Consider the following 142597-nt stretch of genomic DNA (forward strand, 5'->3'; position numbering starts at 1 on the left):
TGTGTGTGTGTGTGAAAATGCTCTGTAGACTGTACAAGGGTATGAAAACACTAGGAAATGTTATGGTTCTTAATTATTACCTTCTGGAATCTTCACGCCAGGAGGAGCAGCCCCTCGGATGCTGGGGCGAGCTCTCCGCATGTCATTCTGTTGGGGGTGCTGAAAGGGATAAGGGAAGAAAAAGGCTTTCCCTGAAAAGATGTTTTCCCTGGAGGGGGGCAGACTTCACGCCCACAGTGTGAGCTACTCATTACAAAGCCATAAAGGTATGGCCACAAAGGAGATATCTGAGATCACCACTTTAGCCAAATAGTTAAATATCCAGCACTCTCCACTAGCAGGCTGAGGCAGGAGGATTAAGAATTTAAAGCCAGCCTGGCCACATAGCAAGAAGCTTGTCAAGCAAACAGACAGAAAAGAACAAACAGGACACACACAGGCACGGCCACTGCAAGCGTGGGGGAAGATGACCTCATCAGAGCTCCGGACAGGGCCAATGGGAGAGCTTTTTGCCTCTGTATCACCTGGGCAGGTGTTTTGATTTTGTCTTTAATGACTTGTGGTTGTGTGGTTTTGCTGTCTTATTGCAGCCTTTGTTCTGGGTTGCTGTGGTGCAGGGGATGGAGACCAGGCCCTTTCCCATGCTGAGCAAGCACACAGTCCACCTCTGAGTACAGCCCACCCGTGTCATATTCTTGCCGCAAACATTTAGCTTGCATGTAATCATGAGAAAGCAGTGAACAGAATCCAAACGGTAGGACTTTTGAGGCAGCTGCTTGTCTCTTCAAATAATGACAGTGTCACTAATGCAGACAGGTAACTAAAAATATATCGGCTGCTCTCCTAGATTGAAGAAAGAAAACAAACAAACAAACAAAGAAACAAACCCTGGAGTATAACAGCCATATTGTCACGAGTAACACAAATGCTGTAATGCAGATTTTTAGATACTTGGAGGCTACATCAAAGAATGTTACTACGTTAATATTAAATTTATTTTTTAGAAGTATTCTTAGTCCATCCTGGAGAGGTGATTCCATGATCAAGCGTGCTCACTGCTCTTCTAGGGGAGCCAAGTTCACTTCCTGGCACTGAACGGAGATCTGGGAAATGAGTCCAGAAGATGAAACAGAGGTAGCCACAGCCTCACATGGCTGGGACAAGAGCTCAGTGACAGCCGGCTTCCCACAAGACAAAGGGCTCTTGCTGATGGCTGGGAGGGCAGGCTCACAACCTCCTGCAATGCTAGCTCCAGGGTATCCAGTATTCTTTCTGGCCTCTGGAACCTGAACACATGTGGCATACATATATACAAAACAATAAAAATAATTTTTTAACCCTGGAGGCAGAGTCTCACTATGTGGCCTTAGGTGGACTTGGGACTCTGTATGTAAACCTGGCTGTCCCCAGAATTCATAGAAATCCACCTGCTTCTGTCTCACGGAGTACTGAAAAGTGCATCTTAAAAAAAAAAAAAAAAAAGAAGTATCCTTACTCTTAGTAGTTCTATCGTGAAGTGCCATAATGTGTGTCTTTCTTTGAAATATTATAGCAAAAACCTCATGTATACATATGGCTACTTATGCACATGCACACATATGTATGTATTCAGGCCATATACACAGAGAGAAAAAAGGAAAGGACAGTGTGGTGGTTTGAATAAAAGTACACCCCACCCCCACCCCATGGGCCTACAGGGACTCTCACTATTAGAAGGCTAGGCCTTGTTAGAGTACCTGCGGCTTTGTTCGAGGAAGTGCGTCACTAAGGGGTGGGATTTGAGGTCTAAGAAGCTCAAGCCAGACCCAGTGGCTCACTGTCTTTTCCTGCTGCTCAAAGATCCAGATGCAGAACTCTCAGCTCCTTCTCCAGCCCTATGTCTGCCTGAACGCCACCATATTTCCCACCATGACAATAAAGGACTAAACCTCCAAAACTGTCAGCCAGCCCCAATTAAATGTTTCCCTTTATAAGAGTTGTGTGGCCGTGGTGTCTCTTCACAGAAAACCTCTTCATGGGAAACCCTAAGTCAGACAGTAAACAGGAAGGGAATGCGTAGTATCTGTCCAGTCCCCTTATGTTCTGAAGCTTTGAACTTTTTCATCCATAAGAATCTAGGAGGAGGACTGGAGAGATGGCTCCGAGGTTAAGAGCACTTGCTGCTCTTCCAAAGGTCCTAAGTTCAGTTCCCAGCAAGCACGTGATGGTTCACAACCATTTGATGCCCTCTTCTGATATGGATAAAGACAGTGTGCTCATATATATAAAATAAATAAATGAATCTTTAAAAAGAAGAGAAGAAGAAGAAGAAGAAGAAGAAGAAGAAGAAGAAGAAGAAGAAGAAGAAGAAGAAGAAGAAGTTGGGAGAGAGCTAGGCACAGTGGTGCACACTTGTAATCCCAGTACTCAGGAGGCAGAAACAGGTGAGTCTCTGTGAGTTCAAGGCCAGCCTGGTCTACAAAGCAAGGCCAGGACAGCTAAAGGTGTAAAAAGAAACCCTGTCTTGGAAAAAAACAAAACTAAACAACACAACAACGACAGAAGTTGGGAGAGACTTAACAGTGAATAAAAAAACACTAAGGTCGCTCGCTGGGCCACTATCAGACACATTTTGCCTGCTCTGATTCACTTGACCATCTGTGGCCAAACCACTGAAAGCACGCGATCTTGTCTGATTCATTCCAACTTTTTTTTTCTTAAGCATAACATTTTATTGGCAAATACAGTGATGGGTTTCATAAAGATGCCTTCATACACGTCTATTGATTTCCACTTTTCATGGCCACGTGACTACCTTCGGACTTTGGTGTTGGGTCAAGTGGAGAACCCGGGGAGATATATCACATGAATTTTTGAGGCTGCATAATCTTTTTAAAAGATTAAAAAAGGCTCCTATGTGATTGCTAGGTGTCTCCTTGCTTCCCTCTTCTCTTCTCCTTCCTCCTCCTCTCCCCCTCCCTACTGTCTAGTCTTCTTTCTTTCTTTCTTTTTTTTAGCCTCTGTCTTTCCAGCTCTGATTGCCAATGCTGAACTTTTTTTTAAAAATAGTTTATTCATTTTCATCTTATATGCATTGGTGTTTTGTCTGCATGTATGTCTGTGTGAGGGTATCAGATCTTGGAGTTACAGACAGTTGTGAGCTGCCATGTGGTTGCTGGGAATTGAACCCTGATCCTCAGGAAGAGTAGTCAGTGCTCTGCAGTCAGTGCTCTTAACCACTGAGCCATCTCTCCAGCCCTGCCAATGCTGAACTTTTAAATGACCTTGGATCCTGCTGTCCAGCTCCACGTACCCTAGATAACGCTTGCTCAGAGCAGAAGCTAGGAGAAACTGGTCTCATCGGCGACGTATTCACCACAAACAGACTCCTGAAGCCTGAGGAAAGGTTCAGACAAACTAACCTAAATCCTTAGTTTATCCAGTCCCAGGCCGCAGAGGGAACTGGCCTGGGAGGGAAGAAGGTTCTGGGTTGTGAAAGAACTGGTCTGGCCCTGCCTGATAAAATGTAGATCAGGCCTAGTCCAGAATGCCAGGCCATCTGGCAGTTTCTAGACAGCAGGTCCTTGCTGCTTCCAGTCCCCAGGGCCAGAAGTCAGCAGCCTGTCCCACCAGCCACTGGCAAGGAGCCCTTTGCCCTGTGGAGAAACTCGTGTCTCAGTCACGTGTGTCTGCAGATAACCCTGTGGCGTCTTGCAGATTTGATACTCAGCTTTTATCTACTGTTCCTCATCCCTTCCTTCTTTGTGGGCTACACAGGAGTTGGGATAAGATTCTACCACACAAAGCCTTTTGGGGATCCTGTCCATACTGCTGGCCAATACTTAAAATTTAGAACTATCAGGAGTGGCTTATATGATAGGCAGGGTCACAGACCCACACGTCAAGAACTTGGTGTCTGACGGTTATAGTCTCCCATAACACCAGTGGAGCCATAAGGTTTTTTTTTTTTATTAATTTTACCCACAGAGCCCTGCTCACTCCCTACCACAGGCACACTTCAAAACGAAGGACATAACCTGGGGATTGGTTCCATTCCCCCGACTCTCCCTCCCAAACCTGGGGTTTCTAGAACCTTAGCAGCAACAAAACATATAGAACCGAGAGCATGGTTTCAAACAACTTTGGTCCCAGAACTTTGGAGGCAAAGACAACCAGCCTGGTCTACTAGTAAATTCCAGGACAGCCAGAACTACAGAGTGAGGCCCTGTCTCAACAAACAAACGAAAAACCAATAAACCCACAAAAATATGGAGGATGGGTACTTGGAGCCCTCTGACGTCCTCTGACATGACTTTACTGAGTTTGTGACACCTCCTTAGCCTCTGTCCGACCACAGCAATCCTGTGCAGCTGAATTAAAGGAGCAGAGGGGGGTTGCTGTGGTGTGGCGAGCCCTTCCCAGAGCTTCATTTTTTTTTAAACTATTTCATTTGATTTTTAATTTATGTGCCTTGGTGTAGGGGTGTCAGATTTTGGTGTTACAGACAGTTGTGAGCTGCCATTGTCGGTACTGGGAATTGAAGCCGGGTCCTTTGGAAGAGCAAGCAGTGCTCTTAAGCACTGAGCCATCTCTCCATTTTAAAGGACAATTAAAGGACGGCCCTTTTTTCTGAAGTTCTGTCCTTAAAACATTTTGTTTCTCTTTTTGGCAGTGCTGAGCCGATATAAGCAATAGGAGATGCTGTTTTGGTGTAACCTCCTGCAGAAGGTCCCGACTGACCGGGGCTAAAAATAAAAATGAGTCACTTAAAATGAGGTTCCATGTCACCAAAGTGAGACTAAGCTGTTTATCTGACCTTGTCAGGAATCAGGAGACAGCCAATCTCCCCGACCCTGGCCAGGTTCAGGGAGCAGGATAATGAAGGCTACTGTGCCCTAATCCATTCATGCCTGCCACCCTTCCCCCCAACCCCCCAAAAGTACCCGAAGTTAAAGACCCTTGTTTTTCTATTGCTTTGTCTCTCATGCTGGCCTTACACAGCTAGGGCTTTGGAACAGCCAGTCTGCTTTTTTGTTCTTTGTTTCTGCTTTCTCCTGCCTTTTCTGTCTAGGAAACAGAGCTCATCCACTCAGCCCCTTGGAACACTTACTCTACTCTATGCAACAAAGGAGCTTGAATCACAAAGCAAACAGAGGGCTTTAGACTTGCTCCATTTTTTTTTTTTTTTTTTTTGACAATGTTAAGAGGCCTTTCCTTCTCTAAAACTGTGGCCCTAGCAGATGGCCATTTGAGTAGATGGTCCACAACATGGCAAAGTAGGTAACCCTGAGTTGGCACCGACCACCCCTCCTCCGACTCCATGCACAATGAATGATCCGTGCAATCCTGTTCTGAGAAACACTGGGTTACAGACTTCACGATGTTCTCTAATCCCAGCCCCTGGGCTCCCCAGACCCCTGAGTACAGCACTCCCCTTCTGGGGACTTCCCTAGTTTCTGTGGGAAACAGATTCTGGCCTCATGTGTACAAGCACTGTACTGCTGTGCCACCCCCTCAGCTCTTTTTTTTTTAAATTGAGACAGAGTCTCACTAAATTACCCAGGCTGCCTTTGAACTCGGGTTCACCCAGGCAGCCCCCGAATTTATATTCCATTTTCAGTGTAGATTATAGGCCTGCACCACCAGTCAGGGCTCTTCCATGATCTTCTAGAAGCCAGGTCTGCACCTCACTTCTTCCTTCTTTCCCTGTTTGGCACAGAGCCTGGCACACTGTAACTGCTCAATCAACCTCCGAGTGAATAGAGAAATATATTAATTCCCAGAAAAATTAAGGTAATGGATACAATCTCTTCAGCTTTTAGTGGGGTTTTTTTTTTCCTCGCTGCATTTTTATTAAATCTTTGGCATCTGTTATTGCTTGTCCACTGGCCAGATGACAAGGAGAATTAGCAAGTAGCAAATGAATATTAATGGGACCAGACACAACCCACGGTGCTCAGTTTGACAGATTGGTTATTTTTTTTTTCTCTAGATGGACAGGTGTTTGGGCTTATGGTTGTAGTTTCATATTGTCTGCTAGTGTCTGTAAATTTAATTAACTCTAACATTTAAAGCAATTTAAGCATAAAGGCGCTAAGTATATAATTTTGTGCTAATTTATAGGCTACAGTTTGACTTGAGTCTATCACTATTTCCCAGCCAGGCTCATGGCACGAAAACACTTGAGCAAGTTGGCCTGGGAGGCAGATTTTGGTTGGAATGGCATAACCACAGGGTCACATGGAGGAAAGTGCTGGAAGGGTTTGTCTGAGGTGAGGGTGAATTCTCAGGCCCTGCTGCTCCCTCCCATGCTTGGTCTAAAATGCAATTCAGTTGTGTTTATTCTTACTGAGGCTTTAGGTGTGTCTATCTTCCAGATCTGTGTTTTCAGAGGGCGTGGTTAATGTCTAAAACAATGAGTTTTTATTGGATAGGAAAGGAGTGCCCTCCCACCCCCTGCTCAAGCTGAGTTTCCCCACACTTAGTTCAGGGTACAGTCCTTCTCTACATTAATGGTGGTGGTGGTAGTAGTAGTAATAGTAATAATAATAATAATAATAATAATAATAATAATAATAATAATAACAACAACAACAACATCTCAGTAGGTCAGAGGCAGGAGGATCTCTGAGAGTTCAAGGCTAGCCTAGTCTATACAATGAGTTCTAGTCCAGCCTAAGATACATAGTGAGATCTTTTCTCAAAACCCAACAACAAAAATCTCTCACAGCCACTGTTTCCAAGCCAGGCCAAGCTTTGATTCCTTGGTGTGTGCTCTTTAAGGCCTCTCTGCCCCGTGAGCTGTGGCAGCTCTGTGGCACCTTTTCACCTAGGCCATTAGACTGCCAAACCAAAGGGACCTCTTGGCTTTCCAGAGCACCCAGAAATGTGACCCTGCATTTGCTGTTGCCATGTCCTTGTTTCTAGGGATCCCCTGCTTCCTTGATGAACACAGTACTCCGCTGCTTCTTTGACACCTCAAAACTCTTTCAAGGTACCTAACGTCTTCTGCTTTTTAGAGTGTCAGTTTCTCTACTCTGCTATCCCAACTCCATGCTACGGACTTTTTTTTTATATATATATATAATAAAATTATCATTGTAGGGGAGGCGTGCTCATCTGTGTCTAGACTGTGTCTGGCATGCTGCGCTTACTTTGTACCGAATTCAATTTGTGTCCTCAATGATGCTAGACCTGACTCTGTGTTTGTGTTGCCAATGTTCTGTGTCATGATTCTTGCACTTGCAAATCACACATCAGTCAACACAGAAGGATGTAGTCAGTGAGAAAAATATATGACAGTGCCTCACATACAAAGAGACCTGGAGGGAGCGAGGCTCCAGGCTGCCCCTGACATTCAGTGATATCTTCATTAGAGACTGCCAGCCCACTGGCCAACCTTAATCACAATGTAGTTGTTGCAAGTGCTGTTTCTGTTTGTACACAGCACCAAGAAGCAAAGAAACCAGTGCTTCTAGAACTATCTTTTTACTTTTACCAAGAAATGACCAAGAATATATCCCCATATATTATTGATCAGAATTGCGAGGCATTCATACCTAAAATGATTGCTGGCACAAGAGTCGGAATTCTTTTGATTGTCTGTCTCATGTTAGTCAAGATTAACAGCTTTGGTCAGGAAAAAAAAAAATTAGATTAGCCTAAGCACATGACCATCATACATCTGAACATCAGGCCTGTGGCGCTTTGAATGGGACTGACCGACCACAAGGCTCCTGGCTTTGAATACTTGGTCCCCAATTGGTGGGACTGCTTGGGAAGGGCTAGGAGGTGTGGCTTTGTTGGAGGAGGCGTGTCTTTGCTGGGGCAGGGAGGTTCACTGGGGGCGGGGAGTAGCCTTAAGGTTTCAAAAGCCCATGCTATTCTGTTAGCTCCACCTGCCTCCTGCTTGTGGATGAGACGTTGGCTCCCAGCTCCTCCTGCCTTCACACCATGCCTGCTGCCATGCTCCCTGCCCTGATGGCCACAGACTCTCACCCTCTGAAGCTGTGAGCCCCAGACTAAATGCTTACCTTTATCAGTTGCCTTGGTCTTGGTGTCTTCTCACAGCAATTGCAAAGTAACTAGGACAGCGTTAACTCCATTTTTAGAGTCTCTTAGTTACCAGCCTTCGTCTACCTCTAGCTCCCCACGTTGTGTTGTTCTTGTCCCCCATTCTTTCTATCCTGTGGCTTACATCTTTTGTGTTTATTGAGTTTAATGTAATGCTGCAGAGCTTCAGGGGAGAGTTAAAGCTGGTGCATCGAGGGACTTGCTGGCCTTTGCTGGCAGCCTTTGCCCTCTACAGGGAGGGATAAAATAGCAACGGATACTGTCCATTTCTAAGTAAGAAGTTTCTATCTCCATCCTCTCAGTCTTCTAAAATATCCTCATCCATTCTCTGCTCTGCCAAGAAATCCCACAATCTTGCACCTACAGCTACTCAGAAATTTAAAGACATGACTGACTATGCTGCCTCTCTCTCCCAGGATTCTGTGCGATACCCCCTTGCTTCCAGCTCAAGCCAGTGCCCCAGTCCAATCACCTGCCCAAGGGCATCATCCATTTGGTCGCCTTCCTGTCTCCTGCATCACCGATGTTTTCCTTCAGATTAGATCCTTCTGTTACCAAAGGTTTTAGGGTAAAAAAGCCAGGGCTCCAGCAGGTCTGATAAGCTACACTTGGCCACCTGTTGTATTATGACGATTAAAGAGAAAATTAACACTGAAAAGCAAAGATATTTATTCCATGTGACCATCTTGGAAAGAAATAATAAAAACAAAAAAAAACAACAAAAAAGGAGTCCAGTCCCCCCAAGTCTGTCTTTGGGGTGTGCTCCCATGATGTTTAGGCTTCAGTAGAGGAAGAGTTGGAAAAGGGGGCAGAGGTGTCATAATTAAGCAGTCCTGGTCCTGCCATCATTGTCTCAGTTTTGGTTTGGCAAGGTGATCCATTATCCTTGCCATAACTTGAGGGGTCCCTACAGGAGAGTCACTTCTGCTCTCTGACACACCCTCCCTTACATAAATGACTGCCCTCAATTGGAGATGGTCCATTCTGCCAAGGTTTGTTCCTCTTGGAACTGAAGATCCTTTCAAGTTTAAGGTGATGACTGATTCTATGCTTGCAGCCTTGAAGGGCTGGGACAGGCTTAGAACATATTGCTTGAGTGACCAACATACTCACCTGCAGAAGCGAGTGGGTGAGCCAAAGTAAAAGAGACAGTCGCCAAACAGAGGCGCCAAGTTTTCATCTGTGTTTAGTTAGCTAGCTGAGGACCCAAGCAAGGGTCTCAAGGTTTTTGTTTGTTGCTTTGGTTTGGTTTTGGAAAGGAGTTTCTAAATGCCTGTTTGGCTTCTGTCCATAGATGACATGGGCTCAGCCTTAAGCACTTGCTTAATCTCATGTCCTTCTATTGCTAGAAACCATTTCTCTTTTCCATTTGTAAAATGGAAATTTCTAGAATCTCTCAAAGGTGTTATCAGTCATCCTAACTCTAACTCTTCCCCTCCATTCTTTCTGTACCTTCTCCTCAGCAGGCTTCCACACAAAGAATTGGTCCACGGCAACCTTCAAAGCACCCAAGGCTTTGTCATGTCCAGTGCCCAATTCTTGGTCCCCACCTATTTCAGTTACTCTTCTCATTGATATGTCAAAAATGTCTGTCAACACAACTTAAGGGTGGATGTGGGCTTAAGGTTTGAAGGCACGCAGTCCTTGACAGTGGGGGAAAGCATGATGACAGGAGCTCGGATGCTCACGTTGTGTCTGCAGTCAAGAAGCAGACAGGGATGAGTGCTGGCGGTCCGCTGGCTTTCTCCTTTTTGTTCAGTCCAGGAACCCAGTCTATAAGGGGTGGAGCCACCCACGTGCAGGGTGCGCCTTCCCTCCTCAATAAAGCCTTTCGGGAAACGCCCTCGCAGACATGCCAGAAATGAGTTTCCACGGGGATTCTAACTCTAATGACGCTTAGTCATCAGGGCATCTTACGTAATGACGTATAGATCATCACACACAGTGAATCCTCCTCTCCCAGAGACAGGGTCTGACCTTAGTTCTCACCCATGTCCTGTGCTTTACCTATTGGCTGGTCCTTCCTATCACGCGTGCAGATTGCCTCTTCTTTCTCAGGCACTACCGTGAGCCAGGCCTCTGTCCTTGGGCTCCTTTAAATGTTCTCTCTTCCCTCCCTGGTGTTTTCATCACCCTTGTGGTTAAACTATTGTCCATATGCTCAGGATTCCCAATATGTCTTTTCAGCCTGGAGATCTCTCCTGGATTCTAAACTCAGCCAAGCAACTGCCTACATGACACCTTAATTTAAATGTCCACCTAACATCTCAAATGTCACATCATTGTACCAGTTACTTATGACTACAAGACAGTGTAATCTTGGTGGCAGATTGGGCTTGGCTTGGTTGTGTGATTCTGATCTCCCCTGGCTTTATTCATACAACTCAAGTCCCCTTGGAACATCACTGGGACTAGGTGGCTTATGAGGTCCATGGGTTAGACCTACTGGGAAGGGCACTTCTCTTTTCCTTCAGTGGTGTTCCAACAGACCAGCTAGAAGTTCTCATGTGACTAAGGCAGCGTTCTAAGTAAGGCAGGCACAGTGTGAAACTCCCAGGGGAGTATCCAGAGATACAAGGGAAGCTGGGAAACAATCTTTCACAGAGTCCAAGAGAAAACTCATAGCATCTGGCATCTTCTACTCCACCACTGCCTTCGGTAGGCTTGTATTGCCATGGAGAGACACCATGACCATGGCAACTCTTATAAAGGAAAGCATTTAACTGAGGGAAGCTCACAGCTTCAGAGGCTTAGTCCATTATCAGCATTGTGGGAAGCATGGCGGTGTGTATAAACTGTGCTGAAGAAGTAGATGCGAGTTCTACATCTTGATCCACAGGAAGCAGGAAGAGACTGAGACACACTGGCCTGGCTTGAGCTTCTGAGACCTCAAAGCCCGCCCCCAGTGACACACTTCCTCCAACAAGGCCACACCTACTCCAATAAGGCCACACCTAACAGTGCCACTTCCTCTGAGCCTATTTGGGACATTTTCTTTCAACCTACTACAACCACCAAGCCCAAATCTGCTTCACCTGGTATGGGCGGGGGGAGGGGGGAGTGATTCTTGTGTTCCCACTAAGAGGATTTCACTGGGACTCACAGATTCTGAGCAAGCAGAATGTATGAGAGGAACAGTATTGTTTGTTTCTTTGTGTTGACATTCTTTTACTTTTATATTTAATTTTGATTTGTTTGCATTGGTGTACGGATGTCAGATCTTGTGAGCTGCCATGTGAATACTTGGAATTGAACCCGGGTCCTTTGGAAGAGCAGGCAGTACTCTTAACCACTGAGCCATCTCTCCAGCCCTGACATTTATTTTTCAACACAAGTCCTCACTATGTAGTCCCTGTTGGCCTGTGACTTGCTTTGCAGACCATGCATGCTTCAAATGCAGAGACATCCACCTGCCTCTGCCTCCTGAGCCCTGGGATTAAAGGAGTGCATCTCCAAGACTGATCAGGCTATATGTGCTTACAATTCTTTCTGTGCTATTTTATCATATCACCTACCTTTCGTCTCTCTTTGCACTGGTGGCTTTAAAATGGGCTGTTTTGAAGTCTGTCTCCCCAGTGCATGTTCTCACTCACAGCCGGCTTGTGTCAAGTCTGCTCATGATTTTGTGACCAGATCATGAGGTTTTTAAATAGGTGTTGTTGTTTTGGTATTTTTGTTTGTTTGTTTTTGTTTTTTGTTTTGTTTTTATTGTTGTTCTTGTTTTGACAGGGTTTCTTTATGTAGTTCTGGAAGTGCGGGAATAGACTATTTAGATCAGGCTGGCCAATGCTCTTAACCACTGAGTCACTCTCCAGTCCCACAAATAAATATTTTTTAATCAAAATAGATAAATAAATAGATACATAGATAGATGGATACATAGATGGATAGATAGATGATAGATTGATAGGTGGATGAATGGGCAGATAGGTAGATAGATTGATGGACTGATTGATTGATTAATTGATAGATAAATCTGAATCCAGTCACTTGTCAGCACTGCTGGTCCATGCCACACCATTTTCCCCCTGGATTATTCACTGATCTTAAACTACTCCTCCTTCCTCCTTTATCCCCAGTCTCTTGTCCATAGGGTCTTGGCAGCCTGAGCAACCCGGTTAAAATGCTAAGCCAACCCCTCACTCCTCTTACTCCCTCCAAAGTTTTCAGTGGCAAGGCCCTCCACACTAGCACCCTCTGTTCCCTCACCCACCCACCCACCCCAGGGCACGCTTCCTTCTGAGCTCATTTCCTCCATCTGTCCTGACTCTCTCACAGGCCTCCTACCCAACCCTAGCTGAGCTCCACAGGCTCCTGTCAGGGCTGGCACACTCCTCATCCAGCCTCAGGACGTGCCCTCCTCGGATGAGGGCATGTTTGTCTCCCTCATCTCCCTCCTCCAGACCGTGTACAGAGGTCACAGTGACAGATGTCTGGCTGCCCCTCTTCTCTCTGCAGCTCTTTTTGATCTTCTTCTTCTTCTTCTTCTTCTTCTTCTTCTTCTTCTTCTTCTTCTTCTTCTTCTTCTTCTTCTTCTTCTTCTCTTTCTTCTTCTTCTCTTCTCTCTCTTCTTCCTCTTCTTCTTCTTCTTCTTTCTTCTTCCTCTTCTTCTCTCTTCTTCCTCTTTTCTTCTTCCTTCTTCTTCTCTCTTCTTCTTCTTCTTCTTCTTCTTCTTCTTCTTTTCTTCTCTTCTTCTCTTCTTCTTCTCTTCTTCCTTCTTCTTCTTCTTCTTTCTTCTTTCTTCTTCTTCTTTTTCTTCTCTTCTTCTTCTCTTCTTCTTTCTTCTTCTTCTTCTTCTTCTTCTTCTTCTTCTTCTTCTTCTTCTTCTTCTTCTTCTTCTTTGGAAGGCATTTTTAGAATAGGGCTTTTGCTATTGTTTGTTGGGTTTTTTGTTGTTGTTGTTGTTTTTGGTTTTTGGTTTTTTTTGTTTTTTGTTTTTAAGCAGGGTCTTATTCTATAGTTTATGCTGGCCTCAACCTCCCTGGTAACTCTCCTGTCCCAGCCCTTTGAGGGCTGGAATTAAAGGTGTGAGGCCTCCACACCAAGTGCTGCGGTGAGATTTCCTTTACCCTCTTGGCTTTTTTCAAATCATTTTTCATCATCTTATATGCTTTATATTTTAGTCCCCCCCCCCCCCCCTTTAATCTGTCATATGTTTCTCATATCTGTTGGTTGGTTTGTTCTTCTTGTGAAGTGTCTGTCCCATAAGGGTAGGGTTTTCCTTCTACCTCTTGTTCTTTGGGCTCCTGAGTGGAACACTGCATTTAGCAGGTACCCAGCCATATTTGTTAAGTGGCTGGATTCCCTGCATTTATGCTGTCTGCTGTTCCCCCTGCTGACTACAGCAGTTACTCTTCTCAACACTGGGACAATATACCCGCCAAAGGCAGTGTACTGGGGATGGTTATGGTCCTTTCGGCAGAAAGTGGTGGCCGCAGGAGTGGGCTATAACTGGTCACTGTGTTGGCTCTCAGGAAGCAGGGTGATGGGATCTGAGTGCTCAACTCACTTCTGTTCTCTTCAGTACAGTCCCCCAGCCCAGGGATCGGTGCCACTCCCATTCAGGGTGGGGTTACCTACCCCACTCCTCAGGAGACCCCCCTCAGAGTCCCTGATCTGGATATCCCTTGGGAGACTCCAAGTCAAATTGACAGTGAAGACAAACCAGGCCTCTAAGCCTCTGAGGAAGGCTCCTGATAAATCAGATGCCCTGGCTTCCACCCTGTGGATGAGGCAACAGGTGAACTGACTAAGATCATTCTCCCAGGGGCTGGAGCGATGGCTCTGTGGCTAAGAGTATTTGCGGATCCTCCAGAGGACAATCCACATTGGACAACTCTACCTCTTCTGGCTTCTTTAGCCGTGCACACAGACATGTTCAAATACATAAAACTAAAATAAATCTTTTTGTAAGTGGGGGAGGGGCTGGGGAAATGGCTCATCGGTTAAGAACATTTATTGTTGTTTTTTGTTTGTTTTGTTTTTGTTTTTTACAGAATTTGGGTTTTGTTAAAGCTCTAAATGGGCAGTGGTGATCCCACATTTGGACTAGCTAAAAGGGTTAGAATTTACCTCAGGATCAAGATCTCTCTGGCTTGTCTGTCCCCAGTTTTACACTGTGCAGGGAGGGACTTTCTCAGGAATTCCTTTGTATGCCTGGGGAAAGCTTTTCCCAGGAAAAAAAAAAAAGGTAATTAATTGTCTTCAGTCTGCTTCTGAGAATCTCGCTGAATAACTAGGAAAGCTTAAGCGGCTTTAGGAAGAGCAGGGAGTGTCCAGGCCCTAGAACTCTCAACTAGACCAGTGGCTGACAGTTCTTCCCCAAGACGGGAGGGGTCGCCCCAGAGGCTTTATCTGCATAATAAAATGACCTTTCTTGCCTCCCCAGTGGTCAGGCTCAGAAGTTCCTTAAGCCTTCACCATCTGGCTCTCGGGAGACTCAGAGTTTGTATGCACTGTGATTTCTTTCCACCTCCTCCTGTTCACTTTAATTTATATTCCTTCTCTTTCTGTCAATCTGCCTATTGTTGATTCATTTCAATGAACCTTTGAGGGGCAGGAGAAACCCCTTTTTTTTTTTTTTAACCCCTCCACCAGTGGAGAATGTCTCATTTGACTTTTTCTTCCAGGTTCTGTAACAAAATACCCTGACAAATGCAGCTTAAAGGAGAAAAGTCTCTTCTAGGTGCCAGTTCATGGTACTCCTGTGGAGAAGTCAGGACCCCAGGAGCTTAGAGCAGCTGGTCACACTGAAGCCACAGTCAAGTGACAGATGACATGCTTGTCAGCCCCTTTTTCCATTTTCCACACTTACAATGGGCTTTGCACAATCAGGATAACCCGAGCCAGGGAAGGTTGAAGGGGGTGAATTCTTTAATTCCAGCACTTAGGAGGGAGGAAAAGGCTGTGAGTTCAAGGCCAGCTTGATCTACATTTCAACTTCCAGGCTGGCCAGGACTTTGTTAGTGAGCCCATGTCTAAAAAAAGAAGGGGCTGGGGAGGCAGTGTGTGGAGAAGGAAGGCCCCTCAAAGGCACTGCTAGAGGCTTGCCTCTCAGTTTAAGAACCTGTCAAACTGACAATTAACAGAGGAAGTGTGTAGTTTGAGTTAACCGTTGAGCATAATGTCACCTGTCTTCATCTGTCCCTTCACATGCCTGCAGAAGGACTGCCAAATCTGTGGTCCTCTGATATAAGTGCATTTGTGTGGTGGGACATCTGACTACTTTATTCTGCTTCTGTTATTGTCAATCAGTAATTATGAAAGAAAAGGAAGAAGAAAGGGGCAAAGGGGGAGGGGTGAAACAGGCGTTGAAAGAGAATACATCAGAAAAGAAAAAGATGGAGGGGCTGGTGGAAGGGCTGATGTCTAGGGTCCCAGTGTACAGTTGAGAATGAACACACACATACATGCGCGCGCATGCGCACGCACACACACGGCAAACACCCCAGGGAAAAAGCCTTGGTCCCTGCTCCCCCAACCCAACACCGCGCCCGCTTTCCTCCCCCCCCCCCCCACCCCGCCCCAGTTGATTTCTCTGCTTACAGGGCTCCACATATGTCCTGGTTTTGTGTCCATCTCGTTTTCTCCTGGTGGCAAAGGCCAGACTCCCAGACAGCAAGCCTTCCTCAAGCAGCAGCTGCCAAACCTTTGGCACAAATTTCCCCGCACCCAGCCCTTCTCCAGGGCTGACTTTGCCCTCTCTCCACCCTCATAGCAGGCCTCAGGCAAGATCAGGCTTCATTCATATCTCGGGTGGAAGCCACAGATGTGTGTGAACCCCCTCACCATGAAGCTAAAATGGCTCTGTCGCGAGTGAAGAAGGCTGACTTGACTGCCTGACATCTGGTGGCCAGGAGTGCTCGGGGAGTTACTGCAGAGTCAGCCATTGTTGTAGTAAAGGGTACTTTGGCCCTGCTGTTGATAGCTGAAACACACACACACACACACACACACACACACACACACACACACACAGAGAGAGAGAGAGAGAGAGAGAGAGAGAGAGAGAGAGAGAGAGAGAGAGAAATGGGGGGGAGAGAAATGGGGGGGGGAGAGAAATGGGGGGGGGGGAGAGACTCATTCACATGTAAAGGAAAAAAATGGTTTTGAACAGCTCAGGACCAAGACAGATGGCTGTGGTTGATAGAGTCTAGAGAAAAATAGCATTTCCTGCATTTGGGTTATCATATGAGAGATCGCTAAGAAAATGCCTTTGTTCTGTACTGATTCTCTGGGCAATTAATTGTGGAAGATCTGCCGAGAGGTCCCTGCTGGGTTTGAAATACTTCAGACATATTTCACAGATATTCGTGTTTACTTCAAGCTTCTCTCCCTCCCTCCCTTCCTCCCTCCCTCCCTTCCTCCCTTTCTCTCTCTCTCTCTCTCTCTCTCTCTCTCTCTCTCTCTCCTTCTTTCCCTTCTGTTCTTCTGTATTTTCTGGTCCAATTCTCTTTGGTCTGCCCTTTCTTTCCCCAGCTCTTTTTTTTTTTTTTTTTTTTTTTTTTGTGGCTCCCTAGCCCTCATCCATAAATAGCAAATTATAAGTAAAGAGTAGGGGAAGATGAGGGGTCACTGAGTGCTGTAAAAATTACAAGTGACATTGGGGAAAGCTTGTTGGCATCCATATGGGGTAAATTGCACGGTGAGCCTGGTCCACGTGTGGGCTCCTAAGCACCAGTCAGCAAGCTCTGAAGTCTGGAAGAGGGTGCTGCTGCTGCTGATTGTGTCCTAAGGGCTCCTGGGACTAGCCTGGGATGGGATTTGGAGATCCCTGGCAGATGGTCCTTCCCAGCTCTTGAGGATGAACCAAAGAGACCGATCAGTAATTAAAGTTCTTTGTACAAGTCAAAGCAAAATGTTTGATCGCTGGCGTCAATGTGAATCCCCTCCTATGTGAATCAGATGCTGTGGCCAAGTCACCTAACTTGAAAACTTACAAGATGTTCCCACCCCAGCTACCACAGTGTCATGGAGCCCAGAGGCTAGAAGCCCACTCTATGCTGAAAGTAAGTTCAAGGGTGTTTGTTCATGAAACCAATGAATTCTCCAGAATCCATTCTGTAATGCTTCCATTGTGTGCCTGCACACTTACACAGTTACAGTGGGCAGTCTCTGGCCTCAAGAAACTTACTAGGAAAAACATGCATTAAACAAAGAGCCCAGTGGAAAGCATTGCCCTGGGCATCTCTAGCGAGCACAGAGCTGGTGAAGTCATGAACTCATTCCGGAAGAAGGGAAGAAGAGATGGCTTTCACTCACACAAAAGATGGGAGTTTGCCAAGCCAGGGGCAGCAGCAAAAGAAGAAAGTGCTCATCTCACGGAGCACCTGGCACACACACAGGCTTGGCTGGGAAGCCATATCTTACTGGTAAGTCCAGTTTGTAACAGGCAGAACTAGGAACATAGCGAAGATGGAAAGAAATCAAGGAGACTGCACAGATGCTTAGAGCCCTTTCACGGAAGTGTCAGTCTTACACAAGCATGTGGCAGCCTCAGAAGGGTAGCATCTGCACTTTAGAAACATGTAGCCCAGGCTAGCCTAAACTGGAATTTAGGATGCCTCAGCTGCCTGGAGTACTGGGATAATATGCATACTTTAGACTGGCAGATGAGAGAGAGAGTGATTAAAAGTTAAACTAAGCTGGGGCATGGTGGTACACGCCTTTAATTCCAGCACTAGAGAGACAGAAGCTGGCGGATCTCTATGAGTTCCAGGACAGCCAAGGCTACACAGAGAAACCAAAAGCAACAAACAAACAAAAACAAAACAAAACAAAACCAACATAAACTAAGCCTTCTCACTTTATATCTGAGGTATCTGATGATACCCTCATCCCATCCCCACACAGAATAAAAGCCAGGTTCCCACAAGGCCCACGTGAGCTGCCTTTGCTTCCCATTCTTTTGTTTGGTTGGTTGGTTTTGTTTTTCCGAGACAGGATGTCTCTGTGTAGCCTTGGCTGTCCTGGACTCACTTAGTAGACCAGTCTGGCCTCGAACTCACAGAGAGCCACCTGCCTTTACCTCCGGAGTGCTGGGACTACAGGCGTGTGCCACCACACCTGGCACCTGCCTTCTACTCTTATCTCCCTTCCTGTCTTGCTCATTCCCACCGCTCTAATAGGCCAAGCGTGCCCTTCCCAGCTGTCCTTGTAGCCTTGAAAGCGTTCCTTTCTATCCTAGTATAGTTTTGTGTTTCTTTGAACATTATTTGATCTTTCCTTCCCCCCCCCCCGCCCACCTCGGTTTTTCAAGACAGGGTTTCTCTGTGTAGCCTTAGCTGTCCTGTAACTCACTCTGTAGACCAGGTGGTCCTGAAACTCAAAGTGACCCACCCACCTCTGCTTCCTGAGTGCCGGGGCTAAAGGCATGTCCCACCACCACGTAGCTTTGGTCTTTTCTTTTTTAGAAGACACGGTCTCACTATGTAGCTCTGGATGGCCTGGAACTTGCTGTAGACCAGGCTGGCCTTGAACTCAGAGATGCACTTGCCCCTGCCTCCTGAGTGCCACCACATCCTGCTTTGGTAGCATTTCTCCTTGTTGACTTGTTCATCGTCTCTCTCTCTCCGGCTAGGTTTTACTTATTCATCCAACTAGTATTTACTGAGCATGTGCTGTGTCTTAGCCTTGTTTTTAAGTGCTGAGCACACCCTGGAGAACCAGGCAGAGCAGAACCAGCTACTCTGAGTTTCCATCCTCCTGGGGAGATATACAATAAACAGAGAAGCACACAGAACAGAGTCCTCTTCCCATAGGGACAGAAGAAAACAGGACTGCCTTCTTCTGGTTTTCATGAAGATTTATTTCTATTTATCTGTGTATGTGTCCCTGTGTGTCTGTATGCCGCATGTATGTGGGTACTGGGGGAAGCCAAAAGAAGGCATTGGATCCTTTAGAGCTGGAATCACAGGCAGCTGTGAACTGCCTGAAGAAGGTGCTGAGAATCAAACCTGGGTCCTCTGCAAGAGCAGCAAGTGCTGTTAACTGCCGAGCTGGCCTCTTCGATCTCTTCAGCCCTGAGGACTTCCTCCTTCAACAACACCCCAGGCCGTAGAACACCACTTTCAGTTAACTGAATATTTATTCTTTCTCTTTTTTCAAAGGACAAGTCTCGCATCCATGTTACTTTTCAGTATCCCTGAATACCTGATGTTTCAACCCCATTGTCGGCTCACTGTATTTCTCTTCTTTAACGGATCACATTTAGGCTTGTGAAGGGTTAAGCACACATGCACGTCATTCTGGAAATATAATCGGCATCTATCATATTACTGTTATGGGAAAATATGCTCTGAGTTCCAAATAATTAACTTGCAAGTGAACTTTGAAGCTGTCAGCCAAGCTCATGTATATTTGGGGGAGGTTTTTGCCAATGTCTTTGCACTCTTTTACGGGGAGAGGCAGCATGCCAGCCACATTAGCCCAGACAGCCCTGGCGATCGTGGGATAACAGATGTCTCAGAAAAATCACCCCACCCAGAAGGTTCTGCTAGCCTTTGAACTCAGTGTCACGATTCTTAGAATCTCAGACCTGTGCTGACACACCTCCCCTCCCCACCCCGTGTACAAGCACAGCCATTGTAATCCAACTTTATTTTTTTCTTCACCAGAGGGACCAAGACAAATTCTTTCGAGTTCTTCACCTGGACCGTGCCATGGCTGAAAATGGCAGCCAGCCTGGGCACTGGGCCCAGCAGCCCTGCAACGTGGAGCAGGAGAAAAATTGGGGGTCAGCCAATCTAACTCAGAGAAGTCACTCCAACATGACAAGCAGCATGGCATCCAGCCCACCCAGAGCCTCTGGGGCTTCTTGGTATTTTAGCAAAGGGAGGACGCTCACAGAGGAAAGAGCTGGGTCTGAGAAGGCCGTGATCTCAGCCTGTTAGGTTACCAAGAAAACAAAACGGGATTTGCTGAGACTGTGAGTCAGGAAGGGGGAGCATTTGGCTCAATGTTTCAGGCTGGAAGCAAGCGTGTTCTCTAGATGGTTCTTGGGATGAACACTGGCTTCTGGTTCTTTGACCCCAGGTGATGCTATGTAGCCAAGAGGGTCCTTAGTCAAGTCAGAGAGGATGCGATTGTTAATCTGGGCATAGCGTTTTTTAGTCTTTCCATTGCTATAACCTAACACCTATGACTGTGTGATAAACCAGGTTAACTGGCAAACATTGTTGATCCCATCACTTAGGAGGCAGAGCCAGGTGGACCTGTGTGTGAGTTTGAGGCCAGCCTGGTCTATATAGCTGGCCATACCCCAGCGGGGGGCAGGGGGTGGAAGCTGAGTGATTTATAAATGAAAGGTTAGTTTAGTTGCAGTTTTGGGGACCTAAGACTGTGGCATTGGCATGGACTTCTGGCAAGGGCCCTGTGACATACTGGTACATGTTGGCGAAGTGGAGGGGACACAGGTATATGCTGAAGAACCTGACTGAGCAAGAGAGCAAGTAGCGAGTTCTGTAGAGCCTGTTTACTTTCCTGTGGTGTGACCCCCTCACAGAGGTGGAGCACCATGCTTTCCTCTCCTCGTCATGGTCCCACTGCCTCTGAACACTGTGATGTTGGCAGCCAAGTTTCAAGAAACCACGTTGAAACCATAGCCAATACATCCTAACATTTTTGGCCATCTTCTGCAGCCAAGTTTCAAGCAGGTCTTGAGAAATAGACTCTTCTAGATGGGTCTGGGACTTATTTTAGTTTCAAGACAGGGTTTCTCTGGGTAGCCCTGACTGTTCGTGGACTCACTCTGTAGACCAGGCTGGCCTTGAACTTAGAGATCCTCCTGCCTCTGCCTCCTGATTACTCTCAGGGATTAAAGGGGTGTGCCCACCCACCCAGCAGTCGAATCTATACTTTTAAATATGTCTGCACCAATTCACGCATAGCTGGTTTAGGACCTTGTAACTAGTTTAATGGACCTCATTTTGCAGAAGTCGAGGTCCAGAAGGGTTCTTAGAGCATCATTTAAGCATCAAAGTCTGGCTGGGAAGCTGGGATTTCTGACGCCAGCCTTGTCACTCATTGGACATTGGGAAGTACACATTAGTACAGAGACTAGCTCAGGAGTACTGAGAACCAGGCATTTGGCTGGGGTCTCCCATTCATCACGCCACTAGCACGTACAACCTCACTTGAGGGTGGGTGCTACTGTAACCCACATTTATAAGTAGGAACCTCGGGCAAGAAAGGATAATTGGCTGAGCATGGAGGCTCACACCTCCAATCCTCTCACTTGGGACATAAGAACTGCTGAAAGTTCCAGGCTAACGTGGGCCACATAGTGAGTTCCAGGCCAGTCTGGGATACAGAGTGAGAACCTATCTCAAAAAACCAAAACAAAGAAAGTGTGATGTAGAGTTAGGTGTCAGTAAACACAGCCTGGGCACCAAACTCATGCATTAGCTTTTAGAGCCATTGTTCTTTATCAGGAATGAGAGAGGGGGGGAGGGGGAAAGGAGGGAAGGAGGGAGGGAGGGAGGGAGGGAGGGAGGGAGGGAGGGAGGGAGGGAGGGAGGGAGAAGCCTAGTTTTATGGAGAATGGAGACTGTTCTCTAAATAGATTTAGACTTTCCCCTCTGGGATAATCCAGGCATTGCAGCACCACGAGGCAAGCCTACTCACTTCTCTAACGCTAGGTGGCGCGTCTCGGGTTCTGAGCACCCACCTGTGGGAGAAGCCTTTGGGGACTACCCACTCTCCACCCTGGTCTCAAGATATACTAGTCTCTGTGTGTTTGAAGACAGATGGCAGCCCGTGTAAGCTATTCCTAGTCTCAGCTCCGGGGATCCTTGTCTGTGTAGGAGGGTAATCACCGAGGAAAGCTGGCTTTCAGGAGAACTGTTCTGCGCGCGCTTCGAGCCCTGCTTAGGCTGAGCTGTGAGCTGTGAGGTAGGAGGCCCTGCTCTTTTCACAGGACGAGTCCTGGAGCTTTGAAGAGCAGTCGGCACTGAGTGTGTGTGTGTGTGTGTGTGTGTGTGTGTGTGTGTGTGTGTGTGTACACGTGCGCGCGCGCATGCGCGTGCATGGGTGCTTCTGAGGGCTTCTTCTGTCCTGCTATCCTTCGACAACATGCTTTGCTCTCCAGCTTTCCTTCAGGCGATAGAGGAGAACTTTGGTGCACATCCTTTCGTATGTTTTTCCTTAAAACTTGAACTTGCTGCTTAGGTAAATCTCAAACTTCTAGAATCTCTTGGCCATACCTTATCTAAAAGTGACTTTTGTTCCCCCATGGCATTTAATTTAAACATTGGTCGGGCGGTGCAGGCCAGCCTGTAACCCCATACTGGATCAGACTGGGCACCTTAGTAACCCTGTCTCACAATAAGAAGAGGGCTTTGGACGTACTGGTAGAGTACTCGGCTAGCAGGTAGGCAGCCCTAAATTCACTCCTCAGGATTGCCAAAGCAACAATAAAGAGCACACTGATTTCCAGTTGATAAAATTAGGAATAAAAAATTCTGGCCGTAGCTGCGGTTTAGTGGGTAAATGGTCTCGCTTCCAAGCCTGATGACGTGAGTTTGGTACCCAGAATCCTAGTGATGGGAAAGAGAAATAGCTCCTGTAAGGTATGTTTTGATCTACACCCACGCACACAAAACAATCAACACCTCAAACATTAGAAATTAGGCAGAATTCTAGGAAAAGTCTAGGTCTCCTGGTTCTCTGGAAGTTGGAAACTCAGGTTACCAGGATCCTTCATGCCCAAGGGTAGTGCTTGGTCAGCATTCTTAAAGGCTGTGTTTCCAGTGTACCCAGCCTCAGCTCTCCTCGTTGCTGTTGCTCCATCTGGTTCCATCCGAGTTGAGCTCCCTGCTGGAGAAGATTAAGGGGGGAGGGGAGGGACATCTTCCAAGACTCACAAAACAACTCCCAGGCCAAATCCAGGGGAGGATTGGAAGTTGAATTGTGAAGTATTGTGAAGCAAGCTGCTAATGTGCAAGCACGTGCAGGACACACACACACACACACACACACACACACACACACACACACACACACACTCCTACCACCACCACAACAGATGATGATGATGATGATGACAATGACACGATGGCGACGGTGACAGCAGAGACGGTGATGATGTCTGCACAGGAGCGGGATGTGCTGACAGTCTTCTCTGCCTCCCTCTTGGTTGACACATTTGCTTCCTAAGGACCCATCTCAGCTCAGTTCTATGGCTGCCTCTGATCTCCTGAGGGGGGCCACCATCAAGGCTGCTTCCGGTTCACGTTTACTTCATCTCATCGTTTCTGTGTCTGAGAGGCAGAAACATTCTTTTATCGTACCTCGAGCAGTTGGCACAATCCTCTGCATACTGTAGATATTTCCTAAATGTGGAATTCAGGAAGAACCCGTGGCTGGGAACCTGCCATGGTGATGCAGGCCAAAGGTTGGAAGAGAAACTTGCCTGGCATCGGAGTGGTGGAGGAGGGGCAGGTTGAGAAGGAAAAAGCTGGGGGCAGAGGAAGGATTACTGGGTGTAGAGGCGTAAGGTTAGAGGACCCAGGAACCTGAGTTCTGAGAAGGAGTTGGGCAACTTGACGGGTCAGATAGGTCTCAAACAGGCTGAGGTAGGCCTTCAAGAAGGCTCCTTGGCTTCTCTTTCCCTGTACTCAGTTCTTTAGAGAGGGCCATGGAAAGGCTCCTGGACTCCAGACATTTGTCACAGCCTTCACGTTTATTCCTCTTGGCTGAGCTATGGTCCCCTCACCTGCAGGATGCCGGAGGCCCCTGCCCACAGTCTTCTCTCCCCTTCTATTCCCATTGCTCTTCTTTCTCAGCAGTCTATGATCCAAAGTGCTTCCCAGACTACAAGGTCCTCTGGTCTTTGATCTCTGTGGCTTCTCGGATCATTTCTTCTTTATGCAATGCTAAAAACATCACCTTAAAGCTCAGTGAGGTGCCACATGCCTGTAATCCCGGCATTCAGGAGGCAGATCTTTGTGAGTTCGAGGTCAGCCTGGTCTACAAAGTGAGCCCAGGACAGCCAAGGCTACACAGAGAAACCATGTTAGAAGAAGAAGAAGAAGAAGAAGAAGAAGAAGAAGAAGAAGAAGAAGAAGAAGAAGAAGAAGAAGAAGAAGCAGAAGAAGAAGAAGAAGAAGAAGAAAAGGAAAGAAAAGAAAAAGAAAAAGAAATACCTCTAATTATAGTAGGGACACTTCCTTCAGACATAGTCGTTTTCTCCTTCTCCCTGCCTCTAAACACACACACACACACACACACACACACACACACACACACACACACACACAATTTTGTCACCTCACTTTCTTTAGAACACATGCCATTGTGTTATATATTGATTTATTTCCTTGTCTGTGTTTCTCAGGAGAACGTACTAAGAGAACAGAGACATTTCCTCACACATGGGTGTTTAGGAAATAAACAAAGGAGTCTAGTAGGCAAGTGCTGAGAGAGACACCATGGCCCCCTCTGTCTTGGGGGAAGGAGGGAATATGTAATATATGAGTGATATTCAATGCAATACTTTAAACATGTGATAGATATTCAATTTGATATGATAAAAGTATTTATAGTTCAATTACGTATGCAGATCAAATGCCAAGAGTGGTTGGGGGGGGGGGAATGATAATTAGAGGGCCGACTGCCTTCAAGAAATGTACAGCCAAGGGGGTGGGGGAGGGCAGCTAAGGACTTTCCAGTTATCCAGGCATCGCCTAGGACAAGAGTGTCATTGTCTTGTACAATAGAAGTATTGAATTTTTGGGGGGGGGGGAGGGTGAGTGAATTATCAGTAAACTCGTTATGTTTGTAGCTATGTATCCATATATACGTCCTTGCGTGTAGAACGCAGAGGACAACAGCTTCAAGCATGATGTCACAGATGTCATACGCCTTTTGTTTGTTTGCTTGTTTGTTTGTCCAAAACAATATTTCTCCGTGTAGCCCTAGCTGTCCTGAACTCACTTTGTAGACCAGGCTGGTCTTGAACTCATGGCGACCCGCCTGCCTCTGCCTCTCGAGTGCTGGGATTAAAGGTGTGGACCGCCCTGGCCGGCTCACATTTTTTTTTTTTTTTTTTTAAATGTGGGTTCTAGGGATCAAACTCAGGGCCTCACATTTACACAGTAAGTTGCTTTGCCAAATGAGTCATCTGCCCAGCCCATCAATGTATTCTTTCAGCATTTTACGGTCACACAGTCCTTTAGGATGAAAACACTTTCTAAGTCCCTCTCTGGGTTCTGAAATTCACTGGTTGTCTCTTTGGACGGGGCTATCAACCAGATCATGAATACTTAAACACAAACCTTCTCTGAATCCTGATCTCAGGTGCTGAGCCTCTCACACCCACTTTCCGGTGGAGCCCACCTCCTGGCAGCTCATCAACCCTCTGGGCACCCATAGCTGGTTACTCCTATTTCCTGGATTTTTCAATCTTCCAGCACCAAGACATCTTCAAACTGCCAGAAAATGCTCCCACCCACCCTCCACTCCTCGGTCAAGGAGCTCTTCTAAAACGCACACCTGACTGCCACAAATCTCGATTCAGGCCTTTTCTCCTGGACAAGCCTCAAGGCTCGGCCCTTCGCCCACTGATTCTTTGTTACAGACGGTCTTGCCAGTCTTCCTTCGAGTCTAGTTAGGGCCCCACAGAGCTTTCGGTCGTAGGCACACAGTCTTTCCTCTCTGGGCCTATAAAGGCATGTTTCCAGGGTCTGTGATTGTCCTCCGTACCCCGTTTCCCCTTGTTGTCTGCTCCATGGTTTTCTACTCAGTTTTCTCTAGGAGAAAGCTTCCTGGGCCTTACCCTGTTCTGCATCCCATCCCAGAAACACAGGCTTGGGAGCCTTCCGCCTTGCCATTTATGCATGGCCACCATTAGCGTCCCTAAGTAGACCACAGGCTCCGAAAGGGCAGTAAGATCCAACCTGCTCCTGTAATGAGTCGTCTTAGCACTTTGTGAATAAACACGGAGGCACTTGCACGGATAGCACTGTTAGAAAACAGTGACAGTTCATTTTTACTGAGTGCTTTCTACATACGAGGCATTCCACTAAGTGCTTTACAACTATGACGTAAACATCTCATACAACCTTATTAAGCAGAGGTTATTTGCTCTTTGTAACAGATGAGCAAACTAAGGCACAGAGCGGTTAAGCCAACAGGGGCTAAGGCCCACAGCTGCGAAGTGGAGGCATCCTGGGCAAGAACCCCAGATTCTAGGCTAGAGTGTAGCACAGTGTGGGAGTTCATTATAAAACCAGATTCAAGTCTCCAGCGAAGCGCTTTGTTATTGTTTACCGGGCAAAAGACACGCTCCCGGGGCCTGGGCGTTGGAAAGGGCCCAGGGTACACGAACCTAGGGTTAACTTTCCATCAGCTCATCCCAGGTGGTCTGCAGCTGCGCGCAGTGCCGGGGCAGCTAGAGAGCTCCGGGGCGGTGGGCGGGGCGCACCGGGGGCGTGTCCCCGTGAGGCCACCGCCCTCGCCCCTGCTCGCCACGCCGGGAGCAGCGGGCCCGGCCCGAGCTGGAGGGCGGGGCCTGGAGCGGGGCGGGAGCAGGGCGGCCAGAGCTGCTGCTGGAAGCGGGGAGGAAGCCGTGCGTCTTGGGAGGCGTGCGGGACACGGACGGGCGGACGATCGGCTGTTGGGAGCTGCGGGGCCCCGGGCTAGGTGAGCACGGGTGGGCGCGCATCGGGGACGGCGGCGCGGAGACCGTAGCGTGGGGATCTGCGTCCCGCCCCGGGCCCAAGCCCCTTCCTCCGTTGGACCCAGAGCGCGCTCAGCCGGCCGTAAACAGAGCTCCAGGCCCCCTTCTCGGTGCCTTTTCTTTGCCTGCGTCTCCAAACCAACCGCCGGGGAGGTAAAACAATAGCGGGCCACCTGGGACGCGGCGCGCCCCGGCTCCCACGGCCGGCGCCCCGAGTCGCGGCCCCGCGCCAGCCCCGTGGCGACCCGCGCAGCCGAGGGTGGGGCTGCCCGCCGCGCCCGGCTCCCTAGACCGCGAAGGGAAAAGCCCGCGAGTGAGAGGCATTTATTTGGTGAAAGTGTTTTGAGAACAATCATAATTGCCCTGCTCTGGGCGGGGAAACTGAGGCGTAGGGCACGGAAGGTAGGACTTGTACAAGGTCAGGAGGCACACACCGGCTGCTCTAGTCTGGAGAGGGGACCCTGGTGGCTCGGTCGGCCAGCCGGGTGCTTTGGCCTCTCTCGGTTTTGCTGCGGTTGTGTTAGCCTTGGGTAAACGTCTGTTGTGTTTGTTTTAGGAATCTGCCGGCTTTTGTGGGACCGCTCCCGGGCTACCTAATGCCAGCTTACTTCGTGTACCCTGGTAGGTTCTGGGGCAGGTGACGGAACTGTGACCTATCACCATGGATGGAGATGGACTTTTTGATGAAGAAAACCCGAAGTGTCGTTACCAGTCAGGGTGATTTGGTGGTCCAAGGTTTTGACAAAACCTGTCTGGTTCTCTCTGGAGTATCCGAATGAGAGAGCCCTCGGACACCTTCACTGGGAAGCCAAGGACGTTTCTGTATAATCAGCGGATGAAAGGATTTTTCTCAGACTCTCTTTTCTCCCATTTTTCCTTGAGGATTAATCCACCAGAATCCACAGTTCCGGTGGAGACTGCAAGGCATACAATGTGGCAGAAGCCTAGAGCGCCTTCGGAATTGCTCTGGACCCTTCCTTCAGCATAGCACATGCCACTCCTCTCCCCTGCCCCCACCTCCCTCCATCTGATTGCTCGGCTTTGACTGGTTCCCCCCCCCCCCACGTGAAGTTCGGTTTCCAAACTGTTCCCTGGAGCTATAAGTGGATTGGCAGTAGTGAGCGATTAGGCGGTGGGAGAAGCACGGTGCCCTGTGCTGTGCCCTTTTCCTGCTGCTGCCGCCGCCGCCAACATGAAGTGCTTTTTCCCAGTGTTGAGCTGTCTGGCTGTGCTGGGTAAGTGTTGGTTATCGGTTCTCTGGCTGTGAAACTTTAACCTGCTCTCATTGCTAATTCCTCCTGGCTCTCTCCTACCAACACTGGGCTTTGTGTGTGTGTGTGTTGGGGGGGACAGTAGAGTGTAGCCAGAGTGTGACAGGGTGGATTAAAGTACCCAGAGGGTACCCAAAAAGACCGGTGGAATATTGGTTGTCGTTAAGCAGGAGTGTTTACTGTCCTGGGCTTTTGGGTGAAGGCCCTCACCTGGGCTTCTAGTGTTTTTTTTGTTGTTGTTGTTTTGTTTTTTGTTTTTTTTAACTTTTGTGTTGGTCTGCATTGGTTCCTGGGAAGTTCCAAGGCAGTTCTCACTCTGTTGGGAAAGGCCGCTGGATGACTCCTGGTGCTTTTTCTTATTGTTGTTTTTGGAGGGGGAAGTGGGAGTGGGTGGGATGGGGGCTGAAGGGCTGCTTTGTTTGGCCCAAGAAGTGTGTAGGCTAAGAGTGAGTGAAGACACTAGCCCAGTGTCTCCAGACCAAGGGAGCCCAGTTCACAGTCCTTGCCCGAGGAGAAGCCGGAGACATGGGAGCTGCCTGGCAAGCGGTTGTTTTAGGATTGGTTTTCATGCCCTCAGAGAAAAGAAGCCGGAAGGCTCAGAGTGGGAGGAAGAAACTGTGGTCTCAGCAGTGAGCGCTCACTTCAAGCTTCCACCCCCCCCCACCACCCCGTTAGAGCCCCAACCCCTCGTCCATTCTTGTTATGACGTCGAGGGCGGTGTGGCCTCCAGTGTGCTTCAGTTTATAATAATAAACTTGATAGCGGGCACCTGGTGCAGTCTCCCCTCAGACCTCCTCACGAGTGGCCACACCCCCTACCTTCTCTGTGTGCCTTCAGAGCAGTCATCTGCTAGCCCCTTGCTTCTCCATCCTAAGTGTCTTGCACTTTTGGAATTTATCCATGGAGATTGTCTCTGGCGTGTGGACTGACCACAGACCTTAGAGTTAGAGCCCTGAGTTCCTATCTCGGCCTTGTTTTGATTGACATCTGAGTCTCAACAAAACATCCAGAGTCTGCAATTAAGGTGTGTAAGATGTCCTAAAAAAAAAAAAAAAAAAAATCTTGATTGCCTCGCAACAGGCTTGAAACTCAAATCAACGTGTTCGTTCTGGGGTGCTCAAACTCGGGTACAGGTCGCTGTCTTTAAGGCATCTTTAAAAAAAAAAATCTTGATATTCCGGGCATCCACCTCAAACCAATGAATCCAAATTCTCTGGAGTGGGAGTGGAGAGGGAACTAGTGTGTGAGTTCATTAGTTCCAGCTCTGCCCTGCCCAGCGCTTATACACAGGCGTGCACACCTCTGTGTGGCAGTGAGCTTAGTCAAATTGTCCTGTTGTTAAAGGGTACAGAAACCCCGCTCGTCCTGTGTGCTCAGGTAAAGGGAATCTGGAGGCAGGTTTCCCTCGACCAGTCTGTTAAGACCACGTTTGTATGTGTTGTACAGCATTTGTCATTACGTCTCAGCTTGAGTCAGCAGTTAGTGATTCATAGAGATTGAAAAGGACACAGCCGCGTGGAAAGCCCCACCTCCCCCACCCCACTTCTCAGGCTTGGGTGTGTGGCTGAGGGGGTAGATGGGGCTCAGGGCAGAAGCAGCCACCAAGAGGGAATCAGGGAACTATGACATTTGCGCCTTTTGTTTCTTTTCTTTCTTTCTTTCTTTCTTTTTTTTTTTTTTTTTGGCTGTTGAAGAAATGTGAGGCTGCCTGCTGCTCTCCCTGCTGTTCGCTCTCCAGGCCCCTCTGAGGAGGGGAGGTGGGACCCTGGCACCCAGTGACTGCTGTCATCTTCCCTCCCACCTCCCTGCGCACCCCACCTCCTGTGCAAACTGGAGGAAGCTGAGAGTCTCCAGGTGGCTACGCGTGGTTCCTGGGATGGAAGGCCAGATGTGTGTGGAAGTGGAGATGTTTGGAACTGTGGAGAGGCACAGGCTAATGCCTGTCCCATTCTGAGCCCCTCTTGGGGACTCTCAAGCTCTTTGCCTACCATCTGAAAGCTGCCTCCAACCTGTCTTAACCTGGGTGTCTGGAGAGGGAACACAAGCACACTCCAGTCTTACGTCGTGCTGGCCGCCTGGTCTGCTCTGACTCATGTGTCAGCATTCTTGCAGTGTAATGGGAATTAACGTGGGAATTTAAACAGTAAGGAATGCCAAGGTTTTGAACCCCGTGTGGGCCACACACCTGGAATAAAGTAGTGTAAAGGTTGAGTCAGGTTAAGTGCTGTGAAAGTGAGACCGATAGAAGAGAAACAGCCACAAATGTGAGCTTAAAAATCCTGTGACCATCTGTGATGGAGACCACAGAGTGACTCCGTGAGATGTGTGTGACGTGAGGCCTGCGCAGTGCTGCTCCCTTCCTTTGCCAGTGTCTGGAGTTCGGTTTCAAGTTCCTCCTCAGTTATTGCCTATTTAGGGCACTGATGATTCAAGCCTTTGTCCCTGTTCTGCTGACTGCCGAGTCTCTTGTCCTTACGAAGTCCCAGGTGGCACCTCCAAGCACTCAGCCCCTGGCTTCTGCCACCCGCTCCTTTACAGTCCAAAGGCATTGTAGGCCTGGGCTGGTGAACAGCAAAATCTCCACTGCCAGGAATGGATGGAGCCAGAGGGGCAGAAGATGAGAGAGGGTGGGGTGAGGGTGGGGGGGGGGGAAGGGAGAGCACTAATCTGAGTGTTAAGAAGCGGGAATGGGGCAGGAGAGTGGAGGTGGCTGGAACCATGTCTGTGCCTGCGCGCAGCCCCTGTGAGTTCATGTCACATGGAAAGATGGCAACAGTGTGTGACAAGAAAGTAGCATTTGTGTCTTCTTGAACAGGAAGAGACCACTCCGGAAAGATGCGTGTAGGCTGTAGACACAAAGCTTGGTTTGATCGTGTGCCATGAAGAGTTGTTATCCCGCTCCCCCCTCAGACCAGTGCAGACGTTGCAAACAAGATGAAATAGCTTTGAAAGTGTCAGGCGGTGAGTGAGAAATGCAGGAGGCGAGCCACCCCTGGATCAACACAGGAAACTATCGAGATGGTTAATGGGCACTGGCGTTCGTCTCCAGTGAGCCCACACGCCGCCATTCATGGGGTTTGGGAAGCCTTGTGTTTGATCAGGATGGGATCAAGTTATCACTTCCCGTTACTAGGCAGAGGCCAGAGGGCGCTTCCAAGAGAGAGGGGAGGAAACTTTGATGTACTGATAGGCATGAACTCAGAGAGAGGCAAGATCAACATGATCAAAGGCAGAAGAGAAGGAGGAAGTAGGTGACAGAGGAGGGGGGATTTACGTCATGGGGCGGGGTGGGAGGGTCAGGCTCCAAAGCGGGGTAGGCATGGAGATTGATGGGTGATGTAGCTCTGCTGGTCCTAACTGTTGAAAAGGCGGTACGCTTTGCTTCCTAAGACCATCCGAAGAAAGTGCTGGAGAAAGGAGTTCTTGTCAGGACTGGACTGGCTAGGAGGCCTCTTGGGGTAGTGTGCTTTCTTTCCATCACCATAACAAAAATATCTGACACAAGTAACTTAGAAAAGGCTCCTTTGGGCTCACAGTTTTTGGAGGTTGGCTCTGTTGCTTTTGGTCAGGGCATCATGATGCCAGAGCAGTTTGGTGTGGGTGGGCAGGCAAAAACACTCACCTCATTGCCAAGGCGTGGCTAAGGAGGAGAAGGAGCTGGGCTGTACTGTACTTTTAAAGGGCCTATTCTCAGTGACCCCAAGACTTTCCACTTGGCCCCGACTCTGAAGGGTCCCATCTTCTCCCAATGCCACCATCCCATGGGCCAAACCTTTGGGTGTATAAAGGTCGCTTGAGAGCCAAGCAATAGCATCTTTAGACTGTAAAAATGGTTGAGTCACCTCTCTGTATCCAGGGCTGGGTTCTGTCCCCTTTGCTACACTGTCCATTGCAGCAGGGCTATAGTTATTACTACAGCAGCGGTAATACCTGCCATTCAGTCCTCAAGGCAACCCTAGGCAATAGGTACCTTACGTTGCCGTCCTTTTGTAGATGGGGATGCTGACGTCCAAGGAGGTTAAATAACTTTCCTGAGATGGATTGCTGGCCAGGTTAATGTATTGCACGGTATTTGGGCCCCAGGCTCCTTCTGGCTTGTTTCCCGTGCATGGCATTTCCTCCCAGTATACCTCAGGGTCCAAATATGGCCATCCTGGCTCCAGCCATCAGGAGGGAAGAAAGGATTGATGAAGGATTCATAATGAATCTTGTATATTAAGGATACTTACCGGAAGGCATGTACATTTCTTCTGCTTATATCCTTATTGGCCTGAACTTGAACGTAATGGCGATACTTAACGGCAAGAGAGGCTGTGAAGTATGCTCACTCTAAGTGCCCGGGCCATGCTTAAAGCCTGGAGTTACATTGCTTTAAGGAGAGTGCAGGTTTCCAAAAGCTTGTGAGTGGCAGAGTACGGTATTGAAGCCAGGACTGTCAGTTCCAGATCCCGTGTTCTTTTATCGAACGGGCAAGACTTTCCGTGAGTGAGGCCCAGGCTCTGGCCAATAAGGAGCCTTATTGGGAAGACATGAGCTAGACGAACCAACAGTTGTTGTCAAGGAAGCAGCATAAGCCAGCATATAATTACAAACAACATGTGTGGCTCTCGCAGTGAATGCTGTGTTTATAACGTGTTCGGCGCCAACACTTCCCATACTGTGGCCTTCTGTATAAAGCGCTTAAGGACGGTCTCCGTACAAGAGCCACAGAACTGTCTTGTGTCAGCCACCAAGTAAGTAGGAGTTCAGCTCATGTTTGGTCAGTGGGTTCACAAGGGGAAGATACATGGATTTGCTTGGTTTGCTCTAACAGTGCTGGGCTGAATACTGGGGCCTGGGACACTGTACCTGCTTTGATTGTCATTGAGCTCCATTCCCAGCGCTTTGTTGAGGGAGAAGAAGTAACTCTGCTCTCAGAAGAGCTGGAAATTGGCAGGGTCTGGATTTGAACCCAAGTCCTTTGGATTGTGGCACGTAAGCCTTCATTCTGCCAAACAAGGCTTCTGGATCTTTCCTGGGCTCTGTGAATCCTTTGGTGAACCTAAGCACAGCATTTAAAAAATATATAATGGCTCAGTGGTTAAGAGCACCGCCTGCTCTTACAAAGGTCCTGAGTTCAATTCCCAGCAACCACATGGTGGCTCATAACCATCTGTAATGTGATACAGTGCCCTCTTCTGGCTTGCAGGAGTACCTGCAAGCAGAACACTGTACACATAATAATAAATAAATAAATTTAAAGGCCGGGCGTGGTGGCGCACGCCTTTAATCCCAGCACTCGGGAGGCAGAGGCGGGCGGATTGCTGTGAGTTCAAGGCCAGCCTGATCTACAAAGTGAGTCCAGGACAGCCAAGGCTAACACAGAGAAACCCTGTCTCAAAAAAAAAAAAAAAAAAAAAAAAAAAAAAAAATATATATATATATATATATATATATATATATATATATATATATAAATAAATAAAAGTTACCACCTAAGGGAAATCAATTATATTGAAATAGAGCTATCAAAATATTTAAAAAGAGCTATGTGATATAAGTAGCATGCCTCTTTAATAAAGCATTAAACCAGCAGCCCTAACAGCGAGTCGAATAAGCATTAGTGTTGGTATAGTGACAAGTGTTTGGTATTTGGGGATGTATCGGCTTCATTGCGTATGAAAGTATGTGATTTCTACTTGGAGACATCACTGATTCTAGAAACATTCCTGGGGCAGTGAAGGGCATTGGTAAGGTCCATTTAAAGGCTAGTGAGAGTACAGATCTTTTTCCCATTTCAGGCCTACACACCCCCTGAATTCTGCCCACAGCCTGACAGGGCACCAGAGCAAGCCAGCTACATAGAGATGGTTGGGAGAGAAACTCAAATATCCTGATTCCTAAATGTTGGCTTTTCAATGTCAGGAAATTTAGATCACCTGGGCATGAATGCTGCCTTGATTTTTCAATGACTGTCTATTGCCGGGTCTCTCCCAGTGTTTAGAATGGGCAGGGTGTGGAGGGGCGTGCAGGAGTCAGCAGTTACAATGGGGTGGGGGGGAGCCGGTGGCGGAGGCCTTTTAGGGGCTGAAGAAATGACCCAGTGACCTGAGCTTGAAGTGGAAGCTTCTGCTTTAGGTTGGATGATGCTACAAAGAGGATTGTTGTAGATTGTGATGAATTTGGGGTTTGGACTTAGAATCCAGAGCCCAGGCTGCTCTCACTGGGGTGGGTGGGTGGTGGGTGGTGTGAAACCCATGGAAGGGGGTCCAGGCGAGAACCCTGGTGCTCACTGCCTACGGGTACCCCGGGATGCTAAGCATCACTCCTAGCCTCGCAGTTCAGGCTTTCTTTGGGAGTTCCTCATCTGCCACAGCCAGACACCTGTTTCTTTGCGGCTTCATAGGGAAGCACTGCAATTCCTTATAAAACGTTGATTTTTCAATTTAAGGAAATTTAGGACACCTGTGTGTGAATGCCCCCCTGATTTTCAAAGAAATGAGCAGTCACATGAAAACCAAGCTTGCAGTTGTTGAAAATCACATGCTGCCAAATTCCCTCACCGAGAAGCCTGTATTAAGTGACTAATTGTGAGCCACAGAGGCAGGTACTCAACAAAGACCTCAGCAGAAATGGAGTTTGTTTTCGTTTTCAGCTCTGCCTGCAGAAGGGCAAAACTCACAAGCTAGAGGTATATTATAGAATTTCGTTTCCAAGCAGTTGTCCACCCAGTCTCTACATTTTTTTTTTTTTTCCATCTATGATTATAGTAGCAGGAAAGAATGGCGAGCCTGGGACCTGGCAAGATCCTCACTCGAAGACGGGATTATATTAACTCGGCCCGGCTGGAAGGTGGTCAGATGCACTTTAAAAAGCTTTATAATAGGCTTTATAATAATGAGAGTTCAGGCAGAGTTTCTGCCCAGCCCTTTAATTAAGTTCACCGGATAGTGTCTTCTCCAGCATCCGGGCGAGGCTTTGCTGAGCGTGCCCAGCCCTCTAGGACATGATAATCTAAAGCAGTGGATCTCAACCTTCCTGATCTTTCGACCCTTTTAATACACTTCCTCATGTTGTGGTGACCCCCAGCCATTAAGATTATTTTCATTCCTACTTCATAATTTCGATTTCGCTACTGTTCTGAATCATAGTATAAATTTCTGATATGTGACCCAAAGGGGTGGAGACCCATAGATTGAGAATCACTGATCTAAGGCCACCAGAGAAACAAGTGGTAACTTGATTGGCTGATAGACTGGCCGACACTGACATCACACACTCTTAGAGGATGCTGGTCTTACTATTGGGGGTGGAGGAAACAAGGCTGGTGTGTGCTTGCTTTTGGCCTGGCAAGAGCAAGAGATTTTTATTTTTCTCTCAGGAGAGGAAGACACAGGAGGAGCTGGCCTTTGGCCCACCTAGAAATGCTTTCTGGAACAACTTACATTTTAGACATTTTCCTAAGCAGTAGGGGAGTGACATTTCTGGCAGGATTGTGGGAACATGTAGGAGGGTGCAGAAGATCGTCAGCGAGCCAGGTCCTCGTGGTGCTGGTTGGTAAGAACTGGAGCAGACAGTTGGTATGAAAACTGGGTTTTGGGGTCAGAGACAGGTGGAAGAGACCAGAAGGTTGTCAGTGGGAATGTTGGCGGGTCCCTGGGAGAAGTGGTCAGGGAGTTCCCCAGGTGGTTGTGTGAGGTGGAGGGATGAGGGGCAGAAGGGAAGGCGCCTGCCTGCTCCTGAACCAGCCAGAAGTTCTCAGTTCTCTGTTCATCAACTGATAAACAGAGGAAAAGCAGCCCACAGAACCGGGGATTCAAAGAAGGCAGTGTCTTGCCCTGCTCCCCCCCCCCCCCCCCCATCTGCAGGTACTGGTGTAAGTGTACACTGTTGAAACAGGGAAAAAAGAAACTGATGCTGGCCACTGCTCGTTCTGCGGTGATTCTCTGCTGCTGGTTGCCCAGGCTTGCCTCAAGTTGCTGTTGTTTTCGCGTGCAAATCAGTGTTTGCCTGTAGCACCATTGTCTGCTGCTACCCCTTGTGTGGTGGTGACCTCTGCTGCCTCCAAGGCCTGGGGTCTAGAAGCAGGCTTCCAACCCCCAGTTCTCAAGGATCTGTCTGTCACTCTACTAGCGCCTCTTCTCAGAGGCAAAGTCTACTAAGTAACAATTAGTGCGCCTTTCCCAGATGTAGCTGCCCGGCCTTTGCTGTAGGCTGCAGAGATGGCTGAAGTCCACACACACACACACACACCTAGATATGCGAGTGTTGGCACCTTGGCCCTGATCTGAGAGTGGTAGCACTCTCCAGTGTTTTGAAATCTCCAAGGTGGCCAGGTTCCTGACCACAAGTGCAGCTTGAGGCCTCGAGGACCTTGGGTAACTCAATGGTGCTCATCTCTTATTTGTGCTCCTCACCTTGATTGCCTTAGGCAGGAAGTACTCTGAGTAGTGAGAGGGAGCCAGCGGATGGAGCTGAGTTATCACCTGGTACTGCAGGTCAAGCCGCTCCTGCCCTGCCCTGCCCTGCCCTGAGGACTCTCTCTCTGTTTGCTAAGACTTCCAGAGAATGTACACATTGTGTAATCAAAGCAGGGAGTGAGGCTCCATAAATATGTGTGACTATTCTATCAGACCAAAGGGGAGGCAAAGAGAGAAAGGGAAAACAGACTTCCAGAGAGTGAAATGTCATAGTCTCGTAGATAGGACCTACCCACAGGAAATGTAAAGGTTTTTTTGTTGTTGTTGTTCTTGTTGTTTTAAACAGAGCGTTTGGTTTGAATCAAGCCATAATTTTAAACGCAGTTAATAAAATGCTGTAGGCTAGAGTGTTGTATAAAAGTGAGATGATGAGATACTGGTTTTAATTTAGATGATAGCGTACATCTACTTTATTATTTTTTAATTTTGAGGCTTTTGGTTTTTTTTTTTTTTTTTTTTTTTTTTTTTTTTTTTTTTTGGCAGAGGTAACAAGACCATAACTCTTGCTGTGCGGTGTATAGAAGTAGGGGCTGGGGCTGCCTCAGTGGTATAGCACTCACTTTACATTCTGGGGTGGCTGAGTGTCGTTCCTAACACTGAAAGGAAGAGAAAAAAAGAGAAAGAGAAATTAAAATGTGCACATTCCCATCTTTGTCCCATACCCCTTGTTGGCTTTGACGTATCTTCCTTATGATTAGTGCATAGTCTCTCAGACACTTCCGTGTGTATACTCAAATGTACATTTTTCTGACATAAATGCAACCGTACAGAACATTCTGTTCCACAACATGATTTTAAAGGGGTGATTTACCTCACTTTTTTTTTTTCTTTCAGGCTTAATTTTATAGTCATATCAGAACTGATTTGCTTATTTTATAGCTAGCTGAAGCTGTAATTTGCAAAGTCACCGGGGAATCGTGAACTCATTCAGTAGCTATACAGAAGAATAATTTCGTCTCCTCATCATCAGGCAACTAGGAGTCATAATAAAAACACTGGCCTTAGATGTTAGTGCAGTTAATGAGAATAATCGACTTGTTTATCCCGAGCATTTACTCTGAAAAAAAAAAAAAAAACCCACGTAAATTTGACAAATTAAGTACATTCATGTCTTACTGACCGGTTTGTCATAATGTTGAAATTATGTGAGATGAACGGGAGACCCACTGAGAATTTGTTAAGGAGACAGCCGTAAACACTGACTCAATCAAATGCTCTTGTTTGGTTGCGAACTGGAAGAGAGCCGAGTTTTCCCATTTCCACATGATTTCCTCTACTCACATGAGGGCCACTGGCCTCCAAGCTCAGATAGGGCAGAAGGCCCCTCACTTAAGACTTTCCCCCAAGGAAGAGACCCTCCCCAGGCTGCCCGCAGTGTGGCTGCTGCTGCTGCCGCGCCGCTGCTGCTGTTCTGTCGCAGTGGTTATCCTCTGTCTCAGAGGGTGGCTTACTCTAGGCTTGCTAGTATGACTGCAGAGCCTGGCTCACCTTTCCACTGCCTTTAAAAAAAAATAGCTGCTATTTTGGAGGGATGGTTGTTGGATTTACAGGGTGGGAGTGCAGAAGCACCCGAGTCTGACCTCCTGCCACCTTTCCTGAGACCACTGGAGGAACGCTCCTCTGTTAGAGTCTTCTTCAAGACTCGCTGAAACCTTTTAGCCACTCACCCAGCAAATATTTGAGTGCCCGCTCCAAGTGCTCATTGTTCTGTTATCTTAAATGCCACAGGAGTAAAAGTTAACACCGTGATGAACATTTGAAGTAGTCGCCTGATAATGTATTTTTGAGTCTTTATTAAATAGGGGGGTTAGTTAAAAACACCGATACAAAGGGTCTCTCTCTCTACCTCTGTCCTTCCCCTTCTCCCTTCCCATCCTCCTTCTCTTCTCTATCCCTAAGGTAAGTCTGTTTTCTAGTTGTCACTTTGACATGTTTTCTTTCTGTTTTTTCCCCCTCAGCTTTTTTTTTTTTTTTTAATGCCCATGAATTACTAATAGCCAGGGCAGCTCATGACAGAGGACCTTTAGAGAAAGGATTTAGAGTATTGCTGATCTGGGGAGATGGAAATAATAGATGGCATAGGGAAATTTCTTTCTCTTGAAATATGCAAGTATCTTGAGCCCTGGATAGGTGGACTGTTCCATTGACTGCTGGGATGTTGTCTGGATGTGTGGACTCTTCCCATTGACTGCTGGGATGCTGTCTGGATGTGTGGACTCTTCCATTGACTTCTGGGATGTTGTCTGGATGTGTGGACTGTTCCATTGACTGCTGGGATGCTGTCTGGATGTGTGGACTCTTCCCATTGACTGCTGGGATGTTGTCTGGATGTGTGGACTCTTCCATTGCTGGGATGCTGTCTGGATGTGTGGACTGTTCCATTGACTGCTGGGATGCTGTCTGGATGTGTGGACTCTTCCCATTGACTCCTGGGATGCTGTCTGGATGTGTGGACTCTTCCATTGACTCCTGGGATGCTGTCTGGATGTGTGGACTCTTCCCATTGACTCCTGGGATGCTGTCTGGATGTGTGGACTCTTCCATTGCCTGTTGGGATGTTTTCTGGATGTGTGGACTCTTCCCACTGACTGCTGGGATGCTGTCTGGATGTGTGGACTCTTCCATTGACTCCTGGGATGCTGTCTGGATGTGTGGACTCTTCCCACTGACTGCTGGGATGCTGTCTGGATGTGTGGACTCTTCCATTGACTGCTGGGATGCTGTCTGGATGTGTGGACTGTTCCATTGACTGCTGGGATGCTGTCTGGATGTGTGGACTGTTCCATTGACTGCTGGGATGCTGTCTGGATGTGTTGACTCTTCCATTGACTGCGGGGAAGTTGTCTGGATGTGTGGACTCTTCCCATTGACTGCGGGGATGCTGTCTGGATACAGAGATTGACTGTTATTGACTATTGGAGATGCTGTCTGGATGTGGGAACTGTTCTCCCTGACTGCTGGGGATGCTGCCTGGATATGGGGACTGACTTTTTATTGACTGTTGTGAGTGTCTTCTTTCTTGGGGAATTGGTGGTTTCACCCTTGCTTCTGAGTTTCTAGGAAATCATAATAAAAGAGAAATAGAAAAGGACATACTTCCAATTGGGTAAGAGACGGTGTCCACATCAGGCTCTCTCCATGTATTGGGGTTTTGGTGGTAAGGTTGAGTCCTTTCTTCACCTTCTATCCATTCCATTTCCCAGCCCTGTGACTTCTGGCAGGGAGGCACACCACTGCTAGGCCCCAGTCTTGCTAGGCATCCTTACAACCTTGGTGGCAACTCTAAAAAGGCATGCCTATGCACTCTTTTCTGTGTTCCTGTTGGACTCCAGGATAGTCAGGGGCTTCTCCCTCCTCCAGGAATCTCTAAGTCTGAAGGTTCGAGCTGTTTAAACTGTCCCTGGTGGACATGGCTGTGGACCAACCCAGGCAGCTGCTGCCGGGAGAATCTCTCGGCTAGGTCAGCTTGCTCACTGTGAGTAGTGCTTGCCTGAGGCCGTTCTGGTTTTCCTCACTGGTTTTGTTTGGCAGTCGGTATTCTGCTGCACAGATAGATACACGCACACTTGTTATTTTGTTGCAGGGGGAGGGGACGGGAGGCCCACTACACATCTGTCCTGGGCTTACCCCCACACTACACAGTCCTTTCTGACTGCTTAGAGATGATTTGCTGGACAGTTTTATATTGTCTTCTGGTGTTTAAGAATGAAAAATTGTACACCGAGCAGTCTTGTGGTATTGCATTATGAAGAAAAAGCAAGATCCTATTTTGAGAATTCTTCCTGGCTCTTTCTCTGTTACTCTCTGGGAATGGGTGGCAGTCTCTGGGACGGAGAAGATAAACCCAGAACTAATGTGTCCCTAGACTTGAATTTATTTCACAAGAATACTGGCAGGTCTCCTGCGCACTTCTCTTAATTATAGGGGTCAACTATTCTAGAGGTGAAGAGAAGGCTGATGGTGGTCTTGGGAGGAGAGTAAAGGGTGGAGGAGAGCCGGAACATTCCCCTAACACCATCCCTGAACATGGATTTGTCATGCTTAAAACATCACATGAGATAAACTGCCTTTTCACTCTTGCCCCCACCACAGAGGATCTGCAGTTTTCCATATTTGGTTTTTGGGGAGAACAGGGCCTCACTTGGGGATAAATCTAGATTCCATCTCTGCTGTCTCTGTTTTCCGGGGAAAGGAAGTGAACACAGGATCCTGGCATCATCAGGGAACATATGATTCTTGGGTATGCCTCCCCAACCCTGTTATTCAGCTCCCATTCTGGAGCTGGCGCTGTGCCCGTCAGGAATCCGACCCTTGTTTTCTTCTGCATCTTTCCCCTTCTGCCAGCGTGTAGGCATTTGGCTTTAATCAAGGAGGCTTTTGCTCCGTGATCTGTGGCAGGGACGGCTGAAGTCATGGAGAGGATTTTAAGTAACTAATCTCTTAAGACATTCACAACGTAATCTCCCCTGCCCATGAGCATCCTGCCTGCATCTGGGAGATTTGTAAGGGCTCTGCAGAGGAGGACGGATGGGGCCTGCCTGGCATTCTTTGGAAAGGCCGGGTGTCTTTCTGGTTGGTGGTAGGTTTTTGTGTGTCGCTGGCACAGGGACAAGGCCTGATGTTCATTTGCTGTGTCAAGAGAGTTTGGGATGCCCCATGAATGTGACCAGTGTGCTACTAAGTCTCCTTGCCAGTACTCACAATAATAATAAGCCAACTGGTGTGAAGGTGTCATCCCAGCTCACTCATGATTCTAAGTGTATGTCTGCAGCTGGCTTCTAGGGACAATGCAGCAAAGCACATCAGAGGCCCTGCTGCCCACACACGAGAGTGGGCTCATCAAAACTCAGAGGTACGGGATCTGACATTTTGATGCGCTTTGCTTACCGTGTCAATGTCACGTCACATGGGTGCTGCGCGGTGGACTAAATTAGATTACAGTGGCTCTTCAAGTTGTTGTGTTATTGATTTTGTGTTTCCACCCACTTTGAATGTGAGCGCATGTTTCCACTACCAAAGGCACCCTTTGAAAGGACTTGGCGGCCAAGACCCTGAGTGCAGCCTCAGCCATTTCTCTTGGTGGAATGATCAAATGCCTAACAACGTAGACAAATGAGGGAGATTAGTTCAAATTAGTGAAATGTCTGAATTACCAAATATTTTTTTCCCAGAAATTCACTGTTATTACTTGTAAGTAAATATTGCAACTCAGACTAGGCTAATGGAGTACCTAATAAAGATCCTTGGGGGAGCCGCTATAGGAGAGAAACAGGAATGATTTGCAATTAGCAGACCCATTGTTGATGCAAATAGAGTTTCTGAAATACTAGATTGTGCCCGAGAACCATTTGTTCTCCTAAGTATTTTAAATAGTCCCCGTGAAACTCCCAGATGTGAGTAGTTTATATGCTGTGTTAATGTCTATTGTGAGGACCTAACTCACCATCCTGGCAGTATCAGAGATTTCATCTTAGTGATGCCCTGGTCCTAAAGATTAGGCTAGTTTTTCCTTCCAAACCCATCCACGCACCTATATTTCTCTTTCACGATATAAACCAACACACTGAATGCCTGTGTGGTGTGTGTGTTCTTGACAGTGTGTCTATGGAGGGGGCTCAGCCCAGTGCTAGCCTGTACAGCCCGAGCAGGTGGTCGGTTCATGGGGCCGCCATTTATAGACCCAAGCATAAGCAGGTTGGTGCCCTTGTCCTTGAGGACGTCACAGAGACTAAACTGTGGGCTGCTTTGTAATTAATGCCTTACTACTGGACTGCACACCCTTATTCTTAACAGAGGTTTCCTTGTAGTGTCTCAAGAGTCTTGCCCTTGCCCGGCACGAGGTTGATATCAAGATGAACTGTATGTTATTAACCAGTTTCAAAGGTCAGGAAAAGAGCCAAGTATCCGCAGGGCCATAGGGTTCAACTTAGTAGTCACTCAGTTAATATGTATTGAAGGTTGAATGCATGACCCAGGCGTGTCCAACCTTTAGATACTGCAATTTGACCTTGTCCTTTACAAAGGCAATGCCAGCAAATGGTGCAGTTAAACTGAAAAAAAAAAAAAACAAAAAAAAAAAAAAAACCCATATAACGATTTAAGTAAGTTTATGATGGTGCGCTGGGCCATATTCAGGCAGGCTGTGGGCTGTGGGTTGGGCAGCCCTACTGGTTTATATCGAAGTATTTCATGGAGTTCTCTTTAGCCAAGGAAATGCCAGCTATAGTATTTAGAAAGAATCTCTAAACCTCAAGTAGCTAGAATGTGTAGTCTTCTAATACAGCTTGGGGACATGGAGGTGGGGGACATGGCTCTGAAGAACCTTGTTTCCTATGTGTTTCCCAGGAAGTTTGTTTGTTTGTTTTGGTTTTGTCTTTGTTTTTTTTTTCCCCCCTTTGAGACAGAGTCTCTCTATGTAGGCTTGGTTGTCCTGGACTCGCTTTGTAAACCACGGAGGTCAACCTGCTTTTGCCTCCCTGAGTGCTGGGATTACACGTTTGTGTCACCACATGTCTCATGACGTTTTTAGGTCCTTTTACAGTCCCAGGTGGGGACATGTGTATTTGGGGTCTGGGGTGCTGTCATTAGCCAGAGAAGCTGGGAGAGTATGTGGGAAGTCTGAGCTGGAAGGCAGGGGTCAGGGTCGGCTGGCTTGGGCAGGAAAGAGAGAGAAGAGAAGCCATGCGACAGCTGAAGGAGCTCTCCAGGCCAGCTCTCCTACACCTGGGTGTGTTCACTGACAGGTTTGTGTGGCCACAGAGCTGTGGTTTGTCTCTTGACTGTCCCTCAAAGGCCTATGTGGTCAAGATTGGATCATCAGCCTATTATGCTATTGGGAAGCCATGGAACCCTGTAGGGAGGAAGTTAGGTCTTTGGGACCATGCTCAGTCAAAAGACCACTTCCTGTTTATCTTTATTTCCTAGCCCCCGTGAGGTTAGCCCCTTGGTTCCAACTTCGCCCCTCCCTGTGGTGTTCTGCCTCGCCACAAGCCCAGAAACAGAAGGACCAGGCAACCATGCGCTGAAACCTCTGAAGTCTGGAGCCTAATGCGTCTTCCTTACTTCAAGCTGGTTGTCTTAGCTGTCTTGTCACAGTACGAGAAAACCGACAGGTCTACACAGTATGCTCAGGTGCTTGATGGACACCAACATTCCTCCTCCTGAGCCCCCTCTGAGCCTGGAACTTAGGTGTGGTGAGTTGTGGGCTGGACTGGAGCCCACTGGTCCATCAGAGGCAAGAGTTGAACTGAGGAGAAGGCCCAGCTGGGCTGTTGGAAGCCCAGCTTCTGGCCAGCGTCCCACTCCCTATCTGTGGAACTGGGAGTTGGGCCCAGGCTAGCGTTGGATCAGAGCTACCCCAACCTTCTCTTAAGGCAACATCTCTGCATCTGTTAGGATTCCATGGTGGTCCTTCTAGTCTCTGTACACAAATGTCCCATTGTGCCACCAGGCTATCTGTGATGCTCAGCACTTTCCCACACGCACAGGGTAATTTCCAGTTCTGCTCAAGCCCACAGTTCTTTGTCGAGCATCCTCCTGTGCCAGCACAGGATGGGGCTGGAGCGTGAGGGGAAACGCAGATGTCTGACCTCTGCTGGTGCAGGGACAGCTGATTGCTCATGTAACGGCTATCCTTTTGTCTTCCTGCTGGTGGGGCCCGATTTGGTTTGGGTCCCACATCTCCCTGCACACCACGCCAGGAAAGATGGTGCCCCTTCCAGCTCTGGAGTAACTTCTGATCCATCTAAGCTAGTCACAGCAGTCCATCACTGAGATGCAGGCCAGTGAGACTTGAGATGTCTGCTGGGGGGAATTCTGGGAAAAGCATTTTCTTATAGGAGTCATAGGAAAGAGGAAAGCTCCTCCCATTAGATCCTTGGAGATGAGGCAGCTGTTTTGTCACCACGAGGAAGGCAAGTTTGTCACTATCAGCAGAGAAGAAGCTGGGAGGGATGAGGGTGTTTGGCCAAGGTCCCTGAGACGAGCAGTTAGGCCTCCATACTTTCTGTTCTCCATGTTTTATCGGGCCAGTTGATGTTTTTGGCTGCTCATAGTTGGAGGCAACCTATATCAGTCACTCCCTGAGTGAGCATGAAATGGGATTTCTTTTCATAAAACATCGCCATTCAGATTGTCATCAAAAAGCATATTGTTTGGAACCAGTGCTCAGCCCTGTGGTAAGCCGGAAAGAAGAGCGGAAAATGCAGCGACAGGGAGCACATGAGTGAGGAGATTGCATCTGGAGTGCATTCTAAAGGATTAGGATTCGTGTGGAAGATCGGGGGCGGGGAATGGCATCTGAGGAGTGGGCTAGCATGAGCAAGCCTGTGGAGACAGGCATGGACGTGGAAGTGACAGGGAATGGAGACATTGTGCCCCAATTTCACTGGGATTCTACAGTCCCTCAGACTGTGCGTGTAGACTTTTGACCCTTGAGTTATACATAGGAAGTATTGTGAGCCCTTGGCCAAGGGGGAGGCCGATGAACATGGACCTTGGGGTGGGAGTAGGATTAAGGAGCTGTGAACCAGGCTGACTGGAAGGGGAGGGAGTCAAAGCTAAGTGGCCAGTGTAAGCTAAGGGGAAGCGTTCATTTGTAGGGGTGAGTTCTGAGGTGTAGGGAAGGGTGGTGGTGGCAGATAACATGCCCCAGGAAGACTGTAAAGGAAAAGAACAACCAGTGAAAGGCGCTTGGCTGTCGTGGGGGACAGTGAAACCTGCAAGATGACTCTGGGGGCGTGTGTGTAATGACTTGGAAAATGACATGCAATGGAACTTTGGAAGAGGCGGATTTTAGGGAGCTGTTAATTTGGTTTTCGCCACTGGGGCTTTGAGGTAGTGATGGGAAATCAAAGTGCGAAGACCTTGAGTTCAGCGAAGCAATGGGCTAGACCCTGCGAATGAGAGGCCAGGGGCCGCTGTGGGCTAGACCCTGTGAATGAGAGGCCAGGGGCCACTGTGGGCTAGACCCTGCGAATGAGAGGCCAGGGGCCGCTGTGGGCTAGACCCTGCGAATGAGAGGCCAGGAGCCGCTGTGGTGTGGAGACACATGCTGAACTGCGGTGGGGACCACTGGTTGGTGCAGGGTCTGAGTGGCCTGTGATCTTTAGGCTGTGGTGGCTTTTCTCTCCTGTCTTGATTTGCTCAGGGCACTTTGGCAAATGGGCCACCGCTTACAGGTCAGCTTTGTTTTATCCTTGGGATCCCTCATTGTTTTAGATAGCAGGTTTCCATTCCTGGCTTCAGGGCCCTTCAGCTACCCAGGGGAGCGAATCCTTGCTCACGAGTGACGTGGCTGGTCTCTCCATGGGTCACTAGAAAGTCAGGTGTGTTGCAGAGGGCACTGTTTGGTGACTGGTATCTATCTACTGGTGACCGTGATGGGCATGCCAATCAATGGAATGTGTTGCCTTAAGAAAAAGCTCTAGTCTGGACTAGGCTGGATTTTCAGTCACATCTTCTGTTTCCCTGCTCTGAAGTCATCCAGAAGGTACCTCTTGTTAATGGTTCTGGAGTCCAGAGCTGCCAGTCTGCAAGCACACTTAGTTAAGGTGTAATCTGTCTGCTGTCTGGCTGCCATTACTTTCCTTAAAAGCACAGGGCCCCACGAGTGCCGGGGGCCCTGGGCATCTGGTTTTCATCAGGCAGCAAGTTGAGTATGTGTGGGGGAGTCTGGGCTCTTCGTTAAACGGAACTGAGGCAGAGGCGAGCCCCTCTCCTGCTCACTGCTCCCACTGTTGACTACAGAAGCACCCAGAAGAAAACCCTCAGGCTTGGGAGACAGATGGCATTGCACACTTGGGGCTTTTGTCTCTGAGTTGAAAAATTTAAAGATGGGCACAGCACCGTCTGTCTTCCTAACAGAGCGCTTGAGTTCTTTTCCCTCTGCCTCCCCATAACCCAGGGCGGTGCGAGTGTTTGTCAAGGCCACTTTGCTCACTGGCAGCCATTCATATTTCACACCCCAAGCTTTCTTCTTTCTTCTGACAGCCCTATATCTAGGTTTAATCCCTGGAAGAGGGTGATACTATCAGCTCAGACTTTCATTTGTCTGTCTGTCTGTCTGTCTGTCTGTCTGTCTGTCTGTCTAGCCATCTATTCCTCTATCCATCTAACTAGTATTCAGCAAACATTTGTTTTGGAGACAGCAGCATGAATTACTGAACTCTTTATTTTTTTAAAATAATTTTTAAAAGATTTATTTGTTTATTTGTGTATATGAGCGCTCTGTTTGCATGTACGGCTGCATGACAGAAGAGAGCATCAGACCGAAGAGGGCACCAGGTCTCATTACAGGTGGTTGTGAGTCACCATGTGGTTGCTAGGAATTGAACTCAGGACCTCTGGAAGAACAGCCAGTTCTCTTTAACTGCTGAGCCGTCTCTCTAGCCCTGAGGTAATTTTCTTTTTCCCAGTCCGTAACGAGCTGGGGACATGAGCATGGTGGTGAGAGCCCTCAGGGAGAGCACGTGGCATGGGGCCAGGTGCACAGCTCTTGTCCTAGTCGGTCGGTGGTAGGCCCCATGAGTGCTGGCCAGGCCAGGTTTGCCACCCTCCCCAGCTGACCAGCCACAGGTTGCCTTCAGCATCGTATGGCTGTTTGGAGACTGGAGTTATGCCACAGTACATAGTTTCAAACTGTAAAAATGTGACCTTTGATTGCAGTGTCACCTCCCTTGGGATTTCTTTCTTGTTTCAGTCTTGATAAGGCCATTATGAATGTACTTCAGAAGGCTGAGCCACATTTGGTGGCCACAGAGTGCTAACCAGTCCTGACTGTGATGAGTGAGTGCCGGCGTCTTTGAGGTGCCCCTCAGCTTCGTTGTTTGGGTGTCACTGCCTGGGTCTCCTCACTTGTTCTTCAGTGCCGCCTTTTTGACCACGTTACACTGTGACTTCTAGGTGTACCCTCACTCAGCATTTGAACATTTTTACTTCTACCTTTCTTTTGTCTTTCCAGGTTCCCATTAGTCCTGCTCTTCTCTGGCATGGGGGTGAGGATTTCTTTGGTTTGCTATGCTCCCCGTACACTGAGAACAGGGCTGACTCCCTCAGGCTGTGTGTGAGGCTGGAACCAGCACTGGCCCTCTTGAGTGTCAGAGCACTTAATAGAAGTGACCTGGGAAAGTGCGTGATGGGTTGCTGGGAGGTGGGCAGAGAGGGTCAGGCTCTGTTACCGGAGTTAGAGCTGCTTGCAACACAGGCAGGCAACGGGCAGGAAACACTGGTCAGCCAGCAGGCTGCCCTGGCTGGCGGCAGTGGCCCCAGGCACGGTCTCTCAGCCAGTCTTTTACATCTCCGCTGAGCTCTATCTTGTCACAGATGACAACTCACTCATTTCTGCCCCTGGCCATCTGGGTCACCTGGAATGTGCGGCAGCACCACTTTTGCCTGGCTCCGGCTCTCTTTCAGTTGACTGAGGAATTTGTCTCACCGCCGCTGGTGAGCCAAGCGCACCGTTGTCTTGATGGATAAAGTCTTGTTGTGCTAAGAGGAGCGAGCTCTGCTTCTTCCTGTGTGTGAACTCGTATGCCCTCACGCTTTCAAGGTTCTAGAAGTGTCTGGAGCTGTTCTGTTTTTGGCTCATCTCCTCAAGTTTCTGTCTCCTGGATAACACACATTTCACTCGAGGCTAGACCAAGGAGTTTGTACCAACCCCTGTGGGAAATGGCAGAGAATTTCTGGAGCCTGTGTCCACGTTACAGCCTCAGGCAGGGGTCAAGCAGAGACAGTGGGAACAAGCCACGGGTTATAAAAGGGAACTTTGTGCCGCCACTGGGGGAGGGCATGTGCAGGACCCCTCGTTAAGGTCCAGGAAATGAGATGCTGAGGTCAGTAGTTGACCCTGAGCAGGGGGGGTCACATTGCCATCAAGCCCCTGTTTTGTGCTGTTCCTGTACCCCACACTGCAGCAAGCTCACTTCCATGTGTCTTATGATGTTCATGTGTCTTGCTTTCCCCGAATCCCAGGCTTCCAGGAGTCCAGGGATGGTTCACTCACCCTGCTCGGTCTCCGTCGCTTGGTCTCCAGCTCTGACTTAAGTGTTTAGAGAGTATGTGGCTCTCTGGGGGTGTCCTGCATTGGGGAAGGTAAGCAGGACCAGGGGCTCTGTACGTTCACTAAGGTTTGCCTTACAAAGGCTTGCCCAGCGGGTGGCCGTGTAATTGAGGCCCAGTAAGGCCATGCCATTTCTCAGATCACAGTCAGCATGGCTCTGTCTCTGCTGACTTGGTGTTTTAGTGCAGTTTGTGGTAGTGTGGTTTGCCCTTAACACAACCCACTGATTAAGTGTGTATAGTTGTGTGAGCATTGTCCTGTGTGAACAGTTACGCATGTCAGCATGAAGGGCATCCAGGTTGGGCAGCCATTGGGTCCTTTATATCAGATTCCACATACGGAAGTTCCTGAGCTTCCTGGCACTTGGCCTCCTCCCCCACCTCCAGGAGCTCGGGAGCAGGGAACTGGACCCTACCATTACGGACTGGCCTCTTCCGATGTGCCATATGCGTGGAATTGTGCAGCGCTGCCCTTTGCATCAGTCTCCTCCTCCTGGCGTAACACTTCATGTTGCTGTGTGTATGGTTTATTCCTTTTTATTTGCAGAGTAGTATTCCATTGTATGGATATGCCACATGTTTTCCATTCTGACGCAGCTGGGCATTTGTGTTGCTTCCAGTTTGTGGCCGTTAAGAATAAAGCTGTTGTGACAGAAAGGTGTTTGAGTGGACATAGGTTTTTGTTTCTCTTGGGTAAATACCTAAGAGTGTGGTTGCTGCCATCGGTAACTTTACGTTTAACTCTATAGGGGATATCCAGTCAGTTTTCCAGAGTGGCTGCACCATCCCACACTTTCACCAGTCCTGTAAGAAAAGAACCTGGAACTTGTAAATAGCCCAGAAGCTCTCCTGTTACATGACAGTGTCCCTGGCTGATGAGCGGCCCTGTGCCAGGATCCTGCCTATTAACATAGGGTGTCAGGGAGAGTGCAACCCCTGGGGAGCCAGTTGATGGTGGAAAAGTTTCCTTGGGGGAAACCCTTAGCTCAGTGCAGGGTTGTTTTCCCCAAAGACTGCCCCTCCCCCTGTGGGCTTTCATCTCTCTTATGGCCTTGGCTGTCCTTAAGACTCACTCTGCTTTGATGGGGACCCACTGTGGACACTGGAACAATCCATGCTGTGTGGCTTGCTTCCCATATTTTTGTAGACACCTAAGATGCTGGCTCCTGGCCAGAGTTGGAGTTAGAGACACCTGAGCACAGAAGCCGGGAAACGCTGGGGACGCTGCTGTAGTACCTTTGTAGCTCGTGCGTGTGTGTGTGTGTGTGTGTGTGTGTGTGTGTGTGTGTGTGTGTGTGTGTGTGTGTGTGTGTGTGCAGACTGTGAGGGGCTGTCCTTGCTTTATGGACCATTTCAGGCCTGGCTGTCCCTGCTCAGGGCTGCTCTTGACTGGCAGCCAGACTGCGAGTGCAGTTTCCTGCATTGCTTTCCTGTTAAGTCCCCTGTGTTTTGAAAGAGCCAAAACCAGACAGAGGCGCTATCAGGTTACAGCCCTGCTCCGTGTGGAGTCTAAACTGGAGAGGGACTGCAGGAACATGTGGTTGGATTTACTTTTTTTTTTTTTTTTTTTTTAATTTGAGGCAGTATTTCCTGAGTTGGGGACCACTGATCGTTAGGCACCTTCTAATTCAGAGGCCTTGGTGAAGGAAAGCGTAAGTCATGTTTTTAAATGGACTGTTGTTGCATCCAGTGTGCCTTCTGTGGAAGCTTGTCCTGCAGTGTGCGTGTCTAGGAGCCTCACCAAACTGGTGCATGTTTGAGAAAGGCGGGGCCAGGCGGATGAGCTCGAATGCCTGCCAGGATCAAGACCTGAGGTTGAACGTTCTTCCTGGCCCCTCCCTGCTCCCGCCAGTATCAATGACTATGGATTGATCGGTCATCTGGCCTTTCTGGACTCTTCCTTAGCATGGAGCAGAAATCCCATTCAGTCTCACAAGGGGAAAGAGGATGTGTCACATCGGAAGCCTTTTAACCTATGTGACAGTGTGGCATCTAGAAGTGGCCATGTCTCTAAGCATGTGCTTGACTGTGGAGGCAAAGCCAGTACTCAGAAAGCCACCAACTGTCACCTCCTTTATCCTGTTGCCTGTCTACCCAAGAGGACCCTGTGCCCAGCATTGATTCTGGCAGGCTGGCTCCCTTCTTGCCTTTGAGCATAGGCAAGGGTGGAAATGTTGATGGGTCCTCTGACAGACGTTTATGTCCGAGGAGGACAGAGCAGCTGAGGGGTGGCGAGAAACAGGGCACTGTTGGAATAGTCAGGGCTCCTGAAGGTCACTACAGTGACCCACCTGCCTGGGCTTTTGTCAGTGGCCTGGAAGTGTTAGTGAAAAATAGGCGCGATGCAATGTGGAGGAGGGGCTTTTGGGTGAGTCTTGGGAGCAGAAACAAGAGTGCGGATTTGGGAAACAGGAAACCTAGGTGCCCTGGGTCCTCTCAGGAATTAGTAGGGGTGGGCGGGGCGCCGGGCAGGGGTGGTGCAGAGGGACCTTGCAGAGGTTGGGCCCACAGTTCCTTTTCTGTAAGACAAGAGAATAAGATCTGATGATCTCATTGCACTAGGGAGTAAAGCTGCACAGAGGCGCTGCTTCCCCCGGCAGCCTCTTAGATGGGAAGTCCTGGTGGCCAATAGATAATTGCTTCAGGGGCAGAGGTGTGGGTGGGAGGATGCCCACTTTGGCGTAGACAGGGTCCAGGTAGGGAGATGTTCTCCGGCCACACTTGGCATAGGCACTCCAGAATGGTGTTGCTAAGCAGTTTTGCTCGTAGCTTGTTAGCAAGTGGCCTTGATGGCCCACCATGACATCTGCTGCTGGAGCTCCCAGAGTCTAGCACACAGAGAGGTGATGGGTGGCGCTGCCTCGGAAGTGCTTCGGCAGCCCTGTGCTTGCTGCATGCCAGGGCTTAAGGACACCGGCTAATGGTCCCTGTGTTCCCTGTTCCAAACCATGAGCTCAGATTCCTGTCAGGGCTGTTCCTTGCAGAGCTCTGAGCCCTGCTGAGCCAGTGTGCTCCTTACTGGTGCAAGAGTGCTGGGATTACAGATGTTCCCCAGCGTATCTGTAGGCTCCAGGAGTTACTCTCCAGGACTAGGCTTGTGTGGCAAGCACTTTTATATATGGAGACATTTTTCTGGCCTCTGTTTTAAATAATAATTCAGGCAGATTAAAAAAAAAAAACCAAATAGAATATAAAAATTAATGTTCCGTATTTCAAATAAAAAAATTAGTAAGAAAAGTAAGTTCTTTCTCTTTCCTCCTTCCTTCCCTCCCTCCCTCCTTTCCTGCCCCTCCCCCCTCTCTCTTTCTCTCTTTGACAGGGTTTCACTATGTAGAACAGGCTAGCCTAAACTTAGATCTGCCTGTGTCTGCTTTCCAAGGTGTATGTCAGGCTTTAGTGATTTTTTAAAAATTATCTTATTTACTTTCCAAAATTCATTTTATTTTTAAGTGTGTGTGTGTGCTCATGCATAAGAGTGTAGGGGTGCATAGAGGTCAGAAGTGTCAGTCTCTGGAGCTGGAGTTACATGCAGTTATGAGCTGCCTAATATGGGTGCTGGGAACTGAACTCAAGAACAGTATATGCTTTTAACCACTGAACCATCTCTCCAGCTTGCTTAATTTATTATTTATTTTATTTATTACACCTCAAAACATTTTACTGGGTGTCGCCAGGTGGTACAGGGTCACTAGAAATGTGACTTTGCTAGTGTTGGTAACTCCTTCTGGCCTCCCTTTCCTGGCCTTTAGCCTCACCAGCAGGCACCACCTGCCTCTTCTCTGGGCAGTCTTGGCAGGCACGCCACAGCTTTCCTTTTCTTAACTGTACTACTGTGGAAAATGTCAAATGGGTACCAGGGGTGGGGGTGGAGTCTGGGGAGATAAGACAGTGAAATTCCATGTACCTGCTTCTAACAGTTGCTGCCTGATGGCTTATCTTGTTCTGTGTGCGTCGCCCACCCCAATATGATTTCCAGGAAAACACAAGGTCTGATAGTGTGTTCCCATGCATTGCCCAAAGCCCTTGTCTGTTAAGCTGAATTTATTAGGCATTTATTTTTCCATTTGAAAATTCATTTTCAGAGTGACAAGAAGGTAACCTTTCAGTCCCCCAAGATCGGTGGAAATGTCAAACAATACCAGAAGTTGAGGAAGGCACAAGCTGAGAGCACCGGGAACGCTGTCTGGGGACTGTAAATCAGGGCAGCATTGTTGCAGAGATTTGAACAATGCCCTGTGTGAGTGAAAGGCCCCTCTGGGACAGTTAGAAGACTCTAGATTGCAATGGAAAGTTGCAGGCCAGATGAAAGTTCGTCAGGTGGGAAATGAGTTCCTTGAGCAGCGCCCACTGTCAGTAGAGTGGGTTCTGACACCGAGCAATGGAAACAAACGCTTCAGCCTGGGTCGACAAGGATCACTCTAGAAAATGCTTCACCGGGCCAAGAAAGAAGGCTGCAGAATGGTAGCTGCAGAGCGATGCCGATTTTGGCAGTTTTAAGACATGCAGAGCTCTATGTTTACAACCGTGCAGTAAAAGTGTAAGTGTGAACAGTGATTAAATATGGCTGCTTTGGGGCAGGTGGGAGCCACATGATTGAGAAAATGGCAAGACAGGGACCTCCGCTGAATCTGTAATGCTGTCTTCCTTGGGAAGAAGCTTAGAGCAGTGGTTCTCAACCTGTGGGTCATGACCCTTTCACAGGGGCCGCCTAAGACCACCTGCACATCAGATACCTTTTTATTTTGTTTTGTTTTGTTTTTTGAGTCAGGGTTTCTGTGTGTAACCTTGACTATCCTGGACTAGCTTTGTAGACCAATCTGGCTTCGAACTCACAGAGATCCTTGTGAGTGCTGGGAGTACAGGCGTACGCCTGGCACATATCAGATCCTTACAGTACAATTTATAACAGTAGCAAAGTTATAGTTAGGAAGTAGCAACAAAATGATTTTATGGTTAGGGATCACTACAACATTAGAAACCGTACTAAGGGGCCACAGCATTGGGAAGGTTGAGAACCAGTGGCCTAGAGCAAGCGGTTAGGGCTTGGCACGCTACGGATGTGCATAGGTGTCTGTTATTTACACTTTCTGGATGTTTAAAATCTTCCCTATGGAAAAAGTAAGCCAAGCATAGTGGTGTTTGTCTGTAGTTCCAGCTACTCAGAGGGAGGAGGAGGTTTCAGGCCAGCCTGAGCGATGGAGCAAAGCCCTGACTGGCTCAGTGGATAAAAGTGCATGACGCCAGAGCTGACAGCTGAGTCTGGTCCCCGGGACCCAATTAGTTGAGTGACAGAACTGACCCCTGTAAGTTGTCCTTCGACTTCCATACCTGCACTGTGACATGTGCAACCTACCCCCCTCCCTTGCAATGTAATAAAGAACTTAAAATAAATGGCTTGAGATAGCCTCTGGGTGGCTAGGGTGCATGTGGCTCTAGTAGTCTCAGCTACTGAGGGAGGCTGAGGCAGGAGAATTGTGAATTTAAGACCTGATCAAAATAAGCAACGTAGGGAAACCCTGTCTCAAGAAGGGGTGGAGGTGGGGTGCATGGGCCCCGCTATGTCTTCTGTGGCATTACTCTCTTGACTGAGCTCAGATAACTCAGCATTTTTTTTTCCCCTGATCCTGAGGAAATGGGTTTCTCCATTAGCTAATGAGAGCTGGCTCCTGGCTTTGCCTACATTTAACGAGTTCCTAGAAGCCCATGACTCTAGGTACTTTCTAGAAGTCTATGTTGAGAGGTAGAGAAAGCAGAGAGAGACACACAGCTATGGTGATCTGGGGAAGCTGTGTTACTGGGTCTTCACTGTTTGCCTTGGAGAAAGTAGGAACAGTGGCTAGAAGGCTGAGCCGGGAGTGCTCCTGGCCTCTGCAGGTTGGATCTGGACGCAGACTTCCCTTCCAGTCACTTGCAGTTGGCTGACACCTGTCTCCACATCTGTGGTTTGTACACAGGTAGGGAGAGTGGGTGTGGAAGAAATGGGACGGGAGGTGAGTCTTGCCAAGGAACAGCGGCCTCTAGATGGGTAAGAAGGAATGGCTGAACACAAGGTATGGCATCTGTCACAAACCCTTGGCCTTTCCTTGCCCGTCTACTGAGTCCCATGTTGTTCATTCCCTTCCAGCAGACCCCGTTTGTCCCTAGCTACACGTGTCATGCGCATCATGTAGAATATGGAGTAACGCTCCATGGTACCTGCCCCTGGGCTGTGTGCTAGGCTTGCCCGCCCACTCCAGACTCTGGCCATGGTGTCTCCTGGGTAAGCCGCACTCCACAGTATGCAAGCACCAAATCTGCTTTTGTCCTTCATCCTATGCTTGTCGCCTTTTCCTGGACTTACCTGGGAGCCATGGAGGTGGGGGTGGAATGGCTCAGGCTGCAGATGCTGTGTGTAACCCTGGGCTGGTATGCTGGCCCATCTGGACTCCCCTGGGCCTCAGAGTGGTACCTACATCGCATGGCTGTGATGGAGCTGACTGCAGTCACACATGTAAAGCCCTGGGGGAGGGCCTGGCCTGTTGGAGCCAGTCGCTGTCTTCCCCATGGTTCCTTCCTCCTCTTCCTTTCTGTACTTCCGTTCCTTTCTTTTCCTTCTTGTTTTTTGTTTGCCCACAAATGACAGTATAAGGAAAAACCTAGAGGTGCGAATTATGAATGGTGGGCTTGGGCTGATGACATCAGCTCACAGGTCACAGAGGAGTGTTTGGAGGCGGCAGTGGGAGTCAGGCAGCAGAGGTGGAGTGAGGCCAGAAAATCAGAGCCTTGAGCCATGTGTATAGTGCACACTTGTGATCCATGCCAGCTACCCAGAGACCTTGAGCCAGGTGCATTAGTGCACACTTGTGATCCATACCAGCTACTCAGAGGCCTTGAGCCAGGTGTATAGTGCACACTTGTGATCCATGCCAGCTACCCAGAGGCCTTGAGCCAGGTATATTAGTGAACACCTGTGATTACCCAGTTACCCAGAGGCTCAGGTGGCAGGATCATCCAGAGCTATCTAGTGAGTTTCTGGCCAGCCTGGGATACATAAGACCCTGTGTGTGTGGTTTTTTGTTTTGTTTTGTTTTTTTGTTTTTAATGTCAGAGCCTTGAGTGTCTAGTGGGGAAGTTTACACTTGATGTGACCAGCCATGACAGTGGTTGGTGGACCTGCCTGGCAATGGTTGGTGGGTGACTGATGGAGCCAGTAAGGTTAACCCCAGAATACAGTAAGGCCTTACACTGCAGAGAAAGAATGCGTTTTCAGAACATTCTGTCTTGGTGTGTTGAGGAAGTCTATCCCTTACTGCATTTTCCTGGTGAGTTTCATGAAAGTAGGTATTACACTCATTTGGGGGGCAGAATGTGTGTGTGTGTGTGTGTGTGTGTGTGTGACAGAGAGAGAGAGAGAGAGGGAGGGAGGGAGAGAGAGTTTTAAATCCAGAGTCTCACCATGCTAGCTGAGTGCTCTGCTACCAGGCCACATACCCAGTCTTTATCTGTATGACTCTAAAGCGAGAAGAGCAGCAGGTGTGCAGAGGGAAAGGCCGACGGGTGGGTCTGTTGGACTCTGAGTCCGGACGCACACAGTGTGGGATGGAGACTGAGGGATCAATGGAGCGTTCTCCTTGGTGGGCATCAGCTGTGCAGTGAAGCCCCCAGACAAAGCTGTCTTGTTTCCCTGGGTCTGCTTCGCTCCATCCTGGTTAGACCTGGAGAGAAACAGCATGCAGTTCTTAAAACACAGAGGGCCGTCCACAGGCTGCAGTCTGTTTGTAGGAGGCTGGGAACGCAACTGGCCTGTGAGCAGCGGACTGTGTTCATGAATGTCCTAGAGCATGAGTGCCAGTGCCAGCAAACTGTTGGTGTGCGCTCAGCTGCTACCCATTGAATAGATACACGAGGCTAAGCTTGTCCCATATCCAAGACCTCAGAGCCCTGTTGGTGCCAGCTCAAAAGACTTTCCTTTCTTTCCTCTCTCCTCTCTCCTAGTTCCTCTTCTTCCTTTCTTCTTTCCCCCTCACTCCTTCCAGTGCCTTCCTCTCCTCTCTTCCCCCTTCCCACCCTTTCTCCTCTTCCCTCCCTCCCCCCTTCTCTCTTTGCTTTTGCGTGCTAACCAGGCTCCCCACCATGGAGTGATATCCCTAGCCCCAAAGCCAGGAGCGTCCCACCCGGGCTGTGGTAGAGACAGTAGAGACGTCGTCTGTACAGCCAGGGCAGTTAGGCTTAAGTGACGGAAACCCATCCTTCTTGGTGCTTGGGCCTTTCGGTCAGGGAACATGAAGGGGAGCGAGGGAACTCTCTGGTCCTCGAGGGCAGCTGGCAGACTTACAAGTGTAACCCTACCCACAAACAATGCTTTTTTATAATAACATTTTTAGATAAAATGCCCTAATTTGAGACAGCATTAGATAGAATTTAAGCTAGTGGTGTGAATTGTAGTCCCATCTGCTCTGTTCCATGGCCCAGTAGATCTGCAGAGCCATTTGTCACAATTTGTTTTAAAGCCTGGAAGATAAATAGTCCTGGATGCTGTCCAGACTCTCCCATGGAACTCTGCATTTGGAACATGGAAGGGGTTGGGCGGTGAGAAACCCAGGGCTGAGCAGAGGAGGATGCTGTGTTGCCAGGAAGATGTACCTGGTGTCCCCTTTGTGAGCTTGCTGGTGTTTGCCATGGTGCCTGGTGCAGAGGGGGCAGGGGTAACCTCAGAATGGCCATTCATTCATTCATTCGACTTTTTTTCTTATTTTTAATTTTTTTTTTTTTTTTTTTTTTTTTAGCTTTTGTTATTCAGGACACTATAGTCTAGGGACTGGGGATCTAGTACTTGTATTTCTTTCTAGCCTTAAGACCTAAGATGCCACATATACTACTGTTACTTTATTAATATTACTTACTTTAGCACAGCATATCTTCAGACATGGGACTGGGGCCCAGAAGTCTCTAGCCTTTGCACCTGATGTGTTTGAAGCCTAAATGGAAAAGAAGAGTTCTTGACGTGTGGACGGCAGAGTACGTATGTGCATGTGACACAGGGAGAAGGGTAAAGCTCACTGGTGGAAGGTGGAAGGCACCATCCCAGGGAGCACGGCTGTGGGCTGGGCTCTGCAGTCCAGGCCTGTTGTTTGATGGGAGTGCACGTTGTGTGAGTTGCTGGTGCGCTGGGCTGGAGGCTGCAGGAGAAAAGCTGGAGATTCATGGCAAAAGCATTTATATTGGGCATGGACCTCCTGTAGCACGGAGGGGCCAACAGCATGAGGTAAGATAAAGCTCTGGGTGGTGGCCCTCAGCCCAGTGAGGCAGGTGGGCCTGGAGGGAAGTGGCAGTGTGGTGTGGGCTCACCAATGCCCTGGAGGCAGTCCTGTTGAAGGGGGTGAGGGCAGTTTCCTAGCAGAGTAGACAGAAAGGCTCTAAATGGTAACTAGCTGGGGGGGGGGGGGTTGGATGCAGCATGCAGGACAGGCTTCCTCCCAGGTGAAGGGCAAAGCTTGTTCAGTGCTTTGAATTCCCTGTCCTGTGGTGGATGCAGGCCAGGGGTTCCACGGGCAGGCGGTCATTTAATTCTTGTAATGACGAGTCTATATTTCAGTGCCCCCAAAAGATGGGCATTATTTGAAGAGGAGAATTCTTGGTGTGTGAGCTGTTGCCTTAAGTCTTTTCTGGAACATTGTGGGTGGGAAATAAAAAAAAAAAAATCTTTTTATCCTTGTGTGTGGGGAGTTGGAAAGGGTGCCGTTCTGGGAGGCAGCTGACGCAGCCCCAGGTGCAGGGGCCTGGGGAAGTGGCCAAGCTGGGGCAGGAGGAGGGAGAAGGCGGGCTAGGGCTAACAGGTGTTAGAAATGAGCAGAATTAGGGACAAGTCCTGAGTGAGGGTCAAATTAGGAAAGGAGGGAAGAACTGAGTCCTAGAGGCCAGAAAGAGAGCCAGGGGAAGAAACAGTAACGGCAGTGTCTGGAGGAGCAGGCAGAGCAGACTGAATTGGTGAATTTATTTAAGGAAGTGTCTGGAATTGGTGGCTGAAGGCCTGGAATCCAGTAAGAAATAGTGAGTGGAGGGAGTGGGAAAGGGGCTGGGTCTTCGGGTCCACAGCACTAAAGCTGCAGGTACCTGGTGTCACCTTAAGTCTCAGTGGCTTTCATGAATTCTGAATAAAACTTGAGAAATGTGCTGTTCTGGCTCAGGTCACAGGTGGGACTCTGGGAACTGGCTGGGCCATGGCTCCGGCTTCTTCAGAGTATGGTGTGCTTAGAGCAGCCAGAGAACTCCCCGCTCCAGAAGAGCGTCCCACAGCAGCCTGTAGAACTCTACGGCCTTTATTATCTAGACTTGATGTCCCAGAGTGTGACTTCTGCTAGAATGACAGTTCATCAGATTGCACAGAGCCCACCTCTCCAGTGGGCTCAGTGTCCCTAATCAGCTGGGTGAGGAAGGTGGAGGGTATTGTTGTGCGAGGCTTGAGAAACTCACTGTGGCTCAGGTGGGGACGTGGAGAGAACAGGTGAGCTGTCTCATTGCGTGGTTCGGGGTGGAGCGCCAGGTGTCGTCCGTGGTTTGGTTGGCAGCCAAGAGACAGGGAAGCAGCAGATGACAGAGGGCTGTGAGGGGGATGGAGAGAAACCAGGAGGTGTCTGGGAACGGGCCAGGAGGGATGCAGTGCTCACAGGCAGATGTGAGCAGGTGAGGATGGGGAGGAGGAGGTGGGCTTGTGCTGGACTATGTGCTGGACCATGTGCTTTTGTTTTCTAGTGTTTTCTCTGCTTGCTGCAGCCACCTCCTCATCTCATTTTTTCAAGCAGTATTTTATTAGGAAAAAGTTTAAAATTATCTTTTGTCTGCTTTTTACCACCTCCTTATTTTACATTAGCTTGAATTTTTATTCATTTATTTTTCAAGTAGGCAATGCATGCATATATGCCTACCTAAAAGGAGTATAGGATAGCAAGGTGGGGTGGCGAATGCCTTTAATTCCAGCATGTGGGAGGCAGAAGCAGGTGGACCTCCCTGAGTTTAAGGCCAGCTCGGTCTACAGAGTGAGTTTCAGGGGCTACATAGTAAGACCCTTTCCCCCAAAAAAAGAAAGAAAAGGGAAAGTAGGCAGTCAGTGCAGATTAAGTCTGCTTCTCACTCTCCCCGCCCCCAGCCCTCCTCACCTTCTGTCTTCCTCTAGTTTTAACTCTTTGATGTGAACTGCCCACGGCTGCTGAGCTGAGCCATCTTGAGCCTTTGGGTTCAGCCCCCTTAGCATGGAGGCCTGGCCACCTTTGTGGGCATCCCCTCCAGACTGGGCTACAGGCTCAGGGGTAACTAGCTCTGGGTTCTGGCCAGCCTTTCCTAGACCTGCGATTTAAAGTACTGCTTCTAATTCCAGTCAGGTCCTTCCACGCTGTTCTTCATTTTGTGGTTTCTCAGTGGTGTTCTGATCCCGAGATCATGATTCTGCAGTTTTTTTCTACTCCCCGTCACTGATGGGAGTGTCTTTTCCTGGCACAGAGGCGTGTGCAAGCTAGAGAAACACAGGTGCTTTGGATTGCACAGTTCAGTTCCTGGAATTACCACAGCCTTGGAGCTGAGAAGAGATTTTAAGGATTATCAGTGTTTCTTTTTTCTTTTCAATTGGCATATAGAGAATTCATCCCTAGAAAGGAAATTATAATATCAGATCCCACCTCTGCAACACAACACACCGTGGCCTCAAACCCTAAGGAACCCCGAGTGGCTGGACATCATGGGATAAATGGTGACATTTGTGAAACCCCACCTCTCCCAAGCACAAGCCTGGAGCAGGAAGAGGGGAACACTTGATTCAGCTATGACAGGAATGCTCGAGCCCAGGGCAGCCTCAGGGGTTGGACTGTGGGACAGTGTGCCCTGCCGAGGCCCAGGGCTCACTTCTTAGCTGGCTTCAAAGGGACAGATTGCCACTGAACTCTGGGTAATACCCAAATGTAGCTCGGGGAAGCCAAGAGCTCTGTCTCTGCAGTGCGCATCATCGATCCGTAGCATTTGAAGCTATTTTTCTCTGCAAGCGTCCACAAAATTCATTACTTTACAATGAGCCTGGCAGGGATCACGGCAGCAGGAAACTCTACATGGGTCCCAGGCTTGTTTTCTTCTGGAATTTCGCCTTGGCAAGTAAATCAGATACCCAGTAAACACACTTGTGTCACCGTTCCTCGAAGGGGAGATTTAGAACTTCTCTAAAGCCCTTTCTGTCTGTGGCCTTGTCTGTGAGTCCTCATGGTGGCCTGTCATCTTCCTGGGCCCAGCCTGCTTCCCCCATGCACTGGGGCCCTGTGTCTGTACAGGTATGGCCAGCCGATCCTGTCTGACAAGGTCAGCAACAATTAACGGGCATAATCTTTTTTTTTTTTTTTTACCCACTAGAGCCAAACTTCCTTTGATGACTTTCCAAAATCTAGAACACGGAACATGGAGGGGAGAGTTGAGAGCTTACCCTGCAGACTCCTGTACCCATTCATTGCTCTGTGAGTCTGCTCTCTCCTCCCTGCCTCCCAGGGCTGCTCCATCCAAACGCTGAAGCCATAGGTAGCAGTTATCCTAAAGCTGGGGCTGAGATGCTCTTTAAATCCTAGCGCTCACGTCACCTCCAACAGCAGTTTGCCTTGCTGCTGAGGGATGTGGCCTCCCTGGATCCCTATCTTACCTTGCTGTACATTAAATTTCTCTGAAACCATTTTTTCCCCCTCTCAGCAGCAGATAGAGTGGTAGTCCTGTGGGAGGGGGTTGGGGAGGGTACTGATCAGTTTTGATTCTTAAGAAGGCATTTCAAATGTGCAGTCCCACCAGAGTGTCAACTTTTAAGGTGTCAGTCATTCATGGGATTGTTTCTTTCTCCCGCCTTTTGTGTGTGTGTGTGTGTGTGTGTGTGTGTGTGTGTGTTTGTGTGTGTGTGTGTGTGTGTGTGTGTGTGTGTGTGTGTGTGTGTGTGTGTGCTTTGCTGGAGATAGAACACAGTCCCCTCCCCTAGGCTAAGCACAGGGTCTGTCCCTGAGGCCCACCCCTCTTCCCTCCTAGCATGAATGTCTCCTTTGTCCTTCCTGGCTCTTCTCAGTCAGTTTTTGGAGCACTTCCTTCATTGAGTGTGTAAATTTGAAGTCCACTGCTTCCCAGAGATGTACTCTGCCTTGGTGACTTTTGCCCTGTCTTGACCTTTGTGGCGAGCAAAGCACTTTGGGAGCTTCAGGGGCATGCAGCTGATAGGGACTGTGAGGGGATCAAATGGCAGGTATTTTAAAGCAGACCTGATTTAACCTTCTCCTGGCATTCTTCTGCAGTCCATGGGCAGGTTCCTGTGGCCTGTGGAGGCACCTGCTGTCAGCGTGCATGCCGTTCTGTCAGCTCTGAGATTGTTGTCTCTGCTCCTTCCGTCTGGCTGAACACTGGTGATGGTCTTAGCGCTGCAGGTCGGGTGGATCTGGGAGGAGTTCTGGATGGTTCTATGGACACCCCTAAGTGCTCCTGTCCCTCATCCACATTTCCATGGCGTCTCTTCTGCTGGACTGCCAACCTCTGCTTCCCTCATTCCAGCCTTGACTGCTTTAGCTGAGGCCGCAGGAGCTCTAGACTTGATTATTTCTTCTAAAAACAAAGATTTATTTGTCTCAGAGGGACAGAAGTCGAGAATAAGAGACAAAAGACAGGAGACGGAGGATGATGGAGAAGAGGGGAAAAGGAACAAGGGGGCAGCATTTGTCCCAGGGCTGAGGGGTTAGGGGGAGAGGTGTGGATGGCGAGGACAACAAAAGGAGCAGAGAGGAGACAGACATGGCCCATAGGCAAATGCTGGTTTATAAAGTAAAGGGGGAAACTGTATTAGGATGTGGCAATGCTAATTAGGGCGGCCAGAGGGGGCAATTGATGGCTGGGCTTTAATCCTTGAATAGCTGGACCTTGGTAGTCAGCCTCAGGAGGAGGAAGTGGCCAAATAAGGAAGTAGATTTTGGTGGCTAATGGTTTTTTTAGCAAGGCAGAGGGAGAAGGACAAGACCTGCCAGCGCCCTGTTTGCCACGCTCGGGCTGGCCAGCGCCCCTTCAGTCTGCGAAGTGGGAACAGTGCACTTTCCCACAGGATGCTTATGCAGTTACGCGAGGAGGAGGAGGCGCCTGTGGGAGTGCTAGTGCAGGGCAGGTTTGGATGGCGCCTGGAGTGACAGGCACTCAGCGGAACACCTTGGAGGAAAGCCGCTCATGCAGGGGCATGCCTCTAGGAAGTGCATGGAGTCCTGCGTGATGTGTTTGGACGTGAGCACAGCCATGTCAAGAACTCCAACACCCTAGACCCTCAGCTAGGGCAAAGCCTTCCCCTGGTCCCTGTACAGCTATTGACAGCGGGTCCAGGAAACCCCATGTTCAGCCTCCAGGATGTTTACTCTCTTACAGAGACTCTGATAAAGTAACCTTTGTTGGGATTCTGCTACAGTCTGCCTACCTGTGATGCCATTGCCTACCTGCCATGGGGGCGTGGGCGTGCCTTGGGCTATATAAAAGGACAGCCCCTCCTGGTGGGGCAAGCTGTCTATCTCTCTGTCTGTCTGTCTGTTTCTCCCCCGCCCTTACTCTTCCTCTCTCTCCCTTCCTCCCCCCCCCCCTCTCTCTCTCTCTCTCTCTCTCTCTCTCTCTCTCTCTCTCTCTCTCTCTCTCTCTGATACCCCATACCCTTTCCTTCTCTCCCATGCTCATTTAATAAACTTTATATAATCTAATGTCTGGCACTTGGTATCTTCTTATCATCTTATATTAAACATAAAATTGGTGCCAAAACCCGAAGTAAGTGTCGCCTCAGAGTTTACTGCCTCTGGCTGCTAACCTAGCCCTAGTCCTGGAAACTTCTTGCCTCCATACAATCTAATCTAGATCTGATATTTACTTCTTACTCTTAATCTGAGACCTACTTCTGAATAAGATCACTGTTTCTAGTTCTTTCCGAGGTCTGGCTGTCTGGTTCAACTCAGCTGTTCTGGCTCAAACCCCTCTCCAAGCTGACTGAGTTAAACTGACTTCTCTTAAGTTCTGACTGAATTGTTCTGCTTGGCCTCACACTAACTCTAGCAATCTGTTGTAATCCTCTGGCTCCTTTTCACTCTCAGGCGTCAGACGCCTCTGCTGACCTGCCCTGATCTCACAGCAGAACTCCAACCTCTCTGCCTCCTTCTACAAACTGACTTTACCTTCATTGTTTGGGATTAAAGATGTATATAAGGGCCTGTCTCTGTTCCAGCCAGAGTAGCTGTGTTGCTGGATTAGAATTCCTCTACAAAACCACCTATGGAGACAAGCTGAACCTGCCTCCTCAGTCCGGTATGAAATAGATGCATCTCCTCAGTTCACAGTAAAACCCGTGAGCTGTTGAGCTGTTGCTGGTGTGTGTCCATCAGAGCTCAAGGCCCATCTCGTCCTACTTTTCTGTGTCTGTTTGTCCTTCAGGTTTCCAGAATCCAGGTGCATCCAGTCACTCTTTTAAGCCCAACACTCAGGAGGCTGAGGCAGGCTGATTTCTGTGAGTTAGAGGCCAGCCTGAGATAGTTTATACCCTATCTCAAAAAGCAACCCCCCAACTTCCCCACCCTCCCACTCCTCATCCCCCAACCCCTGCCTCTCCCCAGAAAAAAAAAAAAACAAACAAACACCAGGAACAAAATCACAGCAAGGATGCCTCTTCTATCTTTTGCTGTCTTCTAGACAGATGCCGAGCTGAGTCTGCATCATGGTGGGTGGATGATTTGAATCCTCACTGCTGGGTCACACCCTACAGTGTCCCTTGCTGCAGGGCCCTCACTCCACAGGGGTTTAGAACTAGCTCTGCAGTGTGGGTCACGTCCTTGGCCTGTCAGAGTCAGCCAGAGGAGGCCTGCATGTTAATGCCCCAGCATCTGCTTTCTGTAGACTCCTCTTGCCACCTGCCAGGCCAGTGCCCTCTTTACCTCCTGGAGGGGAGAGCTGCACCCGGGCTCATGGTGTGTCTGTGCTGCTTGAAGGCATCCGACTGGGAGACGCAAGCGGCAGAGATGTGTTAGAAGGCTCAGGAGGGATCAACGTGGAATTGAAAGTTTAATAACTCAGGAAATAAGGAGTTTTCAGGAGAGTGACTGAGATTAAGAAATGTAAGTAAACGAGGTCAAATCTGTTCCTCCAGTTGGGTCTTAGCATCAGAAGCAGAGGGTAGCTGACACCTACACGTCAGCCCAGCTTGCCTGGTCATGCTGGCTCCAGACAGCCTTTTCTTCCCGTCTCTGCCGCCACCCACTGCCCTTCCGCCCTTCTGCCCGCCCCCCCCCCCCCATGCCTTTGGTCACAATTCCTGTCACACAATCTCATGGTGGTGTGCATCAAAACACTGCCCTCTGACTCCTTTTGTGGGTTCTACAAAGCAAGTGACTTGAGAAGTTGCCTGCGATCATTGCTGTGGTCACGAAGGCAATCCACTTGGTGTAGACTTAGAAGAAGCACATCCCCTGTTACTCAATCACCCAGGGGTGGTTTCCTCCAGATGCTAGAAAGCCCAGTATCCTCCCTCCGCATCTGGAGGGTGAGGGAGTGGTTTCTTTAGAAAATTACTTTCAACTCCTTTTATAACTTCACTTCCCATTTACTTGGTAACATGCTTTAAACATTTTTAGATGTTTATATTTTTCTCTATTTTTGGTGGGGAAGGCAGTGGTGGGAATTGAACCCAGGGCATGCTGGGGAAGCACTGTATTACAGAGCTAACCTCCCCCACCCATGCCAGTTTCTTTTCCTTTTTCCTCTAGACAGGGTTTCTCTGTGTAGCCCTGGCTGTCCTGGAGTAGACTTGTAGACCAGGCTGGCCTTGAACTCACAGAGATCCGCCTGTCTCTGCCTCCCTGAGTGCTGGGGAACCCCGGCTCCTTTTTTTTTTTTTTTTTAAGGCCAGATAATACTTCACTAGTGAAGAGATGCTTTGATTTACTTAATACAGTCTTTGGTTTGCTTTTATTTATTTTATTTTTTGTTTGTTTCAAGGAGTTGAGGCAAGGTCTCGCTATGCAGCCCAGGCTAGACCCAGACTCTTGATCCTTCTGCCTCTTGTCTCCCAAGTGCTGGCCTTCCAGGTGTGTACCACTATGCCTGTCTGATCTGTTGTTTCTTAGTGGACTTCTTCCTCCTTCCCCGACTCCTCCTCCTCCTCTTCCCCCGGCTCTGGCTCCTCCTCTTCCTCCTCCTGCTCCTCCTCCTCCTCCCCCGGCTCCTCCTCCTTCTCTTCCTCCTCCTGCTCCTCCTCCTCCTCTCCCGAATCCTCCTCCTCCTCTTCTTTCTCCTCCTTTTTTTGTGAGCTCCTCCCATGGTACAGTCAGCCACATCCCCATGCCCTGGCCTCATGGTCTCCTGTCTGGATCGCTGTAGAGTAGAATTCATGTCTGCTCTGGGATTACTCTGTGTGCCTGTGATGCTGACTACTTTGTGTTTGTCAGAAGAACAAGCAGATGGGCCCCAAAGCTCACTGCCCATGTGTAATCCCTCTCAATGTGTCCTCCTTGAGTTGTGCAACCCCAGGGCTTCCCACAGATGAGGGTAGTGTGCAGCGGCCTGGACCACCAACGGCGAGCACCAGGGACGAGGGGAAGGGAAGATGAATGTCACCATAAGCAACAGGTGCCTGGGAAGTCCCCAGGAGCCCTATCAGAGCTTGCGACTATTTATTTTTAGTTGAGTGCAGAGACGGTCCTCTGGAAAATGCTAGACTTGTCTCACTGGCCTGACCACCCACGCTTAAGTCACCACCCTAAGCAGTAAAGTCTGCTTGACAGATTCCAGGTGCCCTTCTGACCACACACAGCTCAACCTGGGTAGAATGAATACATGCCTAATCCAAACCCATGATATCGAGGACTGTTTGAAAAGGAAAAAAAAATTTGGGGGTGGGTAGTACTCAAAACTGAGCCATTGAGAGGGCTCAGTGGGTTAAGGTGCTTGCTGCACAGGCTTGGTGACCTGGAACCCAATGTGGAGGAGAGAACAGACTGCACAAAGTTGCCTTGTGACTTCCACACATGGGCCACAACACACCTGCCTGCACATATTCATACACAGTGATAACAACAACAATAACTCATGATGATGACGTAAGCCAAGCCCTTGAAGCGCAGACACTGGCTGGGTGAAGGACACACCATAGAGGGCAGAGTTCACGGCCAGCAGAGAAGTGGCTGGCAAGAACGAGACTCGGGTCAGCTTCCAGAGTCTGACCTCATGGTATATTTTTCTTACACACATAAGCACAGTAAAACTTTGGAAGGAGGTTTCCACGTGACATGATCACAACTACTCTTTAGGCATAGCTACATAGACACGCCCCAGCAAAGCATCAATGCACCTGTGACCTTTACAATAAGAGCGTGTGCTATTGGCTGATGAACAGTGCTCAGGGCAAAGGCCTAAGCGGAGGATTGGTACCGAGCATGGGGATGGATTCTGTTGATGGAGGACGCAGAGTACATGGATGGGGTCCTGTCATAAAGACGCGTTCTACTCACGGAGAGACAAAGCTCGGGGCCTAAACAGTGCTCAGGATCCTGGGGGATTCAGGAAGGCTGGCTCCATAGACCGGAAAAGGATCACCAGGTTGTCAGATTGCATCCACGCCAGCCTTCTGGATGACCAGGTGTCAGTCATTTTCTTCCTGTGAAGCAAACAGCCCTGAGCGTTGAACAGGTCTGGTTCCTCCAGTGCTTTTTGTAAGCTGTGCCTCCCACAGCAGAGGAACAAGAGACAGACACTCGCATGCACAGGGGTCCAAGCTACAAAGCTTTCTTCTGGTGATCCTTTGGGCTGCTCTGAAGTGCTGCTGCGCATCTTTTTATATGCCCTGGATGCCCTTGGTCCTCCATGCCTCTCCCCTCACCCCATGGTTATCAGTATAGGCTCATTCCTGCTCATTCCTCCTGACTACAGGGAGGCCCACTTCAGCACTGACAGGGGACCAGAGGGACCTCGTCAGGAAGGCCCTGACGAGCAGAGCCTGCCATCGGAAGCGAGAAGAGCCCTGGAGATTTGCACACGGGCATTTTTTGAGAGCTAGAGGGGCTTTTCCTGGAGCAGGACGTGTTTTGCTCCTCTGACCATCCCCACTGAAAGCCTTTGGTATTTCGTATTCCCCACTGGAAGCCTATACACTGCTTGGGGGCTGTATACCTCGTTTCTAACTCCCCTGCCCAGCAGACAAAATGAAGACAGTATATTGATGGATGTGGCAGGCTGAGTTTCCTGGGACAGTGGCTACTCCTTCACAGCCAGGCCTTGTCTCTGAGGCCATTGGAGAAGCCCTTCTGGACGTCTGCTGCCTGACGCTGCCTAGGGACACACCTCCAGTCTGTTTTCAGCCTAGGGGCCACACTGGGTATCATGTATCGAGTGTGTGCAGATGACACTCAGCATCTTTTGGGAGGACACACAGGAGGGACTAAGTGCCGGAAGCTGAGGCGGAGTTAGTTTTTCTGTGCTGGGGGTGGGGATGGTAGGGACAGTGAAGATGCAGAAACACAGCAGCCACTTTGCTGCAGATGGAGAATCTGGGGAGAGTGGAGTCCGGACCCTGAAATAGTGGCCGCAGGCGTTATGGATGGACTGTGCTGGGGAGCCTGGCCTGTGCTGGTCCATTACGGGAACCCACATTGAGCCTGTGGTCCACGACGCCCAAGAGTGGTGCCATAAGGCTGCCCTTTGCAGCAAGTAGCCCAAACGCAGCCCGTTTCCGTCATTTCTGAGACCAGAGAAAGAGTAAGGCTGGGTAATTATAAGGCGAGCATTTACAGGCAAGTAATCTGATCCCATCCTTTAATTTACCCATCTAGAAAATAGAAAGCATTCAGATACTAACATTCAGACAGAAACGCTGTGATTGGCAGCTGCTTTGACTCCCAGTAGGGTGGAGAGAAGTGTCTAGCCTGTGGCTGTGGGCACTGGGTTGTAGGACAGGCTGCAGATTATTATCCACGGCTGCCCATCCTTCAGAAGCTTTGGTCATGCCATCTTTAGCACGGGTATGGGGAGAGAAGGAAGTAGGAGTCTGGGCTATTTCCATACCTCTTCAGGAGAGGAGTGGAGGGTGATACAGGTGAGAGAGGGGGCAGAACTGAGAGTGTGGGAGGTGTGGTCTTTGGGCTGAGCCTGTCAACAAGAGGAAAGAGCGAGGGCCCCTGGAAGCAAGCTTTATTTTTTTTTTTAAAACTGGACTACACTAAAGTGGACACTGAGACAAAAGTAAGAGAATCATATCAATTCAAATGAAGAAAAGACAAGGCATGTTAAAAAAAAAAGTTTTGTCAGTAATAAGAAAAAAAATATGACCCAAATACCCATCAGTATCAGATGACCTATGATGGAATAGTATATAGCTATATAAAGGAATATACATCAATATAAAGTATTTTTTAACATTTTAAAGGTTTTGTTATTTTTCTCTACATGCATGTATGTACATGCACCGCATGCATGCCTGGTGCCTTCGGGGGCCAGAAGAGGGTGCTGGATCCCCTGGAACTGGAGTTACAGACAGTCGTGAGCCACCAAGTGGGTGCTGGGAATTGAACTGGGGTCCTCTGTAAGAGCAGTAAGTGCTCTTAACTGCAGAGTCGTGTCTTCAGCCCTTAAAGTATATAATAGTTACGTAAAAATTCTGAGCAATACTGCAAGTGTTCAGTGGTTATATACATTCAGCCCTGTGTCAAAGGTCTGAGAGAGTTGTCCCTGAGGGACATTGGTCATTTGTGACAATCTGAGAAGATGAAGAGGAGCAGGATTAGTATCATGATCAGAAGTTTATGGTATTCTGATTTTAAAAACAAACAAACAAACAACAACCCAAAGTGAGGCTGGTCTTCTGGCCTCAATAGAAAGCGCAGCGACTACAGCGTTTCCAAGCCTGGCTTAACAGCTTGAGCCTCTGACCATGAAGGATGTAAAAGTAATGCCCATTCTCCTGAGCTAATAATTGTCATCTTGGAAGCTGTAACTGCCTCTGTCTGCTAACCCAGCTCTAGTCCTGGAAGGTTCTAGCCTTGGTACAATCTAACCTAGGCCTAGAATGCTTTCAGCCTCTGTGATTACTGCTGCATAAGCTCACCCTTTCTAGCTCTTTCTGAGCTCTGGGCTGGCTCAAACTCATCTCCTAGCTGACTGATTCAATCTGGCTTCTCTCTCAGTCACTCACTGAATTGCTCTGCTTGACCTCAGACTAACTCTAGCAATCCGTTCTAATCTTCTGGCTCTTTCTCGTTCTCTGGCTTCTTCTGTGTTTGCCTGTGTCTAGTTTGTTCTCTCTTCAGCCTGTCTCTGTAAAACTCTCCTGGTAAAAACTGCCCCTGAATTCCTGGAACTGAACTGCTGTGAACTCAGCTCTACTGCACTGCCTCTCACCTCACTCAGCAGAACTGCCTGAACAGCCCTGACTAGAGTGAGATCTGCATGCCTGTGTCTCCTGAGAGCTGGGATTAAAGGGGTGAACCACCACGCCTGGACCTAAGCTTTTCTTTACCTGAAACTTGCTCCATGCCAGGCTGGCCTTAGACTCAGAGATCTGCTTGCCTCTGTCTCCTGAGATTAAAGGTGTGTCTGTATTCCAGCCGGATCACACAGACCTAGGTCTTTGGATGTGGTCTTTTGCCAGAGCAGCCATGTTTGTTCTGAATTAAAATTCCTCTACAAAGGACTGCTTGGAAGCAGAGACCTAGCCCTGAGGGACTAGCCGAGAGTCTGTGTGTGGAGACTAGCCGTGTGCTGGGTCACTCAGCAGTGCAGGTGTCAGGGACATAAAGTCATCTAGGGCAAAGTGAATCATTGATAGTTACACCTTCGTAGAAGTGGCATTAATAATTTAACATTTATTAATCATCTTTAGGCCATTTCTATTTTAGGCACCCACTGGAGGAGATTCACATTTTTTTTTTAAAGACTGAAAAGATGAATGGATGGTGCTCTTGCCCTTGCCTCTCTCCGCAAGCCTGGCCTCCTGTTGGTTCCCCCGACTGTTAATTTGGTACCCCTGCTGCTAAAGCCTTGCCCTTTGCTTGGTAATCCAGCTGCCTCTAGAGTGAAGATTCAGAAATATGAGTCTGGTCCGTCTCCCTGTGCACCTCAGTGCCGTCCTCAATTCTGCAGTCCTGGGGGAAGACTGCCATCATTAATATGTCTCGCAGTGCCTCTCCTAACTGAAATGGAAGTGCCCTCAGGTCACGGGACAGACCCAGGCCAACTTCCTGCTCAGCTTGGAACTGCAGCGATGCCTTCTGTGTGGCACATCTGTGGAGGTCTAGCTCAGATGCCACCTGCTTCTCTGAAGCCTTTTGGGCCAGGCTGAGGGGGTTTCACCTGGCACCTCGCTGCCAGTCATACCCTGTTAGAAGAGAGCAGTCACTGTCGCTTCTGTTGGGAGTGTCAGCCTAGGTTAAGTACCACTCAGATTTTGGTTATCCTTGCCGCGCATTCCTGCCTTGGTACCCATCATGTGGTAGGTTCTGAAAACATCGTGAGGGAAGGAGCCCGTGCACTGGCTATCTTTGTCACGAAAGGGACCACTCCTAAACTTGGCAGCTTAAAGCAGCCACCGAGTTCTGCTGACAGACTTTGTATGTTGGAAAATTTGGGGCTGAGCACAGTGGGCTTGGCTGAGAGGCCTTAGCTGGGGAGGTTCTTAGGCTGAGAACTGTATTGTATACTTCGATCGGATTTGTCACACACACCCCAGTCCCATTACCCCATTTTATCTAACCTCCCCTGTCCCTTCTGAAGGGGCAGTTTTCATAAAAGTGAGGGCTCAGATACAGGTCCGTGTGCCTGTAACGTTACACGGTCGGTGATCCTTAGCCATCTCCTCACCAGACACGTCATAGCCAGACCGTAGTTAGCCTGGTACGGCACTGACTTAGCCATGACCTTCACTTTTTACATATTTTACTTGGTGCAGGTGCATTTAGTCCCTCTGTGCCTCTGGCTCTGCCTCTGCACTGTAACACCACTGAGTGTGTGTAACCCATAACTTGCTGTGGGGGTTAAATCAGAGAACAGGGCCACATACTGTTCAGGGCTCAGTGAGGCCAGCTGACAGGCTTGTGTCTGCCTGTGTCCTCACCTGGAAGGGGCTCTGACAAAGGACCAGTTTAGCTTACCCCACTTCCCGTTCCTCCCTTGGCCGAAGGCTCATAGTTGCGGCTCCCCCGATACGGTCACGGAGGTGCTGGCTGAAGGGCCCTTTGGGCTGTGTGTCTCAACATGCTCAGCTGGCCTGCTTTAGGTTCCCTGTGACATCAGGGGGCTCTCTGGGTTCCCCACCGTTTCCTTCAGAGCCAGCTGGGCTAGAAGGCCAGTAGGCGTTTTATCACTCATCTCGGATGCTCACCGAGCCAGGGCGCCAGGGAAAGCCATTAGTCATGTTCTGTGTCAGGGAGAAAGTTACTTAACCTTGAAGACCGTTTCCTCCTCTGGTAAGTGTGGCTATAGTGAAATCGACCTCATTCAGTGGAGGACGAGTCCAGGTGAGGTGATGTGTGGAAAGCTGCGAGGGCAGGGCCCTTCCCAGCCTCATTCATCTTCATCTTCAAGTGTCATATACTTGCTAATTTAAAAACTGGAGAAAAATGAGAAAACGGAGGACAGGAAGATGTTGCTGTTCTCGTAACAGGCAAGAGGCACCCCTGCCCTCACCACTCCGCAGCTCAATCCAATATTGCGAGTGCTTTGTTATTTCCCAGGGACAGGGTTTCTAACATGTTTCCCCCGTGTACATGTGCTGTTTTGCATCTTTAGCCCAAAGTTAAACATTAATGTTCCTTTTAATACTCCCCTGCTCAGAGCTTCCGTGAGACCCATTTTTAGATCGATATCTCATATTGGTAGAAGAAGTGAGATAAAATTTTAAAACACTCATTTGTTGGCTTTCAAGTATTATTTGCTACCGAGTTCCCCAGGAGACTGGTCCATGGTACATTCCCATATTTTATTTCTATGCATATGTATGTATGTATGTGTTATGTATGTGTGTATGTATGTATGTATGTATGTATGTATGTATGTTTATATATATACACACATATATATGTATATATATGAGTGTATATATGTATGTGTGCAGGTGTGTATCTGAGTGTGCACACTCACACTTAGAAGTCAGAAGCCATCCTCAGACATTGTTCCACAAGCACCACTAACTTTTAATTTTTTTTACTTTTTGGTTTTATTTTAAGTGTATGGGTGTTGTACTTGCATGTAAGTCTGTGTGCCTGGCATCTGCCGAGGTCAGAAGAGGGTGTTGGATCCCCTGGAACTAGAGTTAACAGATGGTTATAAGCTATTATGTGGGTGCTAGGAATTGAACTCAAGTCCCCTGGAGAGCAGTCAGTGCTCTTAAGTACTGAGCCAGCTCTCCAGCCCCATCAGCCTTGATTTTTGAGATGGAGTCTCTCAGTGGCTCACCGAGTAGGCTAGACTGGCTGGCCAGCAAGGCCCACCAATCTGCCCATCTCTACTTCCCCAGAACTGGGACTAAAAGTGGACATTGCCACACACAGTCTTTGCTTGCTTGTTTGTTTTTGTTTTTTGAGACAGAGTTTCCCTGGCTGTCCTGGAACTCACTCTGTAGATCAGGCTGGCCTTGAACTACTACTCTCTCTTATTCTCTCTCTCTCTCTCTCTCTCTCTCTCTCTCTCTCTCTCTCTCTCTCTCTCTCTCTCTTCCTTCCTCCCTCCCTCCACCCACCCACCCCCATCTGTGTTTTGAGCTGTTACCCAAGCCCTAGTCCCATATTCTAGGTATTTGGTAGATCAGTGTGCCCACATCACATACAGAGTGAGCATTAAGGGTGGGGCTTCAGCTTAGGCCCTCAAGTTGGGCCGTAAGCATTTTCCTCACAGAGCTGTCACAGGAGAGCCCTCTTCCCATAGCCTAGAGTACACGCTCAGTCACACATCTTGGACGTAAGAAGTTGGATCCCTGAATCCCAAGGCATGTTTGAAAAAAAAAAGAATGTGAAGTGTGTTGGGCGTGGCTCCCTGGGCACGAGCTGCTGAATTGTGTTACCTGGAGCCAGGCTCCCTGGGACTGGGACATAGTGTCTATGGATGCATCCTTGGGCAAGCAACATCTTGACGTTTGGTTGTGGCCCTAGCTTTTAACAGCTGAACCATGTCTCTAGCCCTGGGCATGGAGTCTTGAAAGCTAATTAGTTAACTGACATGGCTGGAGACAGACAAGTCCATCTGCCCACAGAACATGGCTCCTTTGGCCATTGAATAATTCTTTTGAGGGTCTTTTGAACTACATTGGCTTTCCTCCCTAGGATATATAAATATGCATGTGAGGCAGTTATACATTTAATCTTAGGCTCAGAAGGAATCGTTGTTACACACACACACACACACACACACACACACACACACTCAGGATGAATTTTTCCTATCTCATAGCAACAACAAATGTTAACATTTTGGGGTGGGGTATCTCTGTGCCTCAGGAGTTCAGTAGTATTTCATGCTTGGAGTTTCTTCTCTGGGCCAGCTGGCATGTGAACGATTGACTAGGGCTGGAAGAGCCACTCTTGGTAGTTCTTTCAGCCGCTAACAGGTTAGTGTTGGCTGGTGGCACTAAGCCTCAGGTGGGCCCAGTCTGTCTGTTCTGATGTCCTCACACAGAGTATGCCATCTAGGAGAGTAGGCAGGGCCCCCCTCAGAAGCCAAGTGCATTGTTTCTACGTTTCCTGTGTTCCCACAGGTCTGCCGTAACTCAGCCCATAGGGCAAAATATGGAGCCCTTAGTGCAGGGCCTTTGTGCCTGGCTTGGGCACCCCCATCCTGGCACAGTGTGTTCGCGAACCTGGAAGGCATTCCTAACCTGTAGCTTTGACTGGCCTGGAACTAGCTGCATAGGCCAGGCTGGCCTCAAACTCACAGACATTTGCCTGTTTCTGCCTCTGCCTCCCATGAACTCTAGGTTTAACCGTGTGAGCTACCGTCCCTGGCCATCACTGAAGGTTTCTGTACGGGGTGCCTTACACGGACTTGGTTCATTAAATCAGTGGCCATTGGTGATTGGACTCAGACTCCAGCCCCTCTCCTGTTCCTCTAGGTCTGGGATGGGGCTGAAAATTTCCAACCTGCTACTCAAGGCCAACTTTGGAAAACCCTAAGGGCCCACCTTGAACCGTCTCATTAGCACAGATTCTGATGTGGTTGGAAAAGGCTCACCTGACACAGAAGCCTCTAGTCATTAATACTGCAAGGAAGTTAGTTAGGTGCTCAGGACCAGACCAAGTGTGTGTGTGTGTGTGTGTGTGTGTGTGTGTGTGTGTGTGTGTATTGCATCCAAATGTTTATTATACTATACAGTAGCTATAGAAGAAATTTTATACAGCAGTCAGGCATCATTTTTATTTTGGGGTAAAGCTTGCAGAGGAGTGTGGTGTAAAAAAGGGAATTAGAATCATTTGTCATCCTATGGCCCAGTATTTATTTATTTTTTTAGTCCTTTTTACAGGTGACACTTGATCCTTTTCTTCTCATAGCATAAGTGGCATTTGCCTATTATAAAGCAATCCAAAGAGTCCAGAGTGTCTGAAATTATAATTATTATTTTTTAAAGAAATGGTTCTCATGGGGACGAAGCTGCTGTTGTAGACTAAGAAGGGAGGTGGTCAGGGGTGCCTTAGGCAAAGCTGGGGACCTGGCCTCCTTGAAGGCAGCAGAGAGTAGCATCGCAGGGACTTTCCAGGACACTGAGGGGTTCGGGTGTGGGAGGGGTTAGTCTATTGAGAGGAAAGTTGCCTTTTATTTCTGTGTTAAGGTGAACTCCCCGCTGGGTATGGTGGTGCACCCCAGTAATCCCAGCATTTGGGAGGTTGAGGCAGGAGGATTGCCAAGGGTTCAAAACCAGCCCTGCTACAGGGCAAGACCCTGTCCGGAAAAGCAAAACAAAGAAACAAAACCTTTACTTTCTAAGAACAGCCCTGTTTTCAGGGATGAAGAGCTGTTTGCAGGGTGGGAGGGAAGTGACAGGGAGAGTTAATAAACTAGTGTGGCTGCTCTGGCTAAAGTGCAGGATGGTGTTTGTTTATTTGTCAGGACTGATTGTAATCTGCTTTCAGTCTGGGCCAGTTGCTTTGACCCTGCCTCCCGGCCTATTCAGGCCACTTAACACTGATTACTCTTGGTCGGGGGCAGGGTATGAGGTCTGTGAGCTGAATGCAGCCCCTTGAAGCTTAGAAGCTTAGCTTCACCTCACGTTGTGCGTCAGAGGGCCCGCAGCAGCTGTTTTCTTTGGGACAAGAAGAGAGTGGCATTTTGTGGAGTCTTCAAAACCAGGAGCTTGAAACTCTTAAGAGCTTTGAGTTAGAGTGTGTCCATTCATTTGGACACCTGATTGGTCCACTATAGAAAGAGACATCTTAGGTTTGATGGTTTTGTGTGTGTGTGTGTGTGTGTGTGTGTGTGTGTGTGTGTTGAGCCTGGAGCTCACCAGTTCTGCCCCTCCCTTCCCAGCACGAGCATCGCAGGCCTGCACCACTCTGTCATCCCTGTGTGTGGTAACGGGGATCTAAACTCAGTTCCTTATGCTTGTTTGGCCAACCATTCCCCCCCAACCCCAATCCCAGTGCAGACAGTTCTTGAGTCTGATATACATATTTAGGATTACTAGGGAGCATTTAGAAATCTTGATGCCTATGCTGCAGTCCACGGGGCTGAGGAGACAAACACTTGCCACCAAGCCTTGTGACCATATCCTTGGAAACCACATGGTAGAAGGAGAGAACCAATCCCCCTAGGCTGCAGCCCAGAGTGATGACATCATAGGAGACACAGTTGTTTTCTGAAGCTTCCCCTGCCTCAGTTGCCTCTGTGGGTCCAAAGATGAGAAGCAGTTCATAAGGGAAGGCGCTAGAGTTCTCTGACAGGGGTTGGGGGGTGGGAGTTGGGAGACCGGGTGTGTGGCGGGGGGGAAGGGGGCAGCCTTCTCTGCACTGGATGTGGCGTATTTGTGGCTGTTCCGTGGCAGGTCACTGGAGTAGAAAGCAGACAGAATGTCGAGGAGGCCTAGTTAAGTTGTTTTTATAGTGTTGTGCCTGCCTGGAGTTATTCTAGTGTTTGATCCAACTCACAATTACGTGTATGTGTATGTATGTATGTATTTAAATTGTCATGTAAGCACCCAAAACTCATGTAAGGCCCCAAAGTTTAACATATTAAAAATGACTGATAGTTAGTGACCTTCTCTGTTGCTTTAAATATAGGAATGGCTGCCGCCAAGCAGAATGTAACAGGTTCACCTGTCACTTTGTCCTGTGTAGGTATCCCCTCCCCTACCCATGTATGTGTGTGTGTGCGCGGGGGGTGGGGAGTTGGAGGGGTGGGCGGGGTTTGGCTTTGGGGGAGTGGTGTGTGCACAAAGCACAGATGTACAATGATGGCTGTCTTCCTTAGTCACATTTTGACCTTATTCTTTGAGACATCCTGGAGTACCCCTTGCTCTGCCCCCTGCCCAGAAGTTGCTAAACCTGCTAGCCAGTAAGCCCCAGGGCAGTCTCCTGTTGCTGCCTTTCCAGGGCTGGGATTACAGGTGTGGGTCACCTTGCCTAGCTAGTAAGTGCGTGTGTGTGTGTGGGGGGGGGAAGTTGGGGGGTGGAGTGAGGGGGGGAGGGTTTATGTCTCAAGAACATTAACATTGATTTTTTTATTGTTCTAATTTTTCTGCCTCTGCTGAAACCAGGGCGGGGTTCTCTGTAAGACTTTGAAATAGTTCTGTGCAGATGAAAGTGCCCCAGGACCTGGCTCTGCACAGCTGGCCTTTGGAAGGCTGTTGTCTTACAGTTTAGGTCAGTTTGCTGTGAGGCCCAGGGTTGGCACCATCCTGCCTCCTTAGCTGGAGAGAAGTTTCCTCCTGGGTGAAAGAGAGGTTTCAAGGGAGTGGGGTGTGAGCAGCCAGGGTGTGGCCGTTCTCAGGCGGCTACTGAAGGCCCATGAGCAGTTGTTGACCAAGCTCTGACTCTACATCCAGATGCGCCGGCTGCTGCTTCAGCCAGGGAGACTTAGCATGTCTCTGTTGAGTACTAGTGTGTTAGGGCCCCAGTCAGGGACTTTTTAGACATCATATATTCGTTGTTTTCCATCGTGCACATGGGGGAACTGAGGCTCACAGTCCCTAAGGAACTTATCCAAGGTCTCAGCTGGTAAAGGACAAAGCCAGCATTGCAAAGTTGTCTTCTCTAAAGTCCTTTTTTGTAACATGGGGCCAAGGTCTGGAGACAAAAGTGCGCGCCCAAGATGGCACGGCTGGGTCTGGGCTGAGCTGTGCTAACTTCTAGGGCCAGGCCTCAGATGCTCTTTCTGCCATGCATAGCTGTCCCTGCACCTGCCACACCCAGCTGCTGCCCAGGGAGCATGCGGAGAGGGGTGTCTCTCCCGTGTTTGGGTGGGCAAGGGGTGTCGGTGTTGTGTTGATGTGCCAGTCTATTTTCTAGAGCTGGAACAGCGGCCATAAGTGGAGTGCTTTAGTTAATCTTTGTGTTTGTATTTGTTTTCCGAGACACGGTTTCACTGTGTAGCCTTGGCTACTGGACTCGCTTTGTAGACCAGGCTGGATTTGAACTCACAGAGATCCACCTGCCTCTGCCTCCCGAGTGCTGGGATTGCCACCACTGAGCAGCTGAGTGTTTTATTTTAAAGATTGGGTTTTTTGTTTGTTTGTTTGTTTGTTTTTTAAGTCCATGGTTTTAGAGACTAAAGGCGGAAGACAAATGCTTGGTCCTGTGGGTTTTGCTTCTGATGAGGGGCCCCTTGACTGGGTCACAACATGGTGTGGTGGGTGGTACCCTGGCAGGAAAAGGTGAAAGAGGCAGGAAGCCAGAGATGGAGGAGTTGGTATACACACACACACACACACACATACACACACACACACACACACACACACACACACGATAGCACACCCTTGTGGAAGCTAACTCATCCTAGCTACTAGCATTGGTCCCTTCTAGTCTTCCCAATGACCTCTTGACCTTGCCCTAGGCTCCACCTCTGAAAGGTTCCGACCCTCCCACCTCACCTCAGCAAGGGTTCAGCTTCCAGCATATGAGCCCTTGTGGGCACACTCAGTGTTCAGAGAAGCATTGCAGATGGCATGGAATGGGAAACTTGACTCTCCATATTTAATTTTTGCCCCTGCAGGAGGATGCAATGTGAGGGACGTGGAGAGGGTAGGCAGAGGCAGAAGTGACCTTGGAGAGCTGTGTCTGTACCAGAAGGCAGGGCCTTGGTGGGCCAGTCAGCCAAGAGCCCAAGGGCAGGCGACCTTGTTTTGGATCTTCCTGTACACTGTCCCTCTTCCTTTGTCAGCTGGTGGGAGTCTGCTCGGCTTCACATTCCTGTCCACACCTTGTAAGCGGGCAGCCATTGCAGGAGCTGCTTGCCTCCCTTTATACAGGGAGAGCGAGGTGCTTCTTGTGATAATACCACAAGATCATAGTAAAGAGTGCAGCAGTGACTTTCATGGGCCCACCCTGCTAATCATGGGAGAAACATTTCATTTCAGCCAGATTACAAGGCCGGTTGCTTTTATTTGTTTTTGCCTGGATTTGTGCCAAGGACTCAACTTTTCCTGTTTATTTCATTAAAAACTTTACAAACAGCATTAATAAATAGATATAAAACAGCCATATAAATGACAGAGCGACCAAATGAAATTCACAAGGGTCAGCGTTGAATAAGTAACAGAGCCACGTCCTTGTGCGATCAAATTCCCATATATGCAAATTACATACCGAGCTTTACTACGCTGTTTTAATTAATATTTATAAATCACAGAGCACCTCAGAAAGGGCCAGGAACCTATTTATATTGCCATCATGTCATACAAATAACAAACCCTCTGGGGACTGCTGGCTGTTTTGCATTTGGTCAGTGATGTAAGTACGTCATTGTGTCTATCTCCCCTTAGGTGTGGTGTCAGCGCAGAGGCAGGTCACCGTCCAGGAAGGACCCTTGTACCGCACAGAGGGCTCCCACATTAACATCTGGTGCAACGTGAGCGGCTACCAGGGTCCCTCTGAGCAGAACTTCCAGTGGTCCATTTACCTGCCCTCTGCCCCCGAGCGGGAGGTTCAGATTGTGAGCACGGTGGACTCCTCCTTCCCTTACGCCATCTACACTCAACGGGTTCGAGGGGGGAAGATCTACGTGGAGCGGATCCAGGGGAACTCGGCCTTACTCCACATCACAGACCTGCAAGCCCGGGATGCTGGGGAGTACGAATGCCACACCCCCAACACCGATGAACGCTACTTTGGGAGTTACAGCGCCAAGATGGACCTAGTGGGTAAGGAGACCCTGCTTCTGCATGGCCGGCGTCAGGCCTGAGTCCCTTCGGCTGCCGTGTACTTTTGTTGCACACCATATGACTGAAAAAAGAAAAGATGTCCCAGATACCTTAGGAAGCTGCATTAGGGAGCATAAGCGAACACGATCTCTATGTACACTTGTGAACACTAGACGGTTAAGGCTGACACAGTGTTCTTGGGGAAACATTAAGAACCTCAGCCACTAATCACACCTTTTTCTGGTGAAGGGTAATATGAATATATAAAGGCAAGATCCAGGTGTGGTGGCTTATGCCTATAGTCCTAGCATCCAGGAGGCTAAGGCAGAGGACTGACTGCCTCGTGGCAAAGACATTTGTAGGTGACAACTTAGAGGCGTGGCTTGGTAAAACGGGTGAGGTCGGCAGGAAGGGAGGCAAAGCCGCCCCCCAAAAGAGGAAGAGCAAAACTCCCACCCCCTCCAGAGGCGAGAGTGAGGCGACCGTAGATGCACACTGGCAGGAGGATGGTTACGGGAGTGCAGTAATGTGTGAGGGAGGTCTCAGGAGACTTTCTGCTCAGCTAACCCAGTGAGTTCCAGATGCTCACAGGGGAGAGAGAGCGAGGAGGGGATGAGACTGGTTTTTTTTTTTTTTTTTTTTTTTTTTGAGGTGCCCTAAGTGATCTTAGTGAACGACCTGGGTGGATTGTCAGACGATAGTAATGGTTCTTTGGGGGAACTGAGTGGATCTCAGAGACAGCCAGCAGCTTGTGACGGGAACTGCCTGTGTGCGGTTGTGTTCTCTGATCCCCTCCTCTGTCGATAGGAGTTCCATCAGTAAAAGTCCAGAGGAGAGATAGGAGGGAAGAGCTTCTTCTGCAGGCCTGCTCTATAGGCAGACAGGCCCGGGAGCGCTGTGGCCAGAATGTACCTACAAGGGGAAAATAAGGACTGCTGATGGGGTTCTCTCTCCTTGCTCTCTAGTGCTTTTTCAAATAGCCTTCTAAGGAGAGTGCACTGATGGATAGAAACTGGGAGGTGGGATGGATGAGAGGAGCAGGGAAAAGGGAAGGAAGGCCTGTATAGGAAGGTAAAGGCAGAAGGTCCAGGAGGCGTTCTCAGTCAGAAGTGAGGTTAAGGTATCTCAAAGCAATAACCAAAACCAAAACCAAAACCAAATTTTATTCTTTAAACAGTATTCGCAGGGAGTTCTTCTGTTCTGTACATTTTCAAAATAAGATCTATCTTTGCTCTGAGTGTCATGAAAATACCAAGCAGGTGTCGCTGCCAAAGTGTTATCTTAGCTATTACAACAGAAGCGTGTGTTTGGGTTTATATCCATTTTTGGGGGGTTGTCTGTGGCCTTGCATCGGTTGTCAGAGGCTGTCCCTGTTGAGGCAGTAGCAGTGGTTTCTGTGTGGAGAAGGGCCCTCGGCTCCCAGAAGGCGAGGCTTATATTCTGTAGCATTGTAACTGGTCTTCTGTGTTACAGTGATCCCAGATTCCCTCCAGGCCACAGCTGTGCCGCAGACTCTACACAAAGTGGAACAGGACCCACTGGAGCTCAGTTGCGAAGTGGCCACTGAGACGGTCCAACATAGCCACCTCTCTGTGTCCTGGCTGCGGCAGAAGGGTGGGGAGAAGCCCGTGGAAGTCATCTCCCTGAGCCGAGACTTCATCCTGCACTCCAGCAGCGAATATGCCCAGAGGCAGAGCCTGGGGGAGGTGCGGCTGGACAAGCTGGGAAGGACCACCTTCCGCCTCACCATCTTCCACCTGCAGCCTTCCGACCAGGGCGAGTTCTACTGCGAGGCTGCCGAGTGGATCCAGGATCCAGATGGCTCTTGGTACGCCATGACCAGGAAGCGCTCCGAGGGTGCTGTGGTCAACGTCCAGCCCACCGGTCAGTCTCTCTTAGCTTCTTGTCCTTTACCTTGTGGGGAGTCAGATAAATAGGTTGTGTGGGGACGCCTTGTTTGGTAAGCATAGCAATACAGTAGGTTTTGGGTGAGGGTAGAGATGCCTGTAACCTGGGCTGGAGAAAACAGGGGCACACAGACCCAGCTCCCTGTGAGTCACAGACAGCTGCCCTTACTGACACCCACTCGTTGTCATGTATGGTGTAATATATGGTGTCACGTATTGTTTTTTAAAAATGAGAACTTTTGCAGAAAAATTGGGCTGGAGAGATGGCTCAGTGGTTAAGTTCTTTGTTGCTCTTACCGAGGGCCCAGGTTTAAGTCCCAGCCCCTCCACGGTGGGTCATAGCTGTTCCTAACCTCAGTTCCAGGGGCTCTTTTGCCCTCTTTTGATCTCCAAGCACACATATGATACATACGTATACACGCAGGCAAAAACACTCATACCTAAAATAAAATGACTAAACCTTCTTTTAAAATGTAAAATGTAAAAGATAAAGAGATTTCACAGAAAATCTTTGCATCTATGATTCTGGGTTCACGTTCCCTGTTAGCCGCGGATGCCTCCCGTATTGATGTTTCAATTACAGAGGACACTTGAGATGGTGAGCCTCCCATTGGATATGTGAAGCAATGGGCTAAGGAGATGTTAGAGCACCATTATTTTTATATTAATAGTTCCGCCACATGTAACAAAACTTCTAAAATGCTTTAACACGTGTGGTGACATCCGTGAGGCCAGTGAGGATGGCTTCCTCACATTGTAGGTGAGCATACTGCGTGCAGAGAGCTCTTGTCGTAACCCCGGGAATAATCAGAGTGTGTGCCGTGAGCCTGGTATGGAGTATTAGGTCCTTCTGTGGACGCCTCGTCATGAGAAGACCTGGGCAGGCTTCCTGGGGGGAAAGAACAGCATGGTTAGGGTTGCGGCAATGCTGGGCCTGCCAAGCTGCCGTCCTCACGGCTTCTCTTGCTTTCTCCTACGACTCCAGGTTCCACTCTGGGTTCTTGTGCCCGTAGGGCTCCGGTTTTGAACCAACAGCAGTTGTTGGCTGTAATGGCAGATCTGGGGCAGGCTCCCCTGTGGGCCTGGCTTTGGTTGGAGGGTTGTCACTGAGGTGGTGGGAGGGCCTTCTCTCTTTTCTCTGATGAGGAGGGAGGGTGAAGTTTTACCTTACAGGTGGCAGTACTCTTGTCAGAACCTGTCTCTTGTCCCCCTTGCTGTGGTGGTCAGTTACAATGATCCCTGCATGGGGCGCTGACATTTGAGACGGTGATTCGGATTCATCAAGTAGTAAACTCTATGACCAGCCCTGGTCGGAGACCCTGAAGGTGGGGCGGGGCAGCTCTGTTTCTCACGTTCTTCCCAGGCCTTTCTTTGCCTGTCCACATTTCGCCTAGCGCAGTGCTAGAGGCGGTAGGGCTAAGCGGATGCTCTGGACACCTGGTGGGTGTAGGGGGGAACAGAAGGTTGGGTTCTCAGTGAGAGGGCACACTCGATCAACACAAAAGACTTAGGGCTGTTCGTGGCTTCTGGGCCTTCTAACGTTAAGTCTACCCAAGAGGCTTTAGTTCCTGTTCACTGTTTTCCTTACTGGTTGGTTTTTAAGATCAGTGTCAAAAAAGTCTGGGCCTAATTTCGAGTCTTAATGCTTTTAAATTAGGTTGCATCAGCTAATCTTTAATCTTACCAGTTTTGGATTAGGACATTTTGAGTTTGCCCTGCAAATGTAGCCAGACTGAGCCAGCAAATGAAAACTTGAATGGGGAAAAAAAAAATGTTGGTAACTTCACTGTGTGTTCTGGTTCAGACTGTGGAGTGGCAGCTCCACCTTCGAGTCTTGTTTCTTCATGTTTATTTTTAATAACTTTTAGTCTTCTCAGCACTGAAGGTGTTGGGCATTAGGGGATGTCAAGGTGAACGGCGTGACCCTGTGCACTTAGGGTGCGAAGTACTCCGTGAATCCTGGAGGCTGCTTTTGCTCTGTGTTTCCTTGGGATAAGATGGCTGTTCACAGCGAATCTAGGGATTCCAGCTCCTCTGGTGACGCGAGCTGTGTCAAGGTTGAGCAGACGGCAGCAGGAGATGTAGGCAGGCCCAGGGCATTCGGTAGCTGGCAGTCAAAGGAAAATCAAGTGACCGGATGTTGAGTTCTAGATGAAGCGATAGGGACAGACACCTGCAGCTGCGGGTGCCATGCCATTCTGTGGACCAGGAGCTGTCAAGCCATTCTTCTTGGAACTTTAGGAGGGGCTTGGGTGGGTGATGGGGTGCCTGAGAGGTGCAGTTGGGTGATTGCACTTGCCTACATGCATGTGTGGGCACGGGACTGGGACCTGTGTGTTCTCTCTTGGTTCACTCAGAGGTTTGCCCTTTTGAGCAGGAGAAGATTTTGTACTTCCTGATATGGGCTTTGAAAATTCCCACTGAAGGAATTTTGTTTTGTTTTTTTTAAATCAGGGATTAAATACCTGTTCGAGTGATTTAGAAGGAGGAGCTCAGGGACGTGGAGGAAGGGGCATTTGGAAGCTTATTAGACGTTTGGTGTGGTGTCAAGAGACAGGGCTGTAAAGAACTCATTTGGCCAGGCTGCAGCGGTGGCCTGGGAGGCAAGACCTGGAGGTCAAATCAGCCGGACAGAGATGTGACGGAAGGAGGAAACCAGCTGGTTGGAAGTCATCTGCGGTTCTCTGAACTGTGGGAGGGAAAGGGAGATGAAAGGAAGTGAGGATGTGCAGAGCCTTGCGGGGAAATCTGCTTCTCTGCAAGAGGCGGCATGGGCACACCCATTGCATCACTGGACACAGGTGTCTAGAGCTGTTAAAGACTGAACCTGCAAGTGAGGAGTGCTCAGCATAGTCCATGGGGTTCGTGAGATCCATGGCTGTAGGAGGTGGTGAGAGAACAGGGCCCCATCATGAGGAGCAGAGTGGCCCGGCAAGGCAGGGGAGAGGCAGAAGGGAGGGTGTCCTGGAACTGAGGGAAGAGAACAGTGATCCCAGCGGCTCGAGCTCACTCAGGAGGACGAGGGTCAGGCCAACCATTGATGCCGTTCACTAGGTCAGTGGCTTGGGGACAAGGGGCCAGGAAGCCAGATTGCAGTGAGCTAGGAAGACGGGATATAGAGTAGCCACAGTCAGTCGGCTGGACATAAGTAGGAGCGGGTCGCTCTGCAGAACAGGGAGTTTGCGTCTTCAGCCAGGGAGTGTGAAGGCTACATGCATGGAGCATGGGGGATTCTTATGAGCATCTAGGGCTGACAAAAGTGGAAGCCACAGTGGTAGCCCACTTAGCCTGGGCCAAACGGAAATGTCTGAGGCCCTGGGCTCCCCTGATATACCATGCTGGCAGTCCCCTGGAAAGAGTGCCTTTTAACATTGATGATGGATTATGAATTACTGTACCTTATTGATCAGAAGGCTAATGGCAATGGATGGCATAGGCACAGTCTCATCTGGGGTGTGTTCGCTTAGGAGACAGTGGCAGAGTAAAACCTGCTGCTTTCTTCGCTGTCTCCCAAGACTGTTTCATTTGAGAGTTGAGGTGGCCTCAGCTGACATGCTGGAGGTATTGTCGAGAGGGCTTTGCTCTGACAGTAAGTTTGGGCAGTAGAGCTAGTCACTGGGAAGAGATGGTGTCTAGCCCAAGAGATTGACCTTGTAGGAAGGAAGCAATGAAGAAAGGCTAAGCTGGATTGGGGTGCTTACTTGATCCAAATAAACACTTGGCTTAATGATTCATTTCCACAAGAAAACAGGACTCTCACATGCTTGAAGAGTGTGAGGGATGGGTCGGGGATGGCCAAGGCATGGATCTCAAAGGTGATAGTAATGGCCTGGAAATGGCACAGAGAGAGGACCATTGTGGTTGAGGTTGATGAGTCCCTAGAAAGTCCACACACCACGGTGATTTTTTTCCCTCCTTATTCTCTGCAAGGAATACAGCAGGAACTGGAAGGAGTTAGGAACACAGCAAGGAGACCCAATGCCACTTCCTCCCGGTCTTCACTCCTCTTCCTGTCCCCTCACTCCCACTGAGTGCCTTCTGATATAAAATGCCGTCCCTTGAGAGACATCAACCACGTACTGTTTCTTGGAGAGCCCTGATGCTCTTTGCAGCCATGAGCCCTGCTTGGGTTGCCACCAGTGCCTAGATAGATATCAGTTTCTGCCTTGATCCTTAGCCACTTTCCAGAAGTACCTGGCTGTTAATGGAAGCAGGTCCTTTCCTATTCTGTCTGCTTAAAGTAATGACCTGACAGGTTGTAAACTGGTACAAAGACGTTCTGTATAATGCAGCTAGTTTAGCGTGCTCATATCTAATTTTCAGTGTTCTTATAGTGGTAGAGAGAAAAATCTCAATAAATTCACCTGAGTGTTGGTTAGAATTGGGGTCAGCACCTAGACGACTCTAGTTTTGTCTCACAGGGTTCTGTGAGACAGGTCTAAAGTAACTGCTGAAGAGACATACTTGTAACCATATTGATTTGCTTTAGTGGAGCCCAGGCCTAGACCTTTGCCACCTGCTATCTAGGTGATGTTGTCTAGGACTAGGCTTGTCTGCTGGTGGTTTAGTCTAGAGCAGCATATTCTTTTACAGAGCCCTATTAGTCTAGATGGGAACGATAAGCTCCTTAGACTGCCTGGATTTGGTTGAGGTCCTGGTATTTAAAGGTTTGCTTGGCCTCAGGTATTCTTGCCTAGAGTTGGATTTTCATTCTAGATGAATACCGAGTCATCTCTGTAGCTCGTGTCATGAAGGAGGTCGGGGGGTGGGGGGGTCGGAGTGCCTTGAAGCAGTTTGGTGGTCCGCTGCCCTGATTTTGCCCAGAATGTATCCTGTTTGTTTGTGTCCCCAGACAAAGAGTTCACCGTGCGGCTGGAAACAGATAAGAGGCTGCACACGGTGGGCGAGCCGGTGGAGTTCAGATGCATCCTAGAGGCTCAGAACATTCCCGACCGGTACTTTGCTGTCTCCTGGGCCTTCAACAGCTCACTCATCGCCACCATGGGGCCTAATGCTGTGCCGGTCCTCAACAGTGAATTTGCTCACCGTGAAGCCAAGGGGCAGCTTAAGGTGGCCAAAGAAAGCGATGGCGTCTTTGCGTTGAAGATATACCACCTCCGCCAGGAGGACAGTGGCAAGTACAACTGCCGGGTGACGGAGCGAGAGAAGACTGTCACTGGCGAGTTCATCGACAAGGAGAGCAAGCGTCCCAAGAACATCCCCATCGTTGTCCTTCCCCTCAGTAAGTATATGTGCGCCACTGACTAGTTCTTGGTGCTGTGGCCAGTGACATCACGGAGAAGTAGGAGGACAGAGTCCAGCTACAGGGAGAAGGGGCAGGGGTTGGGGTAAAGCTGACTAAAGAGAGGACCTCTCTGCCTCTGCCAGACTTGGGTCTGGAGAGCAGCAGGGGTGTGCCTTGGGCCGTTGAGCTCAAGCAGCCGGGTGTAAAAGCACCAGCACCAGCCTCGCCAGCCCAGCTAGGAGGGAAGACCAGGAAGTCACTTGCTCCTGTCGGGGAACTAAATCCCAGAAGTGGGCAGAGGCCTGCCTTGAAATCTCACTTAAGGAGAGCTCATCTCTTAGGGGAGGATTTGGACATCAGCAACTGCATTATTAAGAAGGATTTGTTGTCTGGGTTTTTCCAGGTATCAGTGCGGACATTTCCCTAATTGTCTCTTCTGTGCTGAAATTGCATTGTTAAAAGTCCGTGGGTGGTGCAACACTTGCTAACATGCAGGAAGTGTTAGGTCCATCCTAACGTGCATATAAAGCAGTCAGGGGTGGGGTCTCTGTCTTCTTGGAGTGTGCTGCGAGAGCTTGGGCTTCTCAAGGCTGTTCCAGGGACTCTGCCTCCGTGCACACTGACAGTGTCTGGGCTGGACGGGGGAGACGGGGCGTGGGGGGGTGTTGCTCTTTTTCGGGAACTCCAGAGATAAACAGTGTATATGCATGCCATATATAAATATCCATAGTGTCAAGACGTTCTTATCAATTTCCTTTCCTCTCACAGTTCTGTTTTTAGCAAAAAAAAAAATGTTAATCAAAACTTACAATGCTCTGATTTTAAACAAGATGGTCCAGTTTAAGAACTAACCTTTAACCTTTTCTTAGCTCCCAGGACTGTTTCTCTTCTTAGCCTTATAATGATTTCCTTTTCATTTTTATTTACACGTTCATGTATTTGAAATGTTTCTCTGATAAGTGTGAACTCTAAAATAGATAGAGGAGGGTTGTCACCCTTCTTTTTCTTTTTTCTTTTAATCAATGCGACTGTTTTCTATCACGCTTATTATATTTTGAACACACACGCACGCACACACACATGAGTAACCTTGAATTCTTTCTTGTGCTTTTCTTGCAGTGCATGGTGCTTTGCATAAAGTAGGTGCTTGCTAAATATACATACAGTTAAAGCTATGGGCTGGAATGCCCACACTCTTTATACTGTTTTCCTGTGCCTGCCCTAACCACAGCCTCTACACTCTTAAACTAATTCCTCATTGTTTCATAAGGATGGCATGAAGGGCAGCCACACTGTCTGCTTCCTGTGTCTTTTGTACTAAAAGATTTCCCCCAGCCCTTCCAAGAACTTGTTTGATGATCTGTGGCCTGCTATATTGCTTTTCCAGCAGATAACTGGGTAGTTAAAGTTCCCCAGCAGCACCAGATCCTGCCCCAAGGCCACTTGGGTAAGTCTACTGAAGACCAACAGTCAATCGGTAATGGTGATAAAAATGCCCTGGATTTTAATGGCACCTTTCCTCCTAAGAGCCAAAAGTGCTTCTGCATAAATGATCTCTCTCTCTCTCTCTCTCTCTGCTTCCGACCCTCCAATCCTCGCAGTAGCCAGTGTTGCGTCCATTTTGTGAATGGAGACATCAGGGTGCACGCAGGGAAGTGTCCGGTCCCATTGTTCAGTTAGTGGTTGGGCTTGCAGTTGCGTTAGGAACGGTTGCTCTAGCTCCGAACCCGCTGCTCCGCGCTTAGCCTGTGCTCCGCCAGCGGCCTCCTGACTGGAAACTTCATTTGTGAACACACACTCAGGTTTTCATTAGTTCTGTTCTAGTCTTCATTCCGTCTGGAGGAATTTAACTTGTCGGCTTTCTCTTTTCAAGCCTGGGAACCTGCAACCATAGTTCCAACGGGCAGCACAGTACCACGTCTGCCAGAAGGCGTCTCTTTCCATCTGAGTTTTCCAGGCTCCCTCCAAATAGCCGTCCTGAATGCCCCCTAAGAGTCCACTGGGGTGACAGTAGGTCATATGACCAATGTCCCACAGGTCACTCTTTTGTATAAGACAGGCAGAAAGGTTTTCATCCTTCATGCTGAAGTTGCCCTTTGCATCTCCCCCCTTGAGTTGCAAACAATGAGGACGAATGTTGTCTCTGATGACGAGCAGAGCCCTGGGCTGTAGCCCAGCGCTAGAATGCCCCTAGAGCGTGCTTGAAGCTTTGGCCTCAGCCCTTAGTGCCGTCCCAGCTCCCCATCTCATCCTCTAGGTGGGCACTAGAGCATCTCAATTTTGCACGTGATAAATTGAGGCCTTGGTCCTAAGAAGCCTTGTCCTGAGCAGGCTGTCCTGAAGACTGCTGTTTCCACATTGTCCACACCCCCCCTCCTTGTGAAACAAGCACAGCATACTTATTACTATGACAAAGCGGGGTGCTGGGGCCCAGCGCTCATACTTTCTGTTTCTGCCTGTCGGGGAAATAAAGGGAAAGAAGAATGACGTGGAGCCAAACGCTGCAGTAATCAGGGGTGCTTCTTGATTTGGGCTTTGACTTCATCGATTATGACTGGTGCCTAGAAAATTGGATCCAAATTGATTATGACACTGTATTTTGTGTTGTTTAATTCTTATGAGCGTGTTGAACTCAATATAGGTAATTATACAGAATAATGTATGCATAATTAAGGAAGTGTTAGCCATGCTGTTTATGAAAGCAGAAATATCCCTGAGGATGGCAAAATCAATCATGACTGTGGTTCCCACATTTTGAAAACATACTGTGTGCTGCACAATCTGTATGCATTGTCTCATTTGCTTTTGAATCTTTCCCAAGTTAAAAATAGTATCTTACAGAAGAAAAGGCTGAGGCTTGTAGCGTTAAATCACTCCCTTGTCTGAGATCAGCTATCCAAAGGAGTGGCGAAGACTAGACTGAGCTAGGGAGGGAGTGGAGTTCCTAGCCCTGCCTTTGTTTGGCAGACTGTCAGGGTAGAGAGCAGAGGTGCCTGAGGCTGAGTGGGTGTAACCGGAGAGCGGTGGATGGTGCCACTCGCTGTGCCTCCTTCTTCTGTGTTAGCAAAAGCGGGAACCTTTGCTCTCCGTGCACTCTGCTAGACTAGACCATCTGTGCCCCGTTTCCCACACATAAGCACATGGCATCTTCCGTGTACTTCCTGACGTTTCTTTTTCTACTTCCTAATATTTCCCTGAAGGATTCCAATGGCACCCTAAGAACGTTTATAGCTTTTGTTTGGCTGTTGTAGCTTCAAGTGGTAGAAGGTTGAGACGTAGTAGGATTTGGGAGTTATCTTTCGTGCTGAAACTCCAAGCCAAAAGCCCTGACCTGCAGTTGAGTAGGTCACCCATAAATAGTTCTGTGTTGTAAACGTCATGCCATTGTATTATATTCCTCAGGTTCTGATTCACTATTAGGACTTAGGACCTCGTCATCCCAATCCACTACACAAAACAAAGAGCATCCTAGGGTACCAGTTCTAGGGAGCAGTGCCTAGTTTGAACCAGCCAGCTCTGACAACAGTAAGTCGTGTTTCAAAACAAACCAGAGTGTTTCGAATCCTTTGAGCTTCCCTGTCAGAATCATGGGCTTCGGTTTACGCCCTTCTTCCTGCGCCGTCCATGGGGAGGGCGCACGCGGAAACTGTAAATCCCCAGCGTGGCACTCTCTCCTCTCCTCAGAAAGCAGCATCTCCCTGGAGGTGGCCAGCAATGCCAGCGTCGTCCTCGAGGGCGAGGACCTGCACTTCTCCTGTAGTGTCCGAACGGTGGGCAGGTTGCAGGGCCGCTTCTCTGTCATCTGGCAGCTCGTGGACAGGCAGAACCGTCGCAGCAACGTCATGTGGCTAGACCGGGATGGCACGGTGCAGCCGGGCTCATCCTACTGGGAGCGCAGCAGCTTCGGGGGCATCCAGATGGAGCAGGTGCAGCCCAACTCCTTCAGCCTGGGCATCTTCAACAGCAGGAAGGAAGACGAGGGCCAGTACGAGTGCCACGTGACGGAGTGGGTCCGGGCTGTGGATGGAGAGTGGCAGATCGTGGGAGAGCGCCGTGCCAGTACCCTTGTCTCCATCACAGCTCTTGGTGAGTGAGCAGTGGGGCTATGGCAGATGCTTTTGTGTCAGGCTTCCTCCCTTTTTATCAGTGTGCTGGTTGGAGGGTCTGGCGCGACGTTAGTGGCTAAAGTGGACACTGTGCAACCGTGAGGGTCTGGGATTCGGGTTCAGAGGACCCAAGTGAAATATTGAGTGGGCTTGGTGTCATGCACATAATTCCAGCCCAAGAAGCAGTCACCGGATCCTTAAAGCAAGCTAGCTATCAGGACCAGCCGTACCAGTGAGCTCTGGGTTTGATTGAGAGATCCTGCCTCAATGAATAAGGTGGAAGAATGATTGAAGATGGCTCCTAATATCAGTCTTGGGCCTATGCATGCATACGTGCATGCACATGCAACCACACACATACAAACATGTGTATACACATATATGCATCAAACACACACACACACACACACACACACACACACACACACACACACACACACAAGGGCAAAAAGGAAAACAAGTTCTGACTGGAGATATCGGTGTCTTTCATGGGCTTCATTAGAGGGCCTGTGGGGTGCTCTGCTCAGAGTTGAGGGAACTAACAATAGATGGCAAGGCATCTGGGGCTAGTGACTCCGATGGGCTGTTACTGCCCATGGGGCTGGGTGGTGTCGGGATTCTAACCAGATTGGTGCCACCAACCAGCAGGAACATGGCCGTGGCAAAATTGGTCTGCAAGAGGAGTGAGTGGGTACAGTGACAAGTCTCTCCTGCCCACAGGGTATCGTGTCCAGCGGCTCACAGCCCAGCCCCCCTAAAAGGGGCCTAACAGGATGGAGATCCCATTGCCAACTGTTTGACGTTTATCCCGTGTCTGGCTGAGTCTTAGCACGCAGCTCTGTTGTCCCATTTAGGCCTGTGTTTTTATCTCCTCCCCTGTAAAGCCCCCAGTTAAGGAAATCATTTCCTCATTTACAGGAAGTGAAGATGCCTTGAGGTTTGCTAAAACCAAGTAAGGTTAGATTTGCTCCTCACGGGCTATCTAAAGAGGCTTCTGCTCATGTTATCTTCCTGATGCAATCAGTCTATTGCATCTTAACAGGCCAGCCTGCTACTTGCCTGGGAAGATAACTTGTTATGTCAGGCCTTCTATTTGTCAGGAAGCTTTGTCAGTCCCCATTTGCCAGGACTGTGTCACCACCTTCCCTCAGGTAGGGGTGGTGGTGCTGTTGAGCACCTAACAGAGTAGATCTGCCCAAGATGGAATCCTGGTTCTCCCTTCTGGGATTAGGATTGCATTTGCTTAATTCTCAAATGTCTCTTTTCCATTGCATGCTGATAAAACCTTATCCATGTGATGTTTAGCACCCCACCACCACCACCACAGCCACCCCCCCCACCCCACCAGGGGTCCCTTCCAGCTGCCTCACAGACGAGGAAGCTACATGCCACAGTTGTAGGAATCCTTGAGATTTTCAGGGGGACAAGGTGTCTCCCCAAGCAAACCATGCGGCAGAAAGAAAGAAAAACAAACATTTGAGCAGTTAGAAAACAGCAAGCAGCTCCAGACCTCTGGCGTTCCGTCATGGCGCCCATTTGGCTAGACTGGCTTGCTGTCTAGGACTTGGGATGGACACAGTGTCATGTAAACCAGTGCCCTCCCCCACTCCATTGCAATTACCTCTGCTTCCTGAAAGCTACATGCCGAAGACGGGCTTGCCTTCCGCAGTCATCATGCAGCTCGCATGGATCCCTGTTTCCAGAAACTTCTTCCAGGGTCAATGGCGGTCCCTGTGCCCATACTTGGCACTGCTGTGGATCCCGACAGGGGACCTTGGGAGATGGTTCTAGGATCTGCTACATATAGTTTTCCCCCCATCCTGGGAGATTAGGGCCATCTAGGGAAGGGTGGTTCAGGGTTGTTTCCCTGGAAATAATTTTACGGTTGCAGGTTGTCTGTCCTTGGAGTATTCTTAAACTCGCGGCATGTCTGGCAGCTCCCATAGCCAGGGCGTGCTGAGGAGCACTCCCCTGGGCTCCTGAGGCCAGCTCTGCTCATTTGACCCTCCCTCCATTGCCTCTGGAACTAGGCCCAAGGTTGTCTCACCAGCCATAGTCTTTTATCTAAAGTAAACAGTGACACGTAGCAGTTTCTGTATTGCTACTATAAGGCATGGATCTCCCTCAGCGGTCACAGATGTGTGGATGACTTAATGGGCTACCCACAGACCACTGTGACTGCAGAGGGACACCTTGGCCACGCACACTCTGGTCTTTGTCCGTGGGGTAGGTAGGCCTGGGTTGGGCCTGGGCACCATGGTCTCATGTGTGAAGAGCCTTTTTCTGCCGTCCCTGATCTGTGCCAGAGCACTCTTGTGGCACGTGTAATACACACCACTGCCTAAGTGACCACCACACAGGACTGATCTCTGTGTCTTCTTTTTTTTTTTTTTTTTTTTTTTTTGTGGGGTAACTGAAGGTCCAGAGAGTCCAACAGCTCCCCGGGGAAATCCAGCAGATCCCTTCTGAGCCTTGTGTTTTCCCGTCCCCTTTGTTTCTTTAGCTGCATAGTTTCTAGACTGTGAATGATGTGCTACACACTCATCTAACCTTCACAAGGACCCTTTACAGAAAGGAAGCCACAGGCAGAGGGGACTTCGGATTTGCTTGACGCAGTGGTTCTCAGCCTGTGGGGCGCAACCCCATTTGGAGTCACATATCAGCTGTCTTGCATGTCAGTGTTTGCGTTACAACTCATAACCGTAGCAGAATTACAGTTATGAAGTAGCAGTGAAAAATAATTGTATGGTTGTCGGGGGTGGGGGGTGGGTGGGGGGTGGGTGGGGAGGGCCAGGAGGGTGTCACCGAAACATGAGGAACTGTATTAAAGGGTCACAGCATTAGGAAGGCTGAGAACCACCTGCTTAATATCACACAGCTAGGAAGCATCTCAAGAAGGTGACTACTGCAGAGTTGATGCCTTTAGCCAGTCTGACGGTTCCCCTGGCAAAGCTGCAGCCCCTGGGATGAGGTGCACATAGGTAGCTCTGCAGCCTGGCTCTACTGTGTACTACGTTCAGTGTCAGGCAGTTTATTTGACTTCTCTGCGCCCTGCAGGAGGGATAGCAAGGCTGCCTGACCTACAAGTGTTGAGTTAGTGAGAGGGGATGCAAGCAGACCCTCCGACACCAGGCTTGGCACGTGGCATTCGGTGCATGCAGGCCGCCATTACTTTTATGATCATGGCCATGTGCTCATCTACACGGAAGGAACCATGAGTCAGTCACGTGCACGGAAGAATGAGGATTAGAGGTTAGGGGTGCTTCCCAGTCAGTGTTGAGAGGCTCACAGCTCACTTGAGACTGAGGGGCTGAATTTAGGGGTGATGCCTTGCCCCTCCTCAGGTGTCCATCTACTGGAGACCAAGCCCTCCTGTCACATGTCCCTTAATACCTGTCTGAACCTAGGTTTTGTCGGGGGAATTAGAGGAGGGACTGGTAGCGTTTTCCACCTGCCAATTTCAGGATGTTGTGCACTAGAGGACCAGGGATGGGTATCTGGGTGTTGGGTACACGCAGTGAAGGGATTTGGCTTTGGAACTTTTTTCCTCTTATCTTTACACAGAATTCTGAGGTGGCTAGTGATGTGGTGTGAGCCCCCGAGTGGGCCCCGGTGTCTTACCCTGCAGGAAGATGTACTGTAAACCCACACGAGGAGCTCAGGTCTCACTGGGAGAGGCAGGCTTACTCAGAGGAATAGAATAGCCTGGACCACTTCATGTGAAGTCTTAGGAACTGTTGAGTTGGGCCCCAACATATACTTAAAGTAATAGCTTGCTGGTGACAAGAAGGCTTAAGAATTTGCCAGCCTCTGCTCTGACTGCCAGCTTTATGCGTAGGCCCATATTTGATGTCACACTGTCCCAGAAAAGCCAGATGCTATCTCTGGTTCACCTCTCTTCTCCCTACAGAAACGGGCTTTGCAGTTACAGCCATCTCGCGGACACCAGGGGTGACCTACAGCGACTCTTTTGATTTGCAGTGCATCATCAAACCCCACTACCCAGCCCGAGTCCCCGTGTCGGTCACGTGGAGGTTCCAGCCGGTGGGCACAGTTGAGTTCCACGATCTGGTGACCTTCACACGGGACGGAGGGGTTCAGTGGGGGGAAAGGTCATCCACCTTCCGAACTCGGACTGCCATTGAGAAGGCCGAGTCCAGCAACAACGTCCGCCTGAGCATCAGCCGGGCCAGTGACACCGAGGCAGGCAAGTACCAGTGTGTGGCAGAGCTGTGGCGGAGAAACTACAACAACACCTGGACAAGGCTGGCAGAGAGGACCTCCAACCTGCTGGAGATTCGGGTGCTGCAGCCAGGTGGGTGCTCGGGCTCCAGGGCCTCCCTGCTGTAGGGCCCACGCGTGTCTACACGGCGTGCTGAGACCCATGGGTGTTTGCTCATGTGATGCGATGGGCCTGTGAGGATGTAACGGGAGACACGAGGATGCCAGCTTATGAGATATAATGAGACATGGGGCGTGTGCTTATATGACGCCATGAGGCACACAGGGACACATGCTTATATGATGTGATATGAGACATATGATCTGTGTTCATATGACATGAGATGCAAGTGCTTGTTCCGACCAGACACAGTTCGATACACGAGAGTGTGTTCTTCCATGATGCAGGAACCATGAGGATGTCTGCCTGTGTGGCATGGTAAGACGTGAAGGATATACGCTTGCCTGACTGGGAGATGTGAGGAAAGCCCTGGTCAGCTTCTGCTCCCAACCCTGAGAAGTTCAAATCACCTCCGTTCCGTTTGCATGTGGACGGTTCATGTCTGCCTGCGTGCGCTTTCTCCCTGCTGTGTGTTTTCCTTTCCTTGGTCTGCATTCCAGACTAGGTGGAGGACACTCATAAATGCTCCAGCATGTGACCCTAAGAACAGGGACATTGTCCTACCCAAGCACAACACCATTGTCACACTCAGGAATCTAGCGTTGGTTGGATTCCCCACAATTCCCCATGTGTTACAGCAATTTCTTCACTGTAACCCCCAACTCCAAGGAGACTTCGATTTGGGATCACACAGCATATGTTTTTTTGTTTGTTTGTTTGTTTGAGACCCTCCCCCAGCACTCTGAATTGTACTGTCTCTACATTTTCTTAATCTTGAACAGTTCCCAGCACCCCCTATCTGCCCACCGTGTGTGTGTGTGTGTGTGTGTGTGTGTGTGTGTGTGTGTGTGTGTGTGTGTGAGAGAGAGAGAGAGAGAGAGAGAGAGAGAGAGAGAGAGAGAGAGAGAGAGAGAGAGAGAGAGACATTGACATTAGTGCACAGGCTGGGCTGGAGAGATGGCTCAGAGGTTAAGAGCACTGGCTGTTCTTCCAAAGTTCCTGAGTTCAATTCCCAGCACCCACATGGTGGCTCACAACCATCTATAATGAGACCTGGTGCCCTCATCTGGTGTGCAGAACATTGTATAAATAAATAAATCTTTAAAATAAAAACAAAAAATTAAATAAATAAAAGTGGGCAGGCCACTCCAATCTTTTTTTTTTTTTTTTTACGATTTATTTATTATTTTTGTATACAGTGTTCTTCCTGCATGTACACCTGCAGGCCAGAAAAGGGCATCACATCACATTATAGATGGTTGTGAGCCACCATGTGGTTGCCGGGACTTGAACTCAGGACCTCCAGAAGTGCAGTCCATGTGCTTAACCTCTGAGCCATCTCTCCAGCCCCGGCCACTCCAATCTTTAAACCCATCTCTCACAATCCTGGCAGTAACTTTGGGGGGGATGTGGAGGGGGGTTTCCTTGTTCCTTTTTAGATGAAGGAACTAGAGTAGAAAGGAAAGACTGCCATTTGTTGAGCTTCTTTGCGCCCCGCTCCCACCACGGGGAAGATCAGCCATTTGACTAGAATTTCACACTCCTTGGAACAGTTTAGGGGCCAGCTTGAGGTGGTGGGGCTGGTCATCGGAGGAACCCTGTGGTCAGTCTTTTCTTGACTCAGATCCTGTCATATGGGCTGGGTTTGAATTCCTTTCTCCTGTGGAAGCTGAGTGGCCCAGAAGGTGCTAATCTGGGGAACATTCTGAAGCAGCAGAACCTTCAGACACACCCCCCTTTTTCTTTTCTTTTCCTTTCTTTTTTTTAAGATTTCCGTGGGCTTGAGGAGTAACTTGGATTTTTTTGTCTGTCCTAGTGGTTGCCTAGGTTGGAAGCTGCTGGAGCAGAGAAACCGTCCTAGGGCCCTGCACCCTCCCGTGGCTCAGCCCGTGCCCATCGCAGCCAGTGGCGCTGAGCAGACCTCACAGATAGCTTTTTTTTTTCTTCTCCCGTCTTTCTGACCCAGTTACTTTACAAAGATGGTTTGGACCCCCTTCCTCCCCCTCAACAGCTATGACTAGTGGCCAAGCTGGTCACTTTAGAGGGCCACAGATGGGGTTGTTTTTAGCAATGTGGAGTTAAGAAGCAGGAATGGCTGAGCTCACCCATCCCCTTGCCTGACCCTGTCGCACAGGCCTCTTCTGTACCATATTTGGAACAAATGGGATTTATAAATGTTGAGACTATATCTGGCCAATTAGAGCTGAACTGGGCCAACAAGATGCTGGGGAAGAGGTTGCTCTTAAGCGGGTGCTGGGGTTAATGGCGGGTTAAGCGGAGACCCCCATTTGATGTCGGCACTTGTGGCCGCCTTATGGAGTAGGACCTCGGGGTGCTAATTGTGTACTTTTGTTTGTGTCATCTGTCAGTCAAGGTCAGTGTTCTGAGCAGCAGTACCTGTCACATGCCTTTGCAGCTCAGGAAGGTAGCGGAGACAGTGACCCCCAGACCTTGCTTGTCATTGTGCTGCTGAGTAAGCTCCTACCGTTTGCTTGTTACTATTTCTACTTGAAATCTAAGACCACAGCCCTGAAGCACACGCGTGCACTTAGGTCATTAGGGTTCTTATTGTTTGGGTCCTGATTCAAATTTATGGTGACACTTTCGACCACTATGAGCCTTGACAAAGGCAAGTTAGGTGACAGAAGACAGCCTGGGATCAGAGCCCAGACCCCTTTGATTCCACACATCTGCCCTTTTCATTGTACCATCTCTCTGGCTCTCATCACTGCAGTTAGGACTGGCTTCATGTCTCATGCTCATGGGATGGAGGGGTCCAGGGAGACGCAGCCCCTACTTTCCAAACTTGGCCTACCTTTGAGAAGGCTGGGTCCAGCAGCAGTGTCTGCCCGAGCATCAGCCAGCCACTGAGACTGTGGCTCCACTGGGAAGCGAGTACCAGTAGTGGTTAGCACTGGGGACTTTTGAGCATTCCAAACTGCCACCATCTTCAGGAGGCTACTGGGCCTTCCTTCAAAAGATCATCACACCTGGGCTGGTTGGCTGTTGGCTTTCTCTCATTGAAGGAGGGGTCAAGAAGGGTCACGGAACCCTCACCTGGGTACCCTAACCCCCTCCCCACTAGTGGTATTGAAGTTCTGCATGAACTGTAAGTGATCCATGGACAGGTTAGAGATTATAGGTGGGCAAACGACTTAGGAGCGCAGACTCCATTTTCATGGCTGTGGTAAAGCCACCATCCCTACAGGGTGCAGCTCTTCCAGAGTGACTGTTTTAAGGTCGTCCGTGCTCCTGTTACTGACCCCTTATCCTTCGCTCTGTTGAGTAAGCTGAGTAAAATCATTGGTTCCTCCAGGTGAACTTTGGTAGAATTGAATTCTGGTTTGTTATTGGGACCTTGGGATGCTGCGTTGTCCTTCTTAGTGCAAAAGTCATGGCAATAGCTGTCACAAGGCCTGCTCTTATAGGCAGACAGTAACACATGTCCTGGCCCTTTGGAGACTGGGAAGAGCAAATGTAAGCATCTCCAGCAGTCCATGACTCTCAGCATGGCTGACGCACCAGCAAGAGTGCATCCCCTAAGTGTTACTATCTCTCTTGTGTAATTACTTATGCACTTACAACTGAATACTTTCCAAAGAGCTTTCTCCTAAATGCAGCAGCTAGCACAGGTGCTTTCATCTGGGGGAAAGGAGACTGTGTGCAGGAGACAGTATTGGGCACTTGGTGTGTGTAATCTCCCTAAATCTTTGCAGTAACCACAGGAGGAAGAAGGTATTTAGTTTCCATCTGATAAGTGAACAGTCAAACAGCGCCCCCCCCAACTCCACCACTCTCAGCAGCGAGTGCGAGATTGGAATTTGAACCTGAGTTTGCTTTGACAAAAAGTGCTGGGACTGGAGAGACTTTGCCATTTTTTGAAACCATGTAATCTCATCTTATGGCTTCTGCATTCGACCCGTGACATCCGTTACGGAGCATATTTTTCCTTGCAGGTCGCTGGTGTGCAGGAGCCTCAGCCGTGGTAGGATTAATAATAACAGTAGCAATGTGTGGCTGTCTCCACTGTGAGCACCTGACTTCTGATGACTTACTTCATTCTTCCTTAATCCATGCAGGGTCAGTGGGTGTGTGGGTGCCTGACTCAGCAGAACTGGGATTCAAGCCTCAACGGGCAATCTGGCACCAGAGTTAAATTTTTAATTTTATTTTATTATGTACTTTGTAGACAACGAGCCAAATTTTTACTGATTTATGTTTTCTTCTTCCCCTGTCATCCTTTGGTACAAAGTGCGTGCGTGTGTGCGTGCGTGCATGCGTGTATGTGCGTCTGTCTGTCTGTGTCTGTGTGTGTGTCTCTCTGTGTATGTGTTTCTGTGTGTCTGTGTGTTTTTGTGTTTGTGTGTCTCTGTCTGTGTGTGTTTTTCTGTGTGTTTTTGTGTTTGTGTGTGTGTGTCTGTGTGTGTGTGTGTGTGTGCACGTGCACACTCATGTACCGGGGAGAGAATGCAAGGCTTTGTGTGTCCTAAGCAAGCATTCTACCCCTGGGGCTTCTCCCAAACACGCACCAGGTACCTTCCTTGAGCGTCCTCTCTAGTTTGCCATCTGGATCCCTGGACCTTGGTTTTGTAGCATTAAGGCCACAATGCATTTGGGGCTTCATTGAGACACAAGTTGTTAAAAACACAATCAAATATATACCTCTCTCAGCTTCTTTTATTTCTTCTAACTTCTGCCACCAGGTGGCTCTAGAGCCAGGGGAAACCAGGGCTAGCCTTCATCCCGCCCTCTATGTGGAGCCTGCCTTTCCAAGCCTGGGTTAGCAGATCCCAAAGAGGCACCTTCTGCCCCTAAAGAATGTTTCAGGGAGTGTTAAATTTGAGGAGAACCAACAAGGAGCCCAGGCACCGGTGACTAACTCAGTCTATTTCTCATCGGTGGCTTGTCACTGCTGCAAAGTCCTCTGTGCTGTGCACTCAGACTGCTTCTTGCCAGAGCCACTGATGGTGATCACACCACTGCTATTCGCTTTGTCAGGTTCTCTGGCTAGCTGGCACGGGCGACTTGCTGTCAGGAGTGACTTGCCGTGGATTTATCACTGGCAATCCACAGGCATGCTTCGGATCCTGTGATCCCCAAGGCAATCATTAACCTCCCTTTCTGTCTTTGATTTCTAGTCTTAATCCGATTGATCCCATACTGTTGACCCCATGGGGTATTTAGGCAAGAGTGGGCCAGCCCAATATGCTCCATTCTTGTTCGGTTATTTTTCCCTTTTAATTGTGAAGCATCATCTTGCTTCCTTCTGATTTTCTTCAGTTCCAAAAACACCCTCCGATTTCACATGGCTAAATACAGAAGCAATAAGGGAAATGTCAGCACTCACTTTGCAAATGTTTATGACCATCCCTTGGTCTGGCTATTAAATATTGTGCATTAAAATTGACAAAGCAATAAACAAGCCTCCAGGCGGACAGCGTCCGGTGGTAGAAGGCTGCTTGTCAGTGGGTATACTCTGCTGGGATTGGACTGATGGGCAGTCGGAATGAATATTTAATGACCTCTGCATGTTGCCAAGTCTGTTTTCTTCGAGTTCTCATTGCTGACCTGGCAGATTGGGCTTGCTGAGAGCTCTTCCTGTGATGTGTGAGTTTGGGGTTTCAGCGAAGTAGCCCTGCGTTCTCCCTGGGCAGCCTGGGTCCCCCTTCCAACCCACACAGCCTCCGCCTGCCTGTTGTCTGGGCAAGACAGAGCAAGCATGGATGTAAGAGCCTGAGAGTGTTCTCAGACCTCTGTCCATGCCTTGTTGCCATGGTGGCAGCAGGTATCTGCCTGATGTTGTTTTTTAGGGTCACTGCTGTGTCTGCAGACAGTTCAGGCAGGGTGGGGTGTGCCTGGGTTTCTCCGATCTGCTGTTTTGCCTCGCAACCACTGCTGCTTTCCCTTTGCCCCACCCGTCTACACCCGCGCGAGCTCGAGCATGTTTGAGCCCCTGCTGGGACTACAGAAGTGGGCGTGCCACACAGGACTTCAGCGTGGACTGCCTGGGTGAGGACAGGGTGCACTCAGACCTTCCAGAACAGAGTTCGAGTCAGCACAGCAAATGGACATGTGGGTGTCGGGAGGGCCCCAGTTCAATCTTCTTAACAGTGAGGGTGAGTCACATGTCCTGAGTGGGATTCCAGGTCTGCCAGGTCACTGCCTCTGTGACTGAGAAATAATCTCTGTAGAATTGGGAGTAGTAACTATTTGGTAGGACTACTGAAGAGTGCATAGTTAATATTTGTAATGAGCTTAGGGTGGAGGGTAGCAAGAAATGAAAGTTTGCTAGGAGCACTCCAACCTAGGGAGTTAGGGCTTCGGTCATGTGTAGATAATATGCTCCTTTTACTAAAGATTCTCTTTCTTCTTAACCATATATGGATATGTCTTTGTGTGTGCACATAGGAATACAGGTACTTGGAGAGTCCAGGAGGTGACGCCAGAGCCCCCGGAGCTGGAGTTGCCGTGGTTGTGAGCTGCCTGACCTGTGCTGGGAACTGAACCAAGGTCCTCTGCAAGAGCAGGGTGCACTCTTACTTGCTGAGCTGCCTATCTAGTGGGCAGGGACTCCCTTTGAAATGGCAGTTTGAGGCTGGGCGGTGGTGGCGCACTCCTTTAGTCCAAGCATTCAGGAGGCAGAGGCAGAGGCAGGTGGGTCGCTGTGAGTTCAAGGCCAGCCTGGTCTACAAAGCAAGTCCAGGACAGCCAAGGCTACACAGAGAAATGCTCTCTCTCTCTCTCTCTCTCTCTCTCTCTCTCTCTCTCTCTCTCTCTCTCTCTCTCTCTCTCTCAAAAAAAAAAAAAAAAAAAAAAAAAAGGAACTTTGTCAGGTTCCTCAAATGGTGATTTTTGTTAATTTTGTTTGATTTGGTTGGGCTCAAACTCATGGCCCTCAGCCTCCTAAGTGTTAGAATTACAGGTAGACACCACCATACCTGGCTCTGTGTGTGTACGTACGTATGTACATACATAAATGTTTTGTAGTAAAATACATCTCGCCATATATAAGTACTGGAAGACAGTGACAAGGAGCACAGTCATGGCTGGAGGGTGTATGAATGCTGCCTTAAGTACAGAGTGACAGCCACTACACAAAGGGGTGACTTTAGGAGATAAAAAAAAAATCTTGCCTGGTTGACCTTATATATTAAAAACATGAAGGGGAAAAAAAGACTGCAGTGTTTACTATAAGAGCAAAGTGGGTTCCAGGCTCACAGGCAGAATTCACTCATATGGATACCACTTAAAGTCATACAAGACCCAAGACAGAGCTTTATTGGAGAGAATTTGAGACATTAAATCTCTCCCACTCCTTAAACCAGTGTAAAAATCAAAAGACCTGCTGCCTCCAGATTCCTGTGATGATGTGGGATTGTATGTGGTGGGCATGTGTGCGGGGATGGGGTGGGGTGAGGGGTGGGAGTTGGAGGGGTGTTGCCCTGTGGAGAACTGGGACAGGCTCTCAGCTTGGGAGAGAACACACCCCTGCTTTCCCTTTAGAAAGATCTCCCTGCCTGAGGCGGAGGCTAGGAGACATCTTCAGGTAGACATAGCGGTCTGAGGGAGAGCTTGTCAGGGGCTGGATGGGTAGGCCGTGGCTGACATAGCGGTCTGAGGGAGAGCTTGTCAGGGGCTGGATGGGTAGGCCGTGGCCGTGGCCATGCGGAGGGAGAAGAAGAGGAACATGACAGAAGAGTGTGGCAGGCAGGGACATGGACACTTCAAGGGCAGTAACATCACACGAGGGACAGGTGCTTTCCCACTTACTTCCCAGTGTGTGCATGCGTACATGTGTGCATTTTGAGGGACGGGTGTCCTAACCCTCCCCATTCTCCCCTAGTCTGCTGGTTGGCCTGCTTCCTTGTACTTGAAGGATCTCTTCCACCCCACCACTGGCCTCCTCTGGCGCTGACATTCCTGTCAGGTGATTTAGAAAGAGCAGAGTCTCCTTCCTCATCTTCATTCTTTTTTTTTTTTTAAAGATTTATTTATTATTTATACAGTGTTCTGCCTACATGTGTGCCTGCAGGCCAGAGGAAGGCATCAGATCTCAGTGTAGATGGTTGTGAGCCACCATGTGGGTGCTGGGAATTGAACTCAGGACCTTTGGAAGAGCAGTCAGTGCCCTTAACCTCTGAGCCATCTCTCCAGTCCCCTCATCCTCATTCTTGATCCATCTCTTCTCGCCTCTCCTCTGCTCTCTCCTTGCTCTCCTGCACAGAATCTGCCATGCAGAAGAATCTGCAGGCTCCTTAACCCCCAGGGCCCTGGGAGTCCCTCTTCCCCCTATTTCTGACTCACTATGGTTCTTACCAGCTCCTAGGTTGCTGTGCCTCCCACCACTTCCTCCGAGAGCCGTGGGTGGGCAGGGTCAAGAACTAGTCCTGGGAGCCTACAGCCTTAGCCGGCCGGTCTCCTGCCTAACTTAAGCCTCACCACTGACTCCTGCCCGGCCGGTACACAGAGGGGTCGGCCTGGCTGCCTGCTCGGGAGCTCATTCCCTGTCATTCCTCACCTCTTGGTCATCTGTTCATTTGTTTCTCAGAGCCCGGCTCAGGGATCACAACTTCTTTGCAAGGTTCTCTCTCTTTCATCACGGTCAGAATGAATGGCCCCTCTTTAAAAAGATGAACCAGGTTTTTATTCAATCTCCCATTAGTTAATGTGATTAGCAGTGATTGGGTCATAGTTCTTTTTTTTTTTTTTTTTTTTTTTTCAGACGTTTGCAAAAAGAGGAGCCCTTTTAAAATGGCCCTCGGTGTGTGGCAGTGATGGTTGAGTTTAAGGAGAATGGTTTACCGAGAGGATCAGTGCGTTTTTGCATGAGCGGTACACGTATAAAACCGATCCAAAGGATGGGTAGGTTGGTTGGAGAAAAACCTGCTGTTCTCTGCTGCTGAGCCCCTCGGTCCCCTCTCCATCCTCCGCGTAGCCCTCTTCTGACTTGTAGCACAGCAGCCTCTCCCGAACTGACAGATTCTCTCAGCTTTAACCAAAGTCTGGGAAGAAGCTGTCCAGCTGCATCAAGAAAGGACATCCCCGCAAATGACGGGGGCCACTGGGAAGGCAGAACGCCACTGTGCACCGCGTACTGCAGGGGCCAGCACTGCCACCCGGCCTGCCTGGCCCTCCTCTGAACTGGGTTTTCTCTTCTCCTGCCGCTGAGGGGATTGGCCGACCCTCACCTCTGAGTGCCTTTATTTCACCTGTGCATTCATTGTCTCTCCAAGTCCACATACCGAGCAGCCAAGCCCAGGGTGTCTCTGGTTGAAGGCAAGCCTGGATCTCCACAGACCTTCTTCTAATGGAGGTTGTGATGTAGTGGGCCTAAGAGTCTGTTTCTGAGAAACTCCTACCCAGTGGATCTCATGCCTGCTATACATAGCACTTAGGATTTTGGGGGGGGCTTTGTTTATTATTATTTTATGTATGTGGATGCTTTGCCTGCATGTATGTGCATGTACTATGTGTGGGCCTGGTGCCAGAAGAGGGTGTTGGATCCCATGGACCTGGAGTTACAGGTAGTTGTGTGTGTGCTGGGACTTGAACTCAGGTCCTCAGGAAGAGCAGCCAGTGTTCTCAGCCACTGAGCTATCCCTCCCGACCCAGGATTTATTTTATTTTATAACACGTAATTATTTTGTCTATGTATAGTGTGGAGGAAGTAGGTATCTGACATATAACACATATGGAGGTTAGAGGACAGCTGTCAGGAGTCAGTTCTCTCCTTCTTTGGGTGCTTGGGTTTGAACTTGGATCTCCAGGCTTGGCACCAGGCACCTTATCCTCTGAGCCATCTTGATGGCCCTGTCTACAGCACTTTTTAAAAGTTCCTCTGCCGCTTATGTTTGCCCGTGTCCCATCTAACTGTGAGCCTTGAACCTGGGACCACAAATAGAAAGGAGAAGGAAATAAGGAGAGCTAAAACTCACCTCTGTTCAGGGAGCAGCCAGCCTTACCCTACACTCTGTAGCTATTGCATTTCATCTGCAGGGCACTTGGCTGAATTAGGCGCACACTTCTGGTGCTCTCGTTTGCAGATGAAAACACTGGTCCTTAGGTCCAGGCCCTCCTAAGAGGGGAGGAGATGAGGCTTGCAGACATACCTTGCCCAGGGCAATGCTGAGGCAGGCTTGGGAGCCCTTCCTAATTAGCTGTGAAGCCTCCTGACTCCTCCCTACCCCTGAGATGTGGGAGGAAGGGGAGAGCTGACCCCTGCCCATCTGTCAGGCGGGCACACCACGTTTCAAAAGTGCTGCTCTTTTAATCTCACCAACACTTCATAATATTTTGACATGGGATGGCTAAAAAGAAAAAAAGAAGAAGGCGACATTGGAAATGCTTTGAAATATTTCTCTTCCCTAGCTTCTGGTTCTCTGACCATGTGACTGATTTGAAGTTGAGTCATAGGATCCCAGTTTAACATATGCAGTTACTATAGCAATTGAGGTTTCCTTAGTAACAGTTGCAAAAATAATCTGGCCCCAATTAATAATACATTTTAAAGCTCTTTCTACTCTACACAGAACAACCCAGTTCATTTGGCCAAGCACCAGATAATTCAGGTGGTGGTGTCTGCACTGATTGAGATGCCATTTGCATGTGGTGAATTGGGTTGGAAAGGGATGAAAAGGAAACAGGTTGTTTCAGGCCTCTCAGGAGTCCGTCGGAAAAGCGGACCGGCAGGCTAACGCCAGTCTAGTCTCTAGGATTCCCAGTGTGCCGTGGAGGACTTGGTGTTCGAAGAAAAAAGGAGAAAGTAGAAAACTGACCCGACTAGATGAAACTAGAGCATGGAGCCATTGGCCTGTCTTGATGTGTTCGCCAAGATGTTTTTAGGTCTAGATAGATGTTTTTAGTTGATAATGACGAGATATGATACATATGGATTTACACTGAGAATTTTCGATGCACCAAGATAGGAAAGATGTTTCTTCAAAGTTGCCAAATACAAATAGCTAAAACACTATGTATGTAACATTTGTATATACTTCCTGATTGTTTCGTGGTTCTTCTTGCTGTAGGTAGTTTATTGTATATATGTGTAATAATATAAATGTGTATGTAAAAAAAGGAAAAAAATTAAAAATTAAAAAATATAAAAAATAAAGGTCCTTCATGAGGAGACGGTCTGCTTCAGCAACACGAAATAGGTCCTCAGAGACAGGTGTTTCTGTAGTATGGCACTGAGTGTGGGACCGCACTAATGCCTTCTCGCCAAAGCTTTAAATCCACCCTGAACGTTTGAACGTTTGCCGGTGTGTCACCGGGCACACAGAGGTGCAGTCTATCGCTGTCCAAAGCTCTCCTTCCTTACACATAGGACTCAGCCCTGTAAGGAGGCAGGCCAATTGGCTGGTCACAATCCCAGGGTCACCACCAGGAGCCCAGTTCCACACCTGGCTTCCTCTCAGGGCCTGGGGATGCACCCAGCCAGTTGGCAGAAGCCCTGGCTGTTCCCTCGCCGTGGGACCTGTACCATAACCTGGGTGTTCTTCAGCTGGCAAAGAGGCCCAGAATTAATGTGTGGAGAGAGGAGTGGGAGGGGCCGCTGCTTTCATTATTAGTTCAGTAAGAGAGCTGCCTTCACACTTATTTTATTTTATTTTAGTAGGTAGAAGCAGGTGGGTAGGGCACAGCAGAGACGATGTATCAGCAGTACAGAAGATTCCCCAGTTATCATCCTAAGATACATTACTAGAGTGTGGCTTTTTGGCACCTTAAAGGGGACCATTGGCTCCATTATCGAACAGGGCAGCATCTGGAGTTGGCCATCCCTGTTGTTATTGTGTGCAGTTGGCCATCCCTGTTGTTACTGTGTGCAGTTGGCCATCCCTGTTGTTACTGTGTGCAGTTGGCCATCCCTGTTGTTACTGTGTGCAGTTGGCCATCCCTGTTGCCTCTGGACCACGGTAGTAAGGGAAGCGAGGCTGGTCCTGGCTCTGCTCTGTCCATTGCTGTCCTCATTGCTTCAGGATCTGTGATGATGGCCTCCCATAACTGCCTGCTGCCACATCTTCAGTGTCCCAGCAAGCACCAAGGGAGGCCTCTTTGCTTTCCAAGGCTTAGGCACTGTGCTAGGCTCTGGGGGTACAGAAATGTGAAAGTCCACCAGTAGTGAGCACTGCGAGGTTAGGGCTGGCCCGCTCTTAGGGTGTCCTCAGCCTGTAACAGCCTAGTGGAATAGGAGGTGACAGGAAATAGCTGACTGAATGGAAAAGCTTCATCTGTGTCCCTGAGAGCTCGGGGTCTAGGGGAGAGGAAAGATTGGGGGGGGGGGCAGCCTGGGTATTAGAGGCACCAAGGGAAGACTGGGAGACAGGAAGGATCAAGAGATCGAGTGCAAAGAAGGGTCTGGCGAGGAGGTGGCAGAGAAGACGGAACAACAGAGCAGAGGCCAGGGTGAGTCAAGATGGTTGGGCAAGGGCCAGGTTCTGAGGGGGATTTGTGCTTCCTTTAGATTCTACAGGCAGATGGGAGTCATTAAACTTTGCTAAACAAGATCAAGCTATGGGGAGATTGGTGCCTTGGCTGGGTGTGGGTGGTGGCACAGGGAGAATGGACAGGTCCCCGGCTGTGACAGGAGGCCAGTGGATGGACAGCTAACACTGGGTGAGGTTTTGAAGGATGCTCATTCTTGGTACGTTCCCTGCTGGCCAGAACCAGTCTCCCAGCCTAGAAGTGCTCTTGGGACAGGCCCAGGCTGTGTGTCGTGCCTTCTTCTAAGTTGCCCTCTTCCCTTCACAGTGACAAAGCTGCAGGTGAGCAAGTCAAAGAGAACCCTCACGCTGGTGGAAAACCGGCCAATTCAGCTCAACTGCTCCGTCAAGTCTCAGACCAGCTCGAACTCGCACTTTGCGGTGCTGTGGTACGTGCACAAGCCCTCGGATGCGGACGGGAAGCTCATTCTGAAAACCACGCACAGCTCAGCCTTCGAATACGGCACCTATGCCGAGGAGGAGGGCCTGCGGGGCCGGCTGCAGTTCGAGAGGCATGTGTCAGGGGGCCTGTTCAGCCTCACCGTGCAGCGAGCTGAGGTCAGCGACAGTGGCAGCTACTACTGCCACGTGGAGGAGTGGCTGCTGAGTCCCAATTACGCCTGGTACAAGCTGGCCGAGGAGGTTTCTGGGCGCACAGAGGTCACCGTGAAACAGCCAGGTAAGGAATGGAAGGTGTGGCCATCGTGGGCCTGTGGGTTTCCTGCTCTGTGCCCTTCCCACTGCCACACAGACACTGAGCCTGCCACAGAGACACCCTGGCTGTGGTTCAGGTACACAGACTGTCAGTTCGGGTGCCCTGCAGGCCTTTTACTGGATTCGCTGTGGTCCTAATGCTGTTGGGTCCCAGGAGCGTCCTCTCCTGGGGGCTTCTTCAATGAGATACTGAGGGCAGCTGAGCTCTCTAACAGGCAGATAGGCAGGGGACATCTAGGACAATGAGCCTATTCGTTTATTCGTTCTGCAAGCCTCACATCTACTCTTTGCAGCCCTGGCTAGCTCTCTCCCTGTCACTCCAGCCCTCAGAACAACACACGGCAAAGCTGGTTATTTCATTCCTAGTGTAGAAAGGCTACCCCCCCGCCACCCCTCGGGCCTGCTGCTCTTGGTTAAGCTGATATGGTTTCTGACTTCCTCCTGCAGCGTGGCCTTCAGTGCTCTCTCCGCCCATCTTCCGTCATCTGTCCTGTGTGTATTATAACCATCTGTGCTTCCTCCAGGGCCAGGAGCACAGTCTCCCCGCCCCGTACCTGTAATGAGCCCCCTCCTACCACTTCTCCTGTCTCCGTCCCATCACCAAGACTTCGCTCAGCACCACTTCCTGGAAGTCTACCCTGATTTATTCCATATCCTTATGGGGAGAATCTCTTGTAAACACGGTGTGTGGATTGTCTGCATATCTTCTGCAGTGCATATAAGCACGGTATGGTCATAGTTGTGTCTTTATGTCGTCAGCCACTGCCGTGGCGTCCTTAGTACCCGGCTGCTGAAGGAATTTGCGCTGGCTTTCTTTGGACAACACAGGGCCTGTGTGCTGCCTATTTCAGCATCAGACATGCCAGCCAAAGATTCTCATTTATCTCCGTCTTCCCCTGAGAGACATTCCTACGTCATTTAAACTTAAATAGCGCCTGTCACTAGCTCCTCTTCCCATTGCCTTCGGAATTCAGAGTGCACCCTGGCATTCTGTCCATTTGCTTATTCATAGGTAAATAATTATGAGGCACTTTTTCATGTTTATACTTACAGTCCACTTATCAGCTACCGTACACTATTTGTATATTCAAATACACACACACATATACACACGTGGATATAGGCATATTTGCTGCCTGTCTCTCCCACTAGATGAAGCTTCTTGAATGAATACAGGGATTTCGTTTCTTCACCAGCAAAGCAATGGGACCTGGGATAGAAGTCCAGATGTGCCCTGGCACATGCTAGAGGCAAGGACACCATCCCCTCCCTTTCTCCGAAGATGTCCTGTGTTCTAGGACATTTTCTGCTAACGGTTCCACTGGCGCACAAAGCAGGAAGTCCGTCTCAGGTGCTTCCTGTGGCCGTCACCATGACCTGGGCCCTGCCAGCCTGCTGGGCCACATTATGAGCCTTTAAATTACCCAGGCTGCTCACAAACTCGCCACACAATCCAGGCGGGCCTTGACCTTGAGATCTCCCCGCCTCAGCCTCCCAAGTAGTTGAGGTTATAGCCTGTGCTTCTGGGAGCTGAGGGCTGCTGCCTGGCCCACAGTGCTCTCTTCTTGCTTGTTCCGCCTCTGAACCCCTCCATTCCCCCCCCCCTCTTCCCCACCCCCCCCCCCCCCCCCCGGCCAGTTTGTCTCCCTTGGGATACTGCTGTTCTCACTTTTCTCATCTCATCTCCCAAGGTCTCCAGTCTTTTGCCTTTCCTTCTTCGCTTTGATGCCAGGAAATTCTTCCTGGGTTCTAAATATGTTGGAGGGGTTTCCCCATCTGAGGCTGCAGGGGAGCCAAGTGAGGCAATGCAGAAGGGCCGTAAGGACCCCTGTCCACAAGCACAGTGACGACCGCCCTGCAGTGAACCTTAGCACATAGAACTCACAGCACGCTGGTTAGGACGGCTTTCGCTTTTTTAGTTGATTTTATGGTTTGCATCTTTATCTCTGTTTTCTAGTCCTTGTCCCCTTCCGTTTTTCCTGATGAAATCACACATTACTGAGCCTTTGCAGGCAGGGGGTGGGGATCCAGAATGAAAGCACAGTAGCCAGGGATAGAGAGACCGGGCCAGAGTTAACTGAGGCAAATGTTGGCCAAACTGTTGAAAAGTCATTTTCCCCGTCAGTGTGGTGTTTGGCCTTTCATTTGTGACACTGATCTTCTGTGCACTATAAAACACCCAGGCAGCATTCAAGTGTAGAGAGAGTGAGTGTGTCGGCCTTCCCTCTCCTCACGAGTCGATCGGGGGTGTTGTTCCCTCCTTTGTGTGTTTGCAGTCATGGCTGCTGGCATCTACTGGTCCTGAGAGGTTCCCTGGAGCCCTCTATGAAGTTGCAGGCATGCAGTCAGCAAGAGCCATGGCTCGGGACATTTCTTCTGTGGAGGGAACCCTCATTTGTGGGTGTTTGGCTTTCCCAGCCTCGTCAGGACCATCTCCTCTTGGCTGATGTTACACTGCTCTCTCTATACCCTGACAGGATGCCATTGGGAGGCTCAGCATCTGTGCATATCATCCTGGGTTTTCCTTGCTGGTGCTCCTGGCTCTGCATAGTCCAGCTATCATGTGATCAGCTTGAAAGTTTACTCCTAGCCCAGGCCTAATGGTGCGGGCCGGTAGTCTAGGTCCTCAGACAGCTGAGGCAGGAGGATCACAAGTTCATGGTCTGCCAGGCTACAGAAGCTCAAGGCTAGCCTGGGCAACGTAGTGAAACCGTGGCTCACACCACAGTTTTAAAAGGGTTGGTGAGTGACATACTTACTGTTCTATTCCTGTGAACAGATGGCCATGACCAAGGCAGCTTATGAAAAAAAGCATTTGACTTGGGCCTTGCTTACCGGTTCAGAGGGTGAATCCTGGCAGGGAGCATGCTGTAGGCTGGCAGCAGGGTCTGGAGCAGTAGCCAGAGAGTTTACATCTAATCTACAAACCCCAGGCAGAGAGGGGGCATGTAAAGGGAAGGAGGGAGGGAGGGAGGGAGGGAGGGAGAGAAGAGAGAGACGGGGTGGCGGGAGACTGGGAATGGTGGAAGCTTTTGAAACCTCAGAACCCAGCCCCAGTGACACACCTCCTCCAGCAAGGACGCACCACCCAACGCTTCCTTCTCAAACAGTTTCACCAGCTGGGAAGCCAGCATTCAAACACGTGAGCCTGTGAGGGCTGTTCTCACTCAAAGCACCACGGTGCCACTTCAGGACCACAGGACGTGCCTAGCGTGTTCAACCTCAGGTGTGCCCCTGTTGGAAGATGGGCTGTCACTCTGCTCTTGCCTGCCCCTTCTCTCACTAGCTACCCCTCCCATCAACCACACACTTTGCTCTCTAGTCTTCATTTGTTGAATGAAGTATTACTCTTTCTATATTAATTAATACGGTAAATTATTAAGGCAGCAGTTTTCTTTAACCAGCTGGTTCCCCAACGACTGACACAGAGAGACTAATTTATTTTAAGCTGTAAGCACTATGCTGGGCAGAATCTGAACTACTTTAATCCTAGGACCCTTAAACCCACATAAACCCCAGTCACCTGCCAATCTGATGACTCCCAGGCGGCCTCTCCTCCTTCAGTTGTTCCTACCACCTCATGCTCAGCTGTCTTCCCAGCGCTCACAGACACAACTCTCTTCTTCTGCGTCTCCTGGCAAGAAGACTTCATTAGTCTTTTATTGCTCGTGTGTGTCCTCCCTCAAACAGCGGATCCTTGAGGGCTCCGAACCAGAGACAGCTGTTGCTGAACGCTGGGCTCACACACGGTCACTCAGGGGGACGCTCTCCTGTGCCCCAAGGGCCCCTGCTCAGCCACCTTCTCAGTGGCGCTGTGTGCTGCTGCTCTCTGTCATGTCACAGTGTTCTTTCCTCCCTGTTCAGACAGCCGCCTGAAGCTCAGTCAAGCCCAGGGCAACCTGTCCATCCTGGAGACCCGGCAGATCCAGCTGGAGTGCGTGGTCCTGAACCGAACCAGCATGGCTTCTCAGCTCATGGTGGAGTGGTTCGTGTGGAAGCCCAACCACCCAGAGCGGGAGGTAGTGGCCCACCTGAGTAGAGATGCCACCTTCCACTATGGCGAACAGGCTGCCAAAAACAACCTGAAGGGGCGGCTGCACGTGGAGAGCCCGTCTTCCGGTGTGTACAGGCTCTTCATCCAGAACGTGGCAGTGCAGGACAGCGGGACCTACAGCTGCCGTGTGGAGGAGTGGCTGCCCAGCCCCAGCGGCGTGTGGTATAAACGGGCTGAGGACACAGCTGGGCAGACCGCCGTCACAGTCATGCGACCTGGTAAGACCCCCTAGCCTTCGGTGTATCTGTGTTCAGAATTACTTTGGATGCTTGTATTTAGGCACTAGTCTCGTCATGGTGACCAAATACCTGACAAGCAGCAACAGAAGGCTGGAAGGGTTTATTTGGCAGAGACAGCCCATCATGAGGAAGGCATGGTGGCAGGAGTGTGAGGCAGCTGGTCACATTGCATCCCGTTAGGAAGCAGAGAGATGGGAACGCTGGTACTTAGTGGCTTTTCTCCTTTTCTGCCTTTTGTCAGTCCAGGGCACCAGCCCGGAGTGTGGTGCTGCCCACATTTCCTGTAGGTGGGTCTTCCCTTCCCTTTTCTTCTCTGGAAATTCCCTCATAGACACGCTCAAAGGTTTGTCTCCTAGGTGATTCGAAATACAGTCAAGAGTAAAGATTAACTGTCATGGTCCTGAATATAATTAGTTTATTTAAGAAATTATTTGCAGGCTGGAGAGATGGCTCCAGAGCTTAAGAGCACTAACTGCTCTTCCAGAGGTTCTGAGTTCAATTCATGGCAACTACATGGTGGCTCACAACCATCTATAATGTGACCTGTTGCCCTCTTCTGGTGTGCAGGTGTACATGCAAATAGAGCATCCGTGTACATAAAATAAATAAATAAATCTTTTTAAAATATGCTCTCTTAAAAAAGAAAGTGTTTGCAGTTCTGTATATGAATACTTATATTGTATATTTGTATTCTAAACTCTCTCAACTTGTTTTCCCTGTGAGTGGAAAATTGTGCATCTGTCTTTGTGCTCAGGTGCTTAGATTTTTTTTTTTTTTTTTTTTAGAATTAAAACTGGCAAGTAAGCAGGGCATGGTGGTGCATGCCTTTAATCCCAGCACTCAGGGAGGCAGAGGCAGACAGATCGCTGTGAGTTCAAAGCCAGCCTGGTCTACACAGCGAGTCCAGGACAGCCAAGGCTATACAGGGGGAATAAAAGGAGCCAGCAATAATTATTCTAGGTCATAAGAACATTTTCTTTTTGAAGCATGCATTTAGATCGGAACAGGTGGTTAATAGCAAAGAAACCTTGAGATAGTAGCCGTGTGTTCAGAAACCATGCAGGTGGATTTTCAGTGGGCAGGTTTAAGCAGAAAGCAGCAAGTGCCTCTAGCCTCCACTCTCACGTCCAATAATTTCATTGGCACTAATGTCTTTCTCATATGGCCTTTTGTTCCTCTTGTCTCTGTTGCTGTTTCTAAAGTGTGTAAATGCGTATAATTACTGGGTGTAATTATTGTTACATTTAACATATAATTAAGGCTGAGATGAGCAGAATCCCGTGTCTCTTGCAACATCACAGCACCATTGATTCTTATCAGAGCAAAAAGTCAACCATCCCTTAAGGACATGGATGGAACTGAGCTTGCAACCTGCCAGCGCGAATGCCTTGCCTTGTGTCTTCTGGACGTCTCAACGCTCACTCTCGGGGTCCTTGTAATGTTGCAAGTCCTTCTTGTCACCACACCTGGTCCGAGCTGCTCTTGGCCTTGATGGCACGTTGGAGAGCCACAGCTGTGCTGTGCCCTGTTTGCCCACCTGCCTTAGGAGAGGGGCGTCAGTTCCCTTCTCCTGTGCTTGCTGGTGGAGAAGTCCCCTCCTTGAGTTGTCGGTTTCCGTGTGTGTAGTCGGCTGTCTTGCTGCTGCTGCTGTAGATCTGGCCTGGAGACAGCCACCTGCCTGTCCCTGGAAGTGAAGTGTGGAGGATGGAGGCTGAACACATTTCCTCCAACTTCCACCCACTTGGCAGATTAGAGGACCTCCCCACCCGCCGTGGAGTGGAAGGAGACAGACATTTGTGGAAAGCCAGCCTAGGTCCCTGCCAGTTAGATAGATGTTTAGTCTTCCTAAAACCCCCAGTGGCAGATTTCTTTGACGAGGGAAGTGACGCCTGAAGGGGATTTCTACACAGCTTACGAAAGGAAGCCGAGCGGGCACAAGGTTCCATCTTGGCACATGTGTGATCCCAATGCGGGCCCTAAGCCTGAGACCCTGTGCACAGTCCAGACCCACCCTCCATCTTTCCTCCCTGCCACCCTCCCTCTCTTGTTTGCTTAATCATTTTATTTATTTGTTTGTTTGTTTGTTTGTTTATTTATTTATTTATTTATGGGGGTGGTAAAACAAAGTCTCATTAAGTAGCCCTGGCTGTCCTGGAATTCTTAGACCAAGCTGGCCTTGAACTTACAGAGATCTGCCTACCTTTGGCTCCCAAGTGTTGGGATTAAAGGTGTGTTTAAATTTTATTTTATGTATATGAGCATTTTGCGTGTGTGTGTGTGTGTGTGTGTGTGTGTGTGTGTGTGTGTGTGTGTGTGTGTGTGTACCACACGCATGCCTGGTAACCATAGAGATGAGCAAAAGGTATTGGATCTCCCAGAACTGGAGTTAAGGATGGTTGTAGGCCACTAATTAGGTGCTGGAAATTGGGCCCCATCCTCTGCAAGAGCAACAAGTGTTCTTAACCGTGGAGCCATCTCTCCAGGACCTCCCTGTCTCCTATGAACCTGGGGCATCTGGCTTACCGAGGGCAGCTTGAACTCAGGCTGTCAGTCCCGTGTGGCAAGCTCTGAACTGGTAAGCCACCTTTCCGGCCTGTTTTGTTTGTTCTAAGGAGATCAATCAGCTCCTTCTCCCTTTTCTGTTCCTTGTCGCTCCCCAGACGCTGCCCTCCAGGTGGACACAGTGGTCCCCAATGCTACTGTGTCTGAGAAGGCAGCTTTCCAACTGGACTGCAGCATCCTGTCTCGATCAAGCCAGGACTCCCGCTTTGCTGTGGCCTGGTATTCCCTGAGGACTAAAGGTGGAAGGAAAAGAGGCAGCCTTGGCAGTGAAGAACAGGAGGAGGAGGAGATGTCAGAAGAGGAGGACGGTGAGGATCCAACCGAGAGGACAGTCCTGCTAAGCGTGGGACCTGACGCTGTCTTTGGTCCTGAAGGCAGCCCTTGGGAGGGCAGGCTGCGCTTCCAGAGACTCTCACCCTTGCTCTACCGGCTCACAGTGCTTGAGGCGAGCCCCCACGACACAGGCAACTACTCCTGCCATGTGGAAGAGTGGCTGCCAAGCCCCCAGAAGGAATGGTACCGGCTAACAGAAGAGGAGTCTGCCCCCATCGGCATCCGGGTTCTGGACACAAGTGAGTTTCCCTAGTTACAGAAGAGGGGCGTCACCGTTGTTCCTGAGGTGTCTGTAAAGTCAATTCAGAGCTTGGTTGTGGGTAATAAGCCTTCTTCCTAACTGCGATGGGCATTTGTTAGTAGGGGTTGAGATGTGGTAGAATTTGATACACCGGCCCACATAGCTGACCCCCCCCCCCAGTTACCCATGCAAAAAACAGGGTTAGGAATTAAAGAGATGACAGAACATATGGCTTTTATGATCAACTGGCCCTATACTCAAGTCTATTTCAGTAATATTTTCATTGTGCAAGTGTCTTGCTGGATGTTTCTTTGTTAAGCATTAGAGTGCCAAGTCTGTCTCTAGTGAGTTAGCAAGTGTTTCCGGACTCACGGGAAGGAGAAGGGAAGTAAAGCCCGTCAACCATGCTTTCCCTCATGTTTCTGGTCACTTATTTCGGAGGCCGAGATAGAAGTAGCTGCAGGAGATTTTGCCCAGTTAGTGGGTTCAGCCTAGAAGGGTAGATCTGGGGAGTTTGTAGGCAACACAAGCTGCTTGTGGCCTCAGAATGGCCCCGAACATGGTTTCCACCCTGTGAGGGACTTTCAGTCTGAACAAAGACTGGAGGAAATGCTTTTTTGATTGACCCTTTGTCAAAAGGTAGAGTAGATCAGGCTCCAAAATGGTGTTTATGCTAATAGAGTTGGCTTAGAATGCAGAAACCAAAGAAATCTCAAGCATTCAGCCCTTTTTCAATCAAAATGCTCTGCCTCACCATCTTGATTTGAGGTTCGGGCTGCTCTGCTCTCTCTTTACCTGTATCACCTCCTCTTAACATCATGTTAAGTGAAATGGAAATTTTTGCGGGTTGAAAGTGGTTGACCAGCAGCGGTTTGATATGTATACATTTGCAAGCCGTAAGTATAAAAATGTGTGCTGGCTTTTCTTAATAATTCTGATGGTGTACACAACTGTACCATGGGAAGGAAAATAGAGAAAGCCTGAGTCGAATGTGCACCCAGCATCAGGAATGAAAGAAACAGAGTTGAGGCCGCACTGGACTGGCCCTTGGTGGACACCTTTAATTATTAAGCTTCGTGAACATTGAGATCACTGAGCGGTCAGAGTCCTGCCGAAGGCTAATACATCACTGAGCAGCCCTGGCCTGGTGTCAGGACTCCTGGTTTCGTGCCCTTTTGTACCCAGCTGTAGGTCCACCCTGTGGAGCCACAGACACTGGACCTTGTCAGTGGCTCACAGTGGCGTGTGAGTTGATAATGGTAAGCAAGCGCCCTCTCTAGTCCAGCTGCTCCCTGAAGCAGGCGGCCAGGGACTGCTAGACTCCCCAAGATGGAAGTCTACAGTAAAATAGACACAGAAGGACATGTGAGGTACCCTCCTACCACGCAGGAGGGTAAGAATGAACGGGAGTCAGCGTCTTCACTACCCTAGACAAGTTCACGGTCAACACACTCAACTTTAGTGTATGGCTGTCCCAGCAGTCATAACAGATCTCAGTGGAAATGGAGGCACTGCATGCATCCTTTGAGATGACTCGTGAATACGTGGGGTGTTGTGAGAAAAGACCCAGGGAAAAGTCTCCCAGTCACCGGCGGCAGGGGGAGGAGGGCCAGGAGTGTGCATGGGGTAGCATCGTCAGCGCAGGTGAGCTCTCTGGGGCAGGGTCCAGGCTCCGCCCTCACGGTTCCTTCCTGCCTTCCAGGTTCCACCCTGCAGTCGCTCATCTGCTCCAACGATGCCCTGTTCTACTTCGTCTTCTTTTACCCCTTTCCCATCTTTGGCATCCTCATCATCACCATTCTGCTAGTGCGCTTCAAAAGCCGGAACTCCAGCAAGAACTCGGAGGGGAAGAATGGGGTGCCTCTGTTGTGGATCAAGGAACCTCACCTCAACTACTCTCCGACTTGCCTGGAGCCCCCTGTGCTCAGCATCCACCCGGGAGCCATAGACTAAGGAGGTTGGCCCCCAGCAGACGTTGCCCGTGGCAGGGTCGGGTCAGGGGTGCCCCCCGTGGGCTTTTCCTTGTTGCTTCGTGCTGTGCGATTGGACAGGCGATAGCACCCGAACTCTGCAGTTTCTCTGCAGGAACCAGTCAGACCTGGAACGTGTTGGAAGCTCCCAGTCATGGAGGCTACTGCCTCAGGCAGCAGGCCTGGTTAAACCATTCGCATCCAGGTGTCGTGATCCCAACGTCCTGGGTTTCTAGTTTTTGGTTTGGTAACGTAGTAGTGCGTAGCTCCAGGTGCTGCATCTACTCGCCAATCTATCTTGTGTTCTCAGATCGGTGCTACGGGGTTTCCTGTTCCATGTAACGTACTCTTTTAAGCCCCTTTGGTCCTTTCCGTTTGGATCCCATAATGTTGTAGAGTTGTTTCTCTCACAACTGATAAGCAAGAGCAAGACGGCTTCATAGTAGCAAGGAATCTCTTCCAAGACATTTTTTGTTTTTTGCACATTTGAAAATGCCACCCGTGGATCAAAATACACCCAAACATTTTTTTTTTTTTAACTTTTCTTAGCAAGACTTGAAAAATATGTGTAACGTGGGCCCAATTTGTATCTTATCGTTTCCCTCAGCCGGAGTTGTTGGAACCACTTTATAGTCAAGATGAAAGCATTGAATTTCACTTCAAAGGAACTGCACATGTGCAAAGGAAACCCAGCAGAACCCCATTAGTAGATGGTGTCCAGCCAGCCCATCCGCCAGGGAGATGGAAAAGGCTTCAATCCCATCCTTGCCAAAAACAAAACAAAACAAAACAAGCCAAGTTGGAGGATGGGTCAAGGGCCCCGGTTGGCACCCAGTTTCTAGGGTTGCCCTGAGCATACCCACCTTTGTTACTGATCAGAGGCGGTGACCAGGGAGGGAGGAAAGATGCTGCTTGTTGGCTTGACTTCGGCAAGCTTGGTGTCTTGACTGATAACCCCGAGCAGGCAGCTTTCCTCTGTAGGTGCTTTGCTTTGCCAAATTATCAAGGGAACATGTCCAGTGAACTTGGAAGTGGTCGCTCTGAGTGGAGCACTGTGGCCAAAGTGGAGGGTGCTGGGCATGGGGAGTGGAGGGGCGGGAGGGGCTGAGAGCCTGATGTGGGAGAGGCTGGAGGAATACTTACCTCTCTCTTCCTCCAGTGAGCCTTTCTTCAGAGATGACGAGGGCTTCTTCCTTATTCACCACAGTCTCTCCCTGAATCTCACTGCTGTGAGGATATTGTCCTGAGAGGACCAGGCGCAGCCCTTGGCAATCCTTCTTGTGCCCCCTAGTCTCAACAGACAACTAAGAACCAGTGTTTGTCGGAGTGCACGCATTTGTGCTTGTGTTCCTGTGTGACTGCGTGTGTGCGTGCTTGTGTGTGTGTGTGTGTGTGTGTGTGTGTGTGTGTTTAGGTTGTACTGGTGGCTTTTAATTTTCAGCCCACAAATCCAAAATCCACTGCCTCCACCCTGTTAGGCCAGATGCTTGGCTGCCCTGGAGCCTCATCAATTGCTAATACTTCTTTTGCCCTTCGCTCACTCTGGAGATCTTGTGAAGCCTTTCCCTCCCCACCTCTCAATGGCCATACCCTCTTCTTGGGAATTTGCATCCCAAATCCCATGATTCCCCCCTTGGAGAAAGCCACCACCCAAGATTGTGGAAGTAAATCTAATGAGCGGTTTCTGCAAAGCTTGGTCCTGGGAATAAACAGAAAAACAGAGGCTGCAGGACAGATCCTCTCAAGGGGTCTTCTGGGTGTGGGCCGTGTGCTAGGTGGCAGAGCAGGGGACTCAAGATGCAGCTCGCAGCCCGGCAACCCTTCCTCTTTCCTTCTGGTCCTCCAGACAGCGCCACCTTAATCCCTCTGGTACCTACCCTGCTGGTTCTCATTCGTGCTGCATCCACACATCAGAGGGACCAAATCGGCTCAGTCACAAAGAAAGAATGTCTTTTGTTCTGTTCCTTCATTTCATGGGTGTGGGCTCTTGGTGGGTAATTGCTGACTCCTGATTTTTAGGCTGAGTCAACTCAGGAAGATTGACTCTGCCTCTGAGTGGAAAGACGCCAGAGGGCTGGCCTGGATTAGGATTTCAGATCTGTTCTGTGGCAGCGGAAACCAAATGCTGCAGTTAAAGATGTGACGCGATCGCAAACAGGACGTTTGTGAGGAGCAAAGAAGCCGAAGTCAGTATTTTAGCAACTGCTTTTTGCATGTATTTTCTGCGGGGATGGGGGGGTGGTGCAATCAAAGGTTGAATTTAGCTTTCGATGGGAAAAAAAAAAAAAACCCTCAGGACCTCTGTGGCTGGTTCTATGGACATGTGTTATTAGATAAATGATGATGCTGCCCTCCAGTGGCTGGAAGGCCTCACTGCACATGGTCGGCTGGGGCTTTGGTCTTCAGAGTTCAGAGAAAAGGACTGAACAGAAACTGCTGACACCTGTCCTCTCCAGTGTCACACTTACGAGAATATCCACTGTGCTAGGCACGTCCCAGGACACTATCTGACTACACCCTCCCTCATCCAGGTGTTCTGTAGCAAGTTTTTATATTTGTTTCAAGCAATGGTTTCTCTGCATTCATTGATGAAGAGAGAGATGGGATGAGAAGACTGCATGAAGTAGAGAGCTGTTGGTTTGTTTCTTTTTTTTTTTTTAAAACGGAGAAAACTATTTGTAAGCCGCCGCACAAAGACATTTTATATACACTGCAGAGACCTGTAGTAAATTACGCTGACAATACACTGTTTACATTTTCTGGAGTCTGATGTCCTCCTGCCCCTCACTGAACCAGCCACTGCCAGCTGTGGGACTGTGCTCGGTGGGTGGCCTGGAGGTCTGCCCTTGGCACTAATGTACCAGATTCGAGTTTTACAAGCTGTAGCTTTTCTATGCATGCCCTCACCCAGCCTAAATTATGTTGTTTTGTACAAATGATAAAAAAAAAAAATCTTTCTCAAGACATTTTCTCACATGCTGAAATATATCACAACTCTGTACCTACCCTGTTAAGACTGCTGTCCTGGAGCTGTGACACAGAGCACTCCTGGGGCCCGTTAGGCAGACTGAGAAACTGACACGGTTATGGGTTATATGGCTGTTTTTTCTTTGGTGGAAAATTTAGGGGTAAAAAGACACTGATGAGAACAGCCCTCCAGCTCACTAGGGCCTCTGTGGCAAGACCCATTGGCCTTCTCAAACCCCATAGTGTTCGCCAGTGGAAGTGGTCAGCAGGCGTTTTCCTGGGGAGACATAAGGACGGGCTGGACAGTCCCAGGCAGTCACGGCTGTTAGCAGTGACAGCGATGCCAGCTAAGGCGCCTCGGACTGACGCAGCCCAGCGATGGTTGCACTTAGTTGGGTCTTGACAGTTCATAGGCGGTGCAGCAGGAGGAGGAGGGGGCAGAAGGCTGGAAGCAGAGGAGGAGCCCCCCTCCTTCCCCCCCCCCTTCTGTCTCCCTTTTTCAGTTCGCCTTCCCAAGCCTTGGCCATATGCTCTCCTCTGCTCCCAGCCCCATTTGCTGTGTTCTTATCGCCTTCCTGCAGCTGCTAGCCTGGCCACGAGCTAAAACTGCAACTGCTTATCCCTCAGGTGCCCACAGCGATCCCATGTTAAGTCTTGTGCATTATTTTTGCTTATGAGGTGAAAATGTGACTGTTTATTTCTTAGGTAGCCACAGAATGGCTCCCTGTTAAGTCTTATGCATTATTTTTTGCATGATCCCCCACCCCCACCCCCAATGCCCTCTTTCTACCAGGAACTGAATTTTAAAGGGGAAGAAGAGTCTTATATAGTGAGATTACCCCTGTTAAGCCCTTGGTTAAGTGAACATGTGCCTTCCCATGAGGCACATGATAAAAATGGCCATCTGTATGTTTGGGCTTAAGGACTGTGTCTAGTCACTATGTCCCAGATCCCTAGACTTTGTAGTTCCAAGTGTTTTGTAAAACTAAAGCCCAGAGCAACAGAGAGTGGCACGCCACCTTTCCTCAACCTTCTCATCCACAATTACCCACAGTGACAAGAAGGGAAAACTGGATGCCACAACACCAGACGCAGGCTGAACACACATCAAGCAATCCTTTTAAAAAGGGGAAGTAGAGCCCAGGCATGGTGGCGCATGCCCAGCACTCGGGAGGCAGACGCAGGTGCTCTGAGTTCGAGGCCAGCCTGGTCTACAAAGTGAGGATAGTCAAGGCTATACAAAAAAGAAAAAATGGGGAGAAGTAGAGACAGTTCTTAGTATGTGAAGGGAGCTTGTCGACTCCATGCTGAGTGTATCATGTTCCGCCCCTCCCGCCCCCCCCCAACCCACTTTGGATTCATGAAGTCTGCTAGGCAGGGTCCATCCATATAGGGATGCTTGATAGAAACACAGCCTTTCTCTTAATGAAAGGGCTGGGGCTGGTCACTGGTCAGAGTACAGTCACAGGAGGTCTAACAAGTCCATCCTCAGCGAGTGTGTGGAGACCATGACCTGAGTCACTTCCCCCCGCCACAGGTGGTAGGACCGTCCTCTCTGCAGCTTGTCTCTGCCTGTACTAACAACTCTTGCAGCTCGGGCCGGAAGCCTTATTCATCTCAGGCCATTCCTATGTGGGCAGGGCAAAGGGGAGCTTTTAGACTTGGCCCCTCGCTGGGTCTTAGGTAAGCCATTTATCTTCTCCAGGCCTGTTTCCTCACTGTAAAGAAAGAGGCGGCAGTCCTGTGAAGTCCAGCCAGGTTAACATGCTTACCTCGGCCTCTGCTCACACACAACGTGCTCTTTGCTCCTTTTCCATCTCTAAGGCAGAGTTCCGACAGCTGCCCACTACGCGAAGTCTGACCTCTCCTGCCTTTCCCAAGTGGGACCTTTTCTGACTGTCAAGGGTGGGGGAGAGATTTTTTTTTCCCCCTCACTTTCTGGGCCACACCTTGCACCTGCCTGGTTCCCAAGATCTACAGGTGACACAGCACAGTCCGCTTCCGGGGGGTGGGGCTTCGGTGAATTTCCGGGAATTCGCTGCCAGAAAGACTTTTGAAGATTTTATGCCCGAATCATGCCCGAGACATGGCACATGAGACCTGGTACAGTTCGCATGCCCGTGTGACTGCCCCCCCCCCCCCCCCCCCGAGAGGAAAGAAGATGGTGGCAAAAAGCACACTTCTTGTTCCCAGCTTGACATGCTTCGGCGTCTGTTTGGACAGCAGAGAGTCCTGCTCACAGAGTTATTTCCCTTGTCCCCTCAGCTGCACAGGGTCAAGCTGGATGCATGACGGGGACAGCCAAGAAGGAGGAGCAGAAGGTGCAAGTTTGAGAAGAGTGGCTCGGCCTGGGGTCTAGTGTGTTGGAAAAGGCCAGGCCTGCGAGAGGGAAATCAACAGGCTGCTTCAGACTGCCTTGCATGGGGTAGGGAGATGGGTCAGGAAAAGTCCCAAGGGAGAGTATGAGCACAGACAGAGGTAGAGGGGTTGGGGATGTAGTTCAGCTAGCATCCTGAGTTCCATGGGGGTGGGAGATACTGAGAAAACAGTCCGTAACCCCAACACATGGGAGGTGGAGACGGGGTGGGGGGGAATCAGGAATTCGGGGATACCCTTCATGACCTGTCAAGTTCTAGGCTACCATGGGCCGCAAAAGATCCTGTCTGTAAACAGAAAACAAGTTGCTAGAGAGAGCTCTGTGATTAAGAGTGCTTGCTGTTCTTTTTTTTTTTTTTTAATATTTATTTATTTATTACAACATATACAGTGCTTGCTGTTCTTATCAGAGAACCAAGATCAGTTCCTCACTTGGGGGCTCACTAGGACTTGTGATTCCAGTTCCAGGGTGTCCAACGCCCTCTTCTGGCTCGCGAGGACTACTGCACACACATGGTGTACATGCACTTAGACAAATGCGCGCGCGCACACACATAATGAAAATAAATAACAAAACCCACACCCAACAATGGGGCAGTGGAAGAGAGAAGTCAAGGATACTTGTAGTCCTTGGGGGATTAAGGAAAAGAAGTGCTGCTGTAGTCCTTGGGGGATTAAGGAAAAGAAGTGCTGCTGTGAAGAAGTCCAAGGAACCTCCACATTCTAGCAGTTCTCTCAAAGGGCCCCTATTAGCTGGGCGATGGTGGCGCACGCCTTTAATCCCAGCACTTGGGAGGCAGAGGCAGGCGGATCGCTGTAAGTTCGAGGCCAGCCTGGTCTACAAAGTGAGTCCAGGACAGGCAAGGCTAACACAGAGAAACCTTGTCTCAAAAAAAAAAAAAAAAAAAAAGCCCCTATTAATATTTGCAGGGAAAGCAGGAGGGAGATTGTGCAGGCTGATTAATGGGGAAAGAGAATAGGCACCTTTTGGTAGAATAAAGCTTTTTGTCCTGTCATAGTGTCACCTCAAGGTCAGCCCCATAGGGCACAGCTTTCTGGGCATAGCTGTCCCAGCCTGGCCCTACAGTTCTAGCTGCCTTCATCGGGTCCTTATGGCTGAGGATAAGTGCTGGAACTGTAGGAACAAGGGAAAGTGTCGCCTGGTTTTAAAACGTGCTGTGGGGCTTGAGCAGAGAGTGGTGGCTGGGGATGAAAGGCACTGAGGCAGGAGACTGGACAGTTGTTCACTGGGAGTGGGGAGAAGGTGAGCAGAGCAGAGACTTGAAGGTCACACCTGGCCTAGGGTTTGGTTTGTACCTTCTGGGACCCTGTGGCCATTTTGCCCTCATTGTCCTGGGCAGTGCAATCTACCCTTGTGGAGGAGGTCCCAGGGCCTCCTGGGTGGGTTCAGGGATGGGTGACCGTCCCTTGCTGGAGGGGCCAGTGAGCTCATGAACAGGAGCCTGTGGCTACCTTCATTCTGTTAGGGGTGAAGATGACTTGGGCTCCTGGGCTCTTTGGGGACTTATCCTATGTGGAGGTCCTCCCCCCAGGTGCCTCATCTCTCAAATGCCTCACCACACCTGCAGGACATAAACTGAGCCTGAACTCACAGCCACCACCTGCCCTAGAAATGTCTTTTGTCCTGTTCAGTCAGCTTCTCAGAGCGGGATTCTCCTGGGAACGCATAGGGAAGAACCCAGGAACACCTGAGATGGAGCTGCAAGACCTCCTGGGGAGATGTGAACAAATGGCGGTGCACTCAAGTCAGCACCCTGCTGTAGGCCATAGAAAGAATTCCACCCCAAGTCCAGCTAGGTGAACAAAGGAGTTTATTAGGGTCACACATAGCATAGATGAGGGCTCACTGGATCCTGGGGGCTCTAGTACCTGCGTCAGCATGAAGCACACCCCAACATGAAGGATGATGGATGAAAGCTACATCCAGGCACCAAGAAAAAAATGTTTCAAATCACGAGGAATGGCTATAGGACAGTAAGTAGGAGAAGCCTTCACAGGATGGTTGGAGAGGGTCTCAGGACAGTAGGAGAAGTGATGAGCTGAAGATGCTTAACTGTGCAGACCCTTTGCCTATTATTTAAAACTATACCTCATGTCAGTACCCCCAAAGATGGTCTTGGAGGGTCATTAGACCCCTTTATTTGTTCCTCTTCCCGGTGTGACTGCAATGAATCACTCTCCCTTTGCTTTTCATAAATTTAAGCTTCCTTCTTCCCTCCCTCCCTCCCTCCATCTCTGCCCTCTTCATTGATTGGCATATTGAGATGGGTGCCTGAACTCAGTTTTTTTGTAACTTCCAGAACCTAAGCTTATACCCTAAAAGCTTCTGTAATGATGTCTCCTTGAATTCACAAATCTATTCAGAGGTCATTTCAGCCAGCAAACCTGTGCATGGGATCTGTGCTGCACAGCGGTAAATGGAGAGTATTTTCAACTGAGCACTGTGGCCGGCCTCCCCAGAAACCCAAAAGAAGATAGAAGTGAACAGCCCTAACTCTGTAGTTAGACCCAGTTGTGGACTTTGGCCCCCTCTACATCTTAGTCATGAACTTGAATAAGTGTACATATGATGGAGGGGAGGGGAGGGAGAGAGAGAGGAGAGAGGAGAGAGAGAGAGAGAGAGAGAGAGAGAGAGAGAGAGAGAGAGAGAGAGAGAGAGAGAGAGAGAGAGATCGCAGACATGAGTGGCACTGACTTACGGTGGTAATTTTCCTTGGTGTTGAAACTTAAGTCTCAACTCATTGGACTTGGAATCACCTGGGAGACACACCTCTGGATAAGTCTATCAGCGAATTTCTTGAGAGACTTAGCAGAGGGAAGATTCACCCTGAATGTGGGTATGGGGCATAGTCTCAGACTGACTAAAGAGAAAAGAAGTCAGCTCAGTATTTATCTCGCTCTATCTCCCGGTCATGAGCTCAATGACATCAACGTGTTCGTGTCACCACAGCTACCACACCTCTTATTGGGCGCCATCTCACAAAGTAGAACATACTTGTTGTCCAGCAAGCCCCAAGCCTGGCTCTTTTCTCATGAGTTCTGGGAACTCCTAAAGGTGGACAGTCAGTGAAATAGGAAGTTTCAGAGGACTTTGAATGAAGTTAGCTTACAGTATGGAAAATGGCCCAGAGTTAATATCAAGTGCATAGTGAGCCAGAGTCAAAGAACAGATCTCCATAGCAGGCAGAAGCAGCAGGGAGGTAGCACAGCACCCGGAGGAGCCAGAGGGAGAGCGCTAACAAAGGTAACATCACTAGTCAGGGCTTACCAATAGCCCCCAGAAATTCATGGGGGAAACTGAGGCAGACATTTGGAATTCTCACTGGAGCTTTCTTCCATGGATGAGCTTCCAGCTTCCTGTTCCCACAGCAGACATTTTTATATCATGGAATAAGCACTAGTAACCTCTGTTGGAAAAGGTTTCCTTTGTAACTGTTCTCAGGGACACAGTGTTTTGTCTTGTTTTGTTTTTAAGATTTATTTATTATTATGTATACAACACTTTGCCTGCAGGCACACCTGCAGGCCAGAAGATCCCATTATAGATGATTGTGAGCCACCATGTGGTTGCTGAGAATTGAACTCAGGACCTTCAGAAGAACAGTCAGTGCTCTTAACCTCTGAGCCATCTCTCCAGCCCAGGACACAATGTTTTTAATACCCTTAGCTGCTGCCTGTTTTTCCCTCTCCACATTATACAGCCAAGGGGGCCAGCCTGACCTGGAACAGGTGTTTGTTTTTGGGGGGGGGGGTGAGGGGAGAAACAAAAGATTCCATCCCCACCCCTACTCCACATGCTCCCAGTCTTTTTATCAACAGGCATACGGGACACATGTTGAGTTATTAGTATAATATGTATTGTGAAATGTGTGTGTGTATGTGCATGTGTATGCGTGCGTGCGTGCGTGCGTGCGTGCGTGCGTGCGTGCGTGCGTGCGTGTTTAATGATTCTGTTGCTGGGTGAAGAATAGTGTTTCAAGAAGAGCGGGGACCCAGAAGCAGCACAGGTACAAAGCGAGGGGAAGCTTAAGTGAGAAATGCCTGGCTTTGTTGTGAAGGCTGAACCAGCACAGGTCGGCCCTGGCTGACTTCACTGGCCTGCGGACAGGACCCAGCTTGTGCTGGGCAAGAAACAAGAGCTTAAGTGTTGGAGGGTGTGGCTCGCGGCCCACCTTTTCCTGATAAATGTATCTCTCCCCCCTCATCAAAAAGGTTTTCTTTGTAACAGACAGAGACCATCACAGAAAACTACAACTGGTCGGTATACAGAGGACACCTGATCGTGGGGTGCCCAACCGATCGTGGGGTGCCCAACTGCAACACCTACACATAAGTCCCACACCTAAGGCTCAGGGAAGAGGGGTGGACAGAGAGTAAGATCCAGAGGGATGGGACGTCCTCCTAGCAATGGCATCTCCTAAGAATGACAGGGAGGCTATACTCAGGACTGCAACACTATGGCTGCCTAAACAAAGCCCAGACAATGACACTACCACAAACATGATAACCTGATGTGAAAAGGGGGAAAGTCTCATGGGACCCCACCCTAGACAAAAAACTACAGGCGACTAGCAACAGCTAAGAGGGGGAATTAGTGTCTCCCACAGATGGGCCCTCCAATTGGTTATCCAATGCCGCATGGTCAGTCCTGGACCCAGTGCATAAAAAACAAAACAAAACAAAAGCTGAGAGTGGTGGCGCATGCCTTTAATCCCAGAGCTTGGGAGGCAGAGGCAGGCAGAATGCTGTGAGTTCGAGGCCAGCCTGGTCTACAAAGCGAGTCCAGGACAGCCAAGGCTACCCAGAGAAAGCCTGTCTCAAAAACAAGAACAAAAACAAAACCACAAAACGGATTCAGCAGATGGGATTTATACATTCATTCATGCACATATAAATGTACATGTATATATGCACATATAATATACATAGAGAATTAAGAAACGGGGACCACAGATTTGAAAGGGCCTGAAAAAGAGGACATGGGAGGGGCCAGCAGAAGGAAGGGGGAGGAGAAATGATGTGATTACATTTTAATTAGTCCAAATGCTGTGTTACATGACATACAGATCTGTTGCACAAGTATTTTACTTTTTTTACTTTTTACAGAGTTTCTCTGTGTAGCCCGAGCTGTCCTGGAACTAGCTCTGTAGACCAGGCTGGCCTCAGACTCAGATCTGATTGCCTCTGCCTCCCAAGTGCTGGGATTAAAGGTGTGTACCTCTACTGCTCAGCCCTTTTTACTCTTAAAATGTGCTAAGTCTTACTCTTTGAAATGTCTTATAAAGTGTGTATTATCTTTGACCAGGTGGATATCGGGGTGGGGGGTGGAGGTGGGTGGGACCAGTAAATGTGACCTTGACAGATTTATGAATGTCTCCCACTTTTTTCAGAGCGTGCTTATTTGCTGTGGTTGAGCCTGGAGCTTGCCAGTTGCCTCCCTGACTAGGAACCTTGTCCTGAGGAACCTCTTGCAAAGGTTTCTCCCATGGCCTTGCTTTAGGTTTTCCTTTCACACTGTAGAGTGTTCAATGGCAGCATGAGAGGACAAAGTTTGTCAGCGTTTCTCCATCTGTGTTAGTTCACACTCTCAGACGACACATGTCCACACGATTTGCTGCGATCACACTCATAGTCCTGTGTTTTTGTTTAGAGACAGTAACTTAAGTCAAAGCCATTATCGTGGGGTGAGCAAGTAAGTAATGCTTTGTAGTGGTGAAACATCATTACATGCTTTGTATAGACACCATTTTCTTTTCTTTCTTTCTTTTTTTTTTTTTTTTTTTTTTTTGTTTTTTGTTGTTGTTGTTTTTGTTTTTTGAGGCAGGGTTTCTCTCTGTAGCCTTGGCTGTCCTGGACTCCCTTTGTAGACCAGGCTGGCCTCGAACTCACAGCGATTCGCCTGCCTCTGCCTCCCGAGTGCTGGGATTAAAGGCATGCGCCACCACGCCCAGCGCTCATTTTCTTTTCTTAAATTTGTTTTATTTTGTGTGTATCAGTGTTTTACCTACATGTATACATGTGTGCCACATGCTGGTGCCCATGGAGGTCAGAAGAGGGCATCAGAGCCCTTATAATTGGAATTACAGATGGTTGTGAGCGCCACATGGGTGCTGGGAACTGAACCTGGGTCCTCTGGAAGAACAAGGATGCCCCGAAGTTCTGATCCATCTTTCCAGCCCCACTTTCACTTATTTCCCTTCCTTCCCTCCCCTACCCCTTTCCCCCAAAGTTTGACCATGTTGTCGGGCTGGCTTTGAACTTCTGACCTTTAGCAATCTGTCTCAGCCTTTGAAGTAGCTGCCGTTGTAAGTGCTTGCCGTTGCACTTGGGGATAACACCAGTTTTGTTGGGCAAAGAGAACAAAGCTCAGACGGGTTAAGTACCTCATTGAAGTTTACAGCATACATAAATGGCGAGACCAGTGGGGCTGAAGTGAGACATAATAGCCCTACAAGAGCAATGGTACCAGGCAAAGGAAGCAGGATGCACTATGGGTAAAGACTGAAGATAGATGAGGGAAGTGCTTCTCATCCATTGTGCTTGTGATGAACCAATTAGCAGAAGTGATGGGACCTACGCGCGTGCGAGACCAACAGGAGCAGGCATGGAACAGACCTGTCCACACTCCGTCAAAGTCAAAGTGTTCTGTTACACAACACTAACAATGGAGGGCGCTACAGCTTTGGAAAGCATCTGAACAACAAAACCAGAAGCTAAAGAGTTTAAACAAGCCGGGCGGTGGTGGCACACACCTTTAATCCCAGTACTCGGGAGGCAGAGGCAGGTGGATCTGGATGGCTATGAGTTTGATCGAGGCCAGCCTGGTCTACAAAGCAAGTCCAGGACAGCCAAGATAACACAAAGAAACCCTGTCTTGAAAAACCAAAACAAAGGCATCCTGCATGGGTGGGAAGAGGCAGTCTCACAACCCATACATTTAGGCAGAAATCCCAATGTCAAGGGTGAGTTACTCTCCCTGAAGTCCCATAAACCATGAAAGTTATTGCTACAGTTATTGCTTTTATGCTAGAATGACTGTTGAAGACACCGCATGCTTTGGTTGCAGGGAATCAAGCTGGGACTGAGCTAATGGCTCCCTCGCTGATGGATGGCATCTGTAGTAAGAGGAGGTGCTGGGCGTGCTGCTGGGGGGAGGGCTGTTACCAGCAGTCCTACGCGGTTATGGACTCTGGTTCCTATACTGCCAACAGGCCAGGAAAGACATGCCTGCACTGTGTGATACAACACAATTGTCAGGAATGCAGTCAGTGGCTTTCTGGTTGGATTTAAGGCCTGTTTCACAGGAGGCAGCTCATGTCTGGGCTAGTAAAATGAGGCAAAAGCTTGTGCCCAGGAGGTCATGGGCCCCAACAGGGAGGCCGTTACTGTTGTTTGGTTAAATGGATGGGATATGCCTGTCAATTTGCTTCTGATAATTTGTGTTTATACCAGGCGATGGCTGGTGCTGGTAGCTTCCTTTGCTCAGGCAGGGAAACTGCTTCTGTGCAGTGGGTGATGGCTGCTGCAGAGACTCATAAACTAAAAGGAGAGAAATAATCAGACGTCTATATTCCCCATGCCAAGCCTTAGGGAACACTGTGGGAGAGGGGCGGGGAGAATGTGAGAGCCGGAAAGGGGCTGGAGTGTCCGCAGCTATTTCTTCTGAGCTGTAACACTCCTTCCTGAGAAAAGGAGGAAAGAAAGGAAGTTTGGATGGTTATAGGATTCACCCCCCTCCCCAAGGTTAGAAAACCATAAGCACTTGCTGGAGGGTTGGCAGGGGCAGGGGTGGGGAGGGTTTCAGATTGAATAACCCCTTAGGGATGCAGCTCACTTGAGTTGTCAACCGTAGTGATGATGTAAGCAACCCAAGTCAACTCATTGGCTCACGTGGTCACACATCATACTCCAAGACAGAAAATGTGCAAAGGGGCTGGTTTACATAGACAGACTTATTGTTTTAGAGCAGAGAAACCAATACCTACCTAGATTGACTGGAGACACACTGGGGGGGGGGGCAATGAGGAGGGCAATAAAGCAAATCCCAACCTAATAATAGTATATTTAATATTTATTTAGATATAATAATAATAAAATCATATAATTATATTATTATTATTATACTTTATTTGAAAAGAAACCTTGAAAATAAATAAAAACACCACACACCAAAATTAAACAGACTCAAAGACTACATAACTTAATAAACTTATGTACAGTTAGAGCTGGCATTAAAAATGGAAGAAATCGTACACTTTCAGTATCAAATATATCTTATGAACATATCTACCACCAAAGCAAAAAATTCATGACATAGTTAGAACTAGCAAAACAATCATGCACACTTTCTCTCTTTTCCTTATTCTCAGGCAGTTCCTGCTGGGGTGCAGAAGGCAGTCTGTAGCTGCTTCTGTGGGATGACCAGAAACTTGTACTCGAGGGAGCCCCTCACATTCTACAGTCAGTCACAAATGAGTGAAAGCCAGGCACAGTCATGTAGACTACGACACGTGACCACGAAGCCCTCAGGAAAGAGCTGTAGAACCTTTGTGTGAGGTCACCCACCCTCTGCTGCTCGCCTGGGCGAAATGTGCCATCTTATAGACATATGTGGCCATCTTTCTCCATCCCCCCAACCCCATCCCTGCCATCTTGCCTTCTTGCCTTTCTCAGCTCTTGCTTGTATCTGCGCTGATGATTTCTTAGTCTATGACTCTTTGGATCAACCTGAAACCAGGGCAAGTAAGAGAATCTCTTGCCTAAAACCACTGCATCAGAGTGGAACCACTGTTCTCCCTCTGTGCCCATCAGGGGGATCCAGACAGGTTTGTTCTCAGGAAACGGACTCATCTTGATCCTACTGGGTTTTGCTTTATTTTCAAAAAGGCTGGGATGTAGCTCAATGGAAGAGCACTTGCCTGCCATGCCTGAGGCCCTGGGTTCAATCCCCAGCACTACAAAACCAAAAACCAAACCACAGTGTTCTCCAATATGGCTGTGGGTTCTCCGATACATGCCTGAGTTTCTACTGAGCTGGCTGGTCTGTAGCTTTGTGTGAATTTCCCGTATGCAACAATTAAAATGAGAAGAAAGCAAGAAGCTCCACACACAAAAAAAAAGTCACCAAGTAATAAACCAGTTAGATTAATAAGAAGTAATGATGTTGTGTCATAGAGGGGTAGCAGTCAAGTTTTCCAGGTAGGGCCTGGGTGTCTGGGAAATAGCAGGTATTCTATAGGATTTTAATAAAATGATCAATAATGTATTGAAATACTACTAATCAGACTTTGGAGAATAGAGGTTAAAAGCCTTGTGGAGTTTTAAATAGCTCTCTAAGAGTCAGATCCCCCAAGTGTGCTCCAGCTCCCTCTCACCCAACAAGGAAACAATCAGAAGTGACCTTCAAGCACGATACAGTTCAGTGTTTTCAAAGGACAGGCTGAAATACAGCCATTAAATATAGATGTAACACGGAGCAGGTAAAATTGATTTTAAGGATGCATTTTGTTAAGCCTCAATCCACACCATTTTCTTTCAAACCGTCATTCTTATAAGAAAACATTAGTGAGAGATTTTTCTACTCTGCTCTTTCATGTTAAGGTTTCAGGGTCTGGTGTGAACTCTTCACTCACAGCACACTCCAGTTTGCCCTAGTGGTGAAAGGCCAGTGGCTGCTGCGTTGGGCCATGCAGATTTAAAGGGAAACACCTCAAAGAAGGAGAAAGATGTAAGTGCCAAAGATAAGAAATAAAACAAGTCAGGTGGTGGTGATGCACACCTTTCATATCCGCTCTCAGGAGGCAGAGGCAGGTACATCTCTGAGTTTGAGGCCAGCCTGGTCTATAGAGCGAGTTCCAGAACAGCCAGGGCTACACATAGAAACCCTGTTTTGAAAGCAAACAAAAAAGAAAATAAATAAAAGGAAAGAATTTCAGTTTGATGGGAGACAGGGAAACAGGGAAGCGAGCAGGAGGGATGGCTCAGAGGTTGGGCACATGCACTGTCCTTGCAAAGGACAGGAAGGGGTTTGGTTTGCAGCACCCACGTCAGGTGGCTCACAGTCACCTGTAATTCCAAATCTATGGGGGTACAATATTTCCTGCCTTTCCAGGCATCTGCACTTATGTGCCTGTGAGCTCACATGTGTACACACACACACACACACACACACACACACACACACACAGACTTATAAAAGTGAGTCTTAGAAAAAAAAAAGACAACACAAAAAGGCACTGTTGTCGCAGCTCAATTGTGCAGGGGCCGTTCAAGAAACAGATTGTCTGCTAAGGGTATATATGAGGCAACTTTCCAGGAAGTCAGAATCTTGGGGTCCAGAGGCTTGTTGGCTACTGGGAGGACAGTTGTGGCCTGAAACCAGTGAAGTCAGGACAGCCATGATGATATATGGCTGAAACAGGCAGATCTCCGCCTCTGGCTATCAGAGAGAAAGGAAGTCACCAACTCACACTGAGGGTAAAATGACAAAGCAAGGCACGGGTGACGCCAACCGAGGCATCACTTAGCTTCAAAGCTACTGTCAGAGCTTGGACACCAGCTGTGTCCCTGACTGGCCGAGTGCTTCCTGTCAGCTTGGCAGCCCTTCTGAGCTCAGTCCTTGCAGTAGTTTGAATAGAAACGTCCCCCACAGACTCATAGATTTGAATGCTTGGCCATTAGGGAGTAGTGCTACTTGACAGGGATTAGGAGGCGTGGCCTTGTTTAGGTAGGTGTGGTCTTGTGTGAGGAAATGTGTCACTTGGTAGAATTTGAAGTTTCCAAGTAGCTCAAGCCAGGCCCAGAGGCACTCTCTCTTGCTGTTCCGAATGTAGAACTCTCAGCTCCTTCTCCAGCACCGTGGCCAGGCTTCCCACCATAACGATAATGCACTAAACTTCTGAAACTGTAAGCCAGCCTCAATTAAATGTTTTTCTTTATAACAGCTGCCATAGTCATGGTGTCTCTTCACAGCAATAGGAACCCTAGGATAGTCTTCATCTATCAGCCTGATAATTCCTACCTTCTGGGTTGTTCTACCCCCACCCCCATAGTCTCAGATTCACTCTTAGTTTATCCAGGCTCTGCTCAGGTGCCTGCTGAAGACCACCCATCCTCAGTCCCAGCACCCTTTGGTTTGATTTCACCAGCAAACCCTCCCCCCCCCCTTTTCTGCTTGGTTTTTCTCACCAATACTTAATGCCACCCACCACAGGAGATTCCGCTGTGTGTGCTCGGCAGCGCCTGTGGCATAGACTCTGAGAGGGCATGGGCTTTGTCTTCTTTGCTCATTCGTGTGCCTCGATCACTTATTACAGTGCCTGGCACATAGGAGGGACTCCTCAAACATTTGATTAATGAGTAAAGGAATAAGACCGACTCTCAGAGTTTTGAGGATTAAATTAATTGATCAGCAAATCTCTCAGAAGAAGTGATTGGCAGGTAGTGGGACCTCTGCAAATGTTTGTGCAGCTTCTGTGCTTAAACACCATTCTGAAGGGACTTAGCATCATCAGTACTGCAGTGGATTTCTACCAAGCTCTGGGGAAGAAACAGGCTGTGCAAACGTGCCTTCCCATAAAGTCAATGGCTTCTTCTTTACTGCTTACATACCCAGGGAGCATGCTCACCTCCAAACTGGGGGCGACTCACCTGAGAATTTCTGGACTTCATAGCACCGACTATCTGATATCCAAGCTGCCCTAGAATTCTAAAGAATGGATGTTGCTGCTCCTCGGATGTGCAGTTCTCTGGAGAGAGACTTTGCTTCCCAGGTGGCCATTGTTCTGAGCGTCCAGGAGAGCTCACGGAAGTGTGCTGTGATGCAGACATAGAGAGCCGAAAAAAGCCACTGGGTGAGCCCAACGCCACACCAAGGAGAAGCTCACTGGGGAACAAAACTGTCCTCTCAGGGCCGGGACGAGCTTTTAACCTGTGATGTCACTATCCAGAAGGAAATATCAAGATCTGCAGAGTTGAGTGCTGAAACTCTGGGGGATCTTCTTGTTGTCAAATGATTTAAAAAAAAATTTTTAACTGCTGTCTTGGCTTTATTTCTTGCGCTGTAATAAAATATGCCAACAAAAAGCAACTTTTTATTTTAGCTCACAGTTCCAGGTTACAGACCGTCATAAAAAAAGGCAGGGGGAACTGAAAACAACCACCCACGTCAGCTCCATAATCAAGAGCCAATGTATGTGCGCATGGTGCCCAGTGCTTACCACCCACACCACCTCCACAACCAAGAGCAGAGATAGCGCATGCGCGCCAGTGCTTACCACTCCCATCACCTCTATACCCAAGAGCAGAGATAACGCATGCGCACATAAGAGCCAGTGTTTGGCTCACTCTTTCCTTTTCATTCATACCAGCATCCAGCCCATGAGTGGTATGGTCCACATTTAGGGTGGGTCTTTCCCCTTCAAAAACAAGATGAAGAAAAGCCCTCCTGGGCGCTCCCACAGGCCAACACAATATAGACAGTTCCTCACTGAGACTTTCTTCCTGACTGATTCTTGATTGGGTCACAATGACAGTTAAAATTAACCATCACAGCTCTTAAATCTATAGACCACAAGGAGTATGAAAATAAGTTTTAACACTTAACATAACTTATTTCTAAGAACAATTCAAAGAAATCCTACCCACCAAATTCTGTAAGACCTGCTAGCCTGTCCTTAAAAGCAAGTACCATACAATCTTCGATTAACTAAATGGAAACAGTGCTCAGCTACAACCTCAAGACCCAGGGGAAAACCGCCAGAGAAGTGTGTGGCTGGGGTTGAGGGCTTCTCATTCATCAACTGTGTAGATAAAAATATAGTGATCATATTCTCTAAATAAAAAAGTAAAAAAATTGCACTTAATGATCCCATATAAGACGAACTATCAAAATGGGGGTGTTGTAAAGACAGAGTTTCACTATGTATTCCAACTGATATGGGGGCTGGCCTTGCATTCTCTCACCCCACTCCTCCCACGATCCCCCACATCAAGCCAGAACAGATGGACATGTTGGTTATGTGAAGATTTAGAAACTTTCGACGGAAGATATCCATTTATTAAAGTCATTGGGCAAAGCTGAATCCAACAACATTGTAAGACTGATAACAAAGAAATGTAATCTTCCAGGAGCTCTTACACTTTGATGAGAAAAAAGACAAGCAATCTGACAGAAAGAAAATGGCAAAGGATGTGAAAAGATTGATCTCGGAAAAGGCAGTGAAAGCCATCAACAGGATGTGATGCTTCCGGCACGAAGGTCAGAAAAGCGTCTTCAAACAGCAACGAAAGTTTGCCGGTGGCCAATAGCGAAGTGTGAGACTCACACTAAAGGGCACAGAGAAAACATGCCTCAGACATCACTAATAGAAATGAGAGCTGCAATATCTGGTTTTTTGTAAGCAGTACAGCAGCTTTTATTAAAACACAAAATTGATTTGCTCTTTGATTCAGCAACCCTAGCCCCACTCCTGGATCATCATCCTGTAAATACAAAAACCGTGCACACGTGAGGAAGGTTATGACAAGGTTACTGGAGTGAACAAAGCCAGGGAGGTAAGGGCTATTTCCCAGGCTGGAGAGGTGGCTCTGTGCTCAGAGCATGTGCTTTTAATTCCAGCACTTGGGAGGTAGAGGCAGAGGCAGGTGAATCTCTGTGAGTTCGAGGCCAATCTGGTCTACAAAGCAAATCCAGGACAGTTAGGGCTACACAGAGAAACCTTGTCTCAAAAAAATAAAATAAAATAAAAAGAAGGCACATGTGAGCACACACACACAATGTCCTACCTTCAGACTGCAGATTCTGGGAGTGGAGAGCAGCGTGGATAGATGCATTTAAGCCTGTTGGAGAGGGGTACAGCTATCTGAAGAGCAATGGAACCTCCTAAGTCCTTAATGGAAAGTCGGGGTCCGTGTGGGCAAGTCCTGTGTCACTTGGCGCACAAGCTAGAGTATTCTGAAAGGAGGAAACTTCAATTGAGAAAATGCCTCTATTAAGATCCAGTGGTAGGACCGGGCATGGTGGCACCACCATGCCTTCAATGCCAGCACTCGGGAGGCAGAGGAAAGCAGATCACGGTGAGTTTGAGGCTAGCCTGGTCTACAAAGAGTCCAGGACAGCCAAGGCTATGCAGAGAAACCCTGTCTAGAAAAACGAAACAAAATCCAGCTGTAGGACATTTTTCAAATTAGTGACTGACAGGGAAGGGCCCAGCCCACTTGTGGGTGGTGCCATCCCTGGCTTGGTGGTCCTGGGCTCTATAAGAAAGCAGGCTGGTCAAGCCATGGGGAGGAAGCCAGTCAGCAGCCCTTCCATGCCTTCTGCATCAGCTCCTGCCTTCAGGTTCCTGCCTTGTTTGGGTTCCTGTCCTGACTTCCTTCAGTAATGGACCACAACATGGAAGCATAAGCCTCACAAACCCTTTTATTCCCAGGTTGCTTTGGCCATGGTGTTTCATCACAGCTATAGTAACCCTAACTAAGACAGGTTCATTCTTCTGTCTCAACTAAGTCCCAAAAAGTCACAACGGACACTGGATCAGTGAGCCCAGAGCTGCTGCTCCTAAGGAATACAGGGTTAGATCCCAGGAGCCTTGATCAAAATGTATTTATCAGCCAGTTCTCCCAGAATTCTGATTCATACGTGCTCCTATTTAAAGATAGATAATCTTGATTATCAACTTGATGGGATTTCGAATCACCATGGAAACAAGCCCTGGATACGTCTATGGCAGCACATCCAGAAAGACTTAACGGAACAGAGACCGTCTACTCTGAAGATGGGTGGCACCATCCCAAGGGCTGGGGTCCCGGAATGAATTAAAATGGAAAAGTAAATTAAGCGGTATTCATCTCTCTCTCTCTCTCTCTCTCTGCTTTCTGGCTGTGGTTGCTAAGCAACCAGCTGCTTCCTGCTCCCGCTCCCAGGCCTTCCCCTGCCATGATGGACTGTGTACTCTCAGACTGTGAGTTAGAGCAGATGCCTCTTCCTTCTGGAAGTTACCCTTCAAGTATTTTGTCACAGTAGTGATAAAAGCAACCCAAACAGACATACTGTTGAATCACTGGTAATGAACTCACGGCCAACTACACTACAGCTAAACCCCGGATGAAGCTTGGCTAACACTCTTCCTTAGTAACATACCATAGCCTTCTTGCATAGGAACTAGCCATGCTTCAATACCACACACAGGAAGCTTTTAAAGCCACCAAATCAAATCACAAACATATAAAAACCCTGGTACGAAATAAATTTACCATAACCTCAATACCTGTTAAGGCGACAGCTAAAACAGAACATGGCACTTCTCTGGGCTCCACCTCAGTTGAGACTGGTGTGATGAGGGGACTCGGGGCTCTGCTCGTGTCTGGAAATGGCTGCTGAGAATATTGATTCGAGGAACACACACAAATCTTATGAAGGGGACAAAGTTCAAGTAGGAACTTGCTGGTGTGGTGGTGGTGGTAGGTGTGTGTGTGTGTGTGTGTGTGTGTGTGTGTGTGTATGTGTGTGTGTGCGCGTGTGTGTGTGTGTGCCCGTGTGTGTAAATGCAGGTACCTGAATAGGTCAGAAGAAGGGCACCATACCCCCTGGAGCTGGAGTTGCAGGCAGTTGTGAGCAGCCTGACATGGGTGCTGGGACTCAAACTCAGGTCCTCTGGAAGAGTAGTGTGTGTGTTCTTAACTGCTGAGACATTTCTCCAGGCCCCAGTATATGTGGCTTGTGTGTTTGAGTCTGGGTAATTCTCTTTCTTTCCCTGTGCAGTTTGTTCGGGGCAGCACACAGGCTGCTGTTCATAACAGTACCACCACTTGTCATTTGTGACCAGTGTTTTTTCCGTTTTTAAAAGGTGCAAACACTTCTTAAGAAAATTAACTTCAAACTTAACTTGACTTTTCAAAAGCTAGAAAAATGAATGTCTCAGAGAAGCATTCAGAGTTTGACGGTTTAGACAGCTGGAAAGAAACAAAAGGGGTTTTTGACTTCTTTGTTGTCTGCAGTTGCCAGGTCCCTCCAGAGAACGCCAGTGCTTTGTGTCACAGAGTCCTTCGCAGGCCTGGGAACGCAGCCTAGTGCTCCTGGGACTGGCTCCAAAGCCTCCCTGTGCCTGTGGTCTGTTTCAACACATATTCTACTGCTGGCCTGGAGCCAGGCTCTGCGGAAGTCGCCTTTCTCCTGCCTACCACTCCTTCTACTACCATGTGATGGCGCAGGGGGCTGACCAGGGACCACAGCGGCTGTACTGAGTTGGATGCTGACTTGACGCGCACGCAGGAATCATGCCGGTATTGCTTCTTCAGTCTTTCTTCCTCCTCTTAGAGAGCCAGAGGCAGTCACACACCTTGAAGAGCCAGTGACCTGGCCTCAGCTTGTCTTTTCCTGATGACCAGGATCCCCCCCCCCCCCCCCCCCCCCCGCTAAGCGTTAAAGGACATGGAGCAGGATGAAAATGGGAGGGGCAGGTGGTTCCCACCAGCCATCAGCCATCGCCAGGCCGACTCTCCTTCCCAAGAAACACTGCAGAGCAGAGTGTCTACAAGGTCGTGAGTGGCATGTGAGACCCAGAGCTACTTCACGGTGGCATCCCGCAGCCAAATTGCAAGCCATGTCTCGGCTTCCCCGAGCATGCCATCCCTGTATAGTGGTGACTTACTACAATCTTGTTCTGGTATTTTAAGTAAACATTTTAATTAGGCTGCCATGGTGATACACACCTTTACCCTCAGTACTTGGGAGGCAGAGGCAGGTAGATCTCTATGAGTTTGAGGCCAGCCTGGTTTTTAAGGTGAATTCTAAGCCAGCTAAGACTACATAATAAGCTATCGTCTTAAGAACAAAACAACAACAACACACGCACATATCTAAAGTTAAATTTCAGTCTTTGGCCTCGTGATAGACACATTTCAAGTGTTTGGTGCACGGCAGTTGGTATACAGGTTAGTGGCCAAGTCTGTCAGTGCAGAAAGCTGTTGGCCAGTTTGAACAGAGGGTGTCTGGGAGCACTAGTACTTGAATGTAATTTCCCATGGTACAGTTCTCATATTACAAGCTACAAATAGCACAAAGCCCCCTTGGTTATCCATTATCAACCTGTTGGCTCCCCACTAAGCAACATCAGAGAAGCAGTTATAAAAATTGTTTTTACCCAAGGAGCAAAATGTTTTGGGAGAACAAATTTCTAAACTTCTTTTTATTTTTTTTTTTAAGATGTAATTTTTACATGTAAGAGTTTAGCTTGCATGCACGGAAGAGCACTATACTCATGCAGTCCCTGAGGAGGCCAAAGGAAGGCACTAGGTTCCTTGGAACTGGAGTCAGAGGCAACTTTGAGGTCCCATGTGGATGCTGGGAACAGAACCTTAGTCTTCTGCCAGAGCAGCCAAGAGCCCTTGACCGCTGAGCCACAGAAATCTAGACGGAGCTCTTCAGAGCTCGCCTACATGGCTTGCTGTAGAGTTTGCTGAAAAGCACCCCAGTACCCCAGTCTCCTTTACCAGCCTCTGGAGTCTCTTCAACTCTCCTCAGGTTGTGTGTTTGGTCTGTGATGTCACGTTGAGCGTCACAGGCATCTTTCTGGGAGGGACAGTTCATTAAGCGACTTCACCAGCCAGTGTCTTCTGAGACCTGGTGCCCTGCCAGCCCAGATGGCGCCTGGTGCTCGGAACAAAGAAAAAACATGTGTGCCCTCATAAGCATATCTTTATGCCTCTTATTAATAGTTAATTGTTCTGGAATATTAAGGTAGCTTTAAAATATTGAACTGTAGATATATTAAAACTCTTTATTATTTTAAGTTTAAATATTATTTATTTAAAAAGTCAAAACCAGAATACACTAAAATACTACTTTTCCTGGCATTAATGGAAGAAAAGTCATTAATAAAAACTCCAATATCTACTTCTTTGCTTGTCTTGTTTTAATTAATTTAATCAATTAAGAACATTGCCGTCTTTGGGGATTTCTCCTGACCAAGTGGTGATGTTTAATGATCTTTAATTAACTTTGGCTCTACTGCAAGTTTACTGGATGCTATTTTATTTTATTTTGGTCTTCGTCTTTCATTGCACTCACTGTGATCTTTTACAAGGTGATGCATTATGGCCAGGTACTGCACAGACCTACTTTCTGAACCAAACGGCAGCCATCTTTGAGAGTTCAGTTGTGTCTGCTCGCAAAAGCTCACTAGAGCTGGGCTTATTGACTGATGGTGCTCCCGGGTAGAAAGTGTGGCTAAGACGTGCCTTTGGACCCCTACTTGGGTAGCCAGTCACCTCTCCCAGCTGTTTTAATTCAGTTTTGACCCAATTTCACGAGCTTTTGTGATCTTGGGGAGAGGCTAGAGTATATAGGTTGGGGGTGGGGAGGCTGAAGGAAGGGGGCTTCACCTGCATGGCCACAGGGACTTGTCATCCATGTTGGGGTCAGACCTTCTGGCATGGCTGTTTTATGGCCACGCATGTTCTTGCAGGTAACTGCAAACCCACTGCTCTGTAAGTAAGTCCCATAAACCCATAGTTTCCTGAGGGTCAGCTCTGGTGGAATCTAGCTTTGCTTTAACACTGGAATCATAGAAAGAAGAAGAAGAAAAAGAAGTTGTCTAGTTCTTGCCTAGGGAGAAAATTCTCCAGGTGGCCATGTCTGTAATGGCAGCAGTTCAGGAGGCTGAGTCAAGAGGATCAGAAATTCAAGAGCTGTCAGGAATACAGAGTGAGGTCAAGGCCAACCAGAACAACTTAGTGAGACCCTGTCTCAAGCCACAAACTGGGTAGAGGGCTGGGAATCTGACTCAGTGGTAAGGTGTCTGCCTAGCATATATGAAGCCATACGTTCAATCCCACTACTAGGAAAATGGTTGCATGAAAATATTATTCACTTAAGGCTGGGGACATAGCTCAGATAGTAATTACCCACAATGCATGGAGTCCTGGGTTTCATCCCTAGCACCTTAGAAACTGTGTACAGTGACAAACATCTATATTGGTACTCCAGAGTAAGAGGCAGGAGGATCAAACATTCACGGTCACCCTCAGCTACAAAATGAGTTTGAGGCAAGCCTAGGCTACATGATACCCTATCTACAAGTAAAGTTCACTGGGACTTTTTTGATGCTTCCTTAAACCATGTGCCCAAGGCAAATGTGTCGCTCTTCATCTCAACCCCAGCCCTGCTGAGCAGCTTAGGTAGGTACCAGTATCACAGGGAGCGAATA

At 48.9% G+C, this 142597-nt stretch overlaps 1 protein-coding gene across 1 annotated transcript; it reads left to right on the plus strand.

Annotated features, from left to right (window-relative positions):
* The first annotated feature begins 27785 nt into the window (after nucleotides 1–27785).
* On the plus strand, nucleotides 27786–118818 carry Igsf3 (immunoglobulin superfamily member 3). Its single transcript, XM_051165456.1, has 11 exons — nucleotides 27786–27963; nucleotides 79453–79830; nucleotides 81304–81714; nucleotides 86590–86979; nucleotides 88370–88429; nucleotides 90667–91068; nucleotides 94999–95403; nucleotides 108181–108591; nucleotides 112491–112898; nucleotides 115580–116053; nucleotides 117758–118818. Exons 1-11 carry the CDS (start codon nucleotides 27921–27923, stop codon nucleotides 118006–118008), a joined length of 3633 nt encoding a protein of 1210 aa, XP_051021413.1. The 5' UTR covers nucleotides 27786–27920; the 3' UTR covers nucleotides 118009–118818.
* Nucleotides 118819–142597: the final 23779 nt, after the last annotated feature.

The sequence above is a fragment of the Acomys russatus genome, chromosome 23, assembly GCF_903995435.1.
Source record: "Acomys russatus chromosome 23, mAcoRus1.1, whole genome shotgun sequence".
NCBI classification, from domain to species: domain Eukaryota; kingdom Metazoa; phylum Chordata; class Mammalia; order Rodentia; family Muridae; genus Acomys; species Acomys russatus.

Bases quoted from the DNA above. Each gene is read 5' to 3' on its own strand.
- Igsf3 (XM_051165456.1), top strand. From the start codon at position 27,921: ATGAAGTGCTTTTTCCCAGTGTTGAGCTGTCTGGCTGTGCTGG. The intron at 86,980-88,369 runs GTAAGTATATGT...TTGCTTTTCCAG, and splicing joins CATCGTTGTCCTTCCCCTCA to CAGATAACTGGGTAGTTAAA. The intron at 116,054-117,757 runs GTGAGTTTCCCT...CCTGCCTTCCAG, and splicing joins CATCCGGGTTCTGGACACAA to GTTCCACCCTGCAGTCGCTC.